The 137,128-nt window shown below is 39.5% G+C and overlaps 8 protein-coding genes across 9 annotated transcripts; 5 read left to right on the top strand and 3 right to left on the bottom strand.

Moving 5' to 3' along the window:
• The first annotated feature begins 10,718 nt into the window (after positions 1-10,718).
• Positions 10,719-12,976, top strand: LOC119737125 (substance-P receptor-like). The gene has a single exon (XM_038211228.1). It carries the CDS (start codon positions 11,348-11,350, stop codon positions 12,383-12,385), a length of 1,038 nt encoding a protein of 345 aa, XP_038067156.1. The 5' UTR covers positions 10,719-11,347; the 3' UTR covers positions 12,386-12,976.
• A 19,988-nt stretch (positions 12,977-32,964) lies between these two features.
• On the top strand, positions 32,965-34,002 carry LOC119736574 (histamine H2 receptor-like). Its single transcript, XM_038210590.1, has one exon. The coding sequence runs from the start codon at positions 32,965-32,967 to the stop codon at positions 34,000-34,002; it is 1,038 nt and encodes a 345-aa protein (XP_038066518.1).
• An 8,776-nt stretch (positions 34,003-42,778) lies between these two features.
• LOC119737426 (NPC intracellular cholesterol transporter 1-like) lies at positions 42,779-64,166 on the top strand. The gene is made up of 20 exons (XM_038211778.1): positions 42,779-43,024; positions 44,432-45,712; positions 46,139-46,386; positions 47,206-47,324; positions 48,324-48,502; positions 50,154-50,282; positions 50,853-51,035; positions 52,210-52,324; positions 53,903-54,030; positions 54,707-54,844; positions 55,230-55,319; positions 55,727-55,920; positions 56,268-56,398; positions 58,102-58,222; positions 58,435-58,496; positions 59,479-59,632; positions 61,070-61,301; positions 62,267-62,380; positions 63,044-63,206; positions 63,715-64,166. Exons 1-20 carry the CDS (start codon positions 42,947-42,949, stop codon positions 63,999-64,001), a joined length of 4,146 nt encoding a protein of 1,381 aa, XP_038067706.1. The 5' UTR covers positions 42,779-42,946; the 3' UTR covers positions 64,002-64,166.
• LOC119737427 (U6 snRNA phosphodiesterase-like) lies at positions 53,883-71,775 on the bottom strand. The gene is made up of 8 exons (XM_038211779.1): positions 71,715-71,775; positions 70,762-70,816; positions 69,176-69,342; positions 68,702-68,936; positions 68,183-68,288; positions 67,224-67,307; positions 66,232-66,346; positions 53,883-54,015 (listed from the first exon to the last, which is right to left on the bottom strand). Exons 1-7 carry the CDS (start codon positions 71,773-71,775, stop codon positions 66,239-66,241), a joined length of 816 nt encoding a protein of 271 aa, XP_038067707.1. The 3' UTR covers positions 53,883-54,015; positions 66,232-66,238.
• A 2,536-nt stretch (positions 71,776-74,311) lies between these two features.
• Positions 74,312-76,225, top strand: LOC119736573 (M-phase phosphoprotein 8-like). The gene is made up of 3 exons (XM_038210588.1): positions 74,312-74,347; positions 74,484-74,909; positions 75,670-76,225. Exons 1-3 carry the CDS (start codon positions 74,312-74,314, stop codon positions 75,775-75,777), a joined length of 570 nt encoding a protein of 189 aa, XP_038066516.1. The 3' UTR covers positions 75,778-76,225.
• Positions 76,226-79,785: 3,560 nt separating this feature from the next.
• On the top strand, positions 79,786-102,892 carry LOC119737815 (exocyst complex component 2-like). Its single transcript, XM_038212430.1, has 29 exons — positions 79,786-79,966; positions 81,219-81,380; positions 82,029-82,199; positions 82,554-82,689; positions 82,895-82,935; positions 83,337-83,406; positions 84,098-84,225; positions 85,937-86,036; positions 88,329-88,468; positions 89,014-89,159; positions 89,478-89,559; positions 90,039-90,141; positions 90,720-90,832; positions 91,121-91,192; positions 92,248-92,286; positions 93,426-93,550; positions 93,938-93,988; positions 94,573-94,745; positions 96,342-96,463; positions 96,909-96,979; positions 97,502-97,585; positions 97,745-97,804; positions 98,065-98,132; positions 98,369-98,438; positions 99,107-99,223; positions 99,563-99,704; positions 100,221-100,461; positions 101,337-101,396; positions 101,542-102,892. Exons 2-29 carry the CDS (start codon positions 81,257-81,259, stop codon positions 101,636-101,638), a joined length of 2,946 nt encoding a protein of 981 aa, XP_038068358.1. The 5' UTR covers positions 79,786-79,966; positions 81,219-81,256; the 3' UTR covers positions 101,639-102,892.
• Positions 102,893-106,008: 3,116 nt separating this feature from the next.
• On the bottom strand, positions 106,009-119,060 carry LOC119737710 (ubiquitin carboxyl-terminal hydrolase 10-like). 2 transcript variants are annotated; one of them, XM_038212258.1, is made up of 14 exons: positions 118,916-119,060; positions 116,916-117,011; positions 116,698-116,752; positions 114,915-116,576; positions 114,387-114,478; positions 113,827-113,933; positions 113,148-113,292; positions 112,382-112,484; positions 111,318-111,460; positions 110,226-110,351; positions 109,593-109,685; positions 108,274-108,418; positions 107,682-107,747; positions 106,009-106,858 (listed from the first exon to the last, which is right to left on the bottom strand). In XM_038212258.1, exons 1-14 carry the CDS (start codon positions 118,931-118,933, stop codon positions 106,671-106,673), a joined length of 3,039 nt encoding a protein of 1,012 aa, XP_038068186.1. In that variant the 5' UTR covers positions 118,934-119,060; the 3' UTR covers positions 106,009-106,670. The 2 variants fall into 2 exon arrangements, with proteins under 2 accessions (XP_038068186.1, XP_038068187.1); XM_038212259.1 differs by lacking the exon at positions 118,916-119,060 and adding an exon at positions 118,758-118,886.
• A 2,458-nt stretch (positions 119,061-121,518) lies between these two features.
• LOC119737271 (copine-8-like) lies at positions 121,519-136,213 on the bottom strand. The gene is made up of 18 exons (XM_038211479.1): positions 135,836-136,213; positions 135,336-135,450; positions 135,063-135,100; positions 134,464-134,507; positions 133,454-133,557; positions 132,809-132,848; positions 132,493-132,569; positions 132,125-132,182; positions 131,006-131,109; positions 130,366-130,512; positions 129,350-129,425; positions 128,227-128,395; positions 127,467-127,660; positions 127,088-127,215; positions 123,483-123,585; positions 123,159-123,216; positions 122,987-123,060; positions 121,519-121,979 (listed from the first exon to the last, which is right to left on the bottom strand). The coding sequence occupies exons 2-18, from the start codon at positions 135,401-135,403 to the stop codon at positions 121,785-121,787; spliced, it is 1,677 nt and encodes a 558-aa protein (XP_038067407.1). The 5' UTR covers positions 135,404-135,450; positions 135,836-136,213; the 3' UTR covers positions 121,519-121,784.
• Between the last annotated feature and the right edge of the window lie 915 nt (positions 136,214-137,128).

Below are 137,128 nucleotides of genomic sequence, written 5' to 3'. Positions count from 1 at the left end.
GTGTCCAAAAATGTTGTTGTGATCAATTGATAATTGCGTAGTGATGTGTGACTGAAATTAAATGAAACTCATAGGGGTTGAGGCCACGCATACTGGAATGTGTATCCTTGTGGAGTGAGTCATTTCTTTGTTCTCGTGTATTAAAGTTTTCGAGTTTGAAAGTGTTGTTTCAAAATGCTCCTATTTTAACCAGAATTAATTTCCTGGGCTGAAATTCGGACGTAATATCCCTTACATAAAATACTTCAATTTGTGACGTATCAACATACCTTGGAAATTCCTAGTTTTTGTTTAAAATCCATATATCTATTTCGTGATAACCTTGTAGAGACGTATTCACCTACATGATATAAATTGCCCTGTGGAGATGTATACAATCTTTTGTTCCCTATTATGCACATGTCTCCACAGGGTACCGTGTACCAGATCAAGGCTGTGGAGTATGTGCACAACCCAAAAAATTCAAAAATTACCCCATGATTTTGTAGTTATTTCAAAAATAGTCAGACAGACACTTTTTTGGGGACATCACATACTGTATATTGTCACCATAGTTGCTTGGCACGCAGGCACCAGAAATGTCCAGCGTCCCAAGATGCATGCTACGTTTGTCCAATAGACTGTCACGCATTTTCAAGATTGTCGAAAATCCCATTATGCATGGGTGTTGTTGTCCATGTGAGGTCGTCAATTATCCCGTCATGCATTGTGAGGTTAAACTAGTGACTCACACATTTTGTGAGGTTTTTTTTTACATGTTGCCTACCCAAAAAAAATACATAATTTTGATATGAGCCGATGTTAGGTGAGGATTCTTCCTGAAATTATAAATATTGTAAAAGCCTAGAGGAAAAGTTTAGATGTAAGCTTTTCTCTACACTGTTTGTAAATTGTTTGTTTCCTACTTCAGTATGGGGTATCACTTGTTGCAGGCATGCAACTTTTCCTCGGATCAGCTGATTTCCTCTTTTTTTACTTTGCATGTGTGCCATTAAAAATAGGAAAACACTGTACTTGTACAAAGTCTTAGAAAGATTTGAATTTCCTCTTTGTTGGTGACTTCCCGGTTGCATGCCTGTTGTTGAATCCTGTGATGCTAACATCCTCCCCAACCCCACTCAACCCAACGCAGCCCAGCCCAACCCAACCCAACCTAACCCAACCCAACACAGCCCAATCCAATCCAACCCAACCAACCCAACCCCACCCAACCCACCCAACCCCACCCAACCTAATGCAGCCCAGCCCAGCCCAACCCAAAACAACCCAACCCAACCACACCCAACCCAAAACAACCCAACCCAGCCCAACCTAGCCCAACTCAACCCAACCCAACCCAACCCAACCCAACCCAACCCAATGCTGCCCAGCCCAGCCCAACCCAACCCAACCCAACCCAACCCAACCCAACCCACCCAACCCAAACCCACCTAACCCCACCCAACCCAACCCAGCCCAGCCCAACCCAACCCGACCCAACCCAACCCAACCCACCCAACCCAACCCCACCTAACCCCACCCAACCCAACCCAGCCCAGCCCAGCCCAGCCCAGCCCAACCCAACCCAACCCAACCCAACGCACCCCACCCAACCCAACCAAATCAAACCCAACCCAACCCCACCCCACCCCACCCCTACCCAGCCCACAATTCCCAACAGTTGGCAAATGCTTTTGTTTTTATTAGATTAAGATGGCTTTACACGTTGAATTCAACAGGATGCCTTGAGAAAATGGGGGGGGGGGGGGGTGGGGTAAGCAACGTGGACTCAATTACATTGTACAGGTACTGTGTGTTAACCATTTTTGTACAGTAGTATTTTGTACATTTGTCTGTATAGTTATACCTGCAGACCAGCAGTGTTTGATTCAAATGAGCAGCTAAAAACTTAAAATGTGTTGAATGATCCTCAGAGAGCACAAACTCAGATTTGTTTTTTTTTTCATACCTACGGTGGATTTTTAAGGACTCAGAAAAGTTTCTAACAAAAACTAGAGCGAGTAAGAGTTAAAATAGTAGTTTTTTAGAAGGGCTTTGCATTAGAACTGAGTACTGGAGTACCTGACCGCTGATTTCAGGAACCGGTTCCAGATTATGGAATGTTAGGTACCGTAGTCAATTCTCCAACAATGAAAAAGTTAGATTTTGAATCTCAGGCTGCATGGAAAAACAACAGATTCACGTTTATGACGTTTGCCAAAATATAATTTACACCTTGTATGAACTCGCTGTGCACTTGTATCTTGTACTAACGCAACGGTGTGGTGTTATTCTGCCGACCTTTATGAACAATCTGTACAGCAACTTCCCAGATTTAGATTTTGAAGTTGGGTTTCTTTAACGGGTAATCAGGTACCTGTACTATCCGTCAATGCACACATTGCACATCCCTTCGCTTTACTCAAGGCGTCAAAGAGGGCAGTATGGCAGCTCTCTAAGTGACAGCCAGACGTGCAGGTTATTGCCTTTTGTCTCTCACTCATTATTTTCGGTTGTAAGGTTTCATTTAATAAAGATCATCTGATTCCGAGTCAAAAGACACTGACTTCGGTCCAGGATATCACTCTGAGTGTCGTTTTCATGCAGTGAGCATGCTACATGATCAGCAGAGCGTTTCCTCCAAGTTCTTTGTTGCTAGACACACAGGGACTGTTTTATAACAGAAAGGGCTACTTTTATTGGCAGTCGTTGTGGAAATCTCCTTGCTGAACGACCACAAAAAGCACTGACCAGAGTGTGCTTGGATGTTGCTCTGGAAAACAGGTCTGTCTCCAAAAAAACTCCATCACTATTGTAGTTGTATGTTCATCAAGTGTCGATGCAGGACCATGTGCATATTTTGGTCCAAAGAATCCTTCAATTGTTTTGGCCAGCTTTAATCTTATGAACATTGCATCAACAGTATTCAACGATCAAATATTTACCGGACACAAATTTTTCATCACCATCATTCCCCAAAATGTCAGCCATGAATTCAACCCAGCAGCTCTTTAACAATACGGAGCCAACTACCGGTATAGGCAAGTGGGTTTGCCATTTGTTGATTGCGGAAGGAGTCATTGGTGTCTTGGGAAACCTCTTAGTGTGCTTCGTCATTTTACGTGTCAAATCCCTACACACTATGACAAACTATCTGCTAGTGAATTTGGCTTTTGCCGACATGCTGTCGTGTCTGATCTGTATTTTTGATGGTCTAATTTATTATGACGACTGTAAAATAATTGACTATGTGCCCAAAACCTTTGGTGGAAAGGTTATTTTCTGCCGATTCCTGCAATCTCACTTTCTTGAGTGGGCTTTGTCGTATGCATCTGCTTACAATCTCTGCGTGGTAACATTCGAGAGATATGTTGCTTTAGTGCATCCACTACAGTATGCAAGGAAACTCACAGCAACACGGATGAAAACTCTGATTGCTCTAATCTGGGTGATGTCAATTCTTTTTTCGTTGCCACTTTTATTTATATTGAAATCCAGCAATGATCCAGACGGGACTTGCTCAAATATTCAATACCAAGACGATGCATTTCGTAGTTTTGTTCGAGTATATACATTTGTCTCATTATACTTGCTACCACTAACATTGATGAGTTTGGCCTACTACAAGATACACGCCACTCTCAAAAGACAAGCAAAAGCCCTGCACCTGCAACATGCAAGGGCAGCAGCCTATGATCTTGTGATTGCAAGACAGCGTCTTGTCAGCATGCTTTCGATCGTCTTAGGAGCTCTGATCATCCTATGGACACCAATTAACATAACTTTTCTTGTCTGCGTGCATGGCGCATACAGAGGTCAAATTCCTTTCTGCGGTTCAAAAGGCTTCAAGTACTTCAAAGCAATTGCACATGTCGTGTTTTATTTCAATTCAGTCATTAATCCCATCATCTATTAGTTGAAATACAAGAAATTCCGACAAGGACTCAAGGTGACTTTTTGTTGCTGTCACAAAAGCCATGGAGCTAACACAGTTGACATCGCGATGGTTCCCATATGACTACAGTTACCATTGGTTATATTCTGAAAGTTCACCATTTCTAAGCTATTTAGGATTGTACAGTGTAGCGTAGAATCTTACCATCAGCCAGCACTGATTTATGTTAAATCTGTGTTCAAAAGCTGGTAAGAAAGAACATTCACAAGCTCGCTTGATCGGGTGGAACTCGCACCCACAACCACCTGCTACAGTTGTAACTCATGCAGACATCATAAAAAAAAGTCAACCACTCAGCTTTCTAGGTTTGACTGGTAGGTTTATTTGTGATATAAAGCAGAAGGTACTGCAATTAGAATGTTTAATATAGGTTTTCCCGTCCAATTTCGCACTTAGTGCATTCAAGAGTATAAATAGTTCATTCAATTTTGCTATAGGGCAACCAAAAATTCAAACTAGTCATTCAAAATCGCCATAGGGCAGTCAAAAAAGAAAAATAGTCATTCAGAATCACCATACGGCAGCCAAAAATTCGTAATGGGCATTCAGATTCGCCATAGAGCAATCAAAAGTGTAAAAACAACATTCAGATTCGCCATAGTGCATTCAAGTTAGCACGGAAGGACACGTGACTGAAGATAGAGCATTCAATTTCGCCATAGGGTATTCATGTTCATAACTAGTACATTCAATTTAGCACTGTAGTTACATGACTTGTATACAGTAATACATATTCAAATATTCTTTGCGCGTTTTTCCCAACCTGCAATATGTGTGCCACCAATGACCATTCATAAAACTTCACTGGACAATTTACATTTTTTTTTTTACAGATGCCTGGACTTCGATAGTTGTATTTGTTTTGTCTCCTAGAGGTGAAATGTAAATTATAGAAGCATTGGCCTGCTTATTGAGCAAGTTATTTTGTTCCTCACCAGCGCCTTGGCGCAAATTGTATATATATTTCTTTCATCTCCTTTGGTAATGCATTCTTTGCATTTCACCTTTTGCTTTCCACATATAAATATCAGCAGCTTTAGTATTTACATTGGCAGACATTACGCAATTAACATCAATGGCTGAAAAAATGACTGAGTTTGAGCTTTGAACTTTAACATGTAAATTTCCTACCAGTAAAATTTCCGATCAGTAAAATATAACTATCTGCAGTTACGATATCATATTAAGTATATACATTTAGTTATAATTATGTTTTAAAAAGAATATAAAAGGTTCAACAAAGAATTATTATAAGGGAAGAAAACCGTAATCAATGTCTTAAGTTGTGATGAAAAGATTGTTTTAAATGATTAAAGTCATATGAAAACAGATACAAGATAAAAAACACAAAAAGTAAATATATATATATACAATATGAAAGAAGAAAATCATGATATTGTATACATGCTATGATTTATGTCTCTAGTCAATGCATATAAATGAAGAGATGGTGCAAATGACCACAAGAAAATAAACGTTATGAAAGAAAATTTACAAAGATAAAAAAAAGGCATATGAATTAATCGAGGGAAATGTAAGGAAATTTTCCCTCTGTTAATTCATCTGCCTTTGGGCCATCCGATAAATATGATTTTTATTCGGCGACTTAATAGAGACAAAGCAAGCTCATTAAGTGGAAGAAGATATAAACATGAGAAAGCTATAAAAAACAATTAGAAAAAAATTACATGTGCTAAATTGGATGCACAAATTGTATAATTGGATGCCCTATGGCGAAATTAAATGCCCTAACTTAGCTCGAGGGGGTTTCAAGGGCGAGCTTGGTTGCACTATGTACGAATTCGTATGCCGATTGGCGAATTTGGTTGCCCTAAAGCGATTATGAATGCCAATTGGCCATTTTGGCTGCACTATAGCGAATTTGAATGCCGATTGGTGATTTTGGCTGCCCTATCCGCGAAATTGAATGACCTATTTATACTTTCTCATGCACTATGTGCGAAATTGAATGACCTATCTTTACTTTTGCATGCACTAAGTGCGAAATTGGACGGGAAAACCTATATTAGATTTTACATCCAGAAGTAGATCTTGCCTCGATCGACAGGTTGCAAAGAAAGGCAGTGCACTTTTCTTAAAAACAAAACGTTGATTCTTCTTGATCCAGGACAAATTAAACAGTGATTAAAGATCGGAAGGATATCTCTTTACTCAATTCATCAAAGAGGGCGGTGTGGCAGCTCTCTAAGTGACAGCCAGATATGAAGCTTATTGCCTTTTTTCTCACTCATTATTTTCTAATTCAAGCTTTCATCCAATCAAAATCATCCGATTCTGAGTCAAAAGATGCTGACTTCAGTGCAGGATATCACTCTGTGCATCAGAACCAGGTACTCGAGTACCCAACCGCTTATGTCAGGAACCGGTTCCAGATGGTGGAATCGAGTACCTGTAACCAACTGTACATTTTAATTAGTAAATTGTCCAAAAATGAAAAAGAAGTTTTTCCCATGGTGGGTGTGAAACACGTGCCGCTTCTTATGGTGAGTGGGTGGGTAGGGTTAATGGCGGACACTCCACTCGGCCATATATTGTATTCATGCAACTCGAGTATTGCAGCTTTGCGTTTGCAAAAACTGATTCACACGCGTCTAATTTGCATATTTTTGCATATTAGACCACGCCCCATTGGTTTTCATTTTCTGTATGAGCTGACTTGTATGTTGCTGCATTGACGCACTGGTGTGGCAGTATTGTCCTGCGGACCTTTGTGAACAATCTGGGCCCGATTTCATAGCACTGCTAAGCACATTATTGCTTGCTAACAACCACCATCATTGGGCGGCCGCAACCGAGATGGATGCAACCAAACTCTTCCAGACTCTCTTGTCCACCATGGCCGTGGTGATGTCATCAACGTGCTGGCTCACATCACTGCATACAGTGTCAAATCCTCCATCTGTTTCATGGAAACCATAAGCAGTAAGCACAGCAAAAGCATGCTTACTTCAGAGGAAAAAGTGGCTTAAAGTAGTGATGTAACAATAGATTTCTATTGTTACATCACTACTTTAAGCCATGCATGCGCATTCGTTAGCACATAAACGCAATAAAATAGTACTTAAGGTTAGCACAAGTTTCTGCTATAGTAAGCATAACTTTCTGCTAACTCTTAAGCAGCGCCATGAAATTGACACTAGATTTGGGATTTTTTCCTAATAGATTTAACAAGCAATTTTACTCCACTACCTGCATCTGATTATCGAATGAGATTTATCTAAGCATCAGTAACATTGATGAGTTTTTGAGCTTGAGCCCTAACCACCTTAGATTAAGATTCCATTCCGAGATGGAAAGTTTTTTCTGTTTTGTCAAGCGTTTTCCTCGTGTAACATGTCAATTTACATAAAATGTTCTTTTTTTAAATGATGTAGTCATTTATTCAAGTTTAACAGATTGAAGTCAATTTGGTGAGCAGCTGGTTATTTTTTGGGTTTTTTCGGTTACGTGCCTTGCGAATTTATTCTATTGCATGAGTTAGTCTGTGACGATTACTGCTACAGACATGCATGCATTTCATGACATCAACTTGTACAGAAAAAAATAATAAAATGTAAAATAAAAACAAGTAAGAAAAAAAAAAGAGTACGGAGAGCACGAAATTAGACTTCTTGTTAGGTCTGAGAGGCAGTTATTTCTCTTTGGTTGAGATTTTTGAGAATTTTAAACAAAAATTAAAGATTTCAAATGTGTGTTTCAAGGAGACCCGTTATTCTGAAATAATTGAACTTGATGAAGGCTGCTCCGAAGGAAAGAATGACAAAAAAAAACCAAGTTACGTTAAAAAATCAATGAGATTGAGAAGTTGAATTTGTTGGGGTCTCCAACTCTCCATCCATCTATGTCAGTTGTTTGAATTTGGATAAATGTGCATGAAATTCCATTTGCTTGTGAAAGTATTGGAAAATCACACTATGTCATATTTCTCATGTTTGGTTAATGAAGTGTGTGTTCCACAGAAATTTCGTTTCGAATTTTGTAAATCTTTTGTTTAGATGTGTAATGTATTTGTTTTTAACTTTTTGTAAAAAAAAAAAACCTCTGTAATAATGACATGTATAACCAAATGCATGGGTTAGAGTTGTGTCAAATGCAACTGACTATTTTGTCGCAGAAAAATATATTATTTGCCATCCAGGAAAATATGCTAAGCCTTGGGATGAGTCAAGCACTAGGACAAGCGAGCTATGTACAGCTCCAAAAATTAGTTTGTAAAAATTTGAATGATTTTATGTTCGGGCATCATTTAAAGAAACTTTAAAAAGGTTCTTAAGTCGTTAAAACAAAGGTGTACATATGAATAACTTGTTCGGTTTTATCCCTCACCCCAAAATGTAAAAAAAAAAGAGTAAAAAAGAATAAAGCCGTAAGCTTGTGCCACCAGATAGTTCATCCTTTGATGGAAATAAAACAATGTTTGTAGCAAAAAAAAAACTGACTTGTTGCAAAATGTTTGTCTTGCGGTTCAATTTAACGTATTATTCTCTTTTACTCATTTTTCTGTTAAAAATATTTTGAAGGAAATAAATGTGTGCTTTGCCAGGGTGACCAGATGACGATCGCACAATTCTCCTGGATGCACTTCAAAATGCTCCTAGACTGTTTTTTTTTATCCGTCAGACCTAGCAGTAAATCTGCTAAACGGTCACCTTGGTTTGGCCGGTTTTAATCACCATGTTTAAGACCAGTTTGGCGTCTGAAAGCTGATGGCTGGGGTCCAGACTCCAAACCGGTCTTAAACATGGTGTTTAATACCGGCCCACCACACATTTATTCCCATTCAAAAATACCTTTTCTGTCAAAAAAAATCACCATGTTCGGTCCAAATGTCAACACAAGTCAAAAAACATAAAGTTCCAACGATTTTGTTCAACCATTTTACTTCATGTTTTTCATAATGCCCCTCTAGCTATGTAAACAATTCTTTATGTGAAAATTGGCGCGAGCGTCGCGCGTACTGCGAGAGTGACGCAGAACGCAGCTGTGCCGGTGCGGTGCGGTGTAAATATAGGACTATGAAAAACTGACTCACTTGTAGTATAATGCCTACGACGGTGAGGATTGTGAACGTTCAACCAATAAAACGGTAAAAGGCACCGGACTTCAAATGAGTCCAAATTTCATGTGACACAAGAAAAGAGTTTAAGCCCAGCCAGCCGGTGTTTTATCAACTGTTTAATACAGGTCACGTGACAGGCTTTCGACCAATGGGAATGGGTAAACTGTCTTAGGTATTTATGAATTGTGTTAAATATAGAAGTTTCCGAAGGGGGGGGGGTTGACGATTTCTTGCCACATTGTCAGACAATACCAAAATAATATAGGTTCAAATTTACTCGAAAAGGCCTTGTAAAATCATTGAATATGCACAGATGTTGCCAAACGTAGCAATCGGCAAATCCTTGATTAATAAAATTCAGGAAAGGAACCAAAAATCATGTTTACTAAGTCGGAAACAAAAAGTCTGCCGCTGCCCCCCCCCCCTTCAACCGTTCCTTGAGACCGCGCCCTTTCCTTTTCCCTCCTTCATTACCCTACCAATTTCATCTTTGACAACGTCCTTTTTGTAACATCACTAGACACTTACGATCAACTTAATCTCATTGACCCTTATATATTATCATTGACAATGTCACTGTGTTTTGATAAAATACGGTACTGAAAATTATCAAGGGTGATGTAGAAATGAGCACGATTGCTGTGTATTGCTTGAACATTCAATTAAAACAATAATAGTATGTTATTGGATTTTTCTATCTAGAAGTAGATCTTATATGCCTCGTTCGACAGGTTGCAAAAACAGGCTACCAACTTTTCTTTAAAAAAACCCACTTTGATTCTTCTTGATCAAGGAGAAATTAAACAGTAATTAAAGATCGGAAGAATATCTCGTTTGTCAGTGCGTCGATTGCCTTCTCGAACTCTGCCGCAGTTGGTACCTCGTCGAGCTCACAATCGACCTGGCTGAGGGCTTCCTGCTCTGACACAGCGTTCACAGTGGAGTACAAGCTCGAGGTAGTCTTGCCACCTCTTCATCTGTTTCTTCCTGTCAGTGATGACTTAACCACTTTTAGTCTTCAGTGTTGCTGTATTCCTTTTGCGTGGCCCCGTGGCTTGTTTGATGCCCTCGTACATCGTTCCGGCCTGTGCCTGAAGCCCGCTGGATGTCAGAGCAGAGCTCGAGCCGGCATTGGTTGGCAAAGCTCCGGGTTGTCTGCTGGGATTTGGCTCTGGGAGCACGCAGGGCGTTCAGGGTCCTGCTTGTAGCTGACAAAGCCTTCTTTTTTTGCAGCTGTCAGGGCCGGCTCCATCATGGTGAGGTTGGCTTCGTATCTGTCTGCATTTTTCCTTTCCTTCCTCCCATAGGCATCTACTGCTGAGTTGAAGATTGCAGCTGGCATGCCATTCCAGTTTGCTTAATTCTGCATACTCTGGGAAGGATCTGTTCCAAGGTGGAGATGAACTGACGCGTCCTGTCGACATTGGCGGCGTTTCCAACGTTGATACGGGGCATGCATGTGTCTTTGCATTGGTGTAGTGCAACCCCCTTCGTTTCAGGACGCTCTTGCTAAGTACAAGCGAGTGGTCTGTGTCGCAGTCGGCACTGTGGCAACTGCGGATGGACTGTACATTGCCTACAACCGTTCTTCTGGTGATGATGAGATCCAGCTGGTGTCAGCAGTGTCTGACCATAGCTCCATGGTCTGACCAGCAGGCTTTGCGATAGGTTACAAAGAAAGGCAATGCACTTTAAAAAAAAAAACACCTACGTACTTCTTAATCCAGGAGAAATTAAACAGTGATTAACGATCGGAAGAATATCTTTACTCAAGTCATCAAAGAAGGCGGTGTGGCAGCTCTCTAAGTGACAGCCAGACGTGCAGGTTATTGCCTTTTGTCTCTCACTCACTATTTTCGAATTAAAGCTTTCATCCAATCGAAATCGTCTGATTCTGAGTCAAAAGACACTGACTTCAGTGCAGGATATCACTCTGAGCGTCGTTTTCGTGCAGTGAGCATGCTACATGATCAGCAGAGCGTTGCCTCCAAGTTAGGCTTTGTTGCTGGATACATGGGGACTGTTTAACTTAACAGAAAGGGCTACTTTTATTGGCAGTCATTGTGGAAATCTCCTTGATGAAAAACCCCAAAAAGCACGGACGAGAGTGTGCTTGGATGTTGCTCTGGAACACAGGTCTGTCTCCCTAAAAACTCCATCACTATTGTACATTGTATGATCAACAAGTGTCGATTTAGGGCCATGAGTATATTTTGGCCCAAAGAATCCTTCAATTGTTTTGGCCAGCTTTAATTCTATGAACATTGTATCAACAGTATTTAACGACCAAATATTTATCGGACACATCTTTTCCAGCAGCATTATTCCCCAAAATGTCAGCCATGAATTCAACCCAGCAACTCTTTAACAATACGGAGCCAACTACCGGTATAGGAAAGTGGGTTTGCCATTTGTTGATTGCGGAAGGAGTCATTGGTGTCTTGGGAAACCTCTTAGTGTGCTTCGTTGTTTTACGTGTCAAGTTCCTACACACTATGACAAACTATCTGCTGGTGAATTTGGCTGTGGCCGATATGATGGCGTGTCTGGAGAGTATTGTTAATGGTTTAATATATTATGAAGACTGTAAAATAATTGACTATGTGCCCAAAACCTTTGGTGGAAGGTTTTTTTCCTGCCGATTCCTGCAATCTCACTTTCTTGAAATGGCTTTGTCGTATGCATCTGCTTACAATCTCTGTGTGGTAACATTAGAAAGATATGTTGCTTTAGTGCATCCACTACAGTATGCAAGGAAACTCACAGCAACACGGATGAAAACTCTGATTGGTCTAATCTGGGTGATATCATTTCTATTTTCGTTACCACTTTTATTTATATTGAAATCCAGCAATGATCCAGACGGGACTTGCTCAACTATTCAATACCAAGACGATGCATTTCGTAGTTTTGTTCGAGTATATATATCTGTCTCATCATACTTGCTACCACTAACATGGATGAGTTGGGCCTACTACCAGATACAAGTCACTCTCAAAAGACAAGCAAAAGCCCTGAACCTGCAACATGCAAGGGCAGCAGCCTATGATCTTGTGATTGCTAGACAGCGTCTGGTCAGCATGTTAACGATCGTCTTCGGAGCTCTGATCCTCCTGTGGACACCACTTAACATAACTTTTCTTGTCTGCGTGCATGGAGCATATAGAGGTCAAATTCCTTTCTGCGGTTCAAATGGCTTCAAGTACTTCAAAGCAATTGCACATGTCGTGTTTTATTTCAATTCAGTAATTAATCCCATCATCTATGAGTTGAAATACAAGAAATTCCGACAAGGACTCAAGGTAGCTTTTTGTTGCTGTCGCAAAAGCCGTGGAGCTAACACAGTTGACATTGCGATGGTTCCCCTATGAATACAGTCAGCATTGGTTATATTCTACAAGTTTACCATTTCTAAACTATGTAGGATAGAACAGTGTAACATAGTAACTTACCAATCAGCCAGCGCTGATTTATTCCACCATAAGTAAATGTTGCTGCTTGTGTTCAACTTACAAAATTGTTATTAAAACTCCACTTTTTATCATCATTGTCTCAGAAAACTCGGTGAGAAACGAGTTTATGTCTATGGACCTCTATGACAAAACAATATCTGAGGTAACATCTTTAGTCTATTAGTTGCATGCAAGCACTTGCTAAATCTGGTTATATTATATTAATTGTGCGAGGCAATGTCTTGCATTATGTACTGTGTTAGTTTGTCTTACAGTCATCATGTGGACATGTGAACAAAAGATGTCAACCACTCAGCTTTCTATAGGTTTGACGGGCTGGTTTGTTTCTGATATTAAGCAGAAGTTTCTGCAATTAATATGTTATTAGATTTTATATCCGGAAGTAGATCTTGCCTCAGGTTGCAAAGAAAGGCTAAGAAATTTCCTTTAAAAAACACTTTGGTTCTTCATGATCGAGGAGAAATATTAAGCAGTAATTAAAGATCTAAACAAACACTTTATCACACTGACAATATCACAAGACAATACTTTGCATATTCTGCTAGGAGTATATACATTTTTGTCATCATACTTGCTGCCACTTACATTGATGAGTTTGGCCTACTACAAGATACACGTCACTCTCAAAAGACAAGCAAAAGCCCTGAACCTGCAACATGCAAGGGCAGCAGCCTATGATCTTGCGATTGCCAGACAGCGTCTTGTCAGCATGCTTACGATCGTCTTAGGAGCTTTGATCATCCTATGGACACCAGTTAACACAGGTTTTCTTCTCTGCAGAAGCCAATTTCCATTTTGTGATTCAAAAGGCTTCAAGTACTTCAACGCAATTGCACATTCTGTGTTTTATTTCAATTCAGTCATTAATCCCATCATCTATGAGTTTAAATACAAGAAATTCCGACAAGGACTCAAGGTAGCCTTTTGTTGCTGTCGCAAAAGCCATGGAGCTAACACAGTTGACATTGCGATGGTTCCCCTATGAATACAGTCAGCATTGGTTATATTCTACAAGTTCACCATTTCTAAGCTATGTAGGATAGTACAGTGTAGCATAGTAACTTACCAATCAGCCAGCAGTGATTTATTCAACCAATAAGTAAATGTTGCTGCTTGTGTTCAACATATAATATTGTTATTAAAGTTCTTAAAAATCAAACTTTTTATCATCTTCTTCGCAAAAGACTAAAAAGTTGCATTCAAGGACTTGAATATAACATTAATAATGTCCGAGGCAATGTCTTGCATTATTGATTTGTGTGTGTTGGCAGATGTAAATTTTATCATCTGGATATGCCCGTCACATAAATAATTTTATAAACACTGTATGTTTAGTCCATGTTGTTCAAAAGCTTGTAAGAAAGAACATTTACAAGCTCGCTTGATCGGGTGGGACTCACACCCACAACCACCTGCTACAGTTGTGACTCAAGCAGACATCATAAACACTCAACCACTCAGCTTTCTAGGTTAATTTGACCGGCTGGTTTCTGTTATTAAGCAGAAGGTACTGCAGTATTATGTTATTAGATTTTATATCTAGAAGTAGATCTTGCCTCGATCGACAGGTTGCAAAGAAAGGCAATGCACTTTTCTTTAAAACAAAACGTTGATGCTTCTTGATCCTGGAGAATTAAACAGTGATTAAAGATCGGAAGGATATCGCTTTACTCAAAACATCAAAGAGGGCGGTATGGCAGCTCTCTAAGTGACAGCCAGACATGCAGATTATTGCCTTTTGTCTCTCACTCATTAATTTCGGTTGTAACCTTTCATCCAATCAAATCATCCGATTCCGAGTCAAAAGATGCTGACTTCAGTGCAGGATATCACTCTGTGCATCAGAACCAGGTACCCGAGTACCCGACCGCTTATGTCAGGAACCGGTTACAGATGGTGGAATCGAGTACCTGTAACCAACTGTACATTTTAATTAGTAAATTGTCCCAAAATGAAGGGAAAAAAAGGTTTTAAATGTCAGGCTGCATTTTTTTCAATCGGGTATCCAATTCCCTACTACCCGTAAATACACACCCTAGGTTTGAGATATTCCTAATTTAAATTGACAAAATATTCTAGACCAACAATAAAATTGTAGGATAGAAGTGAAGGCTATCATCGTTTGCTTTTTATTTTTTATTTTTTATTTTTTTAAAATTATTTTATTTATTATTTATTATAATTATAACTATTTGAAGGATATTGTGTTAATTTTTCAAAATCTCAATTTGGAATTGCATTAGGGTTACGACATTGTAAGTATGTAAATTTACTTCGTTAAAAATGTATTCGTTTCTGTGCCTTATTTCATAGCCTAACAGTATGCCAAAAAGTTTTGCTAACTATAGCAGAAAATTGGGCTAACCAACAGCACTATTTCACGGCGTGGGTGTGCTAACGGTTACGTATGCATGGAGATTTCTGTTACCCTCAGTAATTTTAAGCAACTTTTTCCTCTGAGGTAACCGTACGTTTTCTGTGCTTACTGCTTATTGTCTGCATGAAATACACAGATGCTCTGTTAGCAGAGAATCATGTGCTTAGCATCAGCCTTGGGCCAAAGGTCATAGCACTACTAAGCACATAATTTCTTGCTAACAAAGCCTCCATCTGTTTCATGGATACCATAAGCAGTAAGCACAGCAAAAGCACGCTTACCTCAGAGGAAAAAGTGGCTTAAATTAGTGATGTTTCATAGTAATCTCCATGCGCGCATCTGTTAGCAAATCCACGCCATGAAATAGTGCTTAAGGTTAGCACAAGTTTCTGCTGTAGTAGGCATTACTTTTCAGCGCCATTAAATTAGCCTAGATTTTTCTTTTTCTTTTTTGCTAACAGATTTACCAAACAATTGACCTCTACTACCTGCATCTGATTATCGAATGAGATAATTTATCTAAGCATCAGTACGATTGATGAGTTTTTGAGCTTTAGCCCTAACCACCTTAGATTAAGATTCCATTCAAAGATGGAAAGTTTTGTCTGTTTTGTCAAGCGTTTTCTTCGTGTAACATGTCAAATTTGTCAATTTAATGTTTTCTTATTTTAGAATGATGTACATGTAGTTTTTATTTTATTCTATTGCATGAGTTAGTCTGTGACGATTACTGCTACAGACATGCATGCATTTCATTACATCAACTTGTACAGAAAAAAATAACAAAATGTAAAAACAAAAACAATGAAAAAAATGCATGGTTTAGAGTTGTGTCAAATGCAACTGAATATTTTGTCGCAGAAAAATATAATATTATTTGCAATCTTGGAAATATGCTTAGCCCGGGGATGAGTCAAGCACTAGGACAAGCGAGCTATGTACAGTTCCAAAAATTAGTTTGTGTAAATTTGAATGCTTTATGTTCGGGCATCAAAGAAACTTTAAAAAAGGTTCCTAAGTCGTTCAAACAAAGGTGTACATATGAATAACTTGTTCGGTTTTATCTCTCACCCCAAAATGTAAAAAAGGAGTAAAAAGTGAAAGCCGAAAGCTTGTGCCACCAGATAGTTCATCCTTTGACGGAAATAAAACTATGTTTGTAGCCAAAAAACTGACTTATAGCAAAATGTGTGTCTTGCGGTTCATTTAATTTATTATTTTCTTTTACTCATTTTTCTTTTAAAAACATTATAAAGGAAATAAGTGTGTGCTTTGCCAGGGTGACCAGATGACGATCGCACAATTCTCCTGGATGCACTTCAAAATTCTCCTAGATTGTTTTTTTTTAATCCGTCAGACCTAGCAGTAAATCTGCTAAAACGGTCACCCTGGCTTGGCCGGTTCGAAACACCATGTTTAAGACCAATTTGGAGTCTGGAAGCTGATGGCTAGGGTCCAGACTCCAAACTCCAAACCGGTCTTAAACATGGTGTTTAATACCGGCCCAGCACATATTCCATTCAAAAATACCTTTTCGGTCAAAACAATAAAAACGTTTCGGTCCAAATGTCAACAAAAGTCAAAAGTTAAAAACGATTTTGTTCAACCATTTTACTTCATGTTTTTCGGAATGCCCCTCTAGCTATGTAATGTTATGTAAACAATACCTTATGTTATGAGGAAATTGGCGCAAGCGTCGCGCGTACTGCAAGATATGGCGCAGAACGCAGCTGTGCCGGTGTGGTGTGAATTTAGGACAATGAAAAACTGACTCACTTGTAGTATTGTGCATGCCTTCGACGGTAAAGATTGTTAACGTTCAACCAATAAAACGGTAAAAGGCACCGGACTTCATATGAGTCCAAATTTCATGTGACACAAGAAAAGAGTTTAAGCCCAGCCAGCCGGTTTTTATTAACTGTTTAAGACCGGCCACGTGACGGGCTTTCGACCAATGGGAATGGGTAAACTGTCTTAGATATTTATGAATTGTGTTTAAATATAGAAGTTTCCGGGGGGTTGGCGATTTCTCGCTACATTTTCAGGCAATACCAAAATGATATAAGTTCAAATTTACTCGAAAAGGCTTTTTTTTAATCATTGAATATGCACAGATGTTGCCAAACGTAGCAATCGGCAAATCTTTGATTAATAATATTCAGGAAAGGAACCAACAATCATGTTTACTAAGTCGGAGACAAGAATGTCTGATGCTACCCCCACCCCCATCGTTCCTTGAGACCCCGCCCCTTCCTTTTCCATACCAATTTCATCCCCGACAACGTCCTTGCACTCTCAGAACAAAATACACAAGTTGTGTTAAATTTAAATATGTGTAACCCATGGTTCACATTTCAAAATAACAGGAACCACATTTTATATTAATTTAACTCCCTTTTGAAAAAAACTCTTGACTTCCGAGCAATTCAGGATTTACGTACACAATGAAATATGTTTTATTGCTGGAAATAAAATGATCTCAAGCAATGGCAATACACATGAAAATGCAATGAAGTTAAATATCAATTCAAAGAAAACACAGGATCCTGTAAAATTTAGAATACAAAGATAGGGCTCATAAAACAAGGCGCCAAGACTATAAGTACTAATGAAATCGCGACGCGTCCGTCCTTGGTAGATCGCAGTCCATCATGGTAGAGAAGTTGAAGAGTATGCAGAACGATGTGATGAAGTAGACTAGTTGACGAAAAGTTCAATTGAAGACAGGGGTGGAAATGACGACTCTCGTCATTTGTCGATCCAGTGAAACAAAAGTATACTGGCGGGTCTTGAAAGGTGATGTGGCTGTGTCTTGGGCGAGATGCTGGTGGCTGTGTCTAGGGTAGAGCTGGGTCACTCGGACGTCTCGGGCTTGGACGTCGAGGATAGTGATGGGCCTCCGACTCACTGGAGCAGGTAATAGGGTGTCAGGCAGGCAGATCGGGGAACACTCAGATGGCCCCGTCTAGTCTTCCTTTGAAGCGACACGGTCGAGTTGTCTTAGCCTAAAACAGAGAGCCAACATTCGTGCAAAAAGGACGGAACTTGGAATCAGGATCTTCCATTCGAACAACAACTTTGTGTAACACAGCGGATAAAATGGCAGGCATGCAGTCAGCACGGTGGAAGAATCAGGAATGCCAAGCTCTGCTTAATTTTGGGGCAGCTGACACACAGACCATGTCCTGGGGCAACTGACACTCAGACCATGCCCTGGGGCAACTGAAACCCAGACCATGTCCTGGGGCAACTGAAACCCAGACCATGCCCTGGGGCAACTGACACCCAGACCATGCCCTGGGGCAACTGACACCCAGACCATGCCCTGGGGCAACTGACACCCAGACCATGCCCTGGGGCAACTGAAACCCAGACCATGCCCTGGGGCAACTGACACCCAGACCATGCCCTGGGGCAACTGACACCCAGACCATGCCCTGGGGCAACTGACACCCAGACCATGCCCTGGGGCAACTGACACCCAGACCATGCCCTGGGGCAACTGACACCCAGACCATGCCCTGGGGCAACTGACACCCAGACCATGCCCTGGGGCAACTGAAACACAGATCATGCCCTGGGGCAACTGACACCCAGACCATGCCCTGGGGCAACTGACACCCAGACCATGCCCTGGGGCAACTGAAACCCAGACCATGCCCTGGGGCAACTGACACCCAGACCATGTCCTGGGGCAACTGACACCCAGACCATGTCCTGGGGCAACTGAGACCCAGACCATGCCCTGAACACATGAGGATGTATAACCCATGGCCCACAGCTCGACCACGGCAAGTATGCACGCATGAAAGTACCTTGAAAACACGTAAATTGTAAATTACATATTGAATAAATAAAGCAGTCAGTTTACCTAATTATGTAAAAACGTACTGCAATTGGGTAAAACGTACCAAAACAAGGTAAAAACGTACACGCGGTGCGGTGACGCGATGCAGCACAGCACAAGCACAGCATAAGTGAAGATGGAGAACACCGTGACATCTGTTACAACGATGGGAGTATGCCGCAGCTAATTTCGGTCATTAAAGGTAACATTTTCCGAAGCTCTTGTGATTTTTATGCCGTCCCCAAGCCCTAGAAATACCTGGACACTTTGCACGATAAATTTTACCGAAATTGTGTTTTATTTTACATAGGCCAAAAAAAAAGTCTCCGGTTTCTGGTATGGAGCTTGCCCAAAAAGTGGTGCGGCGACGCGTTTTTTTTTTTTTTTTTTACCTGATTTTTTTGCTTCCAATGTCGGCTGATGACTGCAAATGGTGCCAGACTAAACTTAGTGCAAATATATGGGAGTCCAGAGAGGCCACATAAAGCTTATTCCTCGACCATAACCCAATCTCAAAACACGTTAAAATTGTGCAGCAGCAGGATTCCAGTCAAACCAGTGAGTTTGGCGGTTTTGAGACATCATCTTTCATTGAAAAAAAAACTTTTTCACTTTGCCGACGCGCATGGCTACGGCGACGCGCGCGCATACCAGAAACCGGACACTTTTTTTTTCGCCTAACAATTCTTACCTAATTATTTTTTTATGTCTTTTTGATAGTGTACGATTAATCTCAACAAAATGGCACCCACGTTAATCTCATCGTCCCTAATATTATTTACCATTATCATAGACAATGTCACTGTGTTTTGATAAATTACGGTAATGACAATTATCAAGGACGATGTAGAAATAAGCTAAATTGCTGTGTATTGATTGAACAGTCAATAATGTTATTAGATTTTGAATCCAGAAGTAGATCTGGCATGCCTCGCTTCGACAGGTTGCAAAGAAAGCCAGCTTTTCTAAAAACAATTCCCAAACGTTTGATATTCTTGATCCAGGAGAAATTAGACAGTGATTAAACATCGGAAGAATATCTCTTTACTCAAGTCATCAAAGAAGGCCGTATGGCAGCTCTCTAAGTGACAGCCAGATATGCAGGTTATTGCCTTTTGCTCACTGATTATTTTCTAATTCAAGCTTTCATCCAATCAAATTCATCTGATTCTGAGTCAAAAGATGCTGACTTCAGTGCAGGATATCACTCTGAGCGTTGTTTTCATGCAATGAGCATGCTACATGATCAGCAGAGCGTTTCCTCCAAGTACTTTATTGCAGGATACACGGGGACTGTTTATAACAGAAAGGGCTACTTTTATTGGCAGTCGTTGTGGAAATCTCCATGACGAAAGACCACGGTCAAGCACTGACGAGAGTGTGCTTGGATGATGGTAACAAAACTTCATCATGATTGTACATTGTATGATCATCAAGTGTCGATAAAGGGCCATGTGCATATTTTGGTCCAAAGAATCCTTCATTATTGTATTGGCCAGCTTTAATCTATGAACATTGCATCAACAGTATTTAAGGACCAAATATTTACCGGACACAACTTTTTCAGCAGCGTCATTCCTCAAAATGTCAGCCATGAATTCAACCCAGCAACTCTTTAACAATACGGAGCCAACTACCGGTATAGGCCAGTGGGTTTGCCATTTGTTGATTGCGGAAGGAGTCATTGGTGTCTTGGGAAACCTCTTAGTGTGCTTCGTCATTTTACGTGTCAAGTTCCTACACACTATGACAAACTATCTGCTGGTGAATTTGGCTGTGGCCGATATGCTGATGTGTTTGGATAGTATTTTTAAGGGTCTAATATATTTTGAAGACTGTAAAATAATTGACTTTGTGCCCAAAACCTTTGGTGGAAAGGTTGTTTTCTGCCGATTCCTGCAATCCGACTGTTTGGAAATGGTGTTGTCGTATGCATCTGCTTACAATCTCTGCGTGGTAACATTTGAGAGATACATTGCTCTAGTGCATCCACTACACTATGCAAGGAAACTCACAGCAACACGGATGAAAACTCTGATTGCTTTGATCTGGGTGATATCATTTCTATTTTCGTTACCATTTTTATTTACATGGAAACCCAGTCATGAACCAGACGGAACTTGCTCAGAAATTGAATACCAAGACGATACATTTCCCATTCTGCTTCAAGTACATATATATTTGTCATCATACTTGCTGCCACTTACATTGATGAGTTTGGCCTACTACAAGATACACGTCACTCTCAAAAGACAAGCAAAAGCCCTGAACCTGCAACATGCAAGGGAAGCAGCCTATGATCTTGTGATTGCCAGACAGCGTCTTGTCAGCATGCTTTCGATCGTCTTAGGAGCTCTGATCATCCTATGGACACCAATTAACATAACTTTTCTTGTCTGCGTGCATGGCGCATACAGAGGTCAAATTCCTTTCTGCGGTTCAAAAGGCTTCAAGTACTTCAAAGCAATTGCACATGTCGTGTTTTATTTCAATTCAGTCATTAATCCCATCATCTATGAGTTTAAATACAAGAAATTCCGACAAGGACTCAAGGTAGCCTTTTGTTGCTGTCGCAAAAGCCGTGGAGCTAACACAGTTGACATTGCGATGGTTCCCCTGTGAATACAGTTATAACTTTGTTATATTCTGCAAGTTCACCATTTCTTTACTATATAGGATAGCTAGTGCAGTGTAGCATAGTAACTTACCAATCAGCCAGCACTGACTTATGTTTACTCTGTTTTGTTCAAAAGCTTGTAAAAAAAAGAACATTCACAAGCTCGTTTGATCGGGTGGGACTCGCACCCACAACCACCTGCTACAGTTGTAACTCATGCAGACATCATAAGCACTCAACCACTCAGCTTTCTAGGTTTGACTGGCTGGTTTGTTTCTGATATTGAGCAGAAGGTACTGCAATTAATATGTTATTAGATTTTTATATCCCGAAGTAGATCGGCAGGTTGCAAAGAGATGCAATGCACTTTTCTTAAAAACAAAGCGTTGACTCTTCTTGATCCAGGAGAAATTAAACAGTGATTAACGATCGGAAGGATATCTCTTTACTCAAGTCATCAAAGAAGGTAGTATAGGAGCTCTCTAAGTGACAGCCAGATATGAAGCTAATTGCCTTTTTTCTCTCACTCATTATTTTCTAATTCAAGCTTTCATCCAATCAAAATCATCCGATTCTAAGTCAAAAGATGCTGACTTCAGTGCAGGATATCACTCTGTGCATCAGAACCAGGTACTCGAGTACCCGACCACTTATGCCAAGAACCGGTTACAGATGGTGGAATCGAGTACCTGTAACCAACTGTACATTTTAATTAGTAAATTGTCCAAAAATGAAATTTTTTTTCCCATAGCGAGTGTGAAACGCGTGCCGTGGGCTTGAGCTTCTTATGGTGAGTGGGTGGATAGGGTTAATGGTGGACAATTTACTCGGCCATATATTGTATTCATGCAACTCGAGTATTACAGCTTTGCGTTTGCAAACACCGAGTCACACACGTCTAATTTGCATATTTTTGCATATTAGACCACGCCCCATTTGTTTTTATTTTCTGTATGAGCTGACTTGTATCTTGCTGTATTGACGCACTGGTGTGGCAGTATTGTCTTGCGGACCTTTGTGAACAATCTGGGCCCTATTTCATAGCACTGCTAAGCACACAATTACTGCTTGTAGTCAGGTTGCATACGGTTGGAATCGTGACCGATTGGTCCAAAGCACTAAACTTGGCAGATATATTCTTATGGCCCCAGAGAAGATATTTAGAAGGGGTGACACCAGAAATTCGTTTGGGAAGGGTGCCTAATTTGCATAAAGCGTTAATCCCTGCCGTGTAATATATTTATTCCCATATTTGGTTAGATGTTAATTTTTTTTATTTTTTGAAAAGTATATTTTGGGGATTTTACTTACATATCCTTACTTAAATAACATTTTCTAAAGCATATCAGAGACTTGAAGATTTTGAGGACATAATAAAGATCCAAAATGGCTGCCATTATACCCTAAAGTTGCGCGCATTTCCTTTTCCCTCTTATATCACCAAGTAGTCTTGCCAAACCTCAGTATTGATGAGCTTCAAATTCACAAAGATACTTACTGGCACAGTTACCCCAACAAAAATAAATGGGAAATCATGTGAAAAATTATATCATCTTGATATTTAGCCCACAAAAACAAAGAGAGGGGAAATGAGGTGTCCGTAAATAGGGCTAAACATTAGGCGAAGCCTGCCTAACGTGAGGGACTTGATCGTTTTTGTTTTCTGGGTTAAATATCACAATTTTATCATTGTTCACATGATTTTCCATGAAGTTTTAATCGAGTTACTGTGCCAGTAAGCAACTTGGTGAATTTGAAGCTCATCAATACTAAGGTTTGGTAAGACAACTTGATGATATCTGGAGACAAGATAAATGCGGGCAACTTTATGGTATAATAGTAGCCATTTTGGATAGTTACTTTGTCCTCATAATTATTCAGTCAGTCTTAAATGCTTTAGAAAATGTAAGTGAAGTAAGGATGTGTAAGTGGAATCACCAAAATATACTTTTCAAAAAATAAAAAAATTAAAAATATACTCAAATATGGGAGTAAATATATTACACGGAAGGGATAAATGATTTATGCAAATTAGGCACCCTTCCCGAAAGAATTTCAGGTGTCACCCCTTCTAAATATCTTCTCTAAGGCTATAACAATATATCTGCCAAGTTTGGTGCTTTGGACCAGTCGGTCACGATCTTGTCAAAAATTGGGCCTAAGCCACCTGACTATTGCTAATAACCATCATCATTGGACGGCCGCAGCCGAGATGGATGCAACCAAACTCTTCCAGACTCTCTTGTCAGCCATGGCCGTGGTGATGTCATCAACGTGCTGGCTCACATCACTGCATACAGTGTCGAAGCCTCCATCTATTTCATGGGAGACCATAAGCAGTAGGCACAGCAAAAGCACGCTTACCTCAGAGGAAAAAGTGGCTTAAATGAGTGATGTAACAATAGAAATATCCATGCACGCGCATTCGTTAGCACATAAACGCAATAAAATAGTACTTAAGGTTAGCACAAGTTTCTGCTATAGTAAGCACAACTTTTCTGCTAACTCTTAAGCAGCACCGTGAAATTGACCCTAGATTTGCGATTTTTTCCATCATAGATTTAACAAGCAATTGACCTCTGCTACCTGCATCTGATTATCGAATGAGATCATTTATCTAAGTATCAGTAACATTGATGAGTTTTTGAGCTTGAGCCCTAACCACCTTAGATTAAAATTCCATTCTAAGATGGAAAGTTTTGTCTGTTTTGTCAAGCGTTTTCTTCGTGTAACATGTCAATTTACATAAAATGTTCTTTTTTTAAAATGATGTAGTCATTTATTCAAGTTTAACAGATTGAAGTCAATTTGGTGAGCAGCTGTTTTTTTTTTGTTTTTTCGGTTACGTGCCTTGCGAATTTATTCTATTGCATGAGTTAGTCTGTGACGATTACTGCTTCAGATATGCATGCATTTCATGACATCAACTTGTACAGAAAAAAATAACAAAATGTAAAACAAAAACATGTAAGAAAAAAATAGTATGGAGAGCAAGAACTTTGACTTCTTGTTAGGTCTGAGAGGCAGTTATTTCTGTGTGGTTTAGATTTTTGAGAATTTTAAAAAGAAAATTAAAGATTTAGAATTTGTGTTGTGAGGAGACCCGGTATTCTGAAATAATTGAACTTGATGAAGGCTGCACCGAATGAAAGAATGACCCAAAAATATTTAATGTTAAAACAATTAATTAGGTTGAGAAGTTTAAATTTGTTGGGGTCTACAACTCTCCATCCATCTATGTAAGCTGCTTGGATTTGCATCAAATGTGCATGAAATTCCATTTGCTTTTAAGTATTGGAAAATCACACTTTGTCATATTTCTCATGTTTGGTTAATGAAGTGTGTGTTCCACAGAGATTTCGTCTCGAATTTGGTAAATCTTTTGTTTAGATGTGTAATGTATTTGTTTTTAACTTTTTGTTAAAAAACAACCTCTGTAATAATGACATGTATAACCAAATGGATGGTTTAGAGTTGGGTCAAATGCAACTGAATATTTTGTCGCAGAAAAATATAATATTATAAGCAATCTTGGAAAATATGCTAAGCCTGGGGATGAGTCAAGCACTAGGACAAGCGAGCTATGTACAGCTCCAAAAATTAGTTTCTGAAACTTTGAATGCTTTTGTTATATTCGGTCATCATTTAAAGAAACTAAAAAAAAAAGGTTCCTAAGTCGTTAAAACAAAGATGTACATATGAATAACTTGTTCGGTTTTATCTCTCACCCCAAAATGTAAAAAAAAGGAGTAAAAAGAAAGAAAGCCGAAAGCTTGTGCCACCAGATAGTTCATCCTTTGATGGAAATAAAACAATGTTTGTAGCAAAAAAAATGACTTGTTGCAAAATGTGTGTCTTGCGGTTCATTTAATTTATTATTTTCTTTTACACATTTTCTGTTACAAATATTATCAAGGAAATAAATGTGTGCTTTGCCAGGGTGACCAGATGACGATCGCACAATTCTCCTGGATGCACTTCAAAAGTCTCCTAGATTGTTTTTTTTTATCCGTCAGACCTAGCAGAAAATCTGGCATCTGCTTAAACGGTCACCTTGGCTTGGCCGGTTTTTAACACCACGTTTAAGACCAGTTTGGAGTCTGGAAGCTGATGGTATGGATCCAGACTCCAAACCGGTCTTAAACATGGTGTTTAATACTGGCCCAGCACATATTTATTCCCATTCAAAAATACCTTTTCTGTCCTTGAAAAAAAAATCAAAACGTTTCGGTCCAAATGTCAACACAAGTCAAAAATTATAAAGTTCCAACGATTTTGTTCAACCAATTCACTTCATGTTTTTCGAAATGCCCCTCTAACTATGTAGTGGTATGTAAACAACTCCTTATGTGGAAATTGGCGCGAGCGTCGCGCCTACTGCGAGAGCATATGAATTTGTTACCCCACTTTTGTTCACTCACTTTCACAGTTTAAATCTGGCGCGCATTATACAGAGGTCCAGGGTTACATAATCGGATTAACGCTGGCCCTGTGTGGCTGGTTCGACCCTAAAATGTGGCCCGGCACACTCCATTCATAAAATGGTTAAAACAAACCTATACATGACAATGTACGTATAGGATTTAGTAGTAGTACATTTATTTCAATGTATCGATGTGAAGGTATGCCTAATAGTACAATCTTGTCCGATTTTGTCAAACTTGACATAAACATCTTTTTACATTTTTGTATCCTTCAAGAAATCCGACGTATACGTACGTACGTGCACATGCATAGATATCCTCCCCACAAACAAAATGGTACGGCCCAATAAACAAGCGCACGTTTTTTTGCATCACAAATTTCTATAACTGCCTTGAAGTGAACAGTATTCAGATCAGAATTTACATTATTTAAAAATGAAATTAAATCCTAAAAAGACCACAGTTTTAATCCCAGATAACTGGTTTACAAATGGATAGCTTTTAAATGTCTTATTTAAAGTAGAATTGGAGAAAACTTGTCTTGTAAAACGGGTGATGAGCAGAGTCCAAGATCATGAAACGCGTGTTAAGCAATGGTACATCGATGTAAGTCTCGAACGATGCCTTATCGATCGAAAGATGTCATTAGCCACTTTTTTCTTTGTGAAAAGTACGTAGGTTTTTTTCAACCAATCAAAATAAGTTTTACATGTAAGGAAAGAGGAGGAGCTAAGCTATTCGATTCCGTTTAACCCCGTACAATTCGATACTCCAGTCAGGAGTTACAGCCCAAAGAGTCGACGCGAGGACGCTCAATCGGTGCGTTTACACAGGAAAATGATGAAAAGTTTACATGTTCAAAGCCAAAAGTGCGTGGAAGTTTAAAAAAAAACATATTGACGATTTCTTGCTACAGTTTCAGACAAAACCAAAATGATATAGGTTAAAATGTACGCGAAAAGGCCTTTTAAAATCATTGAAAATGCACAGATGTTGCCAAACGTAGCAATCGGCAAATCCTTGATTAATAAAATTCAGGAAAGGAACCAAAAATCATGTTTCCTAAGTCGGAGACAAGAATGTCTGATGCTACCCCCACCCCCACATCGTTCCTTGAGACCCCGCCCCTTCCTTTTCCATACCAATTTCATCCCTGACACCGTCCTTTTGAAAAATCACTAGAAATTTACACTTTCAGAAACAAATACACAAGTTGTGTTAAATTTAACATGTGTAACCCATGGTTCACATTTCAAAATTACAGGAACCAAATTTTATATTAACTCCCTTAGTTGGAAAAAAAAACTCTTGATTTCCGATCAATTCAGGATTTACGTACACAATGAAATATGTTTTATTGCCGGAAATAAAATGATCTCAAGCAATGGCAATACACATGAAAATGCAATGAAGTTAAATATGAATTCACAGAAAACGGCACAGGATCCTGTAAAATTTAAAATACAAAGATAGAGCTCATAAAAAAGGCGCCAAGGCTATAAGTAGGGCCTACTAATGAAATCGCGACGCGTCCGTCCTCGGTAGATCGCGGTCCATCATAGAGAAGTTGAAGAGTATGCAGAACGATGTGAAGAAGTGGAGCAGTTGACGAAAAGTTCAATTGAAGACAGGGGTGGAAATGACGACTCTCGTCATTTGTCGATACAGTGAAACAAAAGTGCATGTAGTCAGCACGGTGGCAGAATCAGGAATGCCAAGCTCTGCTTAATTTTGGGGCAGCTGACACCCAGACCATGCCCTGACCGCATGAGGATGTATGACCCATGGCCCACAGCTCGGCCACGGCAATTATGCACGCATGAAAGTACCTTGAAAACACGTAAATTGTAAAATACATATTGAATGAATAAAGCAGTCAGTTTACCTTAATTATGTAAAAACGTACTGCGTAAAAACGTACACGCGGTGCGGTGACGCGATGCAGCACAGCACGAGCACAGCATAAGTGAAGATGGAGAACTGACACCCTGACATCTGTTACAACGATGGGAGTATGCCGCAGTTATACTCAGACTCAAATAACAAAAAAAAAAAACCGGGATTTACTCGCAGGTTTGAATTTATGCCACAGTCACGTGAAGCTTTTAATTCATTCCAATTATTCATTATTCATAGCTGTGCCGGATACCGATGATTGGGCAAACCGGTCACATCAATTCCTACATGGGACAAAATCCCACGATTTTGAACACTACCGAGTGATCAAAATACACTTAACTACTGGCACCACAAAGTGCACAGACCCAAGACTTAGCTGGGTACGTAGAGCCGAAGCTACAAGGTACATGCATGTACAAAATGTACATGTAAACCAAAAAAAGTAGTTATAGGCCATATCCCTGTACATCATTAAGACGTAAACATTAAAAAGTTGCATGTCCACTGATGTAAAATTCAGTCAGAAACCTAGCCCCATGAGACTTGCGAGCACTATTGCAACTGTACAATATTTAGAACCTCAACAAGAATTATAAGTGAACAAATGTTTCTTAACAATGAGAAAGGGGGAAATGGCTGCCTGAACCCGTCAAAAACTTGCCAATCCTTCGTAATTATTTCAGAAAGTTAAAGAGCAAACAAGACAAGGCGGGGTTAAGGGTATGGTGGAGGGGAAAACTGAATGTGCACAAAATGAAAAGTGCTCCTGCTGTCTCAATGACTGTGACAGAAGTGAGCACAGCCCAACTCAGGCTAGGCCACCACTTCACCAAGCAACATAAGACAAAACAAACTTTTTCATTGGTTCAAAGTTGGCCTCTACATTTGCATATTCAAATCTCTCACTGGCATACCTTATGATTACCAAATATGGTCATGGAGTGCAGCTGTGCAAGGCTGGAGAAATGAGTGAGGTAATCCAGCTAATTAGGTTAAATACTTGGCAGCATGCCAAATTGCTGGCCTGTATTCATGTATATAAAACTAGGGCTAAGTGCAAAATGAATTCATATACATACAAACATGTACTTGCTGAGTTTAAAGCATTTTATCATACACTGTTGATAAAATGAACTAATTTCGGTCTTTAAAGGTAACATTTTCGAAAGCTCTTGTGATTGTTATGCCGTCCCCAAGCCCCAGAAATGCCTGGACACTTTGCACGATAAATTTTACCGAAATTGTGTTTTATTTTTACCTAATCATTTTTGTATAAGTCTTTTTGATAGTGTACGATCAATCTCAACAAAATGGCACCCAAGTTAATCTCATCGTCCCTAATATTATTTACTATTATCATAGACAATGTCATTGTGTTTTGATAAATCACGGTAATGACAATTATCAAGGACGATGTAGAAATGAGCTAAATTGCTGTGTATTGATTGAACAGTCAATTAATACATACGTGTACAATAACAATGTTATTAGATTTTGAATCCAGAAGTAGATCTGGCATGCCTCGCTTCGACAGGTTGCAAAGAAAGGCTACCAGCTTTTCTAAAAACAAATGCCAAACGTTTGATATTCTTGATCCAGGAGAAATTAGACAGTGATTAAACATCGGAAGAATATCTCTTTACTCTTTAAGTCATCAACGAAGGCCGTATGGCAGCTCTCTAAGTGACAGCCAGATATGCAGGTTATTGCCTTTTGCTCACTGATTATTTTCTAATTCAAGCTTTCATCCAATCAAATTCATCTGATTCTGAGTCAAAAGATTCTGACTTCAGTGCAGGATATCACTCTGAGCATCGTTTTCATTCAGTGAGCATGCTACATGATCAGCAGAGCGTTTCCTCCAAGTTCTTTGTTGCTGGATACACGGGGACTGTTTTATAACAGAAAGTGTCGATGCAGGGCCATGTGCATATTTTGGTCCAAAGAATCCTTCAATTGTACTGGCCAGCTTTAATATGTGAATTCTGCATCAACAGTATATAAGGACCAAATATTTACCGGACACAACTTTTTCAGCAGCGTCATTCCTCAAAATGTCAGCCATGAGTTCAACCCAGCAACTCTTTAACAATACGGAGCCAACTACCGGTATAGGCCAGTGGGTTTGCCATTTGTTGATTGTGGAAGGAGTCATTGGTGTCTTGGGAAACCTCTTAGTGTGCTTCGTCATTTTACGTGTCAAATTCCTTCACACTATGACAAACTATCTGCTGGTGAATTTGGCTGTGGCCGATATGCTGATGTGTTTGGATAGTATTTTTAAGGGTCTAATATATTTTGAAGACTGTAACATAATTTACTATGTGCCCAAAACCTTTGGTGGAAAGGTTGTTTATTGCCGATTCCTACAATCCGACTGTTTGGAAATGGTGTTGTCGTATGCATCTGCTTACAATCTCTGCGTGGTAACATTTGAGAGATACATTGCTTTAGTGCAGCCACTACAGTATGCAAGGAAACTCACAGCAACACGGATGAAAACTCTGATTGCTCTAATCTGGGTAATATCATTTCTATTTTCGTTACCATTTTTATTTACATGGAAACCCAGTAATGAATCAGACGGAACTTGCTCAGAAATTGAATACCAAGACGATACATTTCACATTCTGCTTCAAGTACATACATATTTGTTAGTATACTTGCTGCCACTTACATTGATGAGTTGGGCCTACTACAAGATACACGTCACTCTCAAAAGACAAGCAAAAGCCCTGAATCTGCAACATGCAAGGGCGGCAGCATATGATCTTGTGATTGCCAGACATCGTCTTGTCAGCATGCTTTCGATCGTCTTAGGAGCTCTCATCATCCTATGGACACCAACTACCACAGGTTTTCTTCTGTGCGTGCATGCAACAAACAAAGGTCAATTTCCTTTCTGCGATTCAAAAGGCTTCAAGTACTTCAAAGGAATTACACATTGTATGTTATATTTCAATTCAGTCATTAATCCCATCATCTATGAGTTTAAATACAAGAAATTCCGACAAGGACTCAATGTAGCTTTTTGTTGCTGTCGCAAAAGCCGTGGAGTTAACACAGTTGACATTGCGATGGTTCCCCTGTGAATACAGTTATAACTTTGTTATATTCTGCAAGTTCACCATTTTTATACTATATAGGATAGCTAGTGCAGTGTAGCATAGTAACTTACCAATCAGCCAGCACTGATTTATGTTAACTCCGTTTTATTCAAAAGCTTGTAAGAAAGAACATTCACAAGCGCGCTTGATCAGGTGGGACCCACACCCACAACCGCCTGCTACAGTTGTAACTCATGCATACATCATAAGCACTCAACCACTCAGCTTTCTAGGTTTGGCTGGCTGGTTTGTTTATGATATTAAGCAGAAGGTACTGCAATTAATATGTTATTAGATTTTTATATCCCGAAGTAGATCGACAGGTTGCATAAGAGATGCAATGCACTTTTCTTAAAAACAAAGCGCTGATTCTTCTTGATCCAGGAGAAATTAAACAGTGATTAACGATCGGAAGGATATCTCTTTACTCAAGTCATCAAAGAAGGCGGTGTGGCAGCTCTCTAAGTGACAGCCAGACATGAAGATTATTACCTTTTTTTCTCAGTGGTTATTTTCTAATTTAAGCGTTCATCCAATGAAATTCATCCGATTCTGATTCAAAAGACACTGACTTTAGTCGAGGATATCAGTCCGAGCGTCGTTTTCATGCAATGAGCATGCTTCATGATCAGCAGAGCGTTTCCTCAAACAGAAAGGGCTACTTTTATTGACAGTCATTGTGGAAATCTCTTTGATGAGAGACCACGAAAAGCACTGACGAGAGTGTGCTTGGATGTTGCTCTGGAACACAGGTCTTTATGCCACAAAACTCCATGATTATTGTATATTGTGTGTTTATCAAGTGTCGATTAAGGGTCATATGCATATTTTGGTCCAAAGAATCCTTCAATTGTTTTGGCCAGCTTTAATCTATGAACATTGTATCAACAGTATTTAATGAACAAACAAATATTTACCGGACACAACTTTTTCAGCAACATCATTCCCCAATTGTCAGTCATGAATTCATGACTGACAGCAACTCTTTAACAATACGGAGCCAACTACTTATGTATTAATTGTGAGAGGCAATGTCTTGCATTATTGATTTTGTTTGTTTGATTTGGCAGATTTAAAATTATCATTATGATCCCTTCACAGAAATAATTAGTTTACTCTGTTTTGTTCAAAAGCTTGTAAGAAAGAACATTTACAAGCTCGCTTGATCGGATGGGACTCACACCCACAACCACCCAGCTGCTTCACTTGTAATTCATGCAGACATCATAAACTCTCAACCACTCGGCTTTCTATTTTTGCCCAGCAGGTTTGATTCTGATATTAAGCAGAAGGTACTGCAATTAATATGTTATTAGATTTTAAATCCAGAAGTATATCCTGCCTCGATCGATAGGTTGCAAAGAGATGCAATGCACTGTTCTTATACTTCTTGATCCAGGAGAAATTAAACAGTGATTAAAGATCTGAAGAATACAGTCGACTCTCGTTAATACAAACACTTTTAAGACAAATTATGGTTAGAGCAAACAAAAGGCCTTGGTCCCGAGTCCTGACTGTGCTTTATGTGCACAATGAATGGGACCGGCACTCTACTTAATTCGAAATTCTGATATAACAAACATTTTGGCTACAGGTCCGGCTGAGTTTGTATTAACGTAGACGACTGTATCTCTTTACTCAAGTCGTCAAAGAAAGCAGTATGGCAGCTTTCTACGTGACACCCAGATATATATGCAGGTTTTTGCCGTGTTTCTCTCACACATTATTTTCTAATTTAAGCTTTTATTTTAATCAAAATCATGTGGTTCTGAATAAAAGGAGGCTGTCTTCAGTGCAGGATATCACTCTGGGCGTCGTTTTCATACAGTGAGCATGCTGCATGATCAGCAAAGCATTTCCTTCAAGTGAGACTTTATTGCTGGATACACGGACTGTTTTATTACAGACAGGGCTACTTTAATTGGAAGTCACAGCGGAAAACTCCTCAATGAAAAACCACGAAAAGCACTGACGAGAGTGTGCTTGGATGTTGGTCTGGAACACAGCTTTTTTACACCACAAAACTCCTTCATTATTGTACATTGTATGTTAATCAAGTGGCGATTGAGGGCCTTGTGTATATTTTGGTCCAAAGAGTCCTTCAATTGTTTTGACCAGCTTTAATCTATGAACATTGAATCAACAGTTTTTAACAATCAAATAATTACCGGACACGACTTTTTTCGGCAGCATCATTCCCCAAAAAATGTCAGCCACGAATTCAACCCAGCTACTCTTTAACAATACGGAGCCAACTACCGGTATAGGAAAGTGGGTTTGCCATTTTATGATAGCAGAAGGAGTCATTGGTGTCTTGGGAAACCTCTTAGTGTGCTTCGTCATTTTACGTGTCAAATTCCTACACACTATGACAAACTATCTGCTAGTGAATTTGGCTGTGGCCGATATGCTGTCGTGTCTGATCTGTATTTTTAAGGGTCTAATTTATAATGAAGACTGTAAAATAATTGACTATGTGCCAACAACTTTTGGTGGAAAGGTTTTTTCCTGTCGATTCCTGCAATCTCACTTTCTTGAGTGGGCTTTGTCGTATGCATCTGCTTACAATCTCTGCGTGGTAACATTCGAGAGATACGTTGCTTTAGTGCATCCACTACAGTATGCAAGGAAACTCACAGCAACACGGATGAAAACTCTGATTGCTCTGATCTGGGTGATGTCATTTCTATTTCCGTTACCATTTGTATTTGTATTGAAACCCAGCAATGATCCATACCTGGCTTGCTCAAAAATGGAATACCAAGACGACACTTTGCAGATTCTGTTTGGAGTGTACACATTTTTGTCATCATACTTGCTGCCACTTACATTGATGAGTTGGGCCTACTACAAGATACACGTCACTCTCAAAAGACAAGCAAAAGCCCTGAACCTGCAACATGCAAGGGCAGCAGCCTATGATCTTGTGATTGCTAGACAGCGTCTGGTTAGCATGCTTACGATCGTCTTAGGAGCTCTGATCATCTTATGGACGCCGATTAACACAGCCTTTCTTCTCTGCGCGCATGGACCATACAGAGGTCAAATTCCTTTCTGTGGTTCTCAAGGCTTCAAGTACTTCAAAGAAATTGTAAACTTTATGTTTTATTTCAATTCAGTCATTAATCCCATCATCTATGAGTTTAAATACAAGAAATTCCGACAAGGACTCAAGCTAACTTTTTGTTGCTGTCGCAAAAGCCATGGAGCTAACACAGTTGACACTGCAATGGTTCCCCAATGAATGCAGTTAGCATTAGTTATATTCAATTACATTAACATTGTTTTTAATTGTTTTCAAATGATGGTTGCACTCTACATTGCCTGTATGTGTGTTTTTCTAAAGAGCTTGGACATAGGCGTATTAATTTAAAACGTTCGAGGCAGTGTGACCTCTCATGCACTTGTTGTTTTTCCAAGATGTATGGCTGTAGTTTTGTAAGTTTCAGATCTGATGTTGCTTGTCACAGCGGACTGCTACTATTTTCTCAGTGGTAGCATGACTTTTATCAATTACATTAATGTGCTTAGGTAGACGTTAAGTATTCAGGAAACCTCACTGAATATTCATAGGTTTTAGATTCATGCTTGTCAGAGAAAATGATTATTTCATCGTACACCTTTTAGCCTCTGTGTAGTGCGTACATGTCAATGTCGTTGTTTTGTATATCATTCCGGGCAATGGGAATTTTTGTCGACTGGGAATTATTCAATCAGGATTTTGAAAACAACTAAAACAATGTTATTGTAAAGATTATATATATTTATATATTATGAAGGAGCAAGAGTTATTATGATCAGTAACCTTGCACTATACTTTTACAAGGAATCGATATGGTATAATCCGTCCGTGCGCGGGAAGCACAAAGGTCAACTTACAATATTTATAACTTTATAAGAATATGCAAATGTAAAGAAACGACAACACAACAATGAGGGCGCTACTTGCGTTCCCTACACAATTACAAACAATTGAGTTCTGCCACCTGCATCTGATTATCAAACGAGATAATTTAGCTAAGCAGCAGTAACATTGATGAGCTTTTGAGCTTGAGCCCTAACCACCCAAGATTAAGATTCCATTTAAGATGGAAGTTTTTCTCTGTTTTGTCCAGCGTTCCCTTCATGTTATATATCAATTTAAATAAACGTGTTTATTTTTACATATTGATGCAGTCATATACTAAAGTTTAAAGGGAATATACATCATTTGCTTTTGCTGTAATTTTCAGAAATGGATGGAATTGGGGGGTTGGAAATATACAACAAATTTAGTTACACTGACTTTTTTGAGGTATTGGGTTCGAAAATGCTATAAAAAACTAAGAAAAACAATCATTTTCCTGTAGTCTGGTTCCCTGACTCCATATAAGAAGAAACAGAGCAGTTTACATACATTGGGGAATTGTAAGGTCAAGGAACCATGCAGTCTAGCTGGCTCGTACCCGTTCATAGGTTTGTAATCGATTGCAAACAAGTGCGATGGTCAATTGGGGCCAGTATTTGAAAAAAGCCAGTTTTTTCCAACGCTGATCGGCCGATCAGCGTTGGAAATTGATACAAAAATAGCACTTTTCTTTAAAATGACAGTATACCAAGTGCCATGATTTTACAGGATGCTTTACGCTGTCATTCACTAACAGTCCAGCAAGGTATTTCAAAATGATTTGGTAGTTTTATTTTTTATGTTTGCAAATGTTGTATATTCCCTTTAATAGATTGAAGTCAGTAAGCAGCTAGGTTTTTAGATAATGTTCCCTGCGAATTCATTTAATTGCTTGAGTAAGTCTGTGACGATTACTGCTAGAGACATGCATGCAAATGTTATTTCATTGCATCAAGTTATACAGAGTAAAAGGTAACAAAATTTGAAAAAAAATAATAAATAAAAAAATTTAAAAAACGAAAAAAAAATATGGAGAGTAAGAAATTTCACTTCTTCTTAGGTCTGAGAGGCAGTTATCTAGGTGTGGTTTAGATTTTTGTGAATTTTAAAACGAAAATTAAATACGTAGAATTTGTATTGTGAGGAGACACGTTATTCTGAAATAATTGAACTAGTTGAAGGCACTGCATAAAAGAATGACCCAAAACAAGTTACGTTAAAACAATTACTGAGGTTGAGAAGTTAAATTTGTTGGGGTCTCCAACTCTCCATCCACCTATGTCAGTTTGGATTTGGATAAATGTGCATGGAATTTCATTAGCTTTTAAAGTATTGGAAATTCATACTTTGTCATATTTATATGTTTGGTTGTTGAAGTGTGTGTTCCACTGTTCCACAGAAATTGTCTCTCAAACTCTGTATTTTTTTGTTTAGATCTGCATGTAATGCATTTGTTTTTAACATTTTGTTTAAAAAAAATGTGTGATAATTATAACCAAATGTAGGAGGTTTGGAGTTGTGTTAAAAGCAACTAAATATCAGAAAAAAAAAAATTAAAAGCAATCTTGGAAAATACGATCAACCTAGGGATGAGTTACTTGGACAATCAAGTTATGTACATTCCCAAAAATTTGTTTGTGAAACTGTGAATGCTTTTGTGACTATGTTCAGTCATAAGAGACTTTAAAAAGGTCCCGAAGTCGGTAAAACAAAAATGTACATATTAATTAGTTCCTCGGTTTTATCTCTGACCCCTAAATGTTTAACAAAAAATGAAGGAAAAAACTCCGGAAGTTTGTGCCTCCAGACAGTTCATCCTTTGATGGAAATAAAACAATGTGTGTGTTGATGTTTAACTGTTTATTCTACTTTTCTTTTAAAAATGTATATGTGTTAAAATGGGGGTTTCTGAAAGGGGGAACGCTACGTTTTCAGACGATACAAACATATCATTGGTTCAAATTAACTGGAAAAGGCCTTTTAAAATCATTTAATATGCACAAATGCTGCCAAACGACTAATAAATCTGTAAACCCTTGATTAATAAAATTCAGAAAATATTAAAAGCCCAAATCCTGTTTACTAAGTCGGAAACAAGAATGTCTGATGCTGCCTCCCCCTCCATCGCTTCTTGAGACCCCGACCCTAACTTTTCCATACCAATTTCATTCCCTGGCAACGTCCTTTTGTAACATCACTACAGAAATTTCCGATCAATCTCAACAAAGCGGCACCCGTGTAAGTAAACAACTTAATCTCATTGTCCATAATATATTATCATTGACAATGTCACTGTGTTGTGTTAAAATACAATAATGAAAATTATCATCGAGGACGTTGTAGAAATGTATTTATAAGATGACTTTGCGTTGGGGTGCTGTAAATCATTAGGGTTTGCCCTGCACCGACGCATAAACACTGTATACTCAGTGTGTTACCTCCCGAGTGAAAGTTGGAAAAAATCACTCGGGTGGGACTCGAACCCACGACCTCCTGCTTTCAAGTGCAGATGTAGAAATGAGCAAAATTTCTGTACATGTATTATGAATGATTGGTACCTTGAACATTCAAGAATTGTCGCTCGTACCCGGTGCCCACCGCCCTAAACAGGGCACTGGGAAGGGCTAATTTCTTCGGGATGCAGGACATAATTTCTTCGAGCCCCCATTGGATAGAATTTGGTTGAACAATAACACGGGCCAACACTTCCGCCTGCGCATGACACGTGCGCACAGAATGTGCGTGCATTGATAGAGGCAGCGAGCTGCCCACCCACAATGCTTTGCGACGCCTGTGCTTCCTAGCCACACTTGAACTTGATAAAAACATGCTGAATGATATTAGCCCTTCCCAGCGCCCTGTTTACGACAGTAGGTACGAGCGAATCAAGAATTCAGAATAGAAAATATCCAATATATTGGAATTTTTCCAAATAACGAAGGTTTTTGCTTTGCTGGCTCACAGTCACAAATTGTCACCAACATAGTTCAAATATTTTGCTCTTTCTATATCCTTCGTCGGTAAGTGTATTTTCCCCGTCCATTTTCTTTCAGTTATATTTTTAGTTTAATCGTTCTTCTCCTGGTGTTCTTAAAAAAATTCTTGTGTTTTAAAGCGATTCTTTTTGCACTTCACTCTGTTGAACAAGAAAAATCACACGATTTAGGCCCAAGAAAAGTCTCCGGTTTCTGGTCTGGAGCTTGCCCAAAAAGTGGTGCGGCGACGCGGCTTTTTTTTTGCTTTTTTTCTTCAAAAGTCGGCCGATGACTGCAAACGGTGCCAGACTAAATTTAGTGCAAATATATGGGAGTCCAGAGAGGCCACATAAAGCTTATACTCGATCTAAAAACACGTTAAAATTGTGCAGCAGCAGGATTCCAGTCAAACCAGTGAGTTAGGCGGTTTTGAGACATCGTTTTACATAGAAAAAAAATTCATTTTGCCGACGCGCACCAACCTCGTCCCCAGGGTGTCGAGCAGTACGCGCCCACCACTACCGCGCTCTCTCACCCTGGTATTGGGTCATTTGCATGTGCAAGATTTTTGCACACGTATGCAAATGAGGAACAGTCTGGTGCCTGGATCTGCGTTACACATTAGCGTTTGTTTTTGTATGCGGTGTCTGGGGTAAAAACAGAGTCAATTCGTAGCAGCGCGAGCACGGCGTGAGTTACGAAAACACGATTTTTGAAATCAAACTGTTACGATCTTATATCGAGACAACATGCAGTATCATATTTCATATTAATATGAGCAAATTGGAAAGGAAATTAGTATTTTCGAGAAGGCGTGGACGAATGATCGCGAAAACACGTACTGCACGTTGTGAATATATAGCACCAAGTACACGATAAAAATCCATTACTAGCCAATTCCGGTATCCAATCAGGATACAGGAAGAAAGTTTCCTATCCAGGGTTTACTATTGGAAACGCGGTTGGAAATAAAGTAAGCACTGGGGCGAGGTTGGACGCGCGCGGCTACGGCGACGCGCGCGCATACCAGAAACCGGAGACTTTTTTGGGGCCTTAGTTAAAAAAAAAAACCAACACAATCGAAGAATATCCACGAGGGCGCCCCTGCAATCCATCCCATCTTCTCCCCCCCCCCCCAATCTGAACACGAAACAGTGGGGTCAGTTTGCATAACGGTCCCAGCTTTATTCCCCTTATCAGAACGTGTTGGTATAAGGATTAAGCAACATTAGGACAGTTTATGGGTATCCCTATGGAAAAATCAACATGATGACAATGGATGTTATCTGACCACATTGTTGGAAGTTTGAAGATAAGCCAGCCCACCTTGTCTGTTGCATCGATACATTTCTCTCATGTTGCCTGTCAAATCGAATCAACTGTTTGTCTCTTGCGCCACTTTTAGTCGAGGGATCCGGTTTTTAGCTCGATTTTATGGGCTGTTGATGTCCGGGGGAAAAAAACAGAAAGAAATAACGCTTATTAAATGAAAGGCTGCTATATTTTAAATAATATGAGCAAATTTTGTTGGAGCAAAAAAAACAGTCAACTTTACTGGGTTTTTTTGCTAGTAACTAGTTAGTAGGCCTATTAGTAACTAATCCGAACCAAAGACATTTTGGCGGCTGTCACATTTTTGTTGTAAAGGGTGAACAAAATCTTTGGTTAGGTGTTATCATTTTTGCTGAAAGAACATCATCTGAGTTCTTTTGGATTGTTTTTTGGTATCTAGTTGGTTGGTTGTTTGTTTTTTACCAAGAAAAAAAATATATATTAGTTGCTCTAAACGCATGACATTCACGTACCAAGTGAGCATAGGTACGGTACAGAATTTGGCTAATTTATTATAACACGAGATTGCCTAGCTACCGTGTATGTATCGTGCACGTATCTGTCTGACCACTTCAAAGCAATCCCAGCAACGGTCATCGGCTGACTGCAACGTTATGAAACACGTTAGAAAATAAGATATGAATCATCGATGAATATTTTCCATTTTTTAATACACTTGCTGGCACCCATTATATAACAAAAAAAAATTGGGATCTTCCACCGCCCTTGATTGGTTAACCTTAGTGCGTGTAATTTTACTCTTACACCCACTTGTCTTCAGAAGATCTTACAAAATGACTAATCAATCTCTGGACATTCAGTTATTTAAAGAAACAACAGGTTTAAAAGGTCAAGGATTTGGGAATTTTCACCCATTTTTAATTAAAAAACCCACGTGTGCATGTATGTTTTAAACAAGTTATTTTTTACACATGATTTTCACGGTCACATTAAGACGACAATGAATGAACCTATACTCGCGCACTGTGAGTTATTTTTAGTTAATAATCATCAATGCATTCTTTTGCAAACTAACTGATAAAAATGACCAAAAGTTAAAAATGGGCGCAGAGTCCATGGAGCAAAGGATCACGAAGGCCTTCACAGGACACGCCCACCCAGGGGCGTAAATCCCGGAGGGATGGGGGTATATATTCCCACTCCCCACTTTTTGACCAGGGGGATGGGCCAATGAATCATCCCCCCCCCCCCACACTTTTTTCGTGATGAGAAACAAAAAAATGCGGATTCCGAGGTATTTCTTTCGAAATTATCAACAATCAATAGGTATTTAATAGCACTGAAAATTGAGAAAAAAAGTGTCCGCGACTACATAAAGAAGTACATGTGTATCATGAACAGTGCCCCTAGTGTAATGTGGTGTCCAGCCCCCCCCCCCCCCCTCCCCCGCGTTTTTGGAATTTCCACGACCGGGCAACTTTTGGATTAAATCATCCATGGTCATCCCCCATCCCCACCCCCCCCCCCCCCCTCTCCGTCTGCACAGATTTACGCCACTGGCCCCACCCCCATTTCAACAAGACCTATTCGGCAAACACAATCACCGTGAAGCTCGCTATGGTATATCACGTGCCACAAAACCAGGTCGATCATCAAACAATCACCATTGAACGTGACATTACCCGTTGATACTACCAAAGAGGTCCAATTCTAAAACAAACACTCACTATCAAAATTAGCCTCCATATTTATGCTGTCCAAGCTGAAAATAGCTCCAAATTGAACAATCAGTACTCTTTGCGTAGATAAGCAATTTTATTTACTAGAAGTCAAAGATACCAACGAATTGTTCAAAAGTTATTTTCAGAGACACTTGTGGGATAAATTTAACAGAGAGGGATACAAAGATAATCGCAGCGAAGAAATAAAAGATACTGGACAAGGCCAAAAGTTTAATGTTTGGATAGTTGAAATGAACTTTCATTGAAAGTCCTAATTTTATTTTGTGTTCAGAATATCAATATCTCACCGACCTAGCCAAGCAAGCTGTCAAAGTTGTTGGTCCCGACCGTGGGGTTCTGTGATGACTTCAAGGTTCTGCCTTAAAATATGAGGATTGGAGACAATTATGATGTTTGTGGAAAAAACTTGTGACAATGTCATAAAAGGTTTCTACGCAAGTAATACTGAACACCTACTTTTATTTATAACTTGCTTAAAATGAATCGTCATATGCAGCAGAATAACCACCACAACAGAAGTTTTGTAGCATGATTGAGGAGGATGCGGCTAGCTTCTCAAAAACATTTTTGATAAATTTCTCCTCTTTCTCCAAGGTTTCCGAGCAACACTCGAATCCCCACTCCAAGAACTGGAGACAGATATTAAGTGGTTTGGAGCTTGTTTGTTCGTGAGCAACTCATGATTTCATCAACTAGAACAGATACGGAACACGAACCAAGACACGGTCTAACCGCGTCTGAATCCGATATTTTCGTCTATGGCTTCTGGGTAGGGTATTTTATATGGCTATAATATGAGAAGTCGTAGCCAAAAATGAACAATTTATTTAAACACTGTAGTAACTATGCATCAATTTAGTGCAATAGGCCTGGAGGCTGAACGGGGCAACTGTACACACGCAAATCTGATTAGCATTTTTAAAATGCTACCAAAAACAAAAATGGCCAGCAAACGTTTAATGCTTTTGTTTAATTTTCAACAGATATTTCCATGCAATATCTTCAACCATTTTCATACAGATATTGCCGTGCAATATCTTCAATCGTCTTCAAGCATTTTTCTGCTCATATGAAACAGAACTACACAAAATTTCACAGTGTTGTGGCCGAGTCTTTAGTCATATCTTCGACAATAACTTAAAGGGAATATACAACATTTGCAAACATCGAAAAATAAAACTACCAAGTTTTTGCGAAATACCTTAATAGGATGTTGGTAAATGACAGTCTAAAGCATCCTGTAAAATTATGGCACCTGGTATACTGTCATTTTCAAGAAAAGTGGTATTTTTGTATCAATTTCCAACGCTGATCGGCCGATCAGCGTTGGAAACAACTGGCTTTTTTTCAAATACTGGCCCCAATTGACCATTGCACTTGTTTGCAATCGATTACAAACCTATGAACGGGTACGAGCCAGCTAGACTGGTTCCCTGACCTTACAATTCCCCAATGTATGTAAACTGCTCTGTTTCTTCTTATATGGAGTCAGGGAACCAGACTACAGGAAAATGATCGTTTTTCTTGGTTTTTATAGCATTTTCGATCCCAAAACCTCCAAAAAGTCAGTGTAACTATATTTGCTTTATATTTCCAACCCCCCAATTCCATCCATTTCTGAAAATTACAGCAAAAGCAAATGATGTATATTCCCTTTAAGCATATACATTCATTTATTATGCTACCAACATTCTCCATGGGCATTTACCACATCTTATTCCATATTCATGTATCAAATAAATTTGCCAACATTCCCCCCATAGAATAAATTTCACTAAAAAATATTAGCAAATAAATTTTTGTCAATGATTTCAATAAACCCAAAACCATTGACTAATAATATCATACCAAAACATAATATACTGGGGACTTCTATAGCTTAGTGTACGTAGTGGTGAGATCTCCGTTATTCAACATAATAATTAAGCCATTTTTTAAATCCAGTTAATAATTTACATCTGACCCACGTAGCAAACCCAAGCCCATTGGTTTATCAGTGTATCGTACCACGAGGCGCAACGAAACAAAGTTATCGTTAGAGATAATCAACAATTTGTGTTGTTTCACCGCCAAGGAACGGAATCTGAACTTTGGTCGGCACACACACAGCTAGCTACAAGTTATCTTTGCATCACGCGAGTGCCCGTACTTACCACGCCTAGTGAAGTCGAGTTTAGTCATCATCCAGATCACAAGGCAGTAAGACTGATTCTCACTGGTGTCACCATAAGTTGTTGGAAATTTAAATTCTTTTTGGAGGTGTTTTTGGTGGCTGGTGCGGGTTTGATTTGAATGATGGGGAAGCCTGGTGTTCCTGGCCGGCCAAGCGTCGTCTTGGCTTTGGTGGTGCTGGGTCTTCTCACTGTACAGGTAAGTCGGCATTGGAGCCATTTTCCGAAACTAAGTTTGCATTTTGTTTTTATCCAAAAAAAAATTGGTTCGACCAAAAAAGGAGTTGTCTTGTTCTTGAAACATACAAGGAAACACGCAATAGGATATTTTATGACTTGAATATATTTTAAAAAAGCTTTCTTGTCATCTTCCTATGACTTCCCACCTTAATTTGTAGCAGAAAGAGGGTGAAATTTCAACATTTTGGTTTTTATGCTAATGAAAATATCCATATTCATGAACCACAGCATGGTGCCATTCCAGGCAGAACAGTAGTGTCTATATGTGTGCAAATAATATATTAAAAGTTCCACTTTTATTTAAAGTTCCACTTGTTACTTGTTTATCATGTTAAACAGCTTGTTTAAACAATAGTAGTAGCCGATATTTCTTCAAAACTTTTTTGTGAGTAATTTTGAAGGACTAGTTTTTGTACTTCTGACAAGGAGAACCTTGTGTGACAAAAGCAAAATAGCACCCTCCTACATCAAAATAGCACCCTGCTCTTATATGTATTGATGAAAGGATTTGCTGATAATTGAAAACCTACCACTTTCTTGTCACTTCCAATGAAAACAAGTTTGTTGCAACACAAAGTAATGTGCATGAAAAGATGAGCTGAATTTCCACTGCATGTTTCCTTTAAAACATACATTAAAACGACATACCAAAAAATATAAACGCTGCTATATTCAGAGTAGCATTATACAGCAGGCAAAATTAGGGGGCATATTCCCACACAATCTCAGTGCCACTTTTGGCTTGCTGGCATAGACCGACACATTCATTTTTTTTTAACAAAAAGTCTTTTTGATTTATGTAATTTTAAAATAAATGTAAAGATAAGCAAGATCATTTTAATGTCCCGCCAATAAATGTGCAACAACAATATTGTAACAAAAATATATTAAACACTAATGGGTAAATAAATTGTAGAAGATTAAATGTCTGTAGGATCATTTGCATTTGAAACATTGTTTGTTCCTGTCTCCCCCCCCCCAAAAAAAAACACTCAAAGTCAAAAGAAGAATGTTCAAAACCTAACCTGTTGAGTTTCAGATCAGTGGATATTACCGAGAAAACAGTGAGAAACCATTTACAACCTTTGATCTTGAAACACAATTTCATCCACAGCACTCTTTATTTCCGACGATCAGTCAATGATGATCTGTCAATGACTGATTGTTGGAATTCAACTACATTTCTTGTTTTCTTCTAAATGACAGCAAACCAGACGGAAAGATTTCACATGTTTAGCACAAGTACCATCTATAATCTAAAAAATTGTTTTGGATAATAATTCGCTAGTTTTCGTTTTTGAAGAACTGCAAATGATCCTATATACAGATGTTTCATGTTATTTAATTTTGTTTCTTTGGAATCCAGTTTGTGGGGTCTCAGACTGTCATTCACCAAGAAGGCTACTGCGTCATGTACGGGAAATGTACGGCCAAGTTCAACTGCGTGAACAACACCTACGCCCCGGAAGTCACTGGAGAAGAACACGCAACACTTCTTCGTCAAGTCTGTCCTCATCTCGCTGGAAGTCCTCGGGCATGCTGTGACATGGAGCAACTCGATACACTGAATGGTTACCTAGCTAAGAGTTTAGGTGTCTTGAATCGGTGCCCGTCCTGCGAGGCAAATCTACGTCGATATCAGTGCGACTTGGCATGTAGTAGCGATCAGAGCGTGTTCGTTGAGGTGGTACCAGATCCGGAAAAACCAAAAAATTACACCAATGTGGAGAAGGTTCGATTCTACGCCACTCAGACTTGGGGTAATGCTACGCTGCAGTCTTGCCGATACGTCTTCTTCCCTTCGGCTAACCGACCAGTTATCGATATCAACTGTAATGGGTTTTCCGCCGAGCAGTGTGAGCCCGAGGTCTGGATGGATGCTATGGGAAACCCAGCCAATCAGATCGCTGATTTTGAGACCGACGTGGTGCTGTCGAATGATGCTGTTGGTATTCCGGGGATGAGACCTTTGAATCCTCAAGCTATCCCGTGTTCTGAGCCAGCAAGACCGGACGGGTCACCGTGTAGCTGTCAGGATTGCCCGGCAGCTTGCCCGGCCGGTATCAAACCGACCATCCCTCCGAGTCCAAAGCCTAACATTATCGCTAACATCGACGGAAATATGTTCATAGTCATCATGGTATTCTGTGTCTTCACCGTGATCTTTTTAATAGGACTGACCGTGTATCATATCTGCAGATCACCAAGATCACGTCCCGAGTCTGAAGACGGTGAGAAATCGGAGAAGAAATCACCACAAATCACAGAAGATGACGTCAGCTGCTTTGAAAGGATCGGTAAGATCTACGATGACGCCTTAAGGCGCTTCTTTACCCGACTTGGTACCTTCGTTGCTACCTACCCACTCTCCGTCTTACTGTTAACCATAGCCCTAGGCGTTCCTCTAAGCATTGGCTTCGTCTTCTCGGACATCACGACCGACCCAGTAGAGCTCTGGTCCGGGCCTGAAAGCCGTGCGCGCACGGAGAAAGTCTACTTCGAGAACAAATTTGTACCATTCCAGCGAACGGAGCAACTCATCATCACGGCCAACCCGGACAAGTACAGCAAAACACAATACACGCCTTATAACTCCGACGAGGCGCTGACATTCGGTTCTGTCCTGAATCTGACGGTTCTAGAAATGGTAAGATTACAAATCGTTTCATGTATTTCTGACCCAGATACGTTTTGGACTTTGCCGGGTGCCCAATATAAAATTGAAAAAGACTATCATTATTATTTTAAATGTTAAACACTGAAGATTACCTCATTGTAAAATTAGTAATTTTTGCGTTTTGTTTTGCTTCAACCAGTCAACACCAAAGAGACCGTGGCGGCCTTTTGACTGAATCTTTTAATTTTAAAGGTGGGAAGTTATCTTGTCTGGATAAAAACGTCAGACTCTCTGAAATTTTGTGTTTTCTATTTTATGGGACTTGCAACTTGCAAGCAGACACTCACTAAGGTCAGGAACTGCTGGCTTAGCAAAACCCGTCAAATTGTTTTGCAATTGTTCCTGCGTCGAAGCAAAGTTCTTTACAGCTGTCCATCCTCCGTTTGAAAATGACAGATTTTGGACGTTCAGAAGGGCCTGCAACAAATGCAGGTCAATCGAACTGCAGATGACGGCACTATTGAGGAAATATCACTAGCCGATATTTGTTGGGTTCCTGTGACAACGCTCCCCCCTCCTACGACGTGCGCAATCACCAGCCCTCTACAATGGTTCCAAAGTAGTTATGAGACACTGCGCGAGACTGCAGTATCGGATGATGGTAGACCGCAGGACTGGCATGATCATTTCTTGTACTGTACGCGGTAAGGACAATTCTAACAACTCGTCTTTTTCTCATGCCAATTTGGCCATTATGATGCTACAAGCTACTGAATGCTAAAAAGGCCCCCCCCCCAAAAAAAAGGTCTCCGGTTTCTGGTATGCGCGCGCGTCGCCGTAGCCATGCGCGTCGGCAAAATGAACAAGTTTTTTTTCAATGAAAGATGATGTCTCAAAACCGCCAAACTCACTGGTTTGACTGGAATTCTGCTGCTGCACAATTTTAACGTGTTTTTAAATGGGGTTATGATCGAGAATAAGCTTTATGTAGCCTCTCTGGACTCCCATATATTTGCACTAAGTTTAGTCGGGCACCATTTGCAGTCATCAGTCGACATTTGAAGCAAAAAAGTCAGGTAAAAAAAAAAAAAAGCCGCGTCGCCACACCACTTTTTGGACAAGCTCCATACCAGAAACCGGAGACTTTTTTTTGGCCTAAGGGCTAGAAAGGACAGAAGCAAAAGAATTGAACAGCAAATCACAGAGCATATATTATCAAAATTTGGGGAAACTGGGTTTTTAAAATTCTAGAGCGGTAGCTAACATTTAGAGAATAAAACTTTCTGACACCACCCCCCCCCCCACACACACTTTTGGTAATATTTCCCCCAATTTTACGTTCTACAAAGCAAAAATTGAAGAATTAAGTTCGTTTACAGCACATAAATTGTTGAATTTCCCCTATATATAACATTCCTTCCTTGAAAATTCTGTACTTTCAGAGATGAAATTGATTTTTTTTTTCAAACTTTGAATTTTTGAATTGTTATATTTCCTTTTGAACATTCCTTCTTTGTTTATAGGAATCCACTGGCTTTATCAGATGGCACCAACCTTGACATATCTCTAGGATGTATATCTGAGTTCTTAGGTCCTAGTTATCCATTTGTTACGCTAGGAGGATATGAGACGACAGAGGAAGGTGGGTCAATAATAACGATAACTGTTATGAAAATCATTATTCATTTTTGATGATGACACCAAGAATTTCTCAAATTCAAAGGGAAAACAATATGTGACCTGCCATATCATGATGAGGATTATCCCCTACCTTTGACTATTCAAGTTACATATGGTAAAGATATAGTCCATCATTTGTAATTTGTGCATTTTGTTTGTTTGAAGCAACAAAAGTGCTCAAAATCTAAAGAAGGGTACTGAACAACTAACCTGATGAAGTTTCAGCTCAGCTTCAGCTGTATATTCCGAGAAAAACAGCATTCTGGGATCTCAATTTCAAATCAAAAGTTGCTGAATCATGTTTGAATTGGGCCTTAATTATGCGTTCGAGACACATTCTCACTGAGCCGATTGCAGCTACGCGATGTCGCGCACTGATCCGACGAATTACAATGTATAGCAACCACGCGTGCATGTGCGTCGTGCCAACGCTTGCGCCCGCTTCGCCGAATAACAAAACGAACTACTAATTTAAATTACGGTGCGTCTTAAGAAGCGCCGTTGGACAGGCCTTCTTTCGTTGATTACTTCAAAATGACAGCTTGCCAGAAAGAATAAAACGAATTACATAATCTGTAACATATATACTTGCAGTGGCGCTAATGGGCTTTCGTACCTGCCGGTTACTGAAAAAGTCAAAGATTTTAAAGTCTTACTTCTGTGATTCACGCCAAGGTCCAGTGGTTATGGTGTTTGACTCATTTAGGAAGGTGCGTGGGTTCGAACCCTGCCAGGAACATGATGTTTGTGCCCTTGGGCAAGACACTTAACTACAATTGCCTCTCTCCACCCAGGAGTATAAATGGGTACCTGTGAGGGTCAAGGACCGATTGAGCGCTTATATCAGCTGCCGCGTGGTCCCATGGCCTGATGAACAGGGTAATAAATGTAAAGCGCTTTGCGATTGTCGATACGATGGAAAGCGCTATATAAGCACAATTATTACTATTATTTATTATAGGGGAGCCCCTGTATCATACAGCTGAGGCAGTCTTGGTCACGTATGCTGTCAACAATTACCGTGACGACGGAGAAGATTTGCAGTTCAAGAGGTCGATACGATGGGAAGAGGAAGCGATCAAGTACATCGAGAAATACATGGCCGAGAATGATGATCTGATCATCAGATATATGATGGAGGCATGTATAATAGCCAGATATGTCATTTCTAATTATGATAACTGGATTTGTCTCTTAATGGCGAGGATTATTCAGAGCTATTTTCCTTTAAACCCTGCTGGTCAATTTCAGGTGAAGGGATAATAGTCTTACAGTATGTGTCACACCAAAGAGCACTCCACAAAAGAAACTGCACTGTGGAGAGCAGTGGAGCGTGACCGAATCTGCCTGCTTGCCCCGAGCAGTGTGACTGTTTTAGCCGAATTTCGGCTTTTTGACAGAAACAATTTGTTTTTCAAAATAAAAAAGAGTTTGACAGAAAATGTAGCAGACTGATTTTTTTTAGCAGATTTCTAGCAGAATTCGGTAAAATGGTGATCTGACAGGAAAATATGGCAGATTTGAAAATTATATTCGATTAGTTTTTAAAAAGCTTCAATTTGAGGTTCCCTGACGTGTATTAGTACACACTAAAGTACTTCAGACCATTGCAAGCCAGGCTACACTCATGCAATTTTTTTTTTAAATTAATTTAGTTTTTGTTAGGAAATTTTATGATTTAAGGTTTGTTTAAGGACATTTTATAACGTCTGCATGCGAGTACAGATAAGTATTTATAAAATTCCGTGCAGTAATAGGTGATTTAGCAGAATTGTGTTAAATCTAGCAGATTTTTGAAGTGCATCTAGCTGAATTTTGTCATTGGCTTATGATCACCCTAGCCCTGAGCTTAAACACACAGAAAGAATTGTGCAGGAATTTAAAGTGTTATCCACACTCCACAGTACAGAAGATTGGACATGAGAAGGAATTTGAAGTGTGGGTGCTAACTCTATGGGCAAAAGTGGTTTTGCGAAAGTTGAAGGGTCGTGCAGTGCATAAGACTAGGAGGAGGGTCGTGCTAGATGGATTGAGAGTTTTTAAGCTCTGGCATGAACTTTACATGCTGGTCGGTCGGTCTGTCTGTCTGTCCCGAAAATTGACCAAAAGTATGGTGTTCCATATGTGCCATCGGCATTGCATTGTTCACCAGAGGGTATTGTGCACTCGCACTTGTTTTTAACAAATCTTTCCCCATGTCAAGAGGTTCTTAATCAAGTTTGGCCAGTTTGAAATTAGAAAACAAAAATGCTGTGATGATCTCTGAGAGCGTGGGACTAAACTCTAAAAACCTGTTCATCATGAAGTCACAAGAAACCCCACCCAAATGAATAGAGTGATTTTTACAGAGAATCAAATTAAGTTTACATTAAAGTTCTCTTTTGACTATCCTGCCATCCATTCATGAGAACATCTCTCGTAAAATAAATTGTTTTAAGTATAAAGCATTTGGCTAAGCGAGTCTTACTAGTAGCCATATCAGATTGCTTAAAATTTGTTATTAATTACTGCAAATCGGACATTTCTCCACCACGTTCATGATAGTGGGCATTCCGTTGTGCTTAAATTAACGTTTGTTAAGAAAGACTGTTAGTGGTAGTCACACTTGGCTTAGCAATTTAGCTTAGAGAAACCAGATAATTAATGAAAATCTCAAGTAATGTGCATTGCTTATTTAATGACTGAATAAGCTAGGCACTAATTTCTGCCAGCTGGTTCAAGATATCAAATCTGGCTAATATGACTTATAACTTTCATTTATGAATTACAAGTTTGTTTTTCCTGTTTCCAGCGTTCTATTGAGGATGCTTTGATCGAGAGCAGCCAAGCCGACATCGTCACTATCATCATCAGCTACTTAGTCATCTTTGCTTACATCGCTGTGGCTCTGGGTGAATTCAGTACACTCAAGCGCATCTTTGTAAGTCATCTTCGTAACTCAAAACAAATTCGTTTTTGTTCAAGCAAAAGAAACCATATTTTTTTCCCAAGGTCAACAATTCTTTCGAAACTTGAATTGGCAAAGAGAAAACTTGACTGAATAAAGACATGAACCTTAGACTTTTGTATCATTTTCCTGGTTACCAAACAACAAAGAAGATGAAATACGACTACTCCAGGATTAGGACCCCTCACCATTAGATGACAACTCCAGTGTTTTAAATATTAATTGAAAAAAAATATATATCACATTGTCTCAGATCATTAATCACGTAATCTTCACTTGATTCAGCTGCCAAGATAAGAAAAAAAAATAGAGGCAGTGCTTTCAAGAGCTCACAGAAAAACCTTTGGCTACCTGCTTACTAGGAGTAACTAGTGGTTAAAACAACTTAACCAAAGTTTTAACCTTGGTTAAGCGGGTAAAACCAAGGTTAACTGGCCAAGGTCAACTGGCTATATCAAGTACTGAACGGTTAATAGTTTACATCTGTCTAATGCAAACATTCTGACATCCTCTATAACCAGATACATTAATGTTTATTTTCAGATTGATTCCAAGATCTTATTAGGTCTGGGCGGTATCTTTGTGATTCTGCTGTCTGTCATGATGTCACTAGGTATCTATGGTTACCTCGGCATAGCAACCACGCTCATCATCATCGAGGTGGTGCCGTTCTTACTTCTGGCTGTTGGAGCAGACAACGTCTTCATCCTGGTCTTGGAATACCAGGTACGTAAACATCATCTTACTCACATCGTTTCACAGATTGTGCCAAAACTCCAAGTTCGGCTTAATTTTGAAGTAATCAGCGAGGCGACTACATGTTTTAACTTTATATGAGACTTGATGTATAAAGCCTCAACAGTGGACAATCCAATTTTCCCATTGATTTCTGCCAGCAGAAATTCAGATTTGTTTGAAGTCCAGCTAACCTGTATTTTTAAATGTAAATTTTCTGTCAGCAATAATTTGGACTGAGTTGACAACTAAAAAACTCAAATGTTGACAAAATATCCTAGTTTGCGCTGGTGGAAATTTCGGTCGTGGACCGAAAGTGGACAAAGTAACTAAAAAGCCAAATTATCCAACTTTGGTCAAGTACTAAGAATGCGCTCCTGGGTTAACTGCACAGTGTTGGAGTTTAGCAGTCAGAATTACTCCCTTGCAAAAATGCACAGGGGTTAGGAGTTATATCCAAAATCAGATCAAACAACACAACTCACAAAGTTACAAATGACATTTTCAGCAAAATATATTTTGAACTTCATGTTTACTCGCTTTCAATATAAATGTTATATAAAACATGAATAGTTTGTTTCCAAAATGCAATATATCCATTTGAAAAAGGTGATTTTTGTCACTGTTATTGTTGCTAAACTTCACTTTTTTGCTTTATCAGTTTATTAAGTTGTATTTAACTACTTTAAACGTATCGAAACTGCTTTTGGGCAGCCATGGGAGGATGGGATTCTCATGGCGTTGATCACATATTGGAAGTAAACGTTTCACATCTAACAAACGTTTTATGATATATTGTTTTAATCAAAATCATCTATTTTATGAGGGTATCAGTTTTATGAGTTTATTTTGGTATACATTTATTTGATATGAATCTTGCAGCAGTGAGATTGGGGAAAATGAAAAAAAAAAACCCATAAAATAACCACAAGAGGGTTTGGGATCCGCTTAGGACTCAGAGCAAGTACAGCCTGTGAAGCATGCATATGTTTGTATCTGCCTAACGCTTCCCTTAAAACAACCATTTTCTTGGCGCTGATATCAACATTTAGGTAAAGAGACCTTTAGGGTAAAATCGCACAAATTCCAGATTTGAAAGTGATTTTTCAAAAGTCCAGAAATCAGGAAAAATACTGAGAAATCTAATTCCCTGATCTTGTTACAGCGTGACGTCCGGCAGGATAAGGAGACACGAGAGGAGCAGATTGGCCGTGTCTTAGGCAAAGTAGCTCCTGGCATGCTCATGTGTGGACTATCCGAATCCATCTCATTCTTCCTCGGTAAAGTTCCAAATTTTAAACATGTTCATGACCCCCCCCCCCAAAAAAAATAAAATAAAATTGAGTCATAAACTATTTAAAGGGAATATACATCATTTGCTTTTACTGTAATTTACAGAAATGGATGGAATCGGGGAGTTGGAAATATATAGCAAATATAGTTACACTGACTTTTTTGAGGTTTTGGGTTCGAAAATGCTATAAAAACCAAGAAAAACAATCATTTTCCTGTAGTCTGGTTCCCTGACTCCATATAAGAAGAAACAGAGCAGTTTACATACATTGGGGAATTGTAAGGTCAGGGAACCAGTCTAGCTGGCTCGTACCCGTTCATAGGTTTGTAATTGATTGCAAACAAGTGCGATGGTCAATTGGAGCCAGTATTTCAAAAAAAAAGGCCAGTTTTTTTTCCAACGCTGATCGGCCGATCAGCGTTGGAAATTGATACAAAAATACCACTTTTCTTGAAAATGACAGTATACCAGGTGCCATGATTTTACAGGATGCTTTACACTGTCATTCACTAACAGTCCAGCAAGGTATTTCAAAATGATTTGGTAGTTTTACTTTTTGATGTTTGCAAATGTTGTATTTTCCCTTTAAGTGCCAAAAACTTGACCACACGGTTTGGTTATTGATTCAACACACTTGGGTTACATATTAAAATAGCCTAAAACATCTTGATATTATGAGAGTTGCAATTCCAGTCTTAATGACAGCTTTTAAGAGCTCAGTGAATAAACCTAAAAATGTATTTTTCAAATCTTATACATCAATCATCTAGTAATGGTCAACAGAGTTTTGGATCATTTTCTGAATCATTGATTTATCATGGTTAATGGGCTGTGTCATGGATATAACATGTTTCATAACGTTGGAATTGCCTAAATGCACAGTGTGATACTACCAGTACCACACTAAAACTGAAATAATTCAGTGCCATGGAATGGTATGGAAGGACGAGGCACATAACATTGACAGCATATGGAAGCTTTAGGAATCGTGTTTTTGGTTAATTAACTAAACTATGACAAAGTAAACAAATTTTTATCAAGATTGATTCATAATGATCAATCTGTCATAATAATTTCTATTTTTAGAAGTATTATCAATCAACGTGTCAAAAATTCATGTTGCTTTCCTTGGATGTTTATCATTTAACCAGTTCGCGCCGGGATTAGTTTGACACTGACCGGACCCAGGTGCGGGATTGTTTTTCACGAACCTCAATGCCAGACGGGTTCAGGCCGTCATCTGTGGGTAGCACACCCTGATATTTCCGGCCTCGCTCGCTGTGAGCGGGTCGCTGACAGATATTTCCGGTTTCGCTCGTTGCGTGTTTATCCGTCATCCATTCCGAATACCGCAAAATCTTTGCGTGTATACACGTCATCTGATGTGAACTGGTCAATCACAAAATATGTGTTTAAAAAATTACCTCATGCATACATATACTTAAGAATAAAAACCCAATTTCAATATACTGAAGGCCTTTGGATAAATCCAGTTTGTGAGTACCCATGAACACGTATTTGACTACAGCACAAGTAATATGTTACCATGGTTACTTGTCGCTAGGTGCTCTGACCGAAAACCCTGCTGTCCAGACTTTTGCTCTGTATGCTGGCTTGGCCGTTCTGATCGACTTCCTTCTTCAAATCACGGCATTCGTGGCTCTTCTCTCCCTGGATCTGAGAAGACAAGAGGTGAGAGAATTATATAGACTTCGCTGTTGGCTCTGTGCATCACCATTTGAGGGCGCTATTCAATTAACAAGAGACATTAGTGGCATTACCTAAATTCTTTCAGCAACTTCTTATGTCTGGCCGTTGGCATCAAGTGTATCACGTGCTTATTCAGTGCTAGCAATGGGCAGAGGTCTGGGTAGGCACTGTGTAAGCACGACATAGATGTGGGAGACTTGTGAGTGAAAGACAGTCCCAATACAGCCTCGTGCATGCAGTTCTCAATTCAACAATGCTCCTGCCTTCCGTCGGCCCCACGTCCAGGCCATTTGAGTTAAGTCCACGTCCGACCTTGCAGCGTCCTTACCCTGTTGTGAATAGGACGGGAGAGTCTCCCGTTTATTTTGAACATACTCAAGACAGTCGGGCACTTTGCCGTTCTGTCAGGACCTTCTAGTGTCTATCACGACCTATGCAGTCCCCACCAGTCCCCAACACGAGCTCACCGTTCAGAGCAGTTGCCATCAAATCCTCATCCAGTTTTGACCATTTCTATGGTCATGACACCTTAGGGGTGCCAGAACGGCACTGTGTGACAGGGGCTTAAGAAAAGCTGCCATTTTGAATTGCTGCACAGTGTGTTTTGGGAAGATTCAGGGAGGATTTTCATTGCGTTCTCTTTTTTTTTAACTTCCAGAGTGGTCGTATGGATATTCTCTGCTGTTTCCCTCCATGTAGTAAAGGAAAAATTGTGAGACACCCAGGGTTTATCCAGGTGTTCTTCAAGAAGTTCTACTGCCACTTCCTGCTCAATAAGTTCGTCAAGCCAGTTGTGGTAAGTCGGCAACCAAGAAGTCAACCTACGATTTGAGAAATTCATCTCAGGAGTTTATCTCTCAAGAGACAAGGTTCACAGACTAAGCTACAGGTCTTAAGAGTGAATGAATGGAAATAAAACATTCAGAATGCAAAATTTGTAGTCAAAAAAATACAAGTGTCTATAATCTCCAAACGCATTTAAGGAAAACTGGTGTGAAGTAGTTTTTTTTCATCCAAAATATCATTGAAAGAAAATATGAGAACAGAATTTCATGATGACTTTAAATGGCACTTTGAAATTGTCATAGCAACAACAAAGTAAAAAGGGAAAAAAATATAAGTTCAATTAATATTAACTATCATGTACAATTTTTCTCAAATCTTTGCCCTTTTTTATACAGTTTTTAGGATTCATAGCCGCCTTTCTGATATGCACACTACTGACATTGAAACTGCCAGTTGGTCTAGAACAGGAAATCCCAGTCCCAGATGTAAGTAGAATCAATCAAATTTCTCCCCTTTCAAATCTTCCCTAAAATATCTCCACTTCTGCAAACACAGAGTTTACATCAGTGGCACACCCAGGACGGAAAAAAAATTGGGTTTTTTTGAAATTTTGTTTGAGGGGACGGACTATTTTGACATTGGTGCGCTATTTACACCCCTATTGTACTAGGTGAAAATAGGCCACATACATATATCACCACGGTCAAATCATGGGACTAAAAAAGAAATTGACCAAAAAAAATTTAAACATTGACAACCTCTGGGGGGTGGGTGGCTCAAGCCCCCCGAGGCCCCCCCCCCCCCCTTCTTAGGTGCGCCACTGGTTAACATATCTTGTATAATAATGACAACCTACAAATTAAATCTGAGTTTGTGTTTTCAATCTCGGCAGAACCACTACCTTCTAGACTACTTTGACTACGTTGAGAAGTACCTATCCGTCGGACCGCCGATGTATTTTGTTGTTAAACATGACAACCTGGACGTTACAAAGAAAGAAGACCAGGATCTTTTATGTGGAAGCTCGGGATGTGATCCCAAATCGCTGGCACAGCAGGTCTTCTATGCTGCTCAGATTAAAGAATAGTAAGTTCCATATTGACTTGTCTGACAACCGAATTAGGAGCCATTACTGAGGTGCGCAATGCCTGCAGGTTTTGTTACAAGCCACCGTAGGTCTGTTAAGAATTTGGCCTATCATTGGGCTTACATGATGCTGGATCAATGCTGGTTCAGGGGCCATTTATTTGCTTGTTCTTTGATTTATTCGCCGGTCTATATATCACCATTAATACACCCCCATGTGATCAAGTCTCGACCAATCAGAAGCCATCAACTCTCCAAGGTATTTATTAATACAATGTAATACAATGTAATATAAATGCTTATGGGTATAATGAAATCTTTTGCTGATGTGCTTATTTTTCCCACAGCACTCGGGTATCTACTGCCCCGACGTCATGGATCGACGACTATTTTGATTGGTTGAATCCAAGCACAGTGGACACGTCCTGCTGCAGGGTGTTCACGCTCCACCCGCAAGACTTCTGCGACTTCACCATACGTAAGGAATCCGCCAGACAATTTTCTTTACTGGCACATTATACAAATATTGAATGCTTCGAGTGGTGTAGTAAAACTAGCCTCCCGAGGTGATCCATGGACCATTCTATTTTCCCTCGGCTTCGCCTCGGGAAAATAGAATGGTCCATGGTTCACCGAGGGAGGCTAGTTTTACTTCACCACGAGATAAAGCATTCAATATTTGTTTCATAACACTTCACCCACAGATTCTGCTTGATTTTAATATTTTACATTATTTAAATCTGAACACAGTTGAAATAAACTTCAATTTCAATACAAAATTGGTGGAAAATGTATTTCTCTCTTAAAAACTACCCCTTCACGAAATGTTTGAACCCAAGTCTGCGGCGCGCTCTCTTTGGAATAATACGCACTACGCACAACGCGCACACCAGCATGCATTTGCACACAAATACCGCGCCGTGGAAATAGTACTTTGGTTGCTAATGGTATAGTACTTTGGTTGCTATGCGCATAGTACTTTTGGCCGTGCACAGAAAGATAGCAAAAATAGAAAGCAAAATCAAGACACAGAATCTGTGGGTGAGGTGTTATAAAGGCTCATATTTGCTTTTTTAGGCATTCTGTTCCTTTCCAATAATGACACCACTCCGAATCCAAAAGAACATTGTTCTAAACCTATAACCTGTTGAAGTTTTAGCTCAGTGGATTTTACACTGAAAAACCATGCACGACTTTTTGATCACAAAACATGATTTTGCCTCGTTATTTCCCAAAAATCAGTCAAGTGACTGATTGTTGGAAATCACCTACATTTCTTGACTTCTTCTAAATGACAGCAAGCCAGACGGAATAATTTCACAGGGTGTTTAGTACCAGTACGATCTTTAATCCAAGTAAGCTTTTTGATGATTGGGTTGGTACTTTTTGGATAAATGCAAATGAACCTTTATGCCTTTAAATAGGTCAGCTGAATCCGAGAAATATTGACGACCACGTTACATTCTATATATTATACAAACCATAGTTCACAGAAAAGTAATTTAAAATAACTTTGTTTTTAATCATAACTTCTAAACATTACAATATTCACTTCATTGGACAAACTTTGTGGCATGATCAGTAAATTCTTAAATTTGCTGAAATATTTTTTAAAATACTATTAGTGCCAATGATGCAAGTGTGTTGAAACATTGAAGCACATTGGATTAAAAAAGGTTTAAATTTCACATTTTCTATTCACAAAATATGAAAAATGGCCAAATATATACTTTCTCCAAACGGTGATGGTTATAGTGTTAAACCTAACCTCCCCACTCCATCAAAATCCATACCCCCATTTTGGTGGATTTTGGGGGACTTGGTCCTGCAGGCCTGGTGTGACTAAATATTGATGGAGTTGGGCCTGGAGGCCTATTAAGCAAAGCATGCATTGGAAGCAGTGTGATTGATGGATTTTGGCGGACTTGGTCCAGTACTTAGTAAAAGCCAGTAGGGATTAGGGTTAAAGAAAATTTGACCCCTATAATAAATGGCATAAATATTCCACTTCAAATATGGCTTGTTTGAAAAAGACCAATCCCCCCCCAACTTAATTAACATTCCATCAGATTCTTTGCATTGGAGCCATCTTTGAGGTGTTCTCTACACAAAGTCTTAAGATAACAAAAATAAACCTCAAATATGGCTGCTGTATGTAAAGCTCTATTCCGACTCTTACAGTTGATCCGTGTGAAGTGTGTCTCTCGCTGGATCAGAAAGGAGTACGACCGGTCGGCAAGACCTTCGAGACCTATCTACCGTACTTTATTGATCATAATCCTGGATTCACCTGTCCAAAAGGGTAAGTTGGAATTCATAACTGATTTACAACTTAAAGTTGTGTTTCCCTTGCTCTGCAACAAAATCTATTTTTTCTTCTATTAAAACCTAATAGTACAGGTAGTACAGGTAGTAACTGGCAGGGCGGTTTGGGGCAGTACAGGGACTAACTACTTGCTTAACTATGAAACATAGTACATACACTAATGAGCATGTGTTTTAATTCTTCCATAGAGGACGTTCAGCCTACCACGACGCTTTGCACTTCACAGACGAAACCAAAACCAAACTTGATGGTAAGATTTTTGGACAATTGTCTGTTTCCAAAAAGATTCCAAGATGTTGGTTTCGAAAATGATGAAAAAATTGCATCCCTATTGTCTTGTCTCCGTTCTGTCATTCCCAAAATACTTACTGATTAGACGCAAGCTGCACATTCAAAGATGTTCATTTATCATGTATTTCAACTCCTAATATACAAGCAGGATTACCACAGAACGATTTAAAATACTTGCACTTTGACTGAGCCAGATCAACTTGATCTACTTAAATTATATCTGAGAAGGTATGTTAAGGGGAATATACATCATTTGCTTTTGCTGTAATTTTCAGAAATGGATGGAATTGGGGGGTTGGAAATATATAGCAAATATAGTTACACTGACTTTTTTGAGGTTTTGGGTTCGAAAATGCTATAAAACCCAAGAAAAACAATCATTTTCCTGTAGTCTGGTTCCCTGACTCCATATAAGAAGAAACAGAGCAGTTTACATACATTGGGGAATTGTAAGGTCAGGGAACCAGTCTAGCTGGCTCGTACCCGTTCATAGGTTTGTAATCGATTGCAAACAAGTGCGATGGTCAATTGGGGCCAGTATTTGAAAAAAAGCCAGTTTTTTCCAACGCTGATCGGCCGATCAGCCTTGGAAATTGATACAAAAATACCACTTTTCTTGAAAATGACAGTAGACCAGGTGCCATGATTTTACAGGATGCTTTACACTGTCATTCACTAACAGTCCAGTAAGGTATTTCAAAATGATTTGGTAGTTTTATATTTTGATGTTTGCAAATGTTGTATTTTCCCTTTAAACCCAATATTAATAAGTTCACATCCCCGATGCAAAAATTACATCAGTATTAAAGTTTGTGAATGCATCCATTCAGTTTTCTCTTCTGATAAACTTGATTATATTTTAAGGCAAGTAGCAAAGAAAAGAATGGGATATCTAAACAGTGCTTTCGTTGAACATCGCTCTTTGCTTGTGTCTTTTTCAGCAAGTTACTTCTTCTCCTTCCACACGGTGCTGACGAGATCCGAGCAATTCACGGCAGCCGTTAGAGAGTCGCGAGCAGTAGCGGAACAAATCAAGATGGATATGAAGATGAAGAAGCCGGACCTAGGGGATGAGTTTGACGTCTTCTCCTACAGGTCGGTGATGTTGCTAGTTTACACTTTTAATCTTTAGTTTTACTTCCAAATTGCAGACAAATGTGCAATTTTCTTTACGGATTATTTTTTAAATGCAGCACAGTAACTAAATCTCTGGCAAAGGATGAGGAATTGCAAAAATAAGATGATGAAATTGCAAATACCTTATCCAGGCATGCAACTGGGAAGTCAAAAAAAAAAGAGGAAATTCAAATTTTGCCCAGATTTTGTACAGTTTTTTTTCTATTTTTAATGGCACACATGGGAAGTAAAAAAAGAGGAAATCAGCTGATCCGAGGAAAAGTTGCATGCCTGCTTATCTATTAAGGGCCAGCCTAAAGACCTTTATCATGCTGCCACCATTTCAGTCATGTTCCCTGTATCCAATAACAGTACTGAATGATAATGTTTTTGGTGCAAAAAGGAACCAGACTATTTTTCCTTCCAGCCTCGCTTTGGTTACGTTGATTTGAATGGTAAAAAAATCAAGATGGCCGCAACATGATAATGGTCTGTTGGGCTGTGCATCGGAATCGAATAAATTTTGAATTTAGCTTTGAAATTTGGTGTCAGGTTTCTTTTATGCGTACCAGGGTACCCATGTTTTACTTCAATAGGGTCCCCGGTTCTTGACACCCTTACTACCCGTAAATGCACACCACTACCAGCCCATTGACCTCTGACTTACTAATAGGTCATTGATAGACCGAATGACTGACTGAGTTGCTGACTGACTGACCGACTCAATGAGTGTATCAATATTAAGTTTTGACCTTTATCAACATATAAACACTGTATACTCAGTGTATTACCTGCCGAGTGAAAGTTAGAAAAAAATCACTCGGGTGGGACTCAAACACACGATCTCCTGCTTTCTAGTGCAGACGTCTTACCACTGGACCACCCAGCTTGCGGGATTGGTTGGCTGGTTCCAATCTGATGTACAAGGGCAAACTTAATATTGATTTACATCACCCCGACGCACATTTATCTTACGAATAGTTTAATTGTGGTACCCGCTGCTACATGCACATGCACAACCGATCCCGCAAGCTCGGTGGCCGAGTGGTAAGACGTCTGCACTAGAAAGCAGGAGGTCGTGGGTTCGAGTCCCACCCGAGTGATTTTTACTTTTTCCAACTTTCACTCGGGAGGTAACGCACTGAGTACACAGTGTTTATACGTCGGTGAAGGGCAAAACCTCATATTGATTTAATGAGTTTAAATAATACCCTAAACTGACATTTTTTGGATCCACTTTGACCAGATGAGCCTAGTACTATAGTTATGATGACATACAGTATTCTTCACAGTATGGGCCACACAAACCAAATACAGAAAAAGCAAACATTGAACATCAGAGGTATTTAAAAATGAAGAAAAAGAAGTCACATTACTGAGGTTTATCATTTTTAACATTCATTTTTGTTTCTACAGTTTCTTCTACGTCTACTACGAGCAGTACATAGACCTGGTTGAGATCGCAGTCGTCAATATCGCCATAGCGATGGTGCCCATCTTTGTTGTCAGTTTCTTCGCCCTCGGCTTCGACGTCATCTCAGCTTTCTTCATTCTTATCAACATCATCATGATCATTGTGGACACGCTGGGAGTCATGTATCTGTGGGGCGTCGACTTCAATGCAATATCTCTGGTCAATTTGACAATGGTAAGTGGTAGATGTGTGGCATGGATAACAGAGACAAATCACCCCAAATCTCCTGGAACAGTTTTGTATATCATGTCCATAGAAACTTGCTTAAATGCTAAGTTCTTTATTGCTAACAGTGTTTTAGTTGAGTCTATCCCAAGTCTTCACAAGTCCATCACAAGTCCATCACAAATTCCTCACAAGACAATCACAAGTCCATTACAAGTCCAGTCACAAGTCCATCACAAGTCCATCACAAGTCCAGTCACAAGTCCATCACAAGTCCATCACAAGTCCATCACAAGTCCAGTCACAAGTCCATCACAAGTCCATCACAAGTCCATCACAAGTCCAGTCACAAGTCCATCACAAGTCCATCACAAGTCCATCACAAGTCCAGTCACAAGTCCATCACAAGTCCATCACAAGTCCATCTCTAGTCCTTCAGTCTCAAGTCAAATCACAAGCTATTCAAATAAACTGTTACAGAAGCATTCCTTTGTCATTGTTCATTCCCTGTTACTTGTGACTGGTCTTGCGAATGGACAATCCGACTAAACTGAGACAATTTATCGACAATTTGTTTCTCTCTCCCAACACCAAAAACCAGGGGCCAATTTCATAGAGCTGCTTAAGCATAAAATTTGCTTCAGCACAAAAAAAACTTTAAAATCAGGATACCGGCCAAAACTCCATGTGATTGTTATGCCAAGTGAACAACAGCTAAATACCAGTCACAAGCAGTGTACATCGCATGGAGTTTTCACCGATAACCTAATTATATTGAGCAAGGGTTTGTTGTGCTTAAGCAAATTTTGAGCTTAAGCAGCTCTATGAAATTGGCTCCAGTTCCTTATAAACAAGGAAGCCCAAGGACACAACGCACGACCAGTAGCTGGATTCGAACCTCTGCCCCTCAGATCACAATTCCGTGGTCTTTCTTTCATAGTAAATACAATGATAAATGTTCTGTTCTTCCACAGGCGATCGGTATGTCAGTGGAATTTGTGTCCCACACCACACGAACATTCCGAATGTCTACGAAAGCCAACAGGAACGAACGGGCCAAGTATGCGCTGTACCACACTGGAAGTGCTGTGAGTATTTAATATTTAGTTTTAGTTTATTTCCTTTCCTAGTTTTAAATTTATGTACAAGGGGAGGGTTCTAATATCACTATGGAATCTCATTAAAGCAGAATAAAGAAAATCATTGAAGCAGAATTCGAACCTGCAACCTTTGAGTGCTCACTGGTATACCAACTGAGCTATGCAGCCCTATGCCAGAGGTCTCCCAAATTACCAATGTCTGTGTTCAAGGGGCGCTACTCAGAAACCGTGGACCACTTTGTGACATTTGGCAAGGGATCACACCCATGCCCAATCCAATTCCTTTCTTAGCTGTATAAAATGTCTTTGAAATCCAGAACTTGTCATGATGTACACCTAATTAATTTAGTGATGTTATGTTTTCAGTGATATTTCGCCCATGCTTGCACACAAAATGCATCTGTATTACTGTACATGTTCTACATAACCCCCGAGGGAGAACAACAGATCCTTTCAGTCCTCTGGCGTTGGGTCTTTTGTTGGAAACGGTCCTCTGTAGTAGGTGTGTGCTTAGTCTATGGGACAGTGTTATAATACAGGGACAAAGGGAAACACAAAGCATTGTCCTCGAGAGTATAGTAAACATGAATGTATTTTACATCATACAAATTCTGTCTATAACGACCCAATGTCTATCTGCCGATCTTTCAGGTCTTGAGTGGAGTAGCTATGACCAATCTCCCTGGCACCATCGTCTTAGTCTTCGCTACCTCTCAACTCTTTGACATCTTCTACTTCCGTATGTTCCTAACCATCACGTTGCTGGGTACGGCCCACGGAATCATCTTCCTTCCAGTTCTACTCAGCTACTTTGGTAAGTTAATCCTTAGTGCCTCTACATGTAAATCAATCTCCTCAGTAATAATGAATAAAACTTCATGATTTCTACTTGGTATTAAAGAGGCTATCTTCTCCCAAAAAACTGGCCAAATATGGCCTCAGTGAAGTACTTTGTACAATAACCATTTCAGATTAGGCCATAAGCCCCGCCCACTTTTGGTTTGTGTACATTTTTCACAGTGCTTCTGACCGATTTTTTTTTTTTACATATTATTGCATAGGACAATCAAACTTCTGATTTACTTAAGGTGTAGGAGACGCTGTTCTGAACCAATTCTCTGGAAAGGGTTTAAGAAAAAGAAATTAGTAGAAAATGTCAAAATGCTTCACAATGGCTCATGTCCCCCTTCTTTAAAAATTGTCTAAAAAATAAAGTTTGAATTATTCAAACAATCTTGAGAACTTTTTTTTTGTTAAAGGTCATCTTTTGGAGATGAAAAAAAAACTAGCTTAAACAATCTCCTTTCAAATTTTGATTCTAGGTCCGCCAGTCAACAAAGCCCAACTCCTGCACGAACAAGACGAAGAACGCAAGAAACTCCTGGCAAACTCCAGCAAACAGCAGGAGGCCCACATGTACGACAACGTCGCACTGAGTGCGGATGAGCTGGACGACAAACCGCCTGCTTACATGTACACAGTCTCATACGAGGAGGCAGGGGTCCAGACTAGTCTGGGTCGCAAGAGCAAGAAAGCGAAGAAAGCGAAGGAAGCCCAGGAAAGTGACGAGGAGGAGGATGGCCCCAAAGTGGAAATTACAGATTTGTAATTAATTTCGCGATACATAAATTAACATTACATTCCCCGTGTTTTTTAGCAAAGTAATTTTTCTTCTCTAAATAAATTTGTAACTTATATGTTATATATGACTTGAAGCTTTGCATGGCGGATGAGATCAATTATAAAGTTTGTGGGTAACACCATGTGGAAAGAAATCTCTTCTTGGAAGAAGTGTGGTTCTGAAAAGAACCGGTTGGTTGAGTGTAGAGTTGTACACTCAACCAACCGGTTCTTTTCAGAACCAACTCATAAAACCTGTCCTTTTTTTCTTTATTTGGGCATCTACAACCCTATGAAAAAAAAGAACTTTTTATTTTGGGCACTAACAGATCAGCCTTGCGAGCAAATTGGTACCCGGTCCATACATTATTGATGCTGATTGTGGGGTGGGAACCAGTGTGCCTCGCAAGAACAGTCACTCAAACTTTGTAAAAAGTTGGCCTATAAAAATGTGACTATAAACTTCTGTATTGCTTGAAAAATAGCAAGTTAGAAAAGGAATCTGTAATTCACTACAAAACTTGAAAAATTAACAGGGAATGCAACTTTAACTACCATTGTGTTTAATGGGCATGCCAACTTATTTTGTATGTTGTTACTTTCTTTTTAGAAATTTTAGATAGTAAAGATTGACATAAATAAATAAGCCAGAAAAGACAAAGAAAGGAAAATTAGTTCAGTGAAATGAGATTTGGCACAAAAAATAACAAAGGTATTTATGTGGATTTGCATTTTATGTTGCAGTAAAAAGAATATTTTAGAATATTTGCATAAATTGCCAAGCAGCAAATTTAAAGACGAACAGTATATCTTCCAAATCATGCAGCGTTTCTGAACTTGCGTTTGTATTTTCAGAAGAAAATATGCAAACCAAGTGAAAACTTCACAGAAACAGAAACACGAAGCCAGTTTTCTTATTTAGTGTATATAATATTAGAAAATTACTTTAAGTATAATGTATTGTTTTGTCCTGTTTGCACTTTGTTCTAGTACCAATTATGCAGAGAAAATAAATTTAGAAAGCATGAGATTTTGTAATGTGCCTGTTATGTTACTGTTTAACATACGTCTTGCAAGGATACTCTTATCTTGTCAACTGAAAACACTTTTATGCAGCTGTGTGTTTTGTTTCTTTTTCTTTGGGGAAAAAAACATAAATTATCTCATTTTAAAGTTTGCCTTCCAAAACATCACCTTTCGACAATGAATTACAATATTTCATGCTTCTCTAATTATCACAACATGGCCTTCAAAAATTACTGATAAATGTTTTGAAGAAGTTTTTTAAACTTGGCATCGGAATGATGTTTTATGTTCATGAACGTAAACGCATATTTAAGCTTTTTGTACATATGTACTAGCACTGTTCAGACAACCAATAATTTGTTTTTCTTAACCTTGCACACCTATAGATGATACTTTTCAAAATATATGTTGTAGTTTATCTTTGTATTCCGACAAAAACTAAGCAAGTTTTTGAGAGAAAAATCTGTACATTCCAGGCTGTACGTAAGAAGTATGAACAACTAAAAACATTTACCACGTTAGGTTGTATTTAAAAAAAATAGACCTCTTAGAGTTCCTAAAACATTCCATTAAAATGCTTCCTTTTCAGTGAAAATGATGAATTCATTATCGTTTACAAGCGCATATTTATCAAACGTAGCGTAGACTGAACTTAGATATGTTGTCAGTCTAGTTTTCTACCGATAAGCAGCCGATAAGACACAGACGAACTTTTGTGAGAACTTTTAAAGTTCGACCAGGGCCAACTGAGTTATCAGAATTTAGGTTTATTAGAAAAATGGACAAATATCTTATAAACAAATGTAAAATAATTTCTTTTCAGATTCTATTAAACTCATGAGTGAAAGAATAAACATTGTCTGTGATCTATGCACTTGAAAAAAAAAACTATTTTGAAAACTGCATCTTTTGAAATGGTTAATCTTTTATCTCAAGTAAACCACCAGAGCTTACGATCATACAAGTTGCTTACACATTTTATGAATATTCATGAGCCTTCCTATGATGTCAGCTACACGTACCGGTAGCCAGTATTAGCTGAACTGCTTGAAGCCTGCTTTGCACTGTAATGCTTTACATCAATTTACATATGCATCTATGAATATTCATCATATTTACCATAAACTGCTTGTAGCCTGCTTTGCATAAATTTACATATTTACATGAGAAATTATGAATATTCATGACCTTACCATAATGTCACCTAATTCCCAGTGGTATCTTAAACTGCTTGCAGCCTGCTTTACACCAGACCTCTGAGATGGATATTGGTAGAAGCCCATTCTCGCAAAGCCTCCGAAACCTTTCCTGTTTGGAACACAAATAGTGAGAAAGTAAGTACAATGCTTTCCAGTGGAGACTTCTGGAAGTCTCCCTCAAATAAAATTAAAAATGTAAAATAGATGAAATTAGTAATGCGAGAGGAGCAGTAGGTACTTGAACTAGTACTCGTACTTGTACAGTTTAGGTGGCTACTGCATAAGCTGTTCTGTCAAAATCAGACTTTTCTGGGCATAAGGTCAAAAATGAGATTTTCACATATTGTTAAAATATGTACATTTTCCTTTTTAATGGGTGGTTTAATTTTTGAAACCGGTCATTCCTGGGCAAAGTTATGCTATTTTGAAGTTCATCGTGTTAAAAGTAGAAAAACAGAGAAAATGGCAGTTAAAGTTTGGGGTCTATTTTAAGACCTGTTTCAAGTGACATTTCTTTAACTGATATACCTTAACAAATCATCAAAAATACTATATTTAGAGTTCAAATTAGGGTTTCAACCTTTTATAGTATATTTTAGACATGTTCAAGATTACAAATATGCAAAAATTAGAAAATCGAAAAAAATCACCCCCACATCATTTTTTTGGCCCTATCTCAATGTCAACCTCTGCTCAGAAGCGTCTGCTTTTGACAGAACAGGTCACATATGTTTAATCCCTAGTTTGACAACAAAAAGTGCTTGAAAACACTTGACATGTTGAAATTTGCTCTTACTTGTGGAAAGTTATCGTACTTGTACTCATACTCGAGTACATTTTTTGGTATTTGTGCTCATACTCATAAAAAAAAATTGCCTTGAACTCGTTCTCATACTCGTACTCATGGCAAAAGTATTCACACTCATACTCATTGAAATGTACTCAATTACAACACTGGAGAAGAGCACAGTAACTCACAAACTGACCTGGATTATGGAGATGTCACTCGAACTGAGCATCTTGCTGTAATCCCCGAGACACCATCCAAAACTGACGTGGAAAGATGGCTCCTGGATTGCAAAGAGAAAAATGAAAATTGACTTTAGGTGGGACCATCTGATAAAAAGTAAGTTTATCCTGGTTATCCGAGTTGTGTAAAAATGCATCTCCTTGAAATACAAAAATTTGACTTTGAATTATCCGTGTATGATCCATGGGATCCATACCATCAGGACCACAAAAATAAACCTAAAGCTGTCCAACGCAGAGCGGCCAGGTTCGTCTGTAAGGATTCCAGGCGCACAACTAGTGTCTCATCCATGATCACCAACCTCGGATGGAAATCATTGGAGGAGCGCAGAACCATACCCAGACTAACCTTGCTGTACAAATCCATCCATCATAAAATCGCAATTGATGTTGATCAGTACCAAGTTGATTCCAAAGGGGACAAAATCTCAACTAGAAAATCATCTTCATTATCCTTTGTTCACCCTACATCTAAAAAGGACTGCTACAGATACTCTTTCCTACCAAGAACAACAGCTCAGTGGAACTTACTTCCTACAGAAGTCAGGGAAGCTACTTCAGTGGAGTCCTTTAAGTCAAGGCTCCATGAGATGCAGTTGTCTTCAACACTAAGGGCACCTACTAACAAAATTGTATAGGGATGCTGCTAGCCCCCATGCGCCTGCAACAACTGTATATACCACAGTGGAGTTTGCTTGTAGTATGCTACAGATACAGATAGCTGAATTTGAATTACTTTGGACATTTTTTTGCGTGTCCTTCATCAAAAAGGATGATTGGTGAACACCGAACAGTTACAAGTCCTTCAGTTAGCAGTGTGGTCTGCATGAGAGGGATTGTCATATTGGGACCTCAAATAGAAATCTCTATAACAGCTGGTAATTGATTAGAGTAACTTTCATTGTTTTTTTCTGACCTTGTAGTAGACAGGAAGAGAGAACTCCTTGAGGCAAAGATCGATGCCCTCAACCAACTTCAGCATCTCCTGATGTCCGTAGCCGACCTTCAGTCCAATGAAAGACCTGCACTTCACACAGATAAAAGACAAAATATTAAGACAAAATCAGGCCAAAGTATTAGGATTTGATAATCGGATTTCATTGACCCTTACGCTCCAGGGTATTTGGCAAGAAAGGTTGCTGAAGGCAACAACAATCGTCAGAGAGAGAAGTCTGCCCCACGTTACGAGATCCAACAGGTAAAGAAATCACAAGGCCGAACTGCCTCAGAGTCTGTGGTCGCCGACTGCAGAAGGGTGAAGCAATACACAGTGGCCTTGTTCAATTGGACTAGCTCCCATTGTCTCAGAATAGGCATAATATGTACTGGTATTGATGGCCCAATGTGACAAGATCCCACAGACTTTTACACCTGTTGCAGCTTGTTACATCAAGCATGGTCTATTATGGTTCAACGCGATCTCTCATATCATCACCTAGTTTTCTCGTCGTTGGCGTAAAACTCCACGTCGTCAAAACAGTAGTGGAACGCATCAACGGAAGCCACCTGCTGGTTAATGGAGTCTACAAACGGGTCAATCCACTGGTACTGTAAGGTCACTGTCCTGGAAATGCTAATATGGAGGTCAGGCACTGGCGTCATGTCAACACTAGAGGGCAGGCTACCCAGGAGGTCTTCCATGACTGTCTGGAGCCGATCTGTTAAGTCCACTGCGTGAGATAAAACAAATACAGAAAAGAAAAATGTATTTGTTCATTCAAACTTGAAGACATTGACGATAAATAAATGTTTTGCTGAAAAATTGGTCAGAACAAGATTGGAAATAAAACAATTACATTGAGAGTCATAAACCTAGTCATAAAGAAAACTTAGAAGTACATTTTCATTTTTACGATTTTTTTTCCCATTTTTTTTTTTTGCCAAGCAAAAATTAACGAAACTGATTTACCTGGAATATACACATATGTTGCCCAATTACCGGCAACATGCTCAAATGATCGGACTCGCCCATCATGATGCATGCTGGGATCTTGTGGGCCTCCTTCTGCTGGATGGGTTGTAGACGACTCTCCAAACATCCCCAGTATCTCAGGTGGGAGAGATGGGAGGACTGAGCTGTTTGAACAGAAACCATTAACAAATTGAACAAAGAGGGCGATATATCACTGTGTATGTTGATGGTGTGGCTTGGAATCCCACTGCTGCCACCAAAACCAATTAATTAATATATTTCCCCCTTCCCTTAAGCAGGTGTTATCCAATGATGAAGCTTGCTCCTTGATACAAGTATGACAAATGATTTGACCTGAGTCAACTGGAAGATCCTACACGATGTATGTAGTTGCACTGTGAACATTTTCACCCTACATTGTTATTGTACATAAAAAGCTATAGTACAATTAGTCCGAAAATATGGGACTTTCAATACTGTAGTCCCAAAACTTAAAGGGAATATGCATCATTTGCGTTTGCTGTAATTTTCAGAAATGGATGGAATTGGGGGGTTGGAAATATATAGCAAATATAGTTACACTGACTTTTTTGAGGTTTTGGGTTTGAAAATGCTATAAAAACCAAGAAAAAGAATCATTTTCCTGTAGTCTGGTTCCCTGACTCCATATAAGAAGAAACAGAGCAGTTTACATACGTTGGGGAATTGTAGGGTCAGGAACCAGTCTAGCTGGCTTGTACCCGTTCATAGGTGTGTAATCGATTGCAAACAAGTGCGATGGTCAATTGGGGCCAGTATTTGAAAAAAAGCCAGTTTTTTTCCAACGCTGGTCGGCCGACCAGCGTTGGAAATTGATACAAAAATACCACTTTTCTTGAAAATGACAGTATACCAGGTGCCATGATTTTACAGGATGCTTTACACTGTCATTCACTAACAGTCCAGCAAGGTATTTCAAAATGATTTGGTAGTTTTATTTTTTGATGTTTGCAAATGTTGTATATTCCCTTTTAAGGCATTGAAAACATGCAATACAAGAAAATACACTGGCACCTGAAACAACCAGTCCAACACCGCTTCAGTACTGCCTCAATCAACTGTCAGCTGACTGTGCCGAAAGAAATATCTAGGATGTCGGGTACTACGTCATTATTTATACACATTTCTCCATAGTCGGGCACCAGACTTATCACAATGAATGAAGAAGTAAGTCTTGTCAAACAGTTGGACCAAGGATGGACATGTACAAGTCTAGTCTTTAGCCTCATTTTAAAATCACTTGACTTCCCTCTCCCCTGCAAGCCACTGTCAAATATTGAAGAAAAGTCTCCTTTAAAAATTGAATTGAGTCTGCAAACTTGGTTGGTGAAATACTGAGGACCTTCTCTTTGCCCAGTGAATTTAGTGAAAGTTTTGGAGAAATATGCTAGCTAAAGATGACTAAAGTTGGCCTGATCATTCTTTTGCATCGTTTTAAGCACTTAAGGTCCCAGTCTGTAGCACAATGATTGAATACAGTTTTCATAAATTGAATGTTTTCTTTTTTTAGTTAGCAATACAGTACACACCCATTGGCCTGTTGCTTTTGCTGCTTATGTCTGTTGGCAGACTGTGACTGTGAGGGGTCCTCTGTGAAACCTGCAGGGAAAGTTGCAACATAATAGCAATCTACAGTAATGCAATAAATAAAACTACATGTAGGCAGGGCCAATCTTGCAAAGTTAAAATTTTTCATGCATTTGGCATTATTGAAGGATGTTTTGCTCTTCTTCACAAACCAATTGTTCCAAGATGAATAATTAATATAACTCTAATCCAAGTACATGTGTACATTATTCTTGTAGGGCTGTCCCGAATTTACCGAGTATTCATTCCTCAACCACAAATAGCTTTTAACCGGTTCAAATATTCGAGAAAAAAAATACGCATGTGACTGTGATGATATTTTAATTGTAAAGTTGTGGCACTTTATTTTTGTCAGATGCCACTTTTTGTCAACCAGTAACTTTTTTTGTCGACGGCACTCCATTGTTTTCCTCCTTATAGTTATAGCAGTTAAAGCCCCTGACACTTCTAAAACACTTACTGCAAAACATTACAATTCTGAAGTTATTCAAATTTTTCTACTAATGACCTTTTACCGGGAACTCCATCTGCCTTAAACTTAAACTCGCCCTGCATTAAACATGTCAAATGTGCGCTTCAACATTTTTTGTTACATTATAAATAATTACTATAAATTACAAACTTACGACCTTTTGCCGGGCAGTATAATGAAAAGCTCCTTCCGTCTTTTGTTTACTGTTAATTACGTCAGAATAACGTAGCCCCTTGAGACAATATGTATATCAAATGAAAGTGAAAGATATTGACAAGCTTAATCGATTACCCGAAAAAAACCCGAATTTTACCTTCAATTTTTTTTTCATGACCTTTTGACCCATTTTTCGCCCTGGCCTTACGACCTTCATGACCTTCTTCCACTTCCACAAGTTCCAGGCACCCGACATGCCCGACGATTTGTAACTTATCCTACCTTCATCATCGTCATCTGATGAGCTGCTTCCATAGTCCTGAAGTGCTTCTAAACCTGACATTGTAACAAGCTTTTGAAGAACATATATTTTGCTAAATCGCAAAATCAAGGACTACACTGCAAGGACTACACTGCACTGTCCGCCACTCTTCTTTCTTTCATGTCTTTGCCATGTGTTTTGTAAAGTGCGACCTCTATTGATAATTTTGGTACCACGTCCGCGCGCGCTAGGAAGTCATTCGCTGGTACGCGAATCCAAAATAGGTTTTCCTTTCATTACATGGGCTTTTGTAACTTTTGCCGGGTACCATGTAGGATAAAAACTTCGCGCGGTTGCTGAAAAAGACACATGCATCCCGCGGATTTTTGCACCAATATAAAGTTGTCTATGGTTGCTGAACAGCAATAACTGAGACTGAGAGCCGGAGAAAATGGCTGAAGTTTTTGAGGTTTGTTTGTGATTTTGTCGTTGACGTTAACTAATTTGGGGTGGGGAGTAACGTGGCGCTGGCGCCTGGTCATGCTGGTGGGGCCTCAACTAGCCCGACTACGTCTGGCCGTACAGTACTATCGCAAGCTCTGTATAGAGCTTGCGATAGTACTGTACGGCCAGACGCAGTCGGGCTAGGCCTCAACCAGAGTTGTAACGAGTCACTGATTTTTGTGACTCGAGTCGAGTCGAGTCATTTTAAAGAAGTGACTCGAGTCGAGTCGAGTCATTAGGTCAACAAAGTCGAGTTGAGTCGAGTCGAGTCACAGTGTGTGGTCGAGTCGAGTCGAGTCGAGTCAAGTATTTAGCTCGAGTCAATTCGAGTCACAAATATTTGAACACTATATAATAAATTACAATAAAAAGCAACAAACACAAGAGAGAAAGAATACAAGGCACCAGTCTATTACGAAAATCCAAAGACATAAAGTATGCTGTATATGGTACCCAACCAACAGTTTCCATTGCTAGCTCACGTCACAGATAAGAAGATGTGAAACTTCGGTCTTATAACTGTTTTGGCTTCGGGTTTAGATTTTGTTGTTCGCTGATCGCTGACAACGTCAAAACCTAATTACATTATACAAAACTGTTTCTGATTATTTAAAGGTGGTCCCATCCGTATCCATTTTTTGTGTGTGTGAAATCGGGACATAAGTTTAGCCAGCGTTCCACCAAGAGCTTTATAAGAAATTACCCGAAACCAATGATGAAACCACGGATTGAGAAATGCGTTTTAAGTCTGGTTCCGGATTTAGCATTACATGCTATAGAACCACAAGGTGGGAGTCCGCGACACGGTGTATGTTTGTTGTATCATTATGGAGGAAGGAAAACAGATGGCCGCTGTATATGAACGTACATAATTCGCGAACATAACGTGACGTGAACAAAAACTGGCAACGCGAACGGCGCGGCGTAAGTCATTGCAAATATTTTTCGCAAGTAAGTTTTGCTTTTATTTTTGGGACTCGAGTCTTATTAGCATTCCTCGAGTCGAGTCGAGTCATTCTGATGAGGGACTCGAGTCGAGTCGAGTCATTTGCTCGCAGTGACTCGAGTCGAGTCATTTACCTGTTGGGACTCGAGTCGAGTCGAGTCACCAAAAAATGTGACTCGAGTCGGACTCGAGTCGAGTCATTGACTCGAGTCATTACAACTCTGGCCTCAACATATACAGTGCTCAATGGGATTGGAACTTTTTCAGGGGTAGGCCGCCCTAGGCCTACATTGCATTCACAGGATCTTCAATTCAATTCAATTCAGTTGACATTTATTTAGCACTCTCCAATAAACCAATACAAAGTTGGATAATGTATAGCCCCATAAATGTGGCCTATTTACTGGACTGCCTCCGTAAACATAGGCCACACATCCACATGTCATGCATGTACAAAAATCGTGTCGACTTTGTCAAATTTTGATTTTCACATTTAGGCTTACTTTGTAGGTTTTTTTTGCTTTAGAAGCATTCTCACCCTCTATATAGGCTAGTCAGAAAGTGCTGCCTTTTTCAGATGTCTAATTTTTGTGAAATTTCATGTTGAAATTTTGATACGCAAACGTGTAAAAATGAATCTGGAAATTTCATGAAAAATATACATCTGAAAAAGGCAGCACTTTCTGATTAGCCTATATAGAGGGTGAGAATGCTTCTAAAGCAAAAAAAACCTACAAAGTAAGCCTAAATGTGAAAATCAAAATTTGGCAAAGTCGACACGATTTTTGTACATGTGGATGTGTGGCCTATGTTTACGGAGGCAGTCCAGTAAATAGGCCACATTAAGGGGCTAGATAATGTAAGTACAATACACTTAATATTTAAACAAGCGATTACAAATGTGAAGGTAATTACCACCAGAAAAAAAATAATGCTTTATTGAATCTAATTATTTAAATTAAAATTAGGGGCCTAGTCTGTATTGCCGGAGTCAGAGATAATGCCGGCAAGCTAACATTTACTAAAGGTTTGCCGGCGGCAATCCATATCAACAGAGGGCGCTGTACTCGCGAATACTTGCCATGACGTCACAAATTAAATTCGCTTTCGCTTTCGCGCCAAGTATGAACCGGGCTTAAGAGTTTGTAGAAATGAGGGAAGATCATTATGATAAATAGACCAGTGCAGACAAATAGGCATGAGGTGAGAGAGTGTTGTTTTAGAATTGTTTTTCTTAAGTTTTAAATTCAATGGGATGCTGTTCTTTTAGAAGCAGAAAATCATATGATCTTAAGTTACTTACATTGACTATGAATTTCACATTTCTTGTTCTGCTCAGGTGGAGAAGATTTTGGCTACGAAACGGTTACGAGGGAAGACCTTGTACAAAGTTCGTTGGATATCATACGGCCCCGAAGACGATACGTGGGAACCTGCCAGTCATCTCAAGGGATGTCAAGAATTAATTGAAGAATTCATAGTAGAGGAGGAAGCTCGGAAGTCTTCCTCTCAGACAAAGCCGAAAGTCATGAAAAACACCAAAGTGGTAGTCAAAGAATCCACAAAGATTATTGATATGAACTCGACCAGAGGTGTCAACGTCGAAGATCTAAACAGCAGGGTGACTGTGAGTGAGAGAGGAGATTGGAGGGATGATGCGTTGCTACGGAGATCTACGCTGAGAGGACGGTACAGGGTGGATACCACACCCAAGATGATGCTTAACTCTCGGGTGCAGCCTGAGAAAGTGGAAACGGTGGAAGAAGTGAGTCTCTCTCTCTGCCTTTTTTTCTTTTCATACCAAGCAGTTGATGTAAAACGAAAATCGCAAGTTTCACCTGAGTAAGATTTTTAACCCTAACCCCTAGCTTTTTTAACCAATAACTGGACCAAGTCCATCAAAATCCATCAATCGCTGTGGTTCCAGTGCAAAATTGTACATGACATAATGGAATCCACCACTGACGCACTGGTTGACATTCATGGACTTGCTACACATGGCTTTTATCACAATAGCAGTACAGGAAGCTAGGCAAAATCAATCGGATACCCCTAGCACTGCTTCAGGCCATTAGGCCCAAGTCCATCATACTCCATCAATATTTAGTCACGCCAGGCCTTCTGGACCAAGTCCTCCAAAATCCACCCAAATGGGGGATAGATTTTGATGGTGTTGGGGTGGTTAGGGTTAAAGAAATACAGGAATCATCTGAATAAAGCATCAAAAGAATACTGGTGCACAAATAACCATGACTGTTTTACAAATGCATCATTCACTGATATGACATACAGAAAAATATGTGTTGCAATAGAAAAATGAGACTTTGAAATTGCTACGCTATTGTATTGGGAGATTTGAAGTAAAAAATCAAATCTTGCATGAATTTACACTACAAACAAAAACTATCAACACCAAAGTTCCTTCCTCTAAAGACATTACGTTCACACAGTACCTGTGTGCCGGCAAAAAAATGATTGTTCCTGAATAATGACTCTAATTTATTCATTGTTTTTTTTCTCCACAGGACACAGAAAGTGAGAATGAGGAAGCTGCAACATCGCCCTTCATTGCATTTATGTGCATCGTATTAATCATACTAGTCATCCTCTTTATTTACTTGACAACAAAATGAACAATTTTTTTTGGTAGAAAATCCCAAGGTGCTTAAATGAAAATATCCAGCAGTGCATTTGTCATTCTTGGCCCATAAAAACCAACACTATGCACTGGTAATGTAGTAACAAAGTCTTTCAAACAACATTGGGGGAACAGGCCGGCCCCTATTTCCTTATCTCGGGACTATGTTATTCTAGTCGTAAATCTATCAAAATCAACGTGGATTGGTGGCTTAGGAATTGGACAGGGTATATTGGTAATGGTTTACTATGGATATTTAAAAAAAACACTATTATTTGAACAGAAAGAATGTTCCATTTTAATTGGGCAAAAACATGTATGGAAATATTTGGGGGTATTGTGAGAAAGATATTTGGCTATAGGGCCATCGCATATTTGTCCTTTGAAAAAAATATAGGTAGAAAACAAGCAATTTTCAAAATTTTAAAAATGGCTGCCATTGCTTGTTATTCTACCTTTATTTTTTCAAAGGACACATCTGCGATGGCCCTATAGCCAAATATCATTCTCATGACATACTCGGACTGTGTGCCAAATGCCATGCTTGTATCATCAAAGGCACAATCCCATCACCTTACTGCCGTACTATTTATAATGTGTGCATAAATATTATCACAATTGGAAATGTTTTCATTGCATTTTTTTCAATTAGTGAAAGACAGGAATTTTATATTTCAGAAAGCTTGTCCATTTGGAAACAAGTTCGGTTTTTTACAGCCATAATTACGTTTCACTTCCTAATCACTGACAGAAATCAACAATCTTTTATGTGTTTTTGTATAACACCAATTTTTTTTTATAGAAAATGTATTTGTCATAGCTCAGGTATTAGTCTATGGACAAAGCAAGGGTCTATGATATGGGAACAGATTCAGCGATTAATTATGCAAAACAAGTCTGCGTCTTGACCTCGTGATTCTGACCATTCAGCGGGCGCCTTCTATCTGGACTTCCGTAACCCGTTGTTGTATTACAAAAACATGGCATCCAAATTGACCAATCCACAGCTTAGTCCACATTTCTGATCAAACTGACGTCACAGTCTCTAAAGACCACTCCAGTTGACTGACGCGCGGGGTTGCATGAAATTTACATGCTATGATACATGTATATGAGACGTTCAATCGTGGCTTTTCCCACATGAGTGTCTGATCCTCAAGGGTGCAACCCTGCAAATAAATTCCCATAGACACTAGTGCAAAATGCCCATACTTCAAAATTCTTTTAAAAATACTCGAAACTCTCACAGGTATTCAAGCTGCACAGAAAAATGATGATCAACATGTCATCTTTCGTTTTCTTTTCATTTTTGGGTGGGTTGACCATTGACTTTTCGAGATATTCTCACCCAAAGAAGACGACCCCTATTTCCCCCAAGGCGGAAAAGTAGCCATCTTGAAAAACGATCCCTCCACAACATGGCAAAATAGCGCCACTTTCGAGCCCAATAGCATCCAAAATGTTCAGAATTGGAAGCCCCAAGTCCGGGCCAGAGGTTCATTACCATATCTCTTCAATTCCCCAATTTTACGGCGCTCAGAACTCTCTAATATAGAATATTTTGAGGGTATAACTTTTATTCATGAGTTCGGCGGATGGATTTAGGCCTATTTACTGGTGTGCACCCTCGAGCAGTATGAAGCATTCATGCAAATTTACATTTTGGTGTTAATGATAGTCCTCTTCATTTTTACTTGTATTTTTTTTCAGATTTGTAAATAGTTTGACATGTCATTTTAAAAGAATTTTGTTTTTTAACAATACATTAAAATTTGTAAGTAGTCGTGAAGATTTTTAAGACGCATTACATCATTTGTGATTGTTATTTTACTGCATCAAAGCACATTTTTGGCTGGCAGGTTTTCCATAAATTGAAAATAAATCATTAAATTGAATCTTAATCCTTAAACCTAAGGTGTGTAAAAAATAATAAATTGCGCATCAATTGATTCATTGACTGCCATATCTTCCTGGTAATGTGCATAATGTGTACTCTTATATCATCTAAAGAATGGGTATGGGAATAGGGTTAGTGACGGTTACCAAATTTATCTCTTGCATTGTACAGTATTTTTAAAAATGTTTATAAAGTGATGAGAATTCTTAATGGTATTATAATAGAAAACAATATAACCTTTCGGTTGAAACTATGAAATATTATTGTACAGAAAAGTGAAATGGAGATTGTTTTTTATGCATGTCTTTTTTTAAACTCTAGAAGTAGTTGTAGCAATATGTTTTGAGTGTGCTTTTCGAAATTCGACAGTAGAAAGTTAAAATTTAACTATTTTCATTGTTGAGTATTTTTATATTCCCGTATTTCGGTATGTTCATTACATGAAGCATGCCAGAAGATCCAGGATAAAGGGTGTAAATGTTCTTTTTTTATTTGTCTTTCCCTCCTATGCAAACATACATTCTGTGCCAAGTTGTCCTTTCAGTCAAAATCAATCAAGTGACTGTTTTTAAGTGTTAAGAGCTCCCAGCTATAGGAGGATTGACTGGCTGTGACTGTTTATGTAACTTGGTACAGCCATTCTCTGACTGTAGGTGATTGATAAGCCAGCTGTGCCACTGCCTACCACTTGCCTGCCTTTGTCTGTTGACTGAATTTGACTAGTCACAGTGCTTGTTTGAAATATGATCTGACTGTTGTTGACTAGCCTGTGTAAAAGTCATGGCAGGGGAAGAGTATTGATTTTTTGACTGTTCAGATAGCAGGAAGGTTTTAACATTGAATGAGACTTCAGATTTTTAAAGGACCATGCAATGTAATTCTTTTAATGCAATCCTTGAAAATACACCATTGTTTTGGTTTTATGCTAATAAAAATTCCCATATTCATGAGCAAAAGTGTAATGTCATTTCAGACAGAAACCTAAAACTATTTTAGCAAAAAAAGTGCCAGAATTTTGGATATTTTGCTGTCATGAATTTTCTTTTCTTTGGTGATTCGTTGTTGTCTCAGTACACGGCAGTAAGCCAATGAGCAAACTTTCCAACAAATTAATGTTTTTAGTGAGTCTATTTTTGGGTACACAATTAATTTGAAAAGAAAACCCCTAAAATCTGGAGTCTTAACTTTCACTGGTACCGCTGCTTTAGTAGCCCTAGCAGTGAACCCGGTGACCAGCGTGGCCACTCGTCAGATTTGTGAAGGCTATGCCAGTGCCATGTAAAAAAAACCAAAAACATCAACTACACGTTCTAAATGAAGCATCAAGGACAGTTCCAACTGAAACATCAACTACCCGTTCCAAAATATCAGTAATAATATTTTCGAACGTGTAGGTAATGTTTTATTTAGAAAGTGTAGTTAATTTTTTATTTGGAATGTGTAGTTGGGGTTATTAGGACGTGTAGTTGATGTGAATCTCTCTATCTGTATTTTCTACAATGTTATTAAAAGTTTGAATAAATTTGTGTCCAACAACTTTGGCATTTACAACTTTTGTGTTTCTTAATGTACGTGACTTGTACTTTAAAGGGGCCCTGAGATGAAATTTCCTGAGGAACACATTTTGTGCAACTTTCTACTCCCCTTAAAATGTACGGAAACTATTTGATATCCCTTTTTTGGTTAATTTTATTGAAAAGTGCACTTCTTTAAACATTTAAAATTGTCCATGCTTTTCCTGACAACTGAGGGCATTGTTGTGATGTCATTTTAAGAAGGCACTGTTCAGTTTAGGGGTTTTCTGTTAAAAACTGTGAACCTTATCATTTGCTCATTGAAAACATTTGTGAGAAAAGACTGCTCATTTGCTTGTCATTTACTCAGTGATCAAAACTTCTGGCAGCTTTTGGTGCTGAAATAGTTGTAACATTGAGGTTTCTGCCGGAAATGACATCACACTTTTGCTCATAAATATGGAAATTTTCATTTTTAGCATAAAACCCCAAAAGGCACCAAAAACCCTGGGAAATGGTAAAAATGAAAGTTTGAAATAAGGTAAAATGGGACACAATCTCCATGCTTTTTTCCGGACAACTGAGGGCGCTGTTGAGGCAGACAGCTCCAGCACCAGATTTCGCGAAGAGGGCAGGTCCGTTTTCAACACCAGAATTGGTTTTAAAACGACCATTTTTAAGTTTATTTCAAGTGTTGTTCCGTTTGTATGGAGTGATTTGAGGGTCCAGGCAGCTGTTGCACTATAATTGTGCTCATTGTATGGAGGTTTTGCGTGAGTGGTTTTCCCTATCATCAACTTAACCTTCAATCATTGTGTGTTGCATTGCCATTGACCAGTTGCGATATTTGTTATGTTTTGCCAAACGTAGTGCCTAGTCTAGTCCAGGCTATCGTCAGGATCGTTACGACAGTAGTAACGCAATTTTCAAGTATTATCGGGGAAAGAATGTTGCAACCGGAAAAATTCTGCCAACCGGACACCACTTTTTTCAATTAATTTTCTAGCTCCAAAAGTTACCTCTTTTTATGGTTATTCCCTCCACTTTCCCTCCTCTACTCTCGCCCCCTCTTTCCTTAATTTCTATTTATCAATCAGTCGCTCACTTCATCGAGATTCGAACCTCGGACGCTTGCTTGATTCACGAGTCTCTTAACCGCTAGGCCGCGCACGATCGCTGTTGCAATGATCAATCTTTGGACGTATTTGAAGTATCCATTGAAATAAACTAAATATTCATGAGAAAATAAATATTCATAATGACGTATTGCACTATCATTGGCCGGCTCATGCGATGTCTCATGCGACGTCATGGTTATCAATGTCATGCGTATAACGTACCGCTGTTCCAGACACTTCAATCAGTTTTGACCGGCTGCTTCAACTCAGATCTGCACTTCATGTGCATGCAAAATGTGCTCCAAAAACACATTTTTACCAATTTTTTTTTCGCATGTCCACTCTTTCCTGGATTCCTCTTGGTTGAAATCACAAGGCAAGGTGAAAATTTTGATGTTTGGCGGCAGGTAAGTGGTGTCCGGTTGGCAGAATTTTTCCGTTCCCCTCGTATGTATTAGCGCTCCACCGAATAGGCATACTGAAATTTAGGGGTAAAATGACGATGACAACAACAATTCGCAACATGAAAATAAAGATGGTGATCACCGCGTGATGTACTGTGAACGCACAAGGCGCGCTGAATCGCACGGCATCAACTGTAAACCACGTAGGAAAATCGTAATTTCTGCCCCAAGAAACTGTTCATAAATTATGAAAAAGGTGTCATTATTTTGAGAAAAGTTTACTTTAGGTTGAAAAGGTCATGGTTGAGTAATAAAAAACACACTTGACTCTAATTTGATCGAAAACCAAACAGGTGCCCTACACTACACGATCGCTGAATTATGTGGTAAACAGAGCCATCAAATGGGGCCCAAAATCTTTCCAGTCCATCCCATCTAATTCAATCCAAACCCCAACAATTTTTCTAATCCTGTTACATTCAAATATGTACATTTTTTTTAAGCTCCAGCTTCTTCACTTCAAGGAGTAAACTAAAGCGTGATGAACCAGAAGAAGGTTCATGAGCCACCCAAGGTGACTGGGCTGTCACCCAAGGAGGGCCCACCAGGAACCAAAGTCACGATTCGAGGAGAGAATCTGGGAATTAATGCCAAAGACTTGTATGGTAAGTCCAAGCCATAAACAAACAAGAAAGGGGGGGGGGGATCAAATATAAACTTATCCAAGATTTCCAATATGGGAATATTTTTTGTCATGCATTCATGTTCAGTGTTCTAACAAATGCCAAGGGAAATATTGAAATAACCATTGCTGATTTTCTTGGGGGAGTGTGGCCTAGTGGTTAGGTTTTGTGACTCATGATCAGAGGGTCAGGGGTTCGAATCCAGCTGCTGGCCATATGTTGTGTCCTTGGGCAAGCCACTTCATCCCCACTTGCCCTTCTCTGACCAGGAGTATAAATGGGTACCGGCATTAGCTGGGGAGTAATCTGCGATGGACTAGCATCCCATCCAGGGGGAATTATATTCTCAGTCGTTTCATGCTATTGAAACCAGAGGTAAATGCCCGCCTGATGGGCCACATTGGCTCGTGACAGACTTTACTTTTGCTTTTTACTATTGTCTTGCAGCATTCAGTTCCAGAAACATTTGTAAACCATCAATAACAAAAGTGATACAATTCTAGTGTCATATGCTGTGATCAAATGTCACATCATTGAAAAAAAGTAGAGCAATTTAACTGTCCTGTTTCTGTAGATTGACTGTGTATGCAACATACCTGTTAATTTAACCATTACTATGGCAACACTCAGGTTTAACCATCTGTGGAGTGAACTGTTTGCTGCTGGCTGAGTGGATCTCTCCAAGTAAGATCACATGTCGCACGACAAACTGCAAGGGTATGGGGGAGGTCATCGTCACGACAAAGTCCGCTGGTGAGGGAACGTGTACGGTCAAGTTCCGTGGGGTGCAGTTTTTGCCAAGTAAGTTAAAAATCATCATTTTCCCGTTCGGCAAAGAAAGTTTCCCTCTCTGTTGGAAGTTGAAAATATAAAGAAGGGACCAACAACCAAACATTAACCCTAACCGAACTCAGCCCATCAAAGTCCAACAGCAGGTGTTGTTGAATTCTGTTGGGATATAGGTACAGTACCCCTAAACTGATGGTCTTTTACATTGGGTTTGGCATACCTCCAGAAACTAAGTCCACCAGTGTGTGTGTGTACGATTTCCCATGTGGGTGTTCGAATTTGCCTGGATGGGTATGGTTCCTAGTAAATTAGGCTGGGGAGTTAGGGTTAACGTTATCATATTGATTTCATCATTTTGATATTCAGATGCTCTTCAGGAATGTTCGATCTGGATGGACGAGTCGTCCATCTTTGAGCGTCACCTGACCACTATCCACAGACCCTCTTCACCCTTGCAAGGAGGTCGTGAAGACCCACTGGGATTGGCCGTAGAGAGCACATCGTGAGTAACAACCAGGATTTCTGTAGTAAAACTGATCTCACAAGCAGAACTTGCTCCTTATGTAACTTGTTTCCCCTGTGATAGGCATGAGTAGACGCTTTGAACTTTCGTTGTCTTGAATTCAAATACCAGAAACAGCTGTCAGCAGTACCAACTTCACAACTTGAAGGGGTTCATTTTCTTTTCTTTTTTCGGTTCCGATCAGGGTTCTATCAGATGAGGAGCTCACTTCTATGTTCCCTATGGGTGAGTGTCAAATAAGTCGTTCTAAATTTCGACGAGCAAAAATTCAGACTAACAGCTCAATAAATCATCTCTCTCCGTTAGTCGGTTAGATACCGTAGTTAGTAATAAACGTTGATATTGTCTATTGCTCCTACGTATTTTGACCGATTTCAACCAAACTTTGGCAAAAGTATCAGTAGCTTCCGAGATATTTCCGATTGAGCTGGTTTATCAATTAATAGTAAAACAATTCTTTAAAGTCAAGGCATAATTTCATCTTGTCTGTTTCATGTAATCATGAGTCATTTATAATCATACACAGAACTGAAGACCTATCTCTGAAACTTTGTTCTAGTCGAAATATAAATGATTGATGAACAAAATACTAAAGAAAGGACATACTTCTTTGTCCTTTCTCACAGGGAGCAGTAACCTTGCCCACAAGAACTTTGAACCAGTCTGGTTCCTGATAGAAAACCACAGTTCTACCAGGTAAGTTGTATTACTTGAACATTTCAAACTGTAAGGCTCCACACTCCCACCCTACCTCAAAAGTTGGACCAGAATCAAAGGTTTTCCATGTTTTGCTGTTTTTGTTCCTGCAAAATTTTCAGTGTTTCCTCCAAACCTCACTCAGTCATCTACTTTTCTTTAATTTACTGTTAGCCCCATACACTCTTATAACCAGAAATTTCCCAAATCCTCCAAAATCCTCTTTGCAAAATGGAGGATTTTGCAGGATTGTGGCTATATGACAAAAGTGTGTGGCTGATTTCGGAGAATGCACTGTGTCAAGGTATTGGGACGGACCTTGTGTTGATTATGCTCAGCCGTGCATAAATTTAGGCCTAGATTATACTTGCAATCCTCCGCACTGCTCCAGGACGTCACTGGCTCTGCCTCAACATATTGACAGTGATTGCCAGAGGATTTTGCAGGATTGAGGCAGCGGTCACCCCTCCAAGGACCACATTCAAGAAATAACGGAGGATTTGCAGGATTGAGGCTGTATGCAATTTTTAAATGGAGGCAGTTGGAGGATTTTGCAGGATTGAGGTTGCATCCTAACAAAAGTGCCTGGGGAGTTAGGGTTTAAGAGGGATTTTAAATACACTATCGGATAACTTCATCTGCTACCACTTCTAACACATCCTGTGACTGTTACATGTATCATTTTTTACAGCTTTGATGATCTCAAGAAGGGCCTGGTCCACGTCCAGAAACAGTCGTCTAGTCTGAAGACGGAAGGACCGCAGACATTCATCAAGTCCAACCTGGGAACGTTTATGAACTGTCAGGATATCTTAGCAGGTTAGTATAGGTTTCTCCTTAAAGATCAAGATAGTAAAATAGGAAAACAATTGACAAAAAGTACCCATCCAAATTGGAAATGTTGAGTGTAACACCGTTTGAAACCGGTGTTCCATAGTCGAACTTAACCAAATTATTTAAAAGATTTGAATTGAGTACATGAAACAGTAAGGATCGTCGAAAATCGAAAGACAGACAGCTATTGTCATTGGGAACAACTCCAGAGTCTACACAATGGAAAAATAATACATACAGTTTATCAATGTGTCTCAAAACAAAATTCACAACATGGTTTCGCAGGATGGGGTACTAAATGGAATGAAAAGTCTTGGGGAAAAAATGTTGCATCCTGACTCCACATTTTTCTTCAAATATCACCTCAATAAAGGTCACTCAATGCAAAAATGTTGAAAAGACATGAATCTGGGACTGATAAAACATTTTCAATTTTGTTAGGAAATACTTAAAAAAAATTCTTGACTCTCCTTAGACTTTGTACACAAACCACTGAAGTGGCGTCTGGATACGACATTCTTTCCAGACTTGGTGTTGCATGTTTTTCCTGAATGTCCTTTTTTTGTGCATGTGGAGTTGCTTGTGTAACATTTAACGCTCTGTGTCAGTTTTCCCTTTTCTTTATTGCACAGAGGTATCGAGTGTGTGTGCACATACATAAATACTATATAACTGTAATAACCTTCCATAACAAGGAGCACTGAGTACAACGTCTAACTCCTAATAATGACTGAATTAACATGTCGTCTTTGATTTCAATTTGTTCTTGTCTTTGTTTTACTACTAATCAGGCAGTCTTTGCAGTGGCTGGGCTCCGTTACTCTATCACTTCCCTGGTATCTGGCCATTATCTGGATTTTATTTTCCTATCATTTAACCGGTCAACTATCGTCGGTGCAAATTTTAATGAGAGTGTAGTGGACATCACCGCACTATCCACATGTGCAAACTGTACCACACAGTTCCAGAATGGAGTCCACAGAACTCAAAACGTTTAACAATGGCTCCATGCGCGAACAAGAGAGGGCGCTTTTTACCTCTTTTGAGAGCCCAGTGGAAGGTACACACCACGCGTGCGTACCGGTTTGCACGCGTATAGCGCCAAAAACGCACAACTTTAATACTTTATTCTGAATGTGCACAAAGCCATAGCGTCTTCGCATGAGCGTCAGGCGTCGTTGGCAGTGCGTTTGAATGTCCCTCCCGGTGGTCTCCCCCAACTCTCCCTTTCTCGCCGTTGAGGGGGTACTTATTCACGGAGCCTATTAAACTAATCTTTTAACAGATTTGAAGGTTTGCATGGTGAAGTCAGCAATAAGAAGTATGCCATTGCACCACGCGACAAGAAATCTCTTTTGTGAGTTAGTGAGATTCTGAAAAAAGCAGGGGAAACTGAACGTTTCTGGTGGCGGGCAGAGCATACTATTCAGACGTGGAGTTTCCACTGCTTCTCTTAAAAATACACAACCTCACGAAAGAGATTCCTTGTCATGTGGTTTAACAATTGACTTACTCATAACCTAAGTAACAGCACTAACTAACTATTAATCTAACCACTAACTATTAAACTAACAAGTTAGCAGCACCTCACTTGCATGAGTCCAGTAATTTACACTCCTCCGTTAGGTATTGCATGTTTAGTTTACCTCCTACTAATCCCACCCTCCACCCTAACCCCTTGTGTCAACTCCTACAGGCTTTGCTAACAACCTTTCAAATCGTGAACGTCACTCACGCCGTTGGAAGCCACGCTCGAATACCGAGGTCTGGATTAATACCTTACAAACCCCTGACGAATTCACGCCGGGTAGGACTGGAACACCTCGTACAAACACATGACCCATGACACCAGGCTTCACCCATGCACTCTGACCTTTGACACAGTCACATGGCATGCTTCTGTTGTGTTTGCTCTGCACTCTGTTTCGGTGTAAATTATCTACCATGGTCAAAACTTTTTTAATTGAAATGTTTAGATGGAAAGAAATGCCATTCTTAAACAAAAACACCGCAACAGATGTTATATTTTTCCCTTTTCCCAAGCTTACAGTGTCTTCAATATCGGGTTTGCCCTTGGCTGAGGTATCTTATAAGTACTGTGTACTCAGTGTTGTCCCAGACTTGCAAGAAAGAAATTCACAAGCTTAATCGGGTGGAACTCGAAAAGCAATTGAGTTTACAATATCCCAAACGTCAATTAAATATTATAAATACCTATCATTGTTATTATGTATTTCTGGTAATGAAACCAAGGATTCCTCAAAAGCACCCTAGGCACTGTAGCTCGCAAGCCTGAAGAAACCTGTAGAGAGAAGACAATGAGAAGAAATTACAGTTTTAGAGGTGGGAGGAAAACCACAGAATGATATTCTAGGGAAAACCCATGGAATCAGGTAGGGACTGAAAATCCACATGTTGGCCCAGCAGGCGGGATTCGAACCCGGGTCCCAGCAGTGGAAGGCGAGGAAAGTACCGCTACGCCAACCTGACTCCCCAACTATACTAGTGACAGTATCTAAACTTTTTTCAAGTTTACCATGTATGTTCATTGTTGGTCTTTTTCCTGTGACGTTGCTAGACTAGTGGTATTGATATATTTGATATATCAGTACCATCATATATCAACCTTGATATCTTTATTTCTATTCAACATTATTTTTGAATTATTATCAATTACTGTAATTATTCAGCATTACATATTCATGATGGGACATGGAGCGGGTGCTACATTGCCAGGGACTTCATTGCTTCTGCTTCAGTTTCTTGAAAATTTCCAAACAAAATCTACCCAGTTGCATCGGTATTGAATTCAAAGACAACTCGACGGGAGGACATAATAATGTTTTCAGTAATTGAAAGAAAAAGCGATATAATGCACAATTCATTTCAGGCTTTTCTTGCAGGGTGTCACACGCCGTCATTACACATGGTTGCACGTTTTTCACAGCGATCATTTTGCACAACTATTTATTATTGCGATTATGGTTGCTTTATAGGGCTGTCCCGAATTGATTGAATATTCAAATATTCAATCATCTGCTGAATATTTGAATAGCTTTTTACCGGTTCAAATACTCAAAAGAAAATAATTACGCACGTACACGACTGAATGTGTAAAGTTGCTGCTCTTTATTGTCAGATGCCACTGTTTGTCCTGGTGACCCAACTTTTTTTTCAACGGCAATTCATGTTCTCATCCTTTTAGCTGGCTAAAGCCCCTGACAGTTCTAAAATACTGCAGAATATTCCAGCAGCCCATAAAATTGATCGCTGGACGAAAATTTTACCAGGTGCACTTTGCGTGCAACAATTGACGGACGCTGCATGCAGTTGCAGCTGGCTTGCATGATTTTCATCGGCAAATTTCGAATATTTGAATATTCAGTCAAAGGCAGTTTCGAATAATTGAAAGCCATATTATTCAAAAATGGACAGCCCTAGTGCTTTAACATCCCCACAGATGTACACACACTTTGACATATTACAGTTCATCTGAGCAGTGCCTCCAGTACTTTTGATCGTCATGACCCCCTTAAGTTCTTGGACCTCACAAGGAACCTCAGATTCAAACCTCAAGACAGTGATATAGCCTGTCTCCGTTTAGAAACCTAAAGCCTCTCATGAAGCATGTTCCTCAAGCTCACAGTGGATAACAGATGCCACACCTTATGAGGAACAGGTGTTCAGAACCTCAAAATCCCGAGGCGTAAACCTCTAGACCAACAGTGCATCTGAATTTAGAAACCTCATGCATCTTGTGAGGCACACAATGAGTAACAGTTTGTACATTTTGATGTAAAAGTATTTGGGCCTCAGAACCTCACAGATTACCATGCCTCCAAACTATAACTTATGAGTTTCAGACCCAAACCTCATGCCTCATCTGAGGTTTCAGCCTCGAGGATTAGGCACCTCAAAATCCATACTTCACACACCTTGTGAGGCACAAACCTCAAGTGCTATTCCTCATTTACCATTCCTTAATAACATCTTCTACTCCTCAGCAATCCATGACAGCCTCATGAGGCATGAACCTCAAATACAGTCCCATGCCTCATTAACCATTCTTCATTAACCACACCTTTCACCCTTTCAGCCATCCATGACAGTCTGGTGAGGCACGAACCTCTCGGCGTGCCTCTTCCTGACGTCGCTGAGGAAGGTGAGGAAGGAGAGGAGGAGACACCTCGAGGTTACACCTTGGAGAAACTCGAAGAGTCTCTCATCCGTAAGTTCTTAATATTTGTTTCTTAATAAGTTCCTTTTCTTGGAGATCTGTAAGCTAATATGGTATATATGAGGCGGTCTGGAAAAAAATAAGACAAAACTGGGCACAGGCCCAGAAAAAGGCCAAAAAAAAAAAAATCCTGAATGGTGGTGACTTTTTTCCTGATTTTCCGATTTGTTGATATTTTCTAATCTTTGATATGTCAACTCTACATATTTTAAAGTAATAATATAAAATTGTGAAGTAAAAGTGTTTCTAAGGAAAAACGATTGGCATTTTTCATTTTCACAAATACAAAACTCGACATTTTAAAAGCCTTTTTCTCACTATTTTACCTACTTGACATGTCGATAAATGCGAACTTGAAACAGCCATAACTTGTCAATGGAATGTCCAATTAAAGTGCAACAAACAGTATTATCAGAAGAATTAAATTCTCTTTCCTAATACTCGAAAACCCCACATTTTGGCAACTCCTCATGTGTAGATGCTCATTTATTTCTTTCATCAGTGATTATGCCATGATGTTTAATTTTTCCATACAGAATGCAATGAGAATGCTCAGCGTATTTTCAAGAGCGTCTTGCATCGTAAGGACCGTGCGGACTCCACACGCAATGCCCTCAATGTCTTGAACCGATTCAAATTTCTTTTCCATCTGCCCATCACGATTGAACGCAACATCAAAAAGGTGTGATGATCTGACCTGACCTGACTTGACCCGACTTGACCCCACCTGACCTATCCAAAAATGGATCAAAAAATTTATCAACATTTTTTTTTGTCATGCCAAGAAGAGTCAAATTGTTTGGGTCCTTTTTCGTAAAATATATTTCGTTGAAGTCCTCTTGGAGGATTCAGTAGCGGATGGAAAGTAATTTTTTGTGCTAACTGACATTTTTAAAGGTGATGGTTTCAATTCTGTTTCTTCCTAAATCACTGCTTTCCTGGTTTTTTTTTTAGATTTCCGTTATCTGTAGCTTACAAGTTTAAATGTTTATGTTGCCAGGGCGACTATGAGGTTGTCATTAACGATTATGAGAGAGCAAGGCAATTGTTTGCTGACACGGAGGTCACCGCCTTCAAGAAAGGTACGACCTCTACACTAAAAAATGGAGAAATTTCAATTTTGATGTCTTGTTTTATTAAAGCAAATTCTACCTCTAATATTAGCGTGCACTTTTCTCTGCTTATTGCTTCTTGTCAATGAGAAATGGATAAGTGCTCCATATAGGCATTTCTTCTGTTTGTAAAATCTTAAGGCCATTTTTGTTTAGGTTGCCACTAGGATATACATTTAAGAAGTGGTTGGTAGCAGATTTTGCCAAAAATTTAACATTAACACCTTCATTATGTAAGAAAGAGGTGTTTTTATTTTGTCTTTGGTAGCGTAGTCGGTTATTTTGTATTCTCAACAATCTAATGATACATGTTTTAAAACATAAATAACTTTTCTGTTTTTTGGTTTTTTTGCGACGTTGATCTTCCAATGTTTGTCATTCTGTGGTTGGCTTTGGCAAAGAAAGGTCTATAATGTGAGACATTTGAAACCGTTTGTGTTTCGTCACAGTGTATGAAGAAGTGGAGAAGCGTATTGTCGACCTGAGAGTTCAACTCAAAAACAAATTGATGGAGCTACCTTCGACTCTGGATGATCAGAAGAAACTCATCAGGTAAGCGATCAAAATCTGCTGAAGAAGGATTCTGCTAAGCGTTATTACTTTGCTTAAGTGTAACACAATCTGTGTTGTCTTAACGGCTTTGGCACTTTCTTGGTTAGCAAAAAAGCAATTTAGGCTCTTCTCCATGGCAATCTGCTTATGGTTGATTGAAGATCTGTCTAAAAGAGACTTTTCAAACAAATGCAGAAATTTTGAACATGGACACTAAAAATTCAGAGAAATTTTAACCATCCTTCTGGCGCTGGCAAATTCAACAAAGCCATCCCAGCAGTCAAAATCAATCAAGCGACTGTTTTTAAAGGTTGAGAGCTCCCTGTTCACATAAAGCAGGATTGACTGGCTGTGACTGTTTATGTGACTTGATACAGCTATGCTTTGACTGTAGGTGATTGATAAACCAGCTGTGCCTACCAGTTACCCACTTTTATCTGTTGATGGAATTTGAAATGTGATCTGACTGTTGGTGACTAGCCTGTGTATAAAGGCCTGGCAGGGAAAAAGGATTGATTTTTTGACTGTTTGTGACTGTCATTGAGATGCATTTCACTATCGTTTGGTGTTTTTTGCAGATATTTGGTGGAGCTGGAGGCCCCTGGTGACCCAGCCTGGGAGTGCATCGTCAATCAACAACATTGGCTCCTGAAGTTGCTGCAAAAATGCAAGGATGACCATCTCCAAATGGGTATGCAGGCTTTTCAGATTTAGGAGTTCTCATCTTGGGAATTCCCTGTCAAATCTTATGACAATTTGAATTAAGCCTTGTTTCAATAACAACATTTTCCGTATGTTTGTGTGTTTTTGTAATTTTTTTAGGCCGAAATAAACAATGGACAACTAACCGGTGGACAATTTTAGTGTCGCCTCAGATTATAATTATCCCTTTAGTGACATGACATTAAACAACAAGATGGTCGGCAGTTTCAAGTTCAATAGTTGACAATCTGTAACTGGTTTCATTTTTTTGATGCAGATCAGCAGAACAACCCTGAGCCGACGAGCGTGACTTTACGAGCCAAGGTGCACCACTCCAGAAACAGATCAGGTTTGAAAGATTGAAGAAGAATGCTAACATTAAGTACTAATAATGAAACTGCATATTGACAGACAACTTCCCCACACCCACCTTCCACTTCAGTGGCCCTTCAACAAAACGAAAACAATTCACACACATCCCCATGTGATTTGTTTTCGTTTTGCTGAAAGAACACTTACCTTCTTGTGATCTGTGGATAAAACTTTAAAACGGTGGTTGTGTTTAAAATTCTGTAACTTGAAAAGTACACGAGTGATTTCAATGATTCTGGTACTAAAAGAAAGCTTATGAATTGGGCTTTCACATCCTAGATTTTGAAAGTGCTACATGCAGAACTTCACTAAAACAATGGTCCCGACATTTGGGTTTTGTTTTTTTTACTCACCCTGTATACATTGTATATATAATTTTTTTTACATTAAGTTACTTTTGCAAGAATTTCATACCAACAAATATTTAAATTCTGGTGAATGGAAACATTTTTCCCATTTTAATCTATTCGAGCTAGTCAATATTAGAGATTCAACACCCTAACCCTAATAAAAAGCATCAGAACAAAAGAAATTCACACTGAATCTTTTTTGACATAGTTTTCTCAGACCAAACCACATTCGAACGGAAAGATCTTTTATTAAAATTTTAAGTTTGCACAAATTTGCGTAAATATTAATTTCTTCTATATGGGATTTTTAGAGCTAATATTACATATTAACTTGATTTGAAGCTTGTAATTATTGATCCAACAACTGACACTTATAACGTAACAAAAATGGAGAATTAATGCTGAGAATAGATGGCATGAAGTAACTTTTCAAAAACATGCATTTGATTTCTTTAAATATTAATAACAGAATTGCTCCATGGACTAACTTGTATGATGTCTTAAGACAAGAATGGAATGACCATCATTTGCATTTTGTTGCTTGTCATTTACAAAACTAATTTTCCATCTAATTATATTGTAATTGGTTGCATCTTTATTTCTGAGTTGGAATGCCTACTTTTGTTTTTCCTTTTTATGTTTTCTTTGGTTACATTTCTGTGCTGTTTTTGTTTACATTTAGGCTCTTTCAATCAAATGAAATTCAACACTGCTGATTCAGGTGAGCATGGCATCGTGCGATCGGCTGAACTCACGTTTTGCCATTTTTTGTTTTCTTTAAAAGATCTTTTCTTTATTATATTTTACATCAACGCTTATAAAAGCACGTTTGTTTTCAATTAAATTTATTTTATGTCTCGGCAAATGAATTGTTAAAGGAGAAGCATTTTAAAAAAAAAAAAAAAAGGAGATGGACGCCTGCTGTGTGCAGGATTCATTGTCCAAAATCAGTTTAATGGGAGTATACAACATTTGCAAACATAAAAAAAACACCAAATTATCATGAAATACCTTACTGGACTATTAGTAAACGAAATGCTAAAGCATCCTGTGAAATCGTGGCACCCGGTGTGCTGGCATTTTCAAGAAAAGTGGTATTTTGTATCAATTTCCAACACTGGTCGGCCAACCAGCGTTAGAAGAAACTTCCTTTTTTTTTCAAATACTGCCTCCAATTTACCTTAATTTGATTGGTCCACATTTTGTTTGCAATCAGTTATGCACTTATGAATGGGTACAAGCCAGCTAGACTGGTTCCCTGGCCTTACAATTCCCCAACGTCTATAAATAAAATTGCTGTGTTTCGTCTTAAGCGGGTCGGGGAACCACACTACAAGATTATGATCGTTTTTTCTTGGTTTTTCCAGCATCTACGAATGCAAAAGTTCAAACAAGTGTAACAATATTTGCCGTAAAATACGAACCCCCCCCCCCCAAATCCATCCAGTTCTGAAAATTACAGCAAAAGCAAATGTTGTATATTCCCTGAAAAGTGCACTTGAAAGTTCATTTGTTTTCAAGTATGTACTCCATACACAAATACTCTCTAAAAATTAAAATGTGTTATATTGCTGTTAATGTAAGGAACCTCACTGTTCATTTATTTTATTTATTTATTCCTTTATTTACTCAGGGTGAACCCAAACAGTAATAAACTGATTTTTAGTGGGCCCTTAATTAAAACAATAAATAAACATAAGTTGTGAGCCTAGAAGACATAAGATTATAAAACAAGATTTTTTTCTAAATTTACTTGAAATTTTCGACCACATTATTGGGACACATGAAGTGCACTGATTTCAGACTGATATCAAGTGGTGATCCTTATTCTTGGTTTGGACTGTACCATTTTGATTTCAGAGGGGAAGTACAGCCCTCCCCAGCGTGTTCTCCTGTTAGAGGAATTAGTGGATGTCTTACAACTCACCCTACCAGACTTTGTCAAGTTGGGCCAGTCCTATTTCTCTGCGTCGATTGTGGCCGAGGTATGGTTTGGCATTTGAACAATTATTCAAGGAGAGTAAAGAACAAATGAATGACCAATAAATTTTTCTATCAGGAAGCTAATAGGGTCCACAAGAGATTGTAGTGTGGCATTCAATCATTATGGCATTTCTTTTTAATGCTTGTATGGTGGTACGTAATATGTGGGTGCAAAAGGGATATTGTAGCCAAATGATCAGTTAAGTGATATGTTTTATAGCACCATTTTATTACTTTCTAAAATTGATAAATATTCTAGGCAAAATGATAACCTCATTTGTTGTCAATCTGCAGTTTGTGTTTGATTAAACTGTTATATTGAAACCCATTGAAACATTCATGTTTTCATCTTGCTGGAATTATAATTGCGAATTCTCTTCTTTTTCCAGGCTGGAGGGAAGGACATGAATATCGACAGATCCAAAGAGAAGAACTTCAGGGTGAGTTGAAGATGGTCTTATTTCTGTCTACATGTTCTAGTACTACATGCATGCTCAGCTGTTAATTTTGACGACTTGTGACATAAGAAATTGATCCTGTCTTGTTTAATATTGTTTTTTGTATGACTTTTTTTGGAGTATGGAATCTGTCCAGCTATTCAATTAAGTGGACATCCCTTTCACATTTAGGGTGGCATGGGTGGCTTGTGCGTAAAGCGCTTGCCTCTCACCAAGGTGACCACGGTTCGAATCCTGACCTTGGATCGTATGTGAGTAGAGTTGTGCGTTGGTTCTCTCCTGTGGCACGAGGGTTTTTCTCCAGTCCCTCCAGTTTTCTTCCCTCCGGAAAAATCAAACACTTTCGATCTCAGGCTGTGCTCCGTGGTCATATATGGGTCGATGTGGCCGGCAGCCATAGGCGCCTTTACGTGCCAGCGGCCCGACCACGTTGTAGCCGCGTCCTTCGCAATTCAGCATACCAGCTGCGAGTAAGGATGATTAGCCTCCCAAATTATTATTATTATTATTATCTATTTTACAGCCTTTATTTATACTTTCTGGTTTTTAACCTAAAACAAATACAGCAAATGGTGACTGAGGTGACGGTGTTGTTTGCAAACCTCGTCCGTGCCGCTTTCCTGCCTGACTCACTGATCAAAATACGCAAAGAGGAGAGAGCCAAATATGGATTCTGGTCTGACACCAAGCAAGATGGGGCAGCAGGGGCGTGGCTACCTCCCTGCGTCAGGAGTGTCAGGTGAGTGAAGAGGGTGTGGTCATGTTGGTCAGACACCAAGCAAGATGGAGCAGCAGGGGCGTGGCTACCTCCCTGCGTCAGGAGTGTCAGGTGAGTGAAGAGGGTGTGGTCATTCTGGTTAGATACCAAGCAAGATGGAGCAGCAGGGGCGTGGCTACCTCCCTGCGTCAGGAGTGTCAGGTGAGTGAAGAGGGTGTGGTCATTCTGGTCAGCTATCAATCAAGATGGAGCAGCAGGGGCGTGGCTACCTCCCTGCGTCAGGAGTGTCAGGTGAGTGAAGAGGGTGTGGTCATTCTGGTTAGATACCAAGCAAGATGGGGCAGCAGGGGCGTGGCTACCTCCCTGCGTCAGGAGTGTCAGGTGAGTGAAGAGGGTGTGGTCATTCTGGTTAGATACCAAGCAAGATGGGGCAGCAGGGGCGTGGCTACCTCCCTGCGTCAGGAGTGTCAGGCGAGTGAAGAGGGTGTGGTCATTCTGGTCAGATACCAAGCAAGATGGGGCAGCAGGGGCGTGGCTACCTCCCTGCGTTGGGAATGTCAGGTGAGTAAGGAGGGTGTGGTCATTCTGGTTAGATACCAAGCGAGATGGAGCAGCAGGGGCGTGGCTACCTCCCTGCGTCAGGAATGTCAGGTGAGTAAAGAGGGTGTGGTCATTCTGGTTAGATACCAAGCAAGATGGGGCAGCAGGGGCGTGGCTACCTCCCTGTGTCAGGAGTGTCAGGTGAGTGAAGAGGGTGTGGTCATTCTGGTCTGACACCAAGCAAGATGGAGCAGCAGGGGCGTGGCTACCTCCCTGCGTCAGGAATGTCAGGTGAGTAAAGAGGGTGTGGTCATTCTGGTCTGACACCAAGCAAGATGGGGCAACAGGGGCGGGGCTACCTCCCTGCGTGAGGAGTGTCAGGTGAGTGAAGAGGGTGTGGTCATTCTGGTCAGATACCAAGCAAGATGGGGCAACAGGGGCGGGGCTACCTCCCTGCGTCAGGAGTGTCAGGTGAGTGAAGAGGGTGTGGTCATTCTGGTCAGACACCAAGCAAGATGGGGCAGCAGGGGCGTGGCTACCTCCCTGCGTCAGGAGTGTCAGGTGAGTGAAGAGGGTGTGGTCATTCTGGTCAGACACCAAGCAAGATGGAGCTGAAGGGGCGTGGCTACCTCCCTGCGTTAGGAGTGTCAGGTGAGTGAAGAGGGTGTGGTCATTCTGGTCAGATACCAAGCAAGATGGGGCAGCAGGGGCGTGGCTACCTCCCTGTGTCAGGAGTGTCAGGTGAGTGAAGAGGGTGTGGTCATTCTGGTCAGATACCAAGCAAGATGGGGCAGCAGGAGCGTGGCTACCTCCCTGCGTCAGGAGTGTCAGGTGAGTGAAGAGGGTGTGGTCATTCTGGTCAGATACCAAGCAGGGGTGTGGCTGCCTTCCTGCTGAGAAAAAATGGCTAAGTTGTTTCAGGAATTTAGACAATTTCACTTCAATGCTAAAAATATGCAGAAAAGTAAATGGATCTCATACTAATGAGGACATGAAGTACATATCAGGAAATGATCCATGTATCGTAATGAGAAAAGCTTTTTGTTTAATATTTGAGCTATTATTTGATTGTTTCAGGTCTGTTCTTGGCTCCATGGCAGCTCTGGATGTACCCTCTTCTGCCCTGGATCATGTCCACTCACTAGTTGCTGATCTGAGGGTTCATTGTATGGAGACACTCTTCATAGAAGCCAAGGAAGGTCAGTCGGATGTGGGTCAACACACCCAGGGACTCTTGGGGGGGGGGGGGGTTCGTGGGGGGGGGGATGTTTTGGGTTTGAGATGATCACTCGTTAGTAGCTGATCTGAGGGTTCATTGTATGGAGGCACTCTTCATAGAAGCTAAGGAAGGTCAGTCACATATGGTTCAACAGGTCTTGGAGCTGGGTGTGTTGAGGGGTGGAGATAGGGGTACATCCAGCAGGTGCCTAGGGGGAGTGATTGTTCCCTTATTAGTAGCTGATCCTGTGGTTGATTGTAAGGAAATCCTCTTTGAAGCGACTAAAGCAAATCGCTCATAGTTCAACATGACCATAAGCTTGGATGACACAAATCGTAATCATCTATGGATTTGCTTGCTCTAAATTGTGACTTGCAACTATTTCTCTACAAGGCACTGAATTTCTAGTAATTTGTGTCTTTCAGACATCAGGGGCCTTCATACTAGAGAGACCTGGGTTCTACAGATGGATGATCATGGAGGAATAACCTCGTTGGTGAGTCACCTTAAGATATCTGAAGAGAAATGTTTACCCTCTTCCAAGTCCTTGAACTTGTCTGTTTCTTCTTCCAATTTTGGGATAGATTTTTTATTTTGACAGTAGGGATACCTGGACCCTTTTAACAGAGACAATCCTGAATCATTTAATGTTAATACGATATTTCACAGCATAGGGAGTTAGGATTATTAGTTCTTATTGGCAACGACTCATATATCAACCCTAACCACCCCTAATCATCTGAGGTGTTACGCCTGGTTTTGCTTGATTTCTGAAAATTCAAGATTATTAGCCAAGCTTAAACTGTAGGCTGTGACTCCTCAATTTTTTTATTATTAAGTGTAAATATTTTGGCCATTGATAACATTGTGCAGTTATCAGGCCGCTCCTTAACAAAATTAAACAGATTTTATTGCACTTGTTGAATCTTAAGCCACTAAGCAATTTTTTTCAGTAATGAATTTGATCTTCGTTTATTTTGAGAATGTATTGTTGAGTTTTATATGCTCTATTTTGCAGCCTATGTTGTTTGAGAGCATGGTGGTGGACGTCGTGCAACATCTTCAAGAGGTGGTCAGCATAGCCAAAGCGGGCGAGAGAGACGTAAGAGATTTCTCCTCCATTCTTGCTTGAAATAGTGCCCTCGTGCAGTCATGCACAGAGAGGATAGTCGTAAGCCCTGATCACGCAAGGCGGTACTTACAAATTACATGTATTGTCGTGTTGCACTTCAGGTAAATTTTTGTTATTTGATCTTTCTAGATTTTCAGCGATTACGATGTTCAACGTAAGACGGTAACACTGACCTCAGATATCTTGAAGGTAAGTGTCAAGTGGATTTGATAGCGTAAATGGGGTCTTAACCACACTGGAAATCAGGGAAAACCTTGAAAATGAGTGTCCGTTTTTCCAGTCAGGAAAAACTCGGGAATTTGGGAAAAACACTAAAAAAGCAGGGAAAACTCAGGGAAAAGGATGAAGGGGAGGGCCATGACTAGTGAACATGCTTATGAAAAGATGTTTTCCTCTTGGATCAACTGTAAACAGGATGATGTCAATGATTTTACTTCTTGTGTCTTCAGGCCTTCGCTGGTTGCTTGGAGCAGTTGGCATTCATGGGTGAAACAGAAGCGGATACGCATCGTCTAAGGTCAGACAAATTAAAGTATTTTTTGAAAAACTGTACCATTAATTTTTGACATTTGATATGAAACGAGGAAAAAGAACCATGTTTTCAAGAAAAAAAATGCAGGGTCGAGGTTTTATATAATAGAATAGCACCTGCTTGAGATGGAGACAATATTGGCTGTAATCTACTTTTTTCAAAATAAATGAAGAAATTTAAATTATTTCTGTAAATTATTATTTTTATTCTTCCTCCTGTAGATTATCTGAAGCTCAAATGAGAATCCCTGTATCTTTATTCCAGTCCTCGGAGGACAGTCTTCCTTCCATGGTATGTTGATGATTCACTCGTGAAGCATGTCCAAGGTCTCAATCCTTGGTTTGAAGTCGAAATCCTTAGTCATCGAGGCAGATTTGAAGGCTATGACCGAATCACTTGGCTGTGGCTAACAGTAATGCACGTGTCTATGGGAAGTGGCTGCAGCCACATCCCATAGGCCCATGTGTAACTGTAAGCCGTAGCGGAATTATTCTGATATGGTCAAATATTGGATTTTTCCCTTCACTAACTGAAGTCATCCATTTACATTACATTACAAAAGGTGTGCGTTCTTTCAGCAAAATGAAAACAATTCACACACATCCTTATGTGATTTGTTTTCGTTTTGCTGAAAGAACACTGAACTTTTTGTGATCCATGGACAGAACCCTAAAACAGCGGTTGTGTTTAAAACTCCGTAACTTGAAAAGTACACGAGTGATTTGAATGATTCTTGTACTAAAAGAAAGCTCATGAATCGGGCTTTTATATCCTAGATTTTGAAAGTGCTACATGCAGAACTTCACTAAAACAATGGTCCCGACATTTGGGTTTCTTTTTTTTTTTACTCACCCTGTATACTCAGTATCCATCTTCTTATTCACACCTCTTCTGATATTACAGTTTTACTCTGTCAGTGATATCTAATTCCTTCTGCTGCCTCCAATTTTTTTTTTCAGGAGCAATGTCTTGTGATTGTCTTGAGCAACTGCAACCACGTGTCTCAGTTTGTCATTCCCAACCTCGTGGAGCAGTTCAAGAAGCAAGGCTACCCATGTATGCTGGAGATGGAAAGGGTAAGAGAAATAGGGAAAGAGTGGGAAGATCCAGTGGCTGTGAGGGGAGTTGGAGGCCATCTTGTAGATGGTAATGCACGCTGCATAGACCTTTATGGAAAGCCCTAAATTTGTCCTGGAAAACTCATGGAACTTTATTTTGAGACTTTGGGAACCCTGACCAAGTTAAAACTGGGCGCCGCAATTCTGTTCAGCCAATTTTGCATCAACTATTCTCAACTCCCTGCCCTCTGCCCCTTTCATGTCTTTCAATCAATCAATTCAAATGCGCCTTGAAACATTTGCTCTCCTGGTGAGTGACTTATGATTTCGAACTGACCCTTGTTCCCATGGCAACAGAATGCCCAAGAAGCCTACATTGAGTTGGATGAGAAGATTTTCGAGGCGTACTGTGAGCAGAAGACAGATCCGTTGGTTGGAGCGTTGGAACCCGGGATGTATGCGGGTCATTTTGACTGGGGAGATTGCCCCAAACCAACAGGTAAAAAGTAGGATTCTAAGATCATAGCGGGTTAACCCTTTGGCTGTTGTACCGCCCCAAACCGCTCTTCCTGTTACTCCTTATACCGGAGTGTCATGGCCTAGTGGTTAAGAGCACCGGACTCATGCTCTGGTGTTTCAGAGGCAACAGTGGCGTGGGTTCGAGCCCGGGCCCGGACACTTGTGCCCTTAAGCAAGGCACTTAACCATTATTGCTTCGTCCTTTGGATGGGACGTAAAGCCGGAGGTCCCGTGTGTTGTATAAGGCCTAACGCACGTAAAAGAACCCAGTAACACTTATCGCTAAGAGAAGGGGTTTGCCCCGGTGTTTCTGGCCTCCTAGTTATTCTCCCTTGCGGAAGTCCTTAGGAGAAGAACCAACCAAGTACCAAGTACCGCCCCAGCCCCCCTATGGTTTTATTGATACATTGAGGAATAATTGTAATTACTTGTGGGGACTTGCGATGGATTCGACTACAACGTTGATGATAAATGGACATTGTGTTTTATCTCATAGGAGTGAGGCCCTACATCAAGGAAGCGGTGATGTGTTCTGTGGGGATACACGCTGAGGTCCACGCCATCGCGCCGGCCTTCATGCCTCGTGTCATGGCGCGAGTCTTAGAAGCAATCTCGGACGAGATGGCTCGATTGATGGGGTGTATCGTGGAGTTTAGTCAGAACGGTGCGTTGCATGCGAGGCTGGAGCTTGCCGCTATGGAGGAGGCATTGACTGCATATAGGAATGCTGGAACTAGGTTGGTATTCTCGTGTGAACAAGATTTAGAGACTATCTCTCAAGAACTAAAGACCCATGAATTGTTAGAGCCCCCTTCTTCTCCCCTCCTGCCACCCTCACTCCCCATCCCTCAACCAGCCTACTCCCAACCAGCCACCCCAACTAGCCCACCCCCACCCCAAACCACTTTCAACCACCCCTGCCCCCACTCCTAATCCCCACACCCCCAATCCTGCTCGAGGAGAAAACTTATATTATTTTCCTTAGTAAAAGTTCCTGAGTAAAGAAGTGGGTATGTGTGGTCCAGCGGTGGAGCACAGGATTCATGATCGTAAGATTGTGGGTTCGAACCCCGCCGTGGCCATGCATGTTGTGCCCTTGAGTAAGGACTTTACCTCAATTACTCCTCTCAACCAGTCGTTAAATGGGTACCGGCATTGTTTAATGCTGGGAAGGTAACAGACAGCAGCATATGAGTCTGGCCCAATCGCTAATGAAAGAGAGATGGGCACTCCGTTCCTGTTAACACAGGTTCATCCACTTTTTAAAAAAGTGAAGTAAAGTCTGTCATGAGCCAATGTGGGTCATCAGGCCGGCGTTTATCTCTGGTTTCAGTAGCGTGAAATGACTGGGAATATTTCTACTCCCCCTGGATGGGATGCCAGTCCATCGCAGGTTACTCCCCAGCTAATGCTGGTACCCATTTATACTCCTGGGTTGAAAGAGGCAAGTGGGGTGAAGTGGCTTGCCCAAGGACACAACATATAACCAGCAGCAGGATTTGAACCCCTGACCCTCTGATCATGAGTCACAAACCCTAACCACTAGGCCGCACTTCCCCAAAAAGTTCAGAATTCAAGTAATATTGATATTTTGATGATCTTTTCCCTGAAGTGATTCCTTTAAGGAGGCGTTAGACAGTGTACCAGTTCTAGCACGCGAAGAAAGTAAAAGGTAAGATTCTAAGATTGTATTCTGTTGAAATTATTTTAAAATTAATAATTTAATGACATCATCTAGTGATTGAATTTCAAATCAGCCTCGAGTGTTTCACCTGAAAAGTTTGTCACAATTACAAAAATTTAATGTTTTGTTGTAGGTTGTATAACGAGCATCTGATTCAGTTCCGTAATGAGATGAGATTCCAGCTGTCCTGCTTCACCACAGACTCCATGGATTCTGACGCATACTATTAACCAAAATCCATCCTGTACCAGCACATCCCAGGTAAAGTTTGGCTATTTTGATGTGTACACAAGATGTGGGATCTGCAGGCCTGTGTGTAAAGTATGGACCTAGTTTTGTAGCGTCATATTTCAAGTGGCATTTAGCCTATGCTTGCGCACTAAGGCGCGATTGGTGGATTTGCGGGTTGTGGGTTCGAGTCCAGCCAGGGGTTATGGTGCGTGTGCCCTTGGGCAAGGCACTTTGTCACTCATTGCTTCTCTCCACCCAGGAGTAAATGGGTACCTGTGAGGGCAGAGATGGTTATGTGATTGAATTAGCTTGCTTGCGCCTAACAGGCAGCATCGAGCTGTATACTCCCCAGGGAGCTGAGATGGTATTTGGAATGTTTACTTGGCCCAGTGATCAGGGGTAATAATAATACAGTAAAAGCGCTGTGATTTAGTTTACTAATAAGAGCGGTCGATCCTGTGGGAAATCTCAGACTTTACTTACCTTTTTCAAAACAATCCTCCAGAGCCGTGAATTACAAAGAATGGTGATCGACTGATGGGGGCGCGATCGACCGATGGCAACACGATCGGCTAATAGTGCAACACGATCGACCGATGGTCAGATACAAAATCTGTGATTTAGATGGAATTATTGCAAAAATTATTGGAGCTTGATTTTGCAAGAAGGAAAATTGTGTTTTCATTCGGACTTCAGCAGACATTTTCCCACATAACCCAGACTTTGTGGCATTATTATTATTTTTAAAGTATTTACCGGACTATTGGAAAACATTTTCTTGAGAAATACAAAATTATGTTTGTAATAATATGTAAACATTTTTGTATATGCAGTTTTCACGTTTGGAGAAAAGCCGAGTAGTGTATAAGGAATTATGAAATAAGATGCATAAATGCTTAAACTTGTCTATTGGTAACATGTTCCTGAAATAAGCAGAGATCTAGTCTTCGCAACTACATGCTTTTCAAAAACATATTCCGGCACTGCAACTGGTGACAATGGTCTCTAGAATGAACAAGTTGCATTATATGCAAAAGTTGGAATATATTTTTACATCAAATTGCTGCTAAAAAAAATTGGAATAGTCACCAAATATGCATGCAGTAAAATGTGTAGTTTTTGTAAGTATGCTGTTTAGAATTTGTCAAATAAGGGGGGGGGGAGTGGTTACATGTAGCCTTGTTGAATGTTATTTGCGTCACAGAATTGCTGTAACATTGATTTTTGTTTTTTTCACTAAAATGTAAATGTTTTTAAAAAATGGAACAAAAGAAAAATCAGTGCAATGTAATAGAGTATATAACTTTACTTTGTAATGAAATGTAATAACTTGAGCTATGTATGTAAAATAAAACAATGAAAAACTGAAATTTTGGTTTTGTAGTTTTTGCTTGCAGAGAAGTACACATCGAGTCATGATTGGTTTAATTACTATATCTTTATTTGTCATATCCACAGCATACCTCGGTGGAATTAGGAGTTAAATTACAGGTTTTTATTTATTACAATGGTAAGCAATTTGTACGAAGCATTTTTTTTTCTCCATGAAATGACCTTTTTGGAAAAGATTACAAAAAGCTATGTTTAGGAAGCTATTTACAGCATACATTCAACAAACCACAAATGTCAATTTTAAACTTTAAAGCCCTTTCAAATGGAGTTAAAATCGTGTTTGTGGTAAACCATGGTTAAACACACCAAAAAATTTTAGAAATTATTATAATTTTGTGTTTAAATTTGACAAAAGTACAAGAAACGCCACCTAATACCTTTTGCAAAAGTTAGTTGATGCAGTGTACTGCTTTCCTGGACTTTAAACTTTGTTACCCCAGGTTCGAACTCCACCTAAGCTGTTGTAAGGTTCCGAGACCCTACCTGATTTTCTAGCTAAAATTATGTGAATTCTATTAATAGTTTTTCTTAGATGTCAAATATTTTAGCATGACCTGCAATTCACCGCAACAACCCGAGAGACTTTCTGAAAATCATCCGACTTGTTTCGTTATTAGATCTCGCTGAGCTATCTGCGGTGTAAAGGTTAACCCATTACCAATTTTAAAGCAAATTTATATTTTTATCAAATTGGTGAATGTTACCGTGGCAACAATTTTACAATCGGTTAATATTTACAAATGTAAACCAATGTAAATAAGCTGGCATGATGAAATTAATGTGAACAGCTTTTACTTTGGACTACATATTAATGGATGACTACGAAAGAAAAAGAAAAAAACAATCCCACCAACCCAAAATAAACATAAAATAAAACCAAAAAGAAAATATCTCAGAAAATATCCAAAAAAAAAAAAAAAAAAAAAAAAAAAAAAAATGAAATTCTGTAGGCTGAAATCAGTGGCAATTTCAATGGAACATTAAAGAAAAATAAACAAGATCAATTGTTCACTTATTTATATGTGAACATTCTAACTTCTCCACAAAAACTGACACATCTGCAATTAATTATTTGCAAAAACATAACAAAAACAGGTTTAAAACCTAAGCAAATCTTTTTAAACATTTTGTTCAGGGAACATATTTAGTTAAATTTTGTTGATGTCTCAATTCACAAAAATCCGTTCTTTCAAAAAGAAATAGATGAAGTTTAACTGCATGAATCTTATGTATATTTACATTTCGTGATATCACCAATCATTAAATGTATAGAACAAAGAACAACATAGTTGCAGATCTTATGATATACACTCGACATGCACATGTGACCAACATAGCAAGAGTTACCTGTGCGTCACTCAACAACCTTTCTTCCGATTGTTTTTTTTGGGCAGGAAAAAAAATTCAACTTCAAACTCTGTCAGACTGTTTTTAGAAAAGATAATATTTCTGACCAATACTTCACAAAAACAAAAAAAAACAGGTGCAAAATTTGCAGAATTATTACTTGGCAAATTCAAATGTACATTGCATCACATGACATTTTGGCCGCTAACCTTTTCTCAGCTTTTTAGCGTAAATTTTCTGAGCTTAAAAAGTTCCAGCTCCATAGCATAGGCCTCAGTCACACATCATCCCAAACACTGGTACAGGCCAAACTTTCAAGGTTTCTGATTGGTTACAGGTAATGACTTATGCATATCTCAACCAATCAGAATAATCCCCTTGTACCATTATGCACACCAAGATGGCATACTTCTTACATACAACAATTATCACCTTTCTTCATCACTTTTTCCCAAATTATACTACACTTAACGTTGTCTTTAACATGTTTAATTACATAATAATATACCTATATTAATTTTCTGTTTCTCTGTACAATTTTGCTGCCTAAATGGAGACAACTTAAAAAAAAAAAAAACCTCGAGAACACATGCGGTATTTTTACAGTAATATCTCATTGTTTATGCAGATCATGATGTGTTGACTCCATAGAGCTATATTAAATTAGTAGAGCGCTGACTCGTGTACAAAGTGATGCCTGCTGGGCGCATCCATGTTTGTGCACAAACCTATAGAAAACTGGAAATTGTGTACGTTTTTTGTACGGCTATTTGCATATCTGCGGTTATATTCTATACAGGTGCGTTATCGAAGCCGATACGCCCAAAACCGAAACGCACGATCAGCAAATGAGCGTTTCATTTTGCTTTACGCAAAAAGTGCAATGCACGTGCTTATTCCCTGCAGATGCTTTTTGCTGCGACGTTTTTTTAAACGTCATGACGCGCTTAAGTTATTTGCGTATGTTCTACTTGCGCGTTGCATTTAGAGTACACTTTTTAAATTCAATCCATCTAATTTGATTGTGTTCTACACACACACACATTAATTCAAAATGTCGGCGCCCAGAGCGGCTTCAAAGCGTCTCCGCGCGCAAGAATGAGGAGTAAGCGCTCTAGTAATTTAATATAGCTCTATGGTTGACTCGCACTTTGGCCCGTCAAAATAGCACTTTATATCACTGCACAGCCCACGTTCTGGGAGCTGGCTGACTTTTCCCTAAAACCCAGCACACACCTTTCCAATTTAAGGTTTTTTTTCCACCGTTGCGGTCTTACCCGCACACATGCCCGATTCTGTTCTATAATCGGTCACATGATTATCAGTCACATGATGACCAGTCACATGTCACAAAATGGCAGCCGTCAATTTAGAATCATGTGACTTCCTTTGTGAATCTGATTGGTTAACATAAATATCGCACACTTTTCTGGTGACATCGGATCCGGTGAAATCGGATGCAAAAAAAAAAAATCAAAGATGTTTGATTTCATCAGGTCGCCCTTAATACGATCAGATCGGTCCTAATTTTCAGCGCACACCTCGGTACGATGACCCGATGATTGGGTCACCCGGTAAAATCCGAAAGGTGTGCGCCGGGCTTAAGAAAGCAGCCCGCTCAGGATTGTTCCTCAAACTTAAAAAGGGAACCAAGGTGCCGTGTTACAGGCCAAAAAGTAAAGGTCAATTATCAAAGTAAATTTTTTAAACTCATAAACTGAAACTCTACAAAAATTTTGAGTTGAACGTCCATCAGAAGTAAAACTCAACAACTTATTATCAACAACTCATCAACTTAACGTAAATTTTGAAACGCACTGTACATTATTAATAGGCACTTATTATGCAAGCATATATTTATTATGTTTTTGTTTTTGTTTTCTGATCTTTACAAATAATGCTAAACTGTACAACAATCAAGGACTTACCCTGGTGAATCGACATACTTTATATTAAATGGAGCTTTTACATCCAGCTCCTCAAACCTAAACCCTTGATACAAAACTCCACCCATTAAATAAACCTTGTTTATACACATCCATGGTACTTGAATCAAAGTACGCTTTTTTTTACCACTAAGCTGGTTCCAACATCCTCCTTTTCAAGTTAATAATATACCAGCGGGACAGAATACCAGCCAACTTTGCTTTTGTTAAATTACATTTTAACAAATTGTAATTTAACGATTCTCAAATGGTAACAGATGACCAGCTCACGTGAACCAGTGACATATAAATGCCTAAAGGGCGCCCTCGGGAGTTCACGCGCAGAGCCAATAATCACCTAGCCCCATTAGATCAAGTCGCGTCGTCTGTAGAACAGGAGATACGGTGTGTAGGCAGCCAGTGGCTTAGTGACTTGATGTAACCGTATCGGCTTCACGATGCTGTCGTCGAGTCGCAGCCAGCTGTTACTACCAGCGTGGAAGACATCAGTGATGTAATGTCCACCAGAGGCTTCCTTACCTGTGTGGTACACCACTGCAATAATAAAAATCAGAAAAATAAAATTGAATTATATCATGGTCAACAGAGGCCACACCACTGCAAAAATAAAAAAGAAAACTAAATGAAATAATGTCCATCGTAGGCCTCCTTACCTGGTGAACCAATTGCCCCCCCCCAAAAAAAATAATAATAATAAAAATATTTGACTGCCAATGCAACATTTTAATATCAGAATGAATAATGAAATTGATTGGATTGTAACCTGCAAATACCAAAGTTTAAAGGTCAAATTCTATCCCAGTCGATTTTTCCTCCAACATAATTTTTCTATGAATGTGTACAAATTATGTAAGATTTGAAATATTGTCTGTAGTTAAGCAGTAAAGTCTGTCACGAGCCAATGTGGCTTATCAGGACGGTGTTTATCTCCGGTTTTGGTAGCATTAAATGACTGAGAATATTTCTATTCCCCCTGGATAGGATGCTAGTCCATCACAGGTTACTCCCCAGCTAATGCCAGTACCCATTTATACTCCTGGGTGGAGAGAGGCAAGTGGGGGTGAAGTGGCTTGCCCAAGGACACAACATGTGGCCAGCAGCTGGATTCGAACCCCGGACCCTCTGATCATGAGTCATGAACCCTAACCACTAGGCCACACTCCCCTAGAAACTTTGCTCGTAGGAGAAGTAAATTGAGAATTGTCCAGAAAAGGTTTCTGTGAAGAACAAATGGCTAAACACTGAACATTTCAAAAAGTGTGCTTTGGTCATTATTTTTTTAAGACTATGAAGATGATCAAGAATTTTCTATTTCATAAGTATCAAAAGGAATGGTTCGGTTAGAAGACTTTCTTACCGGCAAATAATTTGTAACTGCGCTGTGCGTACAAAGCCTTGGACTTGATGTTCGGCGACAGAAGGTCTGAAAAACAGAATAACACGTCTATTCTGAAATATGAGTATCAACGGGAAGTGTTACAGTCAATGATTACTGAACGAAAAATACATCAGGGTACTGAAAATTTGATGTCCGCTGGCCCACTAGCAGTATATTATATAGTGGATAGTAGCAGGCAGGAATCCGTGAGCAATTTCTGTTAAAAGTAAACAGTTAAGCAAAGTGCCTAGCATTTTTAACCCTGGTTTTGGTGGCAAAAACATATTTTTGTGTAGTTATTTCAGAAATTCTGTATTAGCAAAAAATTACAATTGCTTAAATGTTTGTTATGTGAATCACGGGAAGACAGTCACTGAAAACAATTCCATGTTACATTAAAACCAAAAAAAAAAAAAAAACCAATTGGTGAAAAAAAAAAAAGGAAAGGTCAGATCCCAATATCAAAAATTTACTGCATAGGTTTTATCTTAACATCTCAAATAAAAAAAATTAAAACATTAATTAAATTTAAAAAAATAAATAAAAAATAAACAAACAATTTAGTACCCACCTCTATTGATCTCTAGTTCCACTCCATACTCTAGTTTCTTCATGACTTTCTGACATCCACCAGATTTATCGTAGACGAATCGTTTCAGGTGAAGCGTCAACACGGGAGGTAGTTCCTCAAGAGTGATACGTCGAGAGGCTTCAACCTAAACAAAGACCAACAGAGTTGTACTTCAGTCAGTCACAAGTACTTACAAGTCATTGCAAGCTATTCAAATGAACTATGACAAAAGATTTCCTGTTTTTTATTTGGTTGCGGTACCTCCTGCAACATCGGACCCGAACCGGTCAGCCGACCCAGCAAGCTCAGTGGTTGAGTGGTAACACGTTGGCATTAGCAATCAGGAGGTTGTGGGTTCGAGTCCAACCCGAGTACGCTTGTGGATTTTTTCTCGCAAGCCCTCAGACAACATTGAGAGTAACTATATGGGTGCATGGCAAAACCCTTGATTTTTAGTGTTAAACTGAGTTGTGTTTTGACTTGTGATATGAGTTACGATTAAGGAAATAAATATGTGCTAGGCCAGTTTTCTACAAGTACGTTTATAACCGGCTTCGGGCCTGATTACCGATTAAGGCCCGAGCCAAAAACCACTAGGGACCTAGTCCTCGATTATCCGTGGCCAAGCCCATACCCAATTTTAAACATACTTGTTAAAACCAGCCAAGCAAGCGTTTATTCGCATTCATAAATACCTTTCGGTCAAAACTTCAAAACAAGTCGAAAATTCACAAATTTACAATGTTTTTGTTCAACAATTTACTTCATGTTTTGTGAAACCCCCCCTCTGACCATGTCTATGGTATGTGCCTCATGCGAATAGTGTTTAAAATCTCCTTATATGGAAATTGGCATGTGCTCGGCGCATACTGCACGATGTGATGGAGAACCCAGGAATTGTGTTTTAAACCAGCTGGTGATTTATCAGCAGTTCAAGACCACCCACGTGACGGGCTCTTGACCAATATGGGTAAACTGTCTGAGGTATTTGTGAATAACATTTACCAAGATGAGCTCATCTTGTGCATGCATGGAGATTTTAATTGCAGTGTCAATAAATACTGTAGCTAACTATGTTCTTTACTTAGCTTACTGCTCACAATCTCCATGAATTGCTCACAAAAATGTTTTGCACATTTACTTTATTGCTGTTGAATTTGGGGAATTAATATCCACAAAAATCTACCAACGGTTTTCCTAAACACTGAAAAACATAGGTTGAACAATTAGGTCGTACTGGCAGATTCATTTCAAGATCTTGAATCATTTGAAGGTCGACCGGAAAATGTCTTAGTAATGTGCGTGGTCTTGTTTCCTACCTCCTGCTTGGTCTTGTTGCATGTGAAACCATGGAGTGCCTCTCGGCTGCCCAGATTATTGATGGCATCAGACACTGACCAGATGTTATCAGACTACAAAGTGCAATAAACAAAGAAAACTCTAAATTACTCCAGTTGAATAAAAAATAACAAGTAACAAGAGAAAATTAAAACTGATTGTGTTCCTCTTAGGTCTTAAATCTATTGAGAAAAAAAGTGATAACTAGAATGACAGAAATAAAACATCTACATCAAAATGACAGTGAATCATGAACATTAATCCTAACCTTACCGAATCCATCAAAATCCATTCCCCCATTTTGGGGGATTTTGGCAGATAAGCCATGTGTACCAAGTTCATCAAAATCCACCAGCATCAGTGGTGGATTTCAACGGATTTGGTCCTGAAGCATTTTGTGAAGTCTTTTACTTAGTAAAACTAAGTAGGGAATCTCGATATAGGGTTAAAAATGAAATGGAAGTCTTCATAATTGTCACAAAATGATGAAATCTAATAATTCATAGCAATATTACTGCAAAATATGAAAACTAACTGTTTCGAAGAAACATTTGAGTTACAAAAACACTTGTGTTTACAACATTTCACTGAATGTATAGTACCCAGACACCTACCTGAATGTCCAGCTGCAATGTGAAGAACGGCTGGAGGGTGGCAGACTCTTTGGACCCTTGTTGATGGAGAGCTGACCTCATTTGACCTCCGAAGATGTCGTACAATGGCGAACGATTGAAGTAAGCCTGAAAAGATCAGAACAGAAAATGAGTCTGACTGCTTAATGGAGTCTGTGGGTGAACGGCAGAGGGCGCTATTTACTTTGAGATCTAAGTTGGGGAATGGATCTTCCTCCCTGTCCAAGTGCATTGACCAATTAGATAATGACTTTTGGTCAGGTGACCACAGTAGCTCATTCAAACTCAGTCACAACTTCTGTGAGAAATGAACACAAACCAAAGGTGGGCGGGGCCTTTGGCTGAATTCGGAACAAGTCCTTGAAGGTCCATCGCAAGTCCTCCAGTCCCAATTCAAATCAAAAGCTATTTAAATGAGCTTTGATAAAGGCATTCCTTTGTTATTGCTCATCCACTGTTACTTGTGACTGGACTTGTGATTAATTTGTGAATGGACATGTGATTAACCCTATCCCCCTAGGCCCTGTTGGCTAGGAACCATCCTCCAAAATCCCCCAATTGCCACCATGTCAAAATTGGATTCAGCCTCAATCCGCCAAAATCTTGAATTTGTTCAGTGGAGGGGTGACCACTGCCTCAATCCTTCCAAATCCTCCAACAATAATGAGGCAGTGCCGATGACATTCAGAAGCAGTGCGGAAGATATCGGCCATAATGCAGTCCTCCATTATGCATGGCTGAACATAACAGTACTGGGTACAGCCTACGAGCTCGACACAATACATCCTTCAAAATCAACTGACACTTTTCTGCCATTCAGCCTCAATCCTCCAAATCCTCCAAAACTGCCTGGAGGATTTTGGAGGATTTTGGAGGATTGAGGAGGGTTAGGGTTAACATGTGACTGGACTTTACTCTTGACAAAATGTTGATGGGCTTGTGTTGGACTCGACTACATCCCTGATCATGAGCAGTCCGTTCTTCACCTTCGCCATGTGATGCCTGTTGATTATGACTGATGCATATTACTTACGGCATAATGCGTAACGCCATTATTATAAGCAGTTTCCTTACCGATCGTGTGATACTGCTCTTGTTCCGTGGCCCGACCTGTTCCCACTCATCATCAGCGTCATCATCATCCTCATCGTCTGTCTTAGTGTGGTTAGCGACAGGCAGACCGTTAGTCTTGGCATTCAAGGAACTGCTGGCATCTCCTGGAGACACAAAGTTGAGACAAATGAAATGATGATGTAATTCAAATCCAAAATGAGAATTAAATACAAAGAAATTAAAATCCATTACATTAGAGTTGTGGGAAATGACAACAAGATGGTTCTCGAACCATGCGTCTCGCCTGCTTTCGCGGTTATCTTCAACCCTAACAGAACTCAACCCATCAAACCCCAACGGCATGTTTTGTTGGCATCTGTCAGGATGGGTACAGTACCCCTAAACTGACAGTCTTCTACATTTTCCCATATGGTGTTGGAATTTGCCAGGATGGGTATGGTTCCTAGTAAATCATGCTAGGGAGTTAGGGTTAAAGAGTGACTAATCAGTATGAAGGTTGCCATGCTGCATCTATGACCCAAGTTTGGTTCCCATTGGACTTTAGCTGTTTCAAATGAGACCAATTTTACATTTTCAGCCTATTTTATAACTTGACCTCAGATGACCTTTGACCTTGGTATGTGACCTCTGACATCAGTATCATATGAAGGTTGCCATGTTGCATCTATGACCCAAGTTTGGTTCCAATTGGGCTTCAACTTTTCAATTTAACATGTTCAGCCTAATGACGATGTTGAAGTCAAGGCCATCAAAAGTCCAGTCACAAAAAATAACAAGTCAATTCACAAGTCAAGTCACAAGTAACAGGAGATGAACAATAACAAAGGAATGTCTTTGTCGTCGTTCATTCCTGTCTTGACTTGAAACTGGAGGACTTACGAGTTTGCAAGTTAGCCACGCCCCTTAGACAACCCTATGGAATTTTTGTACGCTAAGTTTTGTTTGCCTCAGATGTTGCGCGTTCCGCGTCCATTTGTACATCATGTAAATGGACAATATTTCGCAAGCTGCGTTGACGCGATTCTACCGCGATTCTACTGCAATAGGTCAATACTTCTGCTTACCGTATTTTGACGGTGCGTAGTATTTCATGAGTGCCAGCATTTCCTCATGTAGACCGTTCAGGAGACAGCCAAGAAATTCCTCTGCATCCTCCTGATGTCCTTGCTGTGAAAAAGAAGAGTGTTGAGAACAGTCTTTTTCATTGAGAGTACGGAACATGTACACAGGCGTTAAGTATGAGCTTGGGCAAGTCCATCACCTAAGAGTATGACATTTCAGGGCCTGTTTTTATAGCTTTGCGAAACATGGAATTCTGTGCTTGTGATGTTCTTACGTCGTCCGTCCAGAAATTCTGCACTTAACTGTTCAGCACAGAAACCTTAGGTACATGTGGGCATTGCACAAACAACAATTCTTTGCTTAATTTTTTAGAAAAGATGGCACAATCATGAAATCACGTAATAAAGTCAATGACACTTGATAATTGTGGTAACTTGTCTTGCCCAAGGACATAAAACACTTATCTGTTACCTTGACAGACATGGAGGTGTTAGCCACAGCCATCATTTGATAAACCCCACTAGGCTCAAAGGCTGTTCACTTACCTTGACAGACATGGAGGTGTTAGCCACAGCCATCATTTGATAAACCCCACTAGGCTCAAAGGCTGTTCACTTACCTTGACAGACATGGAGGTGTTAGCCACAGCCATCATTTGATAAACTCCGCTAGACTCAAAGGCTGTTCACTATACCTTGACAGACATGCAGGTGTTAGCCACAGCCATCATTTGATAAATCCCGCTAGGCTCAAAGGCTGTTCACTTACCTTGACAGACATGGAGGTGTTAGCCACAGCCATCATCTGATAAACTACGCGAGGCTCAAAGGCTGTCCCTGCTTTGATGTCTATACTTCCCTTCTTGGGCATGGTGCGGCCGCTCTGCTCGGAAAACTGGCTAACCAGCTCAACCCTGGAAAACAAACGATTGAAGATCAAAAGTTTCAGGAGAATTTTGAAGGAATGCAAAAGGGCTCGCTCAATGACAGCCATCTCTGTAGGAGAACTGCACCTGCGTATTTTACACAATCAAGCACGCATTGCGCAGTGTTCAAAATGTTCCAAACATGTGCGCTTGTTGCTCGACAAGTGTTCGAAATACGATGCACGTTAGGCAAGTTGACGTTCAAAATGCCGATGCACGTGGCTGGTCTGTAGGAAATGACGTCATTTGAACGAGACCTATTGTCCACAGAATTGTACAATTTTTTTTTTCAGGAGAGAACTTAGCATTGAAAAATTTCAACTTTTAACCCAACTTCATAAGTTTAAGAAAATTATCCTAAACGAACGACAAATAAGGAATATCAGGACATCAAACCCATCAACATTAGCAAATAGATATTTGTGTTGTGTGATTATGAGTTGAGCCTATAAAATGTTCCTTCTTCCAAACTGTCGACAGTAGCCTGAAGGTCCAGCCCAGAGCTTGAATGAAGTAACTTACATGGCATCCATCATGGGTGTTGAACTTGGCCCTCGTTGCATAGGAAAGAATGGCACAAATTTCATCAGATGATAGAATGGTGGACAGGCTAGCAATGCTTGTAAGATCTGAAGCTCCAAGGTTAAGATTCATACTTATATACATTCTCATTTTCGTTACAATCATGTACATGTATATTTTTTTTGGGGGGGGGGGAAACAACATTGTACATGAATATAGGGAATACCCCATAACCAATGAAAATAAAACTGAAACTACATAAAGAGTGAGAAATGAAAAATATGACCAAAACAGAACCGTGCGCCTATATAAATAGACCAAAATGTATATAATTTATAGACCAACATGTTATCCCACAGCACATTCAAAGTAACTGTAAAGCAAAAGTAAACATTAGTAGGTTTTTGTATGAGTTGTTAATATTCAGTCACAGAAGTCAAAACTGTACAGAATAAAATTGTAGTTTTTGCAGGCACCAAGTTTTTTTTTGGGGGGGGGGGGTTGGGTGAGTGGGGTGGATTGAAGAAGGGGGACTAAGATTCGATTGCGTAAAAGGATACACTATTGACGTAGCACCAGTTGCCGATGTTCTTCAAGCCTCTTGGCAAGATGTACATAGCACGGTGGTTCAGGGCTACACGGCTCAGGACTCCTGCGGATCAGATTTCGAAAATACGCGAAGTTAAAAAACACTCATCACAGAAATAAGATTTATTGAAGAACCGGTGATTATTTTCCCCAAGACTCAATGTAGGATTCTTTGAAGGTCTCACCATTGTTAGCTTTATCAGAATCATTAAGTTCAGACCAGAGTCATTTGTCAACCGTAAGATTAAGTCGGGTGAAGAGATGAAACCAATGAAAATGCTGATATTTTGACAGTGTTAAAATAAGCCCAGGATTGATTTGTCAAATTGGACCAGTTTAGCACATTACTTATACTCGGTGACTCGGGGAGTTAGTCAGTCAGTCAGTGAAGCTGTCAGTCAGTCAGCGTCTCTTTCAGTCAGTCATTCGGTCTGTCAAAGGACAACAGGCTAGCTCTAGGGTCCAGCAATAATAAACCTGTGTCTCAGACAGCACCTTACCTCCCAATTCTTTAGCCCTCGGATCTTTTTCCGTCGACACTGGTGTCTTATCATCAGTGTCGGACTGTACTGCTACTTTGGTTTCGACTTGAGGCGATTCTGATGTATCAGGAGATGCAATGGTGGTAGGCAGGGCTTGAGCCGTTGAGGCACGGGATTTGAAGAGGCCTGCCCAACTTGTTGGCTTGGGTGCAGCTGGTGGTGAGGCAACCGTTGGAGTCTTGGCTCCTTCTTCTGGTTTCGGAGTTTGAGCTTCTTCGGTCGGAGCTGGAGTAACAGCAGCGACACTGACTTCGGGTTGGCATTCTTTAGGACTCAGTTGTTGTGCGTTGCTCACTACAGGTTCCTCTTTGGGTTTTGAGACACTCATGTTTGTTTTTTCCTGTTTGGACTCTTTGACAGTACTGGATTCGGTTGATCGACTCTGTGATGTACACTCTGCCTCTGTGGGTAAACTGGCTCCCAATCCAAAGGACAAGCCGTAAGGATTGACGGTTTCCTCCTTGGGACTCGCCTTAGTTCTTGGATATTCCACAACTTGTTGCTTCACTTTGGCGGGCACGGTTTGGGTTGGTATTGCACTAGGTTCCGTCGCTGGCGTGGGCTTCTGTGGCACCTGGAGTTGTGAGTTGACAGATTTTGGCATTTGTGCATCAGAGGGGTCATTACAGACCGTGTTTTGCTTCTCTTCGTTTGTACCGACTGCAGTGGGACTAGTTCTTTCTGGTGCATGGTGTGTGAACAATTCTGTATCTTTCTTATCAGGGGAGGGAGAGTTCAACTGTTGTACGTGTTGGTTTTGGAAGGGTTGGGCCCCATCTTGGGACTCCTTGCTCACATCCTTGGCAGCTATGTCCAAGTTGACTTGCATGTCTCCCAGTTCAATCCCACTTCTGACACCACTAGCTGCTTCACTGGAAGCCCCACTGCTACTCCCACTGCTCTCATTGTCAGCATAATAGGCAGTCTCTGTTCTCCCGTACTGCTTGGGATCATCATAGAGGTTAACGTAATAACTAGGATCACGCTTCTTTTTGTTCCGCCTTTTTTTGTCAGACAAATCGGTAGTTTGTCCATCAGAACTGCGGGATGCTTCGTCGGGCATTATCTGACCACCCGAAGCCTCAGAAGGAGGTTGTGCTGCCTGGGTCGTTAGTTGTGGCTGTTGATGAGTAGAGAAATGGCCCTGCATTAGCAAGTGTTGTGTTTGGGCCACTAATTGTGCATACATTTCCTGGTGCGGTTGTGCTCCCATGCCTAGGAGTCCGGGTGGTAAAATTGGAGAGTAGCCATGTATGGCCTGGGTAGACGTGACTGGAGGTGGGGCTTGAGTACTGCTAGGCTGTTGTTGTTGTTGTTGTTGCTGCTGCTGCTGCTGTTCATGTTGTTGTTGTTGCTGCTGATGTTGTTGTTGCTGTTGCTGCTGCTGCTGCTGCTGCTGATGCTCATGTTGATACTGCATCATCTGCTGTTGTTGGAAAAGCTGCTGTTGCATCTGTTGTTGTATTTGCATCTGCTGATGCTGTTGCTGCAGATGTAAGTTAAGCTGCTGCTGCTGCTGCAACATCTGCTGTTGCTCCTGCTGTTGCTCCTGCTGCTGCTGCTGTTGCTGAGAAAACCCTGGCACTGGAACATCCAAGCTTGCATCTGCAGCAACGTTGTCTAAACAAAAGAATAAGACAGGGTGAATCTTTGAACAATCATCAAAGTAACTTACCACAGATTTTTTAACTTGGATATTTGACTTTTATCTGAGACAATTTTGTTTACTTTGATGCCTTACCTTGCATTGACTTTGCAACTGCATCTTGTATGTAATCATCTTCATTCCATGGCAGCTGAGGAAGAAAAAAATATCTATACTTAGAATTGTTTTCTTTAAATCGATTTTTCGTCTGCCGGGCTTAGCTCAATTAAACCATCCAAAAATCAGTTGGTTTTTTTTTAATTGTACAGTTTCAAATTTTTCAATTTCAGACAATCATTATCTGAGATTCTCACCTCTAAGTAGCTATTATGTAAAGGCTTCTTGAGGGTGCCAAATAGATTCTCATACTCCTCCGCTTCGATATCTTGGAAGTCACCAAAACTTATTCCCTGTTCGTGAGAAAAAAAATTAAATAGTCAGCTTTGAATCCGATGTTGAGATCTGAGATTTAACCTACAAAGATACGCCTTCGATCATGTGCTGCTAACGGTTATTAAATTAAAATTTATCTTTCCCTGATATTTTTATAAGCATTTAAAATTTTGGGCCCTTGTGCTTGTATGTTTGACACAGTGGCTATCTTAACTAAAGCAGTAACACATTTTTCAATAGCTTTTAAATTATGGAATTGCCACATAACATTGTGTATGTATGTGGATTATGGGGTTTTACATTCCTTCAGCGATTGAAACGCTTCGGTAGTTCAATACAAGAGATGTGCATTTTGAGTGCCGAAAGTGCAGGGTTCGACATGTTCGAATCTTAGTGTGAACTTAATTTAGTTTCTCAAAAAAATGCTACTTTTTAATGTCTAAATAAAAAATGAATATCCTTTCTTTCAAGAAGATTATTTTTATCTCAGACTCAGTCAGTCATACTCAGTTTTGCGTAGGAATGGGATTTTTTAAAAGGGAAGTGAAGTCGGAGAACCATTCGGTTGCCAACTGACATGAATGAAGCATGCCATGCATGTGCAACAGTTGATTTCCGCAGTAATTTACATGAAAATTGCAACTTTTAAATAAATTTGATTCATCTTTTTTAGTTTTTAATTGTTGTGCACGAAAAGTAAAACTGCAAAAAAATAGTTAGTGGCCTAACATTTCGACCCTAGGAAAAGTAAAACTGTGTGCCTTAATTTCATTGTCCTCTTAGGCCAAAAAAAAAAATATTCGGTCCCTGGTCAGACCAAAGTTCCGGAATTGACGCGACGATGCGGCTTTTTTTTTTTTTTTTTTTTGCTTCTTTTTTTTTTTTATAAGCTTGGATTGTACAGACAAGGTGGGTATTATTTTGCTTTTTTGGTGTCCTCATGTACATTGGTGTCCTCCATAATTTGCCTTGGTGCTTTCGATCATTCGCCTTGGTGCAATTTCCCATTCCTTGGTGCTCTTTGGTAAAAAAAAATTGAGGAGGTGCGGAAATAGAGGGCGCTGTTGGAGCTACCGCGGAACATTTTGGGAAAAAAAAAGATCGACGCGCATGATTAAAATCGATGCGCGCGCTGACCAGAGACCGACTTATTTTTTTTTTGGCCTTATCCTGTTTCTTATTTTGGAGTAATTGCAGAATACCCCGCCACTCGGAAATACACCCCTAAAATCTCTGGCTACGTGGTTGGAATCACTGGAAAAGAAACAATTCAATTCCATCGCCAGCTACGCGGATACTGAGTGGGGGTCCATTATTTGAGAACGAAGCAACACAAAAGGAATGGGAGTTGCTGAAAAAATCTTAAGTCCAAACCAACTACCCTGTTGCCGACTACACGGATATGGAGTGGGAGTGCAGTGGAGCATGACGCATACAAGTAACGCTGCCTGAGAAGGTTTATTGAGGGCAATCAACCGTGACTCCGTAGCTGGCTACGAACTTTGAAGTACAAGGTGGATAGATATTAGATTGAGTGGCGGGGTATTCTGCAATTGTGCCCCTATTTTTATTTATTTTTTTTACAAAAATAGGCCTACTATATCAGCAGGACATGAATATATCAACTGTTCGTTTCTCCTCATAATTTATATGCCGCTTCTAACCCCCCCCCCCCCCAAAAAAAAAATTGTAAAAAATTCTCTACGCCATATTATTGGTCTGGTTTCCACCCAAGTCTAGATTCCCTGCTGTTCGCATAATACCTAGCCTGGATAGTCTGGAGTCCGCCACCACCAGGATGACGGGCATTGCACCATCGTGCGATCGCGCGTGTTCGATATTTTTTACCTCAATCGTTAAATTTGACAAGTCACCAAGCCAGCCACACTCAATCTGATTAGCAGCCGGAAAACGAACTTACATGGCTTGAAAGTGCCATCTTTGGCGCTGGCTGACCTGCTACTTTTACACGAAGTTTCGAACGGCCAAATCACGTTTCACAGCACTGAGTCGCCATCTTGGTTAAGGTTTTGGACCTCGGAAGGGAATGGGTACTTCGCATGCGCAGTGACCTGTTATTTGTAGCCTCTTACTCAAGCGTGCATATCGCAGCCCGCATAATCGAATCGTTTTGCAGCGAGTCATGGTTGAGTGGTTCCTGAATGTGAGAACCGTGATTGGACGAAAGTTAAGTTCAGCCGGGTTGGAGGGGGGCCTTACATCTTTATATAGTAATGACGATAAGAATTACTAAATATAATTACACGTTTCATTCAAATATAAATAATTTAATATTAATTGACACCTATTTCAATATTACATTGTATTTCAGTGTTGATCAACAGAATTTCAGATTTCGGAAAGAATGTAGTATCCAGACGCCACTTCAGCGGATGTCTGGAAAATATCTGGAAATGTCCCAGATGCACGTATCTTAAACATTTCTGAGTTTTTAAAGCAGATGCTGCCCTCTTTTCTATTCGATTTGATATATAAAGATTATACCATTTCTGATTTGTCACGGAACACAAAGCCAGAACGCATTGCCAGGTTATGTTATATGGCAAAGTAGGCCTATGTTGTATTTACTCTATAAACAAATTCTTTGTTTAAATCATCATCACATATACAAAGAATATATTACAAATTTATTTTGTATACAAAATGATTTAGCGGTTAAAATCTTACTTCACACAACATTTAAGTGTAGCGGGACGGCAAAAGGAGGCCGGCCCTCTATTTAAAAGAGGACGAGTGTTCCACTAAAAATATATGCCAGTAAAACTATGAACCTATGGCATGACGACGACAATGAGATGAGCTTACCGAACTTGTATTTACATTATTTCTACACAAGAGTCAAGATGATAATATTCTTTACACAAAGCAATAATCCATGATAAATGTAAGGCACAATAAAATAGAACAGCGATAAAGGTCAAATGTCAACACATGGCTGGCTACATATTAATTATTATGTTACAAATTACAGACGTGAATCAACCGGCCTCAAAATGAACACAATATTCCCACAAAAAGATCACATTATACACTAAAGTACTCACAGGGACGAATCTATAATACTAACCTTCCAAAAGGATATAAATTTGGAGCATGGCCGGAGCCATACTCCCTACAAAATAGAGAGAATATATGCCCCAAGTTTGTGGTGGTCTTTCCGGTTCAAGTCCCACAGAAGAAAACTTGTTACAAGTTGCCTTTGCGCGGGAAGCACCAAGGTCACACTATGCAAATCACCTTGCTAAACTTTTGGATGAACAACTGAGGCTGCATTTGGTCTCCCTACATAAGCAATGATAGATAATTTATAAAACCACATATCGGAATGTTATCTGAATAACTTGTAGTCAAACACTTAAATTGCATTTAAATTGACTTCAGAATAAATTTCAGAAAGTATGGTTAGATATTTTGGCACTTTCATAATACAGTCTAGAAAACCAAACTGTAGTGGAAAATTTTTACTATACACATTATCAGAAAATACAGTTGAATACAAAGAAATCCAACATAAATCTACTATCTAAAATCATTTCAGTATTTCTCATTGTACAACACATTGTTTGAATCATACATTTTTATAAATCAGAATGACATCTAGACCTAGGTCTTTGGTAAATTTTGCAACTAAAATGCTAAAAAGAGAAGTATCCTAAATATTCTTCATTATAGTCGTGTACACTTGGAGAGAAGGCTACAAAAATAAACTTCCTATAAACATGTACTTGTTACTGAGCAGTGTACATGTATGTGGCAAGTTCTTATAATTCACTGATATCTTTACATGCACAGCATCATTAATATTTGCAGTATTTGATCCATTCCACCGCAGTGAGTTTCATTTGATTTCATCATGGCTATATGTACAGCTGTATACTAATTTTATGACAAAATTAATTGAAATTTCAGAATATAGGATTCCTCCACATAATTGTTTTATTATACTGGACATTTGCAACCAGTTAAGTCTCAATATCAACCATAACAGGTATTTAATAATCGTCTGTTTACAAATTAAATTGTTGAGGAAGCCATGAACTGTGGAAAAAAATTGCAATCCCTCAGATTTCTTTAGAGTATAATCTCATTAAATAGCCAGGATAAATTGCGGACAACTTTATCAACAACAGGCCCATTCTACCTGGTTTTAGTTGCACAGTCTGTGATCAATGCTTATAACTAAGTTTCTTAATCTTAGGCCTGTATATACTTATGTAGTCTGAAACTTTGGGACTCTCAATACTGTGTACGAGAGTCCCGGTATTGAAAAGGTGTAAAACAAGAAAATAGACTGGCACCTGAAACAACCAGTCAAACAACCCTTCAGTATTGCATCAATCAACTGTGCCAAAAGAAACATCTGGCATATATCTGGTACTGATCTCTATTTCTACACATTTGTCCATAATCTGCCACCAGACTAATGGCGAGGTTTAAGCCTTTTCAAACAGTTGGCATGGTTGGACCATGGTGGGACATGTACCAGTCTAGTCTTTAAATCACTTGACTACCCTCTCATGTGCCTAAAATTGACCCAAAAAAAATCTTCTTTAAAAATTGAATTGAGACTTCAAACTTAGATAGCGGAATACTGCAGAGGACCTTGTCTTTGCTTTATGAACATTTTGGAGAATTTTGCTGGCTAATGTGAGTGGTGAACTGGTTTCGTTTTGCATGTTTTTCTCAGCACTCAAGGTCACAGTCAGATAGGCCTAATTACATAATCTATCCGTTCTTGGGTATTAATTATGGTGACTCCTTCATCCTCTTCACTCCACTTTCATTTTCTGCAGCTCTGATAACTGGCGAGGTGAGGGGAAATTACCAGGGACGATATTTTTGTTCCTCAGGTAATACGTGACTTGATCTGGAATCTTACGCAAGACTTCCTTGGCGAAACGCTCCTGCCTTATGGCATACGCAATGTCAATGTATCTTCCCTCACACTGTTTGACAGGAACAAACTGTATGGAAGAGAAAAGAAAGTTGTGAACTACATTCGTTTGAATTGGATCCTCTAATTTTATTTTTGCATCCCGACCTTTTTCAATTAAATTTTTCATCTTTATAAGTGACCTTCACTAACAAAACAAGTCAAAGGTTGGACATTCTATAATACACTATACAGGCAAAAATGGCCTGCCACTGTTGGTTTGACAATAACTTTTTATAGGCACCGGTATATAACTCAGGTAACAAGAAAACGATGTGGGAAATGAGTTTTAATATCCTGCATTTGTGCACTGAAGGAAAAACATTTGTTTGTGAGCCGGTAAGTCATAATTAAGTTATATACAAATAATCATAAAATATCAAGTGGGATATATTTCGGTGACTCAAGTTACAGTTTGTCCAGCCCTCTTTGGTACAACTTCAGTTAAACCACATAAGAAACTGATAATTGTTACTGCTAGCAAAGTCATTTAGTCATGGCTTTCATCGGCTACGGCTTGCAATCACACACGCTCCTATAGAAGCAGCTGAAGCCACTTCACATAGACAGGTATTTTACTGCTAGCCAAGTCATTTAGTCATGACTTTCATCGGCTACGGCTTGCAATCATGCACGCTCCTATAGAAGCAGCTGAAGCAACTTCACATAGACAGGTATTTTACTGCTAGCCAAGTGATTTAGTCACGGCTTTCATCGGCTACGGCTTGCAATCACACACGCTTCTATAGAAGCAGCTGAAGCCACTTCACATAGACAGGTATGTTACTGCTAGCCAAGTCATTTAGTCACGACTTTCATTGGCTACGGCTTGCAATCACACACGTTCCTAAAGAATTAAGCAGCTGAAGCCACTTCACATAGACAGGTATGTAATTGCTAGCCAAGTCATTTAGTCATGACTTTCATCGGCTACGGCTTGCAATCACACACGCTCCTATAGAAGCAGCTGAAGCCACTTCATATAGGTATGTTACTCTTAGCCGTAGCCACGCCATTTAGTCGCGGCCTCGGACTGACCTGTACGATGTCTCTCTCAGCAAAGCGCCCTCTTGAGGAAACTCGGACCTCCTTCCCAGCCAACTCTCCCATGCCTGTAACAAAATATGGACCAAACAAGTTAACGTGAACCTCAATTACTTCAATTATTTTGTCGAAATTAGTGTAGCTACATTGAAATAAATACACTTACTTGTGAATTTTCTGTCACCCACTCCAACAATTATGATTGACATGGGAAGCTGCGCTGCCTGAAAAGAAATCAATAAAGTAGGTGTCCGAAAGACTATAGTGTCAGAAAGTGAAATGCTTTTGAAAATTACTTCTAGCGTAAATTTAAATATTTTGATAATCCACAGAATCTTGAGAGAGTAATAATTTACAGTTTAAGGTTCAGTAGTGTGTAGTTAACTTCACAAAAATTCGAATGTTACCAAACTGCTTTAAAACCCTTTTCATTTTCATTTTGATTTTCATTCAAAACTTTGGAAATTCGGATTGAAATGCCGAGACGTACATTGACAATGGCTTCCTTTGTGTTGTCCATGTCACAGACGCATCCATCGGTTATGATGAGCAGGATGAGGTACTCGGAACCATCTTGCTTGGCTTCGGCAAAGCTAGGTGAATAAGGAACAATTGTAAGACAGACAGCACATTACACTTGTAATTCAGATGACTATTCTAGATTCAGGCTGGATCTCATTCATAAATACTGTTCGGTCAAAAAGTCAAAACAAGTAAACAGTATATAGACGTCCAACGGTTTTGTTCAACAATTTTACTTTATTTTTTGTGAAACACACCTGTAATTATGTGCCTCTCGCGAGTAGTACTAAGAATCCTTATAGCGATTGGTGCGCGCGTGGCGGTATACTGCTTGATGTGGCGCAGACCGCGGTGGAGTTGTTTTCAACTACTCGCGAGAAGCACTATAACATAGAGGGGTGTTTAAAAAGAATGGAGTAAATTGTTGCACACAATCGTGAATGGGAATAAATATGAGCTTGGCTGGTATTAAACACTATGTTTTAAGACCGGTTTGGAGTCTGGACGCTGAAAACGACCCTGGACTTCGGCTCTGGTCATTATCAGCGTCCAAACTCCAAGCCGGTCTAACATAGTGTTTAAAACCGGCCGATCACACATTTGTTCCCTTATTCAAAGGCACGTAGGAACATTTGCAGTTACCGGAAACGTAAAAACCCATTAAATACAAAAATCTGTGCTCAAAATGAAGATAGGACTGGTACCAAACCACTGTGAAATTATTACGCCTAAAAATGGTATAATTTGGAAGAAAACTATCATTGAAGGCAGGCACTTTTTTATGTGTTAACAACGGAATCCGGTTACGAAACCAAAATTGTGCAAACGTTTTTTTTTATTTACTAAAAAAGACAGTATCCACGGAGTTGAAACTTCCACAGGTTTGTTGATATGCATCCTTTATTTTTTTGAAGATTTTGATGAAATAATGTTAAATGCCATCTCCCTGGTTGACATAATACTCTCGCCGACTGTATTTCTCGTCTTCATGAGCCAGGCTAGTTATTAAGGTTATACAATCCCTGTTTCAACCTTGGTTTTCATGGGGGTTGAATCCATCCTGACTGTTCATATGTCTCTCCCCCTGCTGTCTATTTCTCCCCAGATGCACAGACTGCATGCAATTGAACAATTATACCTGGATAGCCAGGTTGCATACCGATTTGCTACATTCGCATCCTCCACCAAAGCCACGTACCTATCGATCGCTCTCACCTCCGCACTTATTTGAAATTTTGTTCAATGACGAGTTATTCGCCTGTTCCAGTTACTCCCACCATACTAAGCAGATATGTGGCCTATTTAGCAGGTCATCTTCAGTATTCCTTTATCGCGCAGTACATTAGTATCCAAAGAATACTTCATCGTGACTGTGGCCTCCCTAACCCGCTAGAAAATAATTGGCATCTACAGACAATTTTGCTAGGAATAAAGAGAACTAAAGGCCACATCGTTCAACACAAAGAGCCCATCACCCCTACCATTCTCTTATCCCTAAGATCCTTGTTAGATTTGTCATCCCCCTTTGATGCTGCATTTTGGGCAGCATGCTTAGTAGCCTTTTTTTGGATTGTTACGCAAATCCAACTTCCTCACCCCTTCTGCTGGGTCTTTTGATGTTGAACGGCACCTTACCCAATCAGATTTTTCTGTACATCCTTGGGGTGTTCTGCTCAACATTCGATGGTCCAAAACCATCCAGTTCAAACAACGCCAATTGTCTGTGCCCTTGCCCTTCTTACACGAGCATCCTCTCTGCCCAGTCACTGCCCTCATTGGATATTTTGTATTATGACCAGATGTACCCTGCAATAGCCCTGCCTTTTATGATACCACTAAGTTCAGGTTACAAGCCTCTGACTCCCTCCCAGTTCCAAGCAACTCTTACCAAGCTGCTGACTAAATTAAAGCTCCCTCCATCACAGTTTGGCACTCACAGTTGTCGCGGAGGAGGGGCGATTTGGGTTTAGCAATCTGGCCTTCCTTGTGAAATAGTCAAAATGATGGGGGACTGGAAGTCTGAGGCATTCCAAGCATATATTACCCTCTCCCCTGAGCAAAGGTTACAATTTGACACAGCCGTTTGCAAAAGCATTGCCAAGAACTTAATCGGTTTTCAAATACTATTCAAACTGTACCTATACTACATTTATATACATTGTATCGTTCTACCAGTAAGTAACTTTTTTTAATTTGTCATCAACTACCCACCATCTAGTTGTTTGGGATATACTTTTTGGAGGATTCTATTTTATTTCTTAGATGTAGTTACAATAAAGACTGTAGTATATGTGGTTTGGCCTTGTAGAATTTCTTAATTCAATTTGATCTGGCCTAGTAGCCTTAGAATAAATGATTCTCCATTAATGTACCTAAAACAGCTTGACTGTTTGGCTCCTTAATTTATGTGGTACATACAAAGAGCCCATCACCCCTACCATTCTCTTATCCCTAAGATCCTTGTTAGATTTGTCATCCCCCTTTGATGCTGCATTTTGGGCAGCATGCTTAGTAGCCTTTTTTTGGATTGTTACGCAAATCCAACTTCCTCACCCCTTCTGCTGGGTCTTTTGATGTTGAACGGCACCTTACCCAATCAGATTTTTCTGTACATCCTTGGGGTGTTCTGCTCAACATTCGATGGTCCAAAACCATCCAGTTCAAACAACGCCAATTGTCTGTGCCCTTGCCCTTCTTACACGAGCATCCTCTCTGCCCAGTCACTGCCCTCATTGGATATTTTGTATTATGACCAGATGTACCCTGCAATAGCCCTGCCTTTATGATACCACTAAGTTCAGGCTACAAGCCTCTGACTCCCTCCCAGTTCCAAGCAACTCTTACCAAGCTGCTGACTAAATTAAAGCTCCCTCCATCACAGTTTGGCACTCACAGTTGTCGCGGAGGAGGGGCGACTTGGGCTTTGCAATCTGGCCTTCCTTGTGAAATAGTCAAAATGATGGGGGACTGGAAGTCTGAGGCATTCCAAGCATATATTACCCTCTCCCCTGAGCAAAGGTTACAATTTGACACAGCCGTTTGCAAAAGCATTGCCAAGAACTTAATCGGTTTTCAAATACTATTCAAACTGTACCTATACTACATGTATGTATATACATTGTATTGTTCTACCAGTAAGTAACTTTTTTTAATTTGTCGTCAACTACCCACCATCTATTTTTTTGGGATATACTTTTTGGAGGATTCTATTTTATTTCTTAGATGTAGTTACAATAAAGACTCTAGTATATGTGGTTTGGCCTTGTAGAATTTCTTAATTCAATTTGATCTGGCCTAGTAGCCTTAGAATAAATGATTCTCCATTAATGTACCTAAAACAGCTTGACTGTTTGGCTCCTTATTTTATGTGGTACATTAAATAATTAGAATTACGTTTTGAAGGCAAAACCGACATGAAACTACATCTCCCTGATGCAAAATTCCTTCTTCATATGAGAAACAAGCAGCTAGCTCCACTGTTTGATTCCGAATAACACAAGTCGACAAATTGGTGGGCTTTGAGCTAATTTTTGAAGGCAGTTAGGCTTAATATCCGGGGGGAAAAAGACAAACCTTGCCACTTGGTTGATGATTGGAGCAAACTCTGTGGGGCCATCTAGCCTCACCTTAGGTAACATCTCTTTGTACGCTGTTACTACGCCCTCTACGCCAACACACACAGGGTCGTCTGGATTGCCGTTCTGATGAATAAAAATGAAATATTAAGTGTTACAACTTTCATTAAATCTAATCTTTAACTCATAGAACGCATAAGAATTTGTATAGCCAGAATACCATTGAGTGCTCATTGTGGCGGTACAGGGAGAAAAATGCAGGATGGTTTTGAATAAAAACGTACTAACAAGCAAAGAGAGAAAAACTAATAACTGTTAGAATAACAAACACTGAGAATGTCGAGGAGAAATTGTGAGGAAAACTGATACTATTTTACCAAGGAGAACTGCTGCTGGACTTGAGACCTGGGTGGGATTCTAGCACCGAAGCCGAAGGCTGGGAAGGTTTTATCATGAGAATAGTCCTGAACGACCTCACCAACTGCCTGCAACACCCTCAAGTAAGCGTTAGATTCAAATTGGTTGTGGACTGCATTGATGTAATGGAGAGATGAGCGCTGTTGAGGGTCACCTGAGGAAAATGAGGAACAAATTACAGGGTTGTAAACTCACATAGTAACACAAGGAATAAGACCAGTCCAGCTGGATCCGAAAGCTTGACAGCTGGTCAGCTGGCCAGTCAGTCAGTGTCAGGGATGGCCCTTCCGGTCTGGCAATTTATAAAAAAAATCCCTGAAAAAGGCTTGAAATCAATTGTCGTCAATTCTGGAAAATGTGAATGTTAACAATTTTCTACAAGTCCGGGAAATTGTTCAGCATTATAAAGTGATTAGCATATGAAGCCCAGGAAATGTTTAAACTTCAGCCTTATATATATAAAAGTGATTCTGAGGAAAATTTTATACACCTTTTGAATTTCTCATATTTGCCCAGGTGCAGCTAGCTATAGATGCACCCCCCCCCCAAAGAAATAAAAATGACATCCATGGAAACGAGACAGCTAGACTTGCAGATCACTTGACAAGCACTTGAATCATGTACTGGACTCAGACCACCGGACTAAGTGGTCTAGAGGGTAAGACTTTTTGTGAGAACTAAATGTGCCCTTCAATGAATCCTCCGCCAATACAGACATACCATTGGAGGCTGTGAAATCGATAGCGACAGTGAAGGCGAGTTGGCAACCTCCCCGGATGTAATCCAAGAAAGAGTACCGAGCGTGAGGTTCAATCTTGCAGCTGAAGAGTGTGATCAGACCAGAATTACGGTAGGATTTCTTCTTGGCTTGCTTCTTGGGATGGATCAGCTGGAGGGAAGAAGAAACAAGATTGTAATCAAATTGAAGAAACAAAATAAAATCTAAAATATCAAAAAAATATTGGTATAATGAACCGTCTAAAATATTTTTACCTAGTAGCATATTACTAACCTTGTCAACTCATTTGTTTTACCGTATTTAAAATTACTCAATTCTGACCTGGGGTAGTTCAACTCCTAAAATACAACAAACTGCTTACTCTACAGAAACGTGCAGTTCGAGTAATTTTTAAAACTGGCTATTGTGAACACTCTGGGCCTCTATTTGCAAATTTAAAATTGTTAAAATTTATTGACCTGTATCATCTCAACTTAGGAAAATGTATGTATAAATATATGAATCGTTCATTATCTGCTTGTTTTAACCCCTGTTTTACACTTACTTCAAACATTCATTCCTATAATACCCGAAGCACTACTAGGAAAAATCTGTATGTTAATTATAGTAGAACGACATTGTCCAAAAACAGTGTTGTCCAACGTGGCACTCTATATTGGAATAGTCTGGATAACTCTTTTAAATCATCACCCACTCTCTCTATTTTTGCTAGAAAACTGAAAAATAAATGTTTAATTGCATACTAAAACAGTGTAATAGGGATAAAAATGGCCTTGATTACTGTCTTACACCGGTGTTTGTGCTCTGTCTTTCCATGTATGTCTGCCACTTGTCTGTCTGTCCATAGGCTGGGGAACAAAAGCTTATGCTTCACCCCGGACCTAGATGCTGCCATTTAGTTAATGTTCACTATTGTAAATATATATATGTACATGTATTGCCAATTTGAATATACAACATTATGTATCGTTCTTTATGCAGCATCGCAATAAATGTATGTTATCACATATAAAAAAAACCAAGATATGTTCAAAAGGGTTGTTAGTATTTGTTACATAACTGCCTCCGGAATGATGCATCCTATTTGTTCTAAACTGGACTTACCGGATAAACATTAGGCAGACCAGGCCCCTTTACCAATTCAGTCACGCTGGTTTCAAACGCACCAATCAAATTGTGGCTGGAAAGACAAAAAACAAAAATCAAAAGCAGATTACAAAATGAGTCATGAAAGTAAGACATGTTTGTGATTACACAAAACTCAGAGCTGGCCTCTTGAGTTACATATCTCTTTAAAAAAGCTTCATGAACGGAATTCAAATTTCTTTCTATTTGAACTAGCCCTCTTAAAATTCTCTTGACATGTGATATCTTTACCCGAACCCTAGAAATCCTACCTCTTAAAGACTGACCAGTATTTGGAATTGCCTCCAAATGAGATCTCCAACTGACCGTAAAAGTATACAGGACATTTGCTTTTTGAGCTTTTTTTTTTATTAAACAACACAAACTTGTCAGCTCAGTGGATACTATACATTTTAAGAAAACAGAAAAAGGAACATTTTTTCCCCTTCTCGTTATCCGTTACTAATGCATGTAAAGAACTGTGCCCCGCGGGCACACTTTCTGAAAACCCCTTCAACAATAATTGGTTTTTGTTCCGAATGATATCATTTCAGGTGGAATAATTGTTCGTAGGGTATTTGGTACCAGTCCAATTTTCACTTTGAGCAAGGATTTTCTGATGAAAAATATCGGCATGTACATTTATGGGTACATGCAATTACAAATGTTATATCGAGTGGTAAGACATCTGCACTAGAAAGCAGGAGGTCGTGGGTTCGAGTCCCACCCGAGTGATTTTGTCCAACTTTCACTCGGGAGGTAACACACTGAGTATACAGTGTTTAAAAAACGTCGTTGAAGGGCAAAACCTCATTTGATTACAAATGTTCCTGTATTATATGTACCTTAAAAAATGGTACATGTATAAATCTGAACTTCTAGCAAGGCATATTGAAATTGGGACTAAATCTGGTGCAGAATCAAAACTCAGAATGAGTCATACTCTCATGATTTTCGATTTATTTCCGTACATTGCCATGACTCGAAAAACTAACCTGCCATTTTGGTTCCAATCAAAGCACTCCACCTTGATGGTCCTGTGTTTGTCTCCGTTGCACAGCGTTCTCAACATGATGTTAATTGACTTCCATCGTGGACTGAGCGTTCTCTTGATGTACTCCGTCTTATGACAGATTGTGAAGCTGAAAGGGAAGAAGACACAAAGTACAAATACTAATAGATAGTCTAGGCGATATATCACAAAATGTTACATGAAGAGGCATTTTCGAGTAGAGGTTGGTAAAATAGCTATTTTACCTAATATGGGGGGGGGGGGCTCGTGCATTATTTTCAATGGGGAGCCTCAATAAAATCGTACAATCAGGCACACTATAGTAACTACAAATGCACCCTTGTCACGACTATTTCTTTAGGGGGAGACCGTTCGCATGCACTTCACATTCCTTCTTTTTGCTAATGCAATTTTTTTATTGTTATGGATTGGGGGGGGGGGGGGCTAGACAATTTTTTTTTTGGGGGGGGGAGGCTAAAGCCCCCCTAGGCTCCCCCCACCCCCTCCCCCACAAAATTAAGTCCAGTGTACAAACAGATTCAAGTGTTTTGCACATGTTTTAAAATCTTTTGTAAAAGGGGAAAAAGAACAGAAAATCCAGCAATTGTTTGTTGTTATCAAACCTTCCATCCTCGTTGCATCTGTGGAAGACTAAGAAGGGATCTGATTTGCTGATGAAACCTTTCTTGTCCAACTTGTCCCCTTTGAACTGCAACGTTATCATATCCTAATGGAAGACAAGCAAAGTGCCTTGATATTGAATAAAAGAAAACTGAATCAAGATGGATAGGTTATAGTATGATATTATAAAAAGAAATCAGTCTATGAGACAGCCAGAACAAGAATCCAGTGTCGAGTCCATCCCGATCATTCACATGGCAAGACAATCACAAGTATCAGCCCGGCAGTCAATCACAAGTTGATCTCAAGTCAATTACAAGTCGATCTCAATAAGTCCTGTCATGAGTAAATAAAAGGTCCATTCACAAGTCGGTTCACAAGTAACAGGGGAGGAAATATAACATAGTTTTTCTGTGAATGTGAACAGCTTGTGATGACTTATTTGACGTTAACTGGCGGGCCTGTGACAGTGAGAACCTTTGAAGCAGTGTTTCCACTTTTAAGAAAATTTCTATGTCCTAAGGAAATTTCTGAGGAAATGAAAAATTTAAGGAAATTTTAAGGAAATTCAAAATCTGAAGGACAATTCAAAGATATTTCAAAAATATTAAGAAATTACTTCAAAGATAATATTTTTATGCCAAACAAATACTAAGGCTATTTTGGGGCCCGGCTTTTGGGGCCGCGTCCTAAAGCATGGTGTGGCTGGCAGACGCGAAAGAGCCGAATCCGCACCATTATAGAAGAAACAAGACCCCGGCCCCATGCACTCGGACAGCGTGTGCAGATGATGATGACACACAGTTTAATAGCTTCGAAGATACTTTTTTTGATGATGAGAAACTGAGAAACTAAACCTGTAAGAAATATCCATTTTTTTTATCATTATCATGGCGACTTTTAATTTAAAATTATTTAAGGACAAAAATCAGGAAATCCCAAAAAAAGTTTAAGGAAATCGCAGGGAAAACTATTCCAATCTAAGGAAATTCAAATTTGGAAAGTGGAAGCACTGTTTTGAAGGGCTTGACCAAAACACTGCAAATATCACACTAGCAGGAAAAAAGGCCTATTTCTGGAACATTTTCACAAAAATCAACGATAATTGGGAATAATCTCACCTGACAATCGCTCAGCTCTTCGCCTTGGATTGTAATTGACCCAGAGTCCTCATTTAATCTGTTAGCAGAAATCACAGATATTAAATTCTGGAGCCATTCTTACAGCAATTGCAAACCCTCTGGAAACTCACATCAAACTTGGACTGTTAACAGAAGTTCTAACTGTTTGCCTTCAGGAACCATCTCTTGTTATCATTTTTATTAAGAATGAATTCACGAGATACCCTGTGGAACTTAAGCATGTACCACAAACAAACTTGAGAAAATATATAGTGTGGTAAGGTATTCCACTGGTTGCACTTTTCGATTTGTAAAAGTATAAGAGAGAGTTAAATATCTTTTTTTGGTATAAATCAAACACAACTAACCTTAGATGTTTTGTGAATTTACAACCTTTTGATCCCATGATCTCACCAAGAGTACAATCAGCATCGCCAAGGCAACGCTGCAGAACGAAAATTGAAACAAAACCAGTTTTGTAAATAAAACCTTTATTTCAGATTTTCTTGATATGGAATTACAAAATACATAGTTACTGCAATTTCTTGACGTAGGATATTTAGTTGGAGCTTATCTAAACAAAGTGTGTGTGTTTTTTAATTTATTTATTTATTATTATTAGATACCATCCACGGAAGCAATGATTTATGCCAAATGCAGGTTTCTGAGTCGAGAAAAGCTTACATGTTTATCGAGGTTTGGGCTTGTGGAATCGTTATCGTACCTGAATAAAAATATATAAAACAAGAATTCGGAAATTAATCACTTCAAATCAATGCTAGCATTTCTTTCTGCAATCAATAAAAAGGGCTAGCTAGTCTTAATTCCAGATGACACATTTTTTTAAATCCCTAGCATCTTGCCTGAGAGTTTTATCAAATTTAGATGTAAGAAAATTTTATCCTCCAAAAGTAGCTTTCAAGTATTAATCACAAATTGATTGGAATGGAAATGAAATGAAATATCTTAATCTGAAATAACTGACTCTGTGTCTTGAGATGGAATAAGGGGGGGGGGCAGTGCAGTGACAGCTGGGTAGTAGTTCTTGAAGGAAGTCCACGTAGTACCTTTTACTACACTATCGGTCAATTTCTGTTACTGTACATTATCGGTTAGTGATACAGTATCGGTCAATTTGTGTGACTATATTATTGGTTGGTGATACATTATCCGTTGGTTAATTACTACATTATCAGTTGTAACACTATTAAGCATTCGGTCATTGAATACTCTAGTCATCTTGTTTTGCAAAGATATCCAGTGATGACTACACACCCCCACCTTCGCTCGCCAACTTCAGCAAAAGTTTCAGGAGGTACGTATACTTACAAGGTAAATCCGAGGAACTGTTTTTCCTCAAAGGTGTAATCAATCACAAACTTCTTGAAAAACTTTGGATTGAGATTGTTGCATATCACTTCTGTTCTTCCAAACTGCAAAAGAATGAAAGACCTATCATCGTAATATTTCCACAATAGCAATACGACAGGTAAACAGCTGCTTATTTTCAATTAACAGTAAACATAATTAATGTCGGAGTCTGCAACAATCAAAAACCCTTGATTTTTATAGCTGATCCTTTTTCATTTTTTAAAACTATATTCTATCTTAAGATGGAATTTTTGCGCCGGGGTGATATAAATCAAATTAGGTTTTGCCCTTCACCGACGTTTTAAACACTGCATGTATACTCAGTGTGTTACCTCCCGAGTGAAGGTTGGACAAATCACTCGGGTGGGACTCGAACCCACGACCTCCTGCTTTATAGTGCAGATGTCTTACCACTCGACCACCGAGCTAACGGTGAGTATACAGTGTTTAAAACGTCGGTGAAGGGCAAAACCTAATTTGATAACATCCGGGAAGCCAACACACTTCAGCTCTTCAAAAATAGACTCAAAACCCATTTATTTGTTTAATCATGCCATATGTTATTTTGCTTGTATAGTTTTTTGTATCCGTAGCAATGCATTTTTTGTTTGTATCTTTAATTAATTCGTCAGCTTTTGTAAAGTGCTCCGATCTTTGTGGGGCGCTATAAAAATGCCTATATGTATGTATGTATGTATGTATGTATGATATATTCTATCTGTTCCATTTTATTTGCCATGCCATGCCGACAAGAAATGTTCACACCTGGGAAGAATGTCATACAAGGCCTCCACTCAGACCTCCTGCACGAAGTCTATGGGCCATGACAGAAAATGATTAAGTATTATCAAAGATTGTTTGCACTCCTAGAATACTGTTTCTTCATGAGATTTACAACTTTTGGTATTTTTCAGGTCATATTAAGGAATATGAGTGGAGGCCGTGTATGGAATTCTTTCCACACCTACCTCTCGAAAAGGCCCTTCCTCTTCTCTTGTGCGCATGACACAAACTGCAAGTAAAAACACACAATCTCTTGCCCATGTAAATCAGAATTAGCTTTTAATCCAGCTTTTATCCAGTTATGTTTCGGTGAATTCAATTCAAACATTCATAAATGCATGATTGTCTTTATCTATGAACCCCAAAACACTGCAGCTTGCTGCTCATGGAGTAACAAGCATATCAAGGGATCAAGTTTAATACCATATAATGATCTGAAGAAATCATGGAAGAAACACTAAAACGAACAATGAATTAAATTACAATGAAATTAATTCGCTTTTCAATGTTCACCCATCTCCCCCCCCCCTCAATACCTTGTGTTGAGTTTTAGTTACATTTTTAAGGAACATGGGTGGACTTTCACATGAAAAGTCACACCTTGGGTGGCAAGTGGTGTGATAATAGTTTCAATGAAATTAACAATTCCAACTTCGGAATATAGGGTTGTCTGGGTTGGGGAAAAGTGAGGTGGGTTGGGAATCGAAACAGTTGAAAATTATTTTTTAATTTACACGTAGGCCTATGTGTGCAAGCACAAAATATAGTATTTTCCAATACTCACAAGTATCCGACGTGGAATATAGGCCCTTAGGCAAATTGCTGTAAACAAAAATCATTTAAATTTTCAGAGTCAATTAGCTAATTCATTACAAGAGTATAATTTACAATATTCAAGCTTATGTTTCACTCTCGAAAAATGTTTGACAAGTTCTGAGACTCTTCATATAATTACCTCCGATTATTATTTTTTTAAACAACTGCAATTGGAATTGAACAAGAAAACAATACCATTTCCATAACGATTTTTTGTTCTCGGAAATAAAACCAAACTTACCTGCAAGACACTGTTAACTCCACCTTCGTAGATGCATCTTCTTGAGCTTGACCGAGCGACATTGCCATTCTGGACTATTTCTGCAATTGAAGTTTTTTCTAAGAAAAAATATAAACTGAAAAAAACTAGCAAGTTACTATCGGCCAGTTGGGTTACATTTTGCAACCCTTTCTCGAGCACTTTCTAAAAAAATCTTTCAACAAAAAGCTAATCTTTTTTTTCTTCAACCTTTTGTCTTTTTTCAGGTGGCAGAAAAGCAGAAAAGTAGAAAAGTGCATTTTCACAAAACGTTCAATCTGCTTTTTTTCTTTTCTAATAGCAGAAAAGCAGATGTCCACTTTTCGTCCGCCAGGAAAAGGAAGAAAGGTAAAAATCTGCTTTTCTGGTAGCAGAAAAATAGAAAAGTAGAAAAATGCACTTTTACAAAATTTGCAGGTAGCAGAAAAGTACAAAAGTCGAAAAAATGCATTGGAAATAAAAAACAGTAAAATAGAGATTACCATAGGCTATAAACTTTCACTTCGATGGGCAGTGGCTTTCAGAAATACATGAGCTACGCGCACTTTGATGTGGAATAATAATCCGAATAGGGCCTATATCAACTCCGTATTCGTATAGTCTGCACGGTATGTGAATTAACAGCACACCGCAAATTCTCTTGCCATATGGTGTGAGTTAATAACGTATGCGCGGGTGTACGAATCGCCCAGAAATTTACTACTGTTGTAGCCTACATGAACTTTGTCTCGTCTCCTTGCCTGTGCATGTTCGATCAATTATTGTTGAAGAGAGGTTCAAGGTACGCTGCAATGTAAATAAATTCGCTATCGCCGTGGTTTCTGAGGACTATAACATTAACCCGTGAGGTCAAGTAAACATAAAACATGATATTTCATCATGGTGATAGGACCATGCATGTCCATATTTTATATGTGCATAATTGGCGCGGCGTTCCATAGATGTTATTCTATGCGGCGTTCATGCTGCGCTGAGGTCGACGATTGTACCTTGTACCTCCACCAGAGACTGCAGTGTGCGGCATATTGGTCAAAACACCAATGGGCGGGGCTATTGGAACGGTCGATCTGTTCACGCCCCTTCCCCTTTCCAAATTCGCTCGTACCGAAGCGCGAAGCCCCGCGAAGCCCGAAGCCCGATAAGCGCGAAGCCCGAAGCCCGAACGGCGTGGGGTAATTCGGGGCCCGCTTAAACTAAGGCCCCGAAAAAAATTGGATTCTAGATGCTCTGTGGTGTGATCTGAAGCAATTTCTTACCACTTTCCTCCATGCTTTAACTAATATTTTCTTAGCAAAAGATAATTATTTGAACATCGTTTTCGAGGTTGGAGTCATTGAATCAGCTATCGGTATTCTGAGCTATAGGCGTGGGGTTGGGGGCCCGCTTAAGGGCCCCGAAAAAAATGGATTCTCGATGCTCTGTGGTGTGATCTGAGGCAATTTCTGACCACTTCAATCAATATTTTCTAAGCAAAGATACATTGAAGTACATAGAAGGGCCCTGTAAATGAGACACGAGTTCAAAAATCGGGGGGGGGGGGGGGGGGACATGTCTAACTGTCCCCCCAGGATTGACGCCCATGGCTCTATGGGTCCAGTCCATCCAGCTGACTATACCTTAGGGGCCATTCAGAATTTTCAATGTTTTAAAATTTCGACTTTTTTTCCAAATTATTTTGACCCACCGACCCACCCCTAATTTCGATTAATAAAAAAACTGAACATGTACATGTACATGTACATGCACTTGCATGTACATGTACATGTACTTGAACA

Source organism: Patiria miniata, unplaced genomic scaffold (assembly GCF_015706575.1).
Source record: "Patiria miniata isolate m_02_andy unplaced genomic scaffold, ASM1570657v1 HiC_scaffold_3, whole genome shotgun sequence".
In the NCBI taxonomy this organism is placed as follows: Eukaryota; Metazoa; Echinodermata; class Asteroidea; order Valvatida; family Asterinidae; genus Patiria; species Patiria miniata.
This window is presented reverse-complemented; position numbering and strand designations above follow the sequence as displayed.

What these genes read in the sequence shown, in the direction of transcription:
- LOC119737125 (XM_038211228.1), top strand. Translation starts at nt 11,348, where the DNA reads ATGTCAGCCATGAATTCAACCCAGCAACTCTTTAACAATACGGAGCCA.
- LOC119736574 (XM_038210590.1), top strand. Translation starts at nt 32,965, where the DNA reads ATGTCAGCCACGAATTCAACCCAGCTACTCTTTAACAATACGGAGCCA.
- LOC119737426 (XM_038211778.1), top strand. Translation starts at nt 42,947, where the DNA reads ATGATGGGGAAGCCTGGTGTTCCTGGCCGGCCAAGCGTCGTCTTGGCT. An exon ending in TGGGTCTTCTCACTGTACAG is followed by an intron (nt 43,025 to 44,431) that starts GTAAGTCGGCAT and finishes TTTGGAATCCAG; the next exon opens with TTTGTGGGGTCTCAGACTGT. An exon ending in CATTTCTTGTACTGTACGCG is followed by an intron (nt 46,387 to 47,205) that starts GTAAGGACAATT and finishes CTTTGTTTATAG; the next exon opens with GAATCCACTGGCTTTATCAG.
- LOC119737427 (XM_038211779.1), bottom strand. Translation starts at nt 71,775, where the DNA reads ATGTCAGGTTTAGAAGCACTTCAGGACTATGGAAGCAGCTCATCAGAT. An exon ending in AACAGACATAAGCAGCAAAA is followed by an intron (nt 69,343 to 70,761) that starts GCAACAGGCCAA and finishes CTGTTCAAACAG; the next exon opens with CTCAGTCCTCCCATCTCTCC. An exon ending in AACATATGTGTATATTCCAG is followed by an intron (nt 68,937 to 69,175) that starts GTAAATCAGTTT and finishes TATCTCACGCAG; the next exon opens with TGGACTTAACAGATCGGCTC.
- LOC119736573 (XM_038210588.1), top strand. Translation starts at nt 74,312, where the DNA reads ATGATAAATAGACCAGTGCAGACAAATAGGCATGAG. An exon ending in TGCAGACAAATAGGCATGAG is followed by an intron (nt 74,348 to 74,483) that starts GTGAGAGAGTGT and finishes TGTTCTGCTCAG; the next exon opens with GTGGAGAAGATTTTGGCTAC. An exon ending in AAGTGGAAACGGTGGAAGAA is followed by an intron (nt 74,910 to 75,669) that starts GTGAGTCTCTCT and finishes TTTTCTCCACAG; the next exon opens with GACACAGAAAGTGAGAATGA.
- LOC119737815 (XM_038212430.1), top strand. Translation starts at nt 81,257, where the DNA reads ATGAACCAGAAGAAGGTTCATGAGCCACCCAAGGTGACTGGGCTGTCA. An exon ending in TGGGGTGCAGTTTTTGCCAA is followed by an intron (nt 82,200 to 82,553) that starts GTAAGTTAAAAA and finishes TTTGATATTCAG; the next exon opens with ATGCTCTTCAGGAATGTTCG. An exon ending in AGATTGCCCCAAACCAACAG is followed by an intron (nt 99,705 to 100,220) that starts GTAAAAAGTAGG and finishes TTTATCTCATAG; the next exon opens with GAGTGAGGCCCTACATCAAG.
- LOC119737710 (XM_038212258.1), bottom strand. An exon ending in AGAGCAGTATCACACGATCG is followed by an intron (nt 110,352 to 111,317) that starts GTAAGGAAACTG and finishes TGATCTTTTCAG; the next exon opens with GCTTACTTCAATCGTTCGCC. An exon ending in GGAACTAGAGATCAATAGAG is followed by an intron (nt 107,748 to 108,273) that starts GTGGGTACTAAA and finishes TCTGTTTTTCAG; the next exon opens with ACCTTCTGTCGCCGAACATC.
- LOC119737271 (XM_038211479.1), bottom strand. Translation starts at nt 135,403, where the DNA reads ATGGCAATGTCGCTCGGTCAAGCTCAAGAAGATGCATCTACGAAGGTG. An exon ending in GAGTTAACAGTGTCTTGCAG is followed by an intron (nt 135,101 to 135,335) that starts GTAAGTTTGGTT and finishes TTTTGTTTACAG; the next exon opens with CAATTTGCCTAAGGGCCTAT. An exon ending in CGATTTCACAGCCTCCAATG is followed by an intron (nt 127,661 to 128,226) that starts GTATGTCTGTAT and finishes CATTTTCCTCAG; the next exon opens with GTGACCCTCAACAGCGCTCA.